Below are 144,179 nucleotides of genomic sequence, written 5' to 3' on the forward strand. Positions count from 1 at the left end.
GCTTAATTAGTGTGCTAACTCTTGTGTTGTAGACACCATGTGCATAAAAGAGGTGTGAACTCCTATGTTGCCAACATGACAACTCACAAGAGTATGTATACTCCTAGGTGACTAATAAGTAAATAATAAAAATATGCATTAACCTAAGTAAACTTAAGTAAATGAAAAATAGTAATTACTTATTTACACCAACAAGATCATTCTACAATCTTTCATTTTATGATCTTAGGTTCATGATTTCTTCATTTGCATTCGTGAGCTGATTTATAAAGTCAGCTTGTTGAAGGAATAGATGTTGAATCTCATTGTCTTTTCCTTCTATTTCTTCTTTTATCTTGTTTTTCTCTTCCATGACCTCACATAGCCTTACCGACTGAATTTCTTGCTCTCTTCTTAGTTTTCTCACTTCTTCTTGTAGTGAACCATTCTTTTCTAAGAGTTCTTTGATTGCTTCATCTAGGTTGCCTGTTGAATGAAAGTCTTCAATTCTTTCTTTAGTATAGAGATGGTCATTTATTTGAATTGCAAGATCTTTTCTTCTTTTCAAGGATTGAGAGAGTTTCTCTTTTACTTTTTTGAGTTGGGCAATAGCCATTTCCAAATTTAGCTTCTTATTGTCAATAGCCTTGTCAAGTCTGAATATCTCCATAGCCTTCGATCTTTGCTAAAGTTGTTAAACCTTTCTCTGATAACCACAAAAGCTCTTATACCAATTATTGGAAATATTATTACACGCTACGTTACTAAGAGGGGAGGGGTGAATCAGTAACATATAAAACTTGAACTTAATTAATTAATCTTTCATATGAATTTTGATCTAACTGCATGAATAAGAAACTGAAAAACATGAAAGCATACACAACAAATTAACATAAGATTCGGTGACCCAAAAACCTTCCAAATAGAAAGTAAAACTAGGGTAGGGATGATACCCTCAAGCTTTAGTACTACAGCATAAAGTTGGCTAGTTAAGGCTTACATTGATCACTTCTGATGATTTGCTCTGTTAAGAGCAATAAGGACTACTAGGTCCACCTTGCAAAAGGATTTACAAACATACAATAAAGTATGCACTCGGTAAAGAGATTTACATAAGACTGTTAGGTCTACCTTGTTAAAGGATTTTGACTAATCCACCTGTTAGGATGAAGTAGTAGCTGATCTCTGATATACAACTTGGTTTACTAAATGAGATTACTCTATGTACAAATCACCTTGTTGTGATAGATTTATCTTTGCTGCTCCTTATACTATTGTAGCCTTTGTAATTTTCTCTTCTATTCTTTTTTGATTATTACATTCTTTCGCACACCTATATTTAGGATGTGATACAATACATTACGTATATATCAATCCAATTACATAATTACAAAGTCGGCCACAATGGAAGTTTACATAAATATTGCAAAGTCAGCTCAAATGTAGACACTTGGGTTCTAAAAACTAACTTGGTGAGGTTCTAATACTCAACATCCACTGCCAATGCTTAGCATCATCATGCACTCAATAGATGTAGAAGCTCAATCCATATTGATCACTTCCAAGTAGTCTTGAACTCAATTTGCACTAGTGACTCGGCAAATACTGTGAATCTCGGCATATAAACTGAATCACTTGATTCACTTTGCCTGGCTCGGTCAATGCTTCCACTACAAGCTCGGTATAAACTAAATCACTTGGTTAACACTGAGTAGTTCAGTTAACATTAGACTCGCATTATATCAATTGTGAACTTGGTAAGCACTGTATAACTTAGCTTGTGCTAGTAGACTTAGCATATACTGAGATGTTCGGTTTACACTGCTAATCTTTAACATAGTTGTAATTGCTCGGCATAAACTAAAATTTGTCCAAAGGACTCGATAGCAATTGTAGAACTTGGTTACAACTGAAATGCTTGGTTAACACTGTTAACTGTACAATAAGCTCAGTAGATACTTACAATCTGAATAAGTGTATGTCACTCATAACAAACTTGATTGTTATGTCAACAATATCTATCTCTCAATTGATATTGATTTACAAGATATAATCTATCAAGATCTACTTAGATATCAACCATATGGCATCCATCATGATAGAAGGTTAGACTATTGTAAGATTGTCACCTTACTACAGTAACTATAAACAAACATCAATGAAAGAGTGTCACTTTCCATGATGTTTCCACCAAGTCATGCAGTAACTCGCATGACATCAATCATGAACATTTTTGTGGTGTGGAACAAAGGCTTTCACCTTAAACTTCTCTTTCACATAGAAGAATGCATTAAAGTACATCTCAAGTAATCACTAATGTTGATGCTTCGTCTCACTAAAGGCTTTGATCCATTACTTCAAGCTTGTCTTCAATAAGTACTAACTTTAGCTTGGCAGAAGGCCTGGAGAAAATATCGGTTGCCAAATCTACTAAAATTAAGAAAAATGGTTGGCACTTGGATTGGATATTTATGTGTTGCATTGATATAGGTTTATGATTGATGTTAAAATACATGTGTTTGAGTTCATGTCAAACAGTGTTTTTGTACATCATAGAGGTTGTTTTGGTTAGCAACGTTGGTATATAACAGGTTTATATATGCAAGCTTGGAATATTTTCAAGAATGTTTTCATATGCTACATCTATGTTTGTGTATGTTTATATGAGGGATTCAATGAGTTACATTTGATTTAGTGAAGACTCGCAGCAAGCTAGTGTGCAAAAAATAGGGTGTTGATATTCTAGTTGATTCTATTTAGCGAGATGAAATTAAGGTGAGCGAGCTTAGATCGTGATTGAAGACATGTTTGTGATTATATGTTCATGTTAGCAAATGCTACAAATCATTCCAAGAAGTTTGTTGAAGTATAAGATGTAATATGTTCACTAGTAGCCGACTCTTGTATTGGGATTTATTTTGGAAGTTGTAAAGTGTATTTTAGCATGTAGAACTTTATTATAATATCTTAATCATGTCCTATATAATTGAAGCTTAAAAGGTCGACCTAATTAGTTATTACGACCATGAATAAAGGAAATATTGTTTCCATGTGAAAGGAAATAAATCATTGTAAGGATGGAACTTTCATATCACAGACCAAGTATCGTAAGGATCTTTTGACAGGATATGGATTGGAGAATTGTAAGCCAATTGGAACAACTATGGTTGCAGGATGCAAATTGTCAAGGATAAGTCTCTTAGTGCAATGCAAACAAGGTACAGATCAATGATAGGAAGATTACAATATCTAGCTCATACAATGCCAGATATAGAACATACAATTCATATTATTGCAAGATTTTAGGTAGAACCTAAAGATACACATTTAGCAGTAGTAAAGAGGATATTCGGATATTTAAAGGGTACATGAGATTTTAAATTATGGTATGATAGATCAAATTATTTCACCTTATGTGCATATATACAATGATGTAGATCGTGCAGGCAGTGTTGATGATAGAAAGAGCACAAGTGGTGGTGCATTCTTTTTAGGTGAAAGATTGGTTCCATGGCTAAGCAAGAAATGTGATTGTATTTCACAATTCATGGCTAAGAAAGAAATGTTATTGTATTTCACAATTTCATGGCTAAGCAAGAAACAGGATTGTATTTTGCAATCTATAGCAAAAGAAGAATATATAGCAACTTCAAACAATTATAATCAGAGCATATAGATAAAGTAAGCATTGAAGGATATAGGTATCAAATTTCCACAACCGATTATTGTTCATTGTGATAACATAAGTGATAACAGAAACACAGTAAGCATGTCAAAGAAACTAGTTTTACATTCAAAGACAAAACACATTTATATAAAATATCATTTGCTAAGAGAGAAGGTTGTAAAAAAGGAAATTAGATTGGAGTATTTCAGTACAAAAGAGAAAATAGTAGATATCTTTTATAAACCTTTGGCTAGGGATACTTTTGATTGCCTTAGAGGTATGCTTATAGTAATGTCCCCACCTGATTGAGTGTAATCGATGCAAGATTGCATCAGCCTAGTACAATTAGAGCCTTATTTATTTTGGATTGGATGCATGATGCTTCTTCTATGGGAGAGAACTTGTTTTGGGAACAGTTATTCAAGAACTATTATGTAATGTTTTGTTACAATAGTTTTTGTTGGCATTTGGTTTGATAGGTATAATAATGAGAGCATTTCAAGTTCTTAGATTGGCATATTGACACCTTTGTCATTGATGTCAATGGGGGGAGAATAACACATGACAAATTCATATATGTATAAGGAAGAGTGACAATTATATTGGATAGGAACACTTATGGGGGAGAGCGTGTATATGTTGAGGATATTTCACAAATTGTATTTAGATGTTAATGTTTTGGGGAGATTATTCAAAGAGCAAGATTTCCTTTGGGTTGATGGTTTTTCATCATATATTGTCATCAAAGTCAAAGGAGCAGATTGTTGGGATTAAGGGAACTGGTTGGCACTTGAATTGGATGTTTATGTGTTGCATTGTGTTGCCTGACTTTAAGTCACCCATTTTTTTTGGCAATATTGAGTCATATAGTCATCAAGTCAGTCTGGTGTCTAGGTCTAAGTCTTTATAGGTAGGTAATCTTTGCCAGATTTGCCTTCATTTGCCATCTTGTTTTAAGCCGGGTGGGACGTTTTCAAGGTCTCATTAATTGGGTAAGTTGTAGCCCCAAATCTGGCAAAGATTATGATCTTTCAATTAATGATCTTTTCAGTAGAAGAATGGTTGAGGATTATGATTTTCAAGCATTCAGAAAGTTTACATATGGATAACACATTGACAGAATTGGTGATTTTATTCCTTGTGCATTCAGTTGTTGAAACCTTTCTTATACTAAATGAATGCTTATGTGCCAACATGGCTTTCAGCAACAAAGTATAGACAGTCACAGATTGAATCACATCTTAGATTGTTTATAGTTTTGAGCAAGGTCCAAACAATAGAACTTTGGAAATAAGTCTTTTTATTAATACAAGACTATGGATGCAATTCTCTTAAGGCTCTTTGATTGAAGTAATCACTTTAAGAAGGTATGTTAATGCTAGCAGTATTGTACTATAATCTTATGAAGGTCACAAAATTTGGGACAGTGCCAAATCAAATTATGATTAGTCTCCTTTGAAGATAAGAAAGGACAGGGTTATGAATGTTTTTATCATAAAACTCTGCATACATTATGTTGAATCTTACCAAGTCACAAAAGAATTAACTCTGATTATGAAGGAGTCGTGGCTTTTCAAGGTAAGCAATGGATGAACAGTGATCATTAAAGAATTAAATTGTCATTATTTGGTTATATGAACAGTCTTTGTGATATTTTGTAGTCAGGATCATTGACGATGACATCTACATCACCAACATGATCCAATGCAAAGTATCAATGTCAACTCCTGAGGATAGACCAAGTGCTCCTATCATCAGATTCTAGGCTCGAGGCAGTTCAATCAACCACAAATTTCAACTTTTCACCCTTAAGCATTATAATGATTAGAAATGTTAATAGTCTTATGGATGTTCTAATCAAGATGCTAAATGCTTTGGATCCAAAATCAAAAGAGGGTCTCAAGCATAAAGTAATTGTAGATCTTGTGGAACAGTGCCATTCTTACAAACAGCAAGTGGTGCAACTTGTGAACATAAAAACAGATGAAGAACTTCGTGGTCAAGGTCTAGCTTTGAATGATGATCTTGAGCATGTTCTTGCTAAGCACCCTGCAAAGGAATTGAGCTTCGAATTCATCCAACAGTGCCCATAATCCCAGAGATATAAGTTGATCGATAGTGGAAGCTTGCGGAATTACGAGAGTCATGGATCCCATTTGACATAAAGAGAATTGAAGATGAGGATGACCAAGAACTTAATGAGTAGAAGCACCAAAATCTTGAATGTCGCTACAAATACCATTACTTCAATCAACCCCAGACCTCCTACTACTCACCACGATAAGTTTAGAAATATGGTAGCTATCGATGGAAAAACAACACTTCGTACTGAGGCATTTCAGTCTTCTAAAATCCGGTTCCTATGAAGTTTGCTAATCAGTGGCGATGATTCAATGAAGGTTTTTGATTTTGCAGTGTTTCCTAAGCCTGAGTATGACTTGTCGATCTTCTATGCTAACTTTTTCTCCACAGTCAACATGAATATCATTGTCTTGTGAGCATGGCTTAACCTTATAGACACATCCATCACAGAGAAAAATGCTGTTAAAATTTTGAGAAACAAGGAAGCTTAGCATCAATATTTACTATGGCGAGCAACCAAGGATCCAGGTCATCACATTCTAAAAAGACTTCTTTTGCAAAAAAAGGGACTATATTGCAAAGACACATATAAAACAGAGGATATGAAGAACCGAGTGGCCACGTGTTCATTTTGATAGTTAGATAGTGAATCCCCTTATAGTGTTTCTTTACCCATATTGAAGAAGCCCAATTTATGAACCGACACTTGTGTTGATGATGAAGCCGAATAAATATATATATTCAGTTCATGGTGTCCAGCTGCACAATGAAGATCATGATTAAGAAATCAGGTAGAATAGATTTATATACACCCAAAATCATTGGCTATACGATAACGAGGTAAATTATTGCTAGGAAAAGCCAAAAGACTGAAAAGGGAATTGGACAGGTGTCATCTACATTAAAAAGAGCATTCCTCAACATTTGGATTTAGTTATCTAAATTGAACCGAGCATATGCACCGAAGGAGAAGTTTGATGGTTTTATTAAAAGAGTTTTTCTCTTATAATATGAATCAAACATGGATAATAAAAGATGAAGATAACATGTAATGGGAAGATTGAATAAGATGAAATGTTGACAAATCATGTGGATAGACCAAGAATCAGTTACAAATTGAACGGTTACCAAACCAAAGAGGCAGAGGAACCGAATGGTCATAAAAGAATCAATTGATCACTTGAGAAATTATTTATGACAGATCTTTTTGAAAAAAAAAGGAGGCTTCTTTTCCAGATACAGTCAGAGAGCTGAAGGGAAGGAAAGGACATTTTAGTTTAGATTTTTCATTTCATTGCATGTAGAGGGTTCAACCTTTTCTGCATACAGTCGAAGAGCTAGAGTAGAGGGGGGTAAATTGTTGATGTAACAAGACTTGATATTGCAGAGTCAATAAAGGGTGTTTTATGTCAATAATTTATGTTCTAGTTAGTTAATTAGATGGTTCTTTCTCTTAATTTGAGCTACAATAGGAAGGAAAGGATTTCATTCTTTCGTTGCAAAGATGTGAATAAACCTCAGTAAGATGTGCTGTGGGATTTTCAGAGAGGAACTAATTAGAAGCTCTTTATGTTTCATTTATGTTTCTATAGGAAGTTTTTGAGTATATGGATTCATAAGAATTGTGAGTTCTATTGCTTGGTTTATAGATTAGAAAGTTTTTCTTGCCTGGATTAAGTCCTATTTAGGCTTAGTTCAGTTTGCCTCTTCTGCTCTCGGGTTAAGAGCATACCCGGTATTAGTTTAGGAGAGAAACATAATTCCTTGAACATTATTCACATAGGGAGTTGTACCTTAATTCAAAGGGAAACTAGTTATTCTCAGAAACAGTTTCCCAACTGTTGTGTAAAGTTATTCTTCATTACAAATTGGGCAAATTAAAAGGAGAATCAGAAGAAGAACAATATGTTTACCAACACATTGATGATAGGGTTTTCATTGATGTCAACATATATGTGTTTGAGTTCATGTAAGATAGTGTTCATAGACATCGCAAAGGTTAGTTTGGTCAGCAAACTTGGGATATGACAGGTTAAGATATGTGAGCTTAGAATCATGTTTGGGAATGTCTTCAGATGCTACATATGTATTCTCTTATGTTTATATAAAGCATTGAATAAGTTATATTTTGATTTAGTGAAGAGTGGTAGCAAGCCAATGTGCATGAAACAAGTGGTTGATATTTCATTTGTATTCACTAAAAGAGATGGAATTAAAGTGAGCAAGCATAAATAATGATTGAAGTCATATTCCTAATGATATGTTTGTGTAAGCAGATACAAGAGATCATTTTGGTAAGGTCGTTGAAGTGTAACATGTGATATATTCACTAGCAGTTGACTATTGTATTGGGATTTGTTTTGGAAGTTGTAAAGTGTATTGTAGTGTGTGGACCTTTATTATAATATCTAAATGAGGTCCTATGTGATTAATTGTACATTGGGGAAGCTCAAAAGGCCAACCTAATTAAATGTTAGGACAATATATAAAGGAAAGATTGTTTCCTTGGGTAGTTGTGTCACATTGTATTGTATTGATGTGGATGTCGTCTAAGGATGTGAATTTGATTAGAGCATAGAAGAGGATTATGTTGAGATTGGTTTAAGAGCTTCAAAGGAACTATACTGGAGATTGAGTTGTTGGTTTGGTCAGTTCACTACTTGGATTTGTTATCCTAATGATTCGTTTGTGTAATAGTGTTAAAGAAATTTGAACAATGGGTTCAGTTGTCTTCCTTATTGCTCCTAACAAGGCTAGAATCTTTTGAGAGGGATTCAAAGTCTCTTAACATGGACTACATGTACTGATTGTATTGTATTTGGCTCCTAAGAGGGTCACATCCTTTTAGGAGGAACTTTTATATTAGTACATCATCGTGTGAGTTCCATCCCTATCGGGTTTTCCTAGTTAACAAATCATTGTCATTGTATATGTTTTATCTCTTGACATTGTTCACATTATTGACTATTGAAGTTGGATTCAAGTTATAGTTGGCAATCTACTTCTTTATTATTTGAGTATTAGTCTTCTTTCAAACGCTAGTTTGGTCCTTCCTCCCAATAAAGGTCAAAACATCCATTATGATTACCAATGGTAGCAAAATATGTCTGTGAATTTTCCTAAATCCATCCACGATATCCAAGAAATGTTTCCCAATACACCCAACAACCTAGAATGAAAAAATGTTGTATGCATCATCCTATCCAATTCTTGTTTATTCATTTGTACTATATGGATGAGTACTATTGTCTTTATAAGTTCTGCTATCCCCTTTATTACATATTCCTCTGAGACGGTTCTCCAAAAAGTCTTGGCTTCCCGAAATACATAGTGTATGGTTTATTGACCTCAGTGAGCAGAGTATTGTTGTGAATCATGTTGTAGATACAATATCCTTAGTATGTGCGTACTTGGAAGGCTTGTGGTTGTATATGAGTGACTCTCTTATACAAATTGACATGATAATTTTATAACTGTCATACATGGTGTTTGGAAGACAGCCCTTCTAGTAGTCATTAATTGGTACCTCCCTGTTGCTAATCTCATTGTTGACTTCCCTTGTCAAAGGAAATCAAATGACATTATGTATTCATGTTCACCATCTTACCAATTAACAAATAGGCCATAACCATCATCGCAGGATTCCCCAAATATTATTGTCATCTATATAAGTTTAAGACTATGTTAGCATCTTATCTAAGACTTGTAGTTCATGTGTGTATTTGTCCTATTTGTGAAGAATTGATCTTGGATATTGGCTCCATTGCCCTTGTGTAGTAGCTTCTTTCTCCTCTATGAAATTGTTTCTAATCATTAACTCCAAGTCTTTTGGTAAGATAATTCACAGTGAAGATAGAATATGGTGATCGCACATTATTATTTGTCTCTATTTATATTCACCTTGAAATATCAATTCGCAGAGATGGATACAAAGTTTTAAAAAAATGAGGGCTCGTTATATTTGATCCTGACTTAGGCTCTATCAACAAAAAAATCAACTTGCATTTCATGGTTTTATATTTTGCATGCAAATTGGCCAATGAAAACCTTACAAAATGATAGAGACAAACTTCACATTGTCCAGTCACATTCATTTCCAAATTTCTAAGGCCATTCTATATATTGTACCCTGACATGGTATATGGAGGATGGTTATGGGATTCCAAGGAATTTTATCATATTCACACAGTCGCAATTATAGCATCCATGAGATGGATCGTGACTTGAGGATTCTTTGTAGTTACTAGATCTTTTGAGATCTATTACAGTATCCAATTATACACATCATCGGCAAGTTGAGGAGTCGAGGAATCTAAAAAAATTGAACCCACAAGCACTCCTTTCTAAACTATGAGGAAATGTCAACTTCTTGATAACCCACAATTTTGAAAACTCTTGTAACTATTTTGTAAGATCAGTTGTGTTCATTGTACTTGTAAGAATGAAATACTTCTCACACTTTCCACCATCATTCACTGCCACTTGCAGCTACTACACATCTAGAGCCAAATCTAATCCTCGACAAGGATAATTATTTTAACGGCCATAGATTTGACTCAGTCTACATAGTGAGTCTCCTAATACTCCATCAACATGTGGTACGAGAGTTTTATGTCTCATTGTAGAAAGCAACCATGTTATTTTATTTGTAAATTCTACTCCTACTAAGTGCATATGCGATTAATGGGTATTTTGAGCAATCTTTGAAGCACAATTTCTCGTCATTTCCAAAACATCAGTCATGTGTCGTGATTCCATTTGGTTTTGAGACCTCTGAATATGTTGTTTTTAGTCACTACGGCACCACACCCTTGTATGGCCTCTTCACCGTTCATTGACTACTTTGTTCTCACCATAATCAATGTGCACCTCACATTTTGGACCTTAGACTCTGGGTCTCTCTCTACAATGACAATGCCATTCAATGTAACTCGTACACAATATCACATTTTAACAGTAAACTTCTTAAACTACAAATACGATTATCTATTGGATAGTCAATTTTTCATGTCAAATTATTCACCTTATTACTAACAGATCTTGGAGTCACCTACTTTGATACCATGTTAAGCTATTATCGCTACAAAATGTAATAGCATTGCCTATAATTTTTGTGTTCCAAAGGCAGCGATCTCTCTTGTATTTATATTGTGGATGAGACAAGGAGAGACATGTCTCTTCATGGGACATGTCTATTCATTTAACACATTATTTCATTATTTATGACTAGTAATTATTAGACAATTGTTAATTTTGTGTGTGTGTGCGCGCGTAGGTAGGTATGTATGTATGCATGTATGTATACATTAATTGTCTAATGATTATTGATTAAAATGATTAACTAGTAATCATAACAATGTATCTCATGATTAAATCAATCCGACTAAAACTACAACATTAACAAAGATATATAATGCTCTCTAAATAGATTACAATGACTCTTAAAAAATACTTTTGTGATGAACAATCCCTAGTTTTACCATTGCCATAACATAACACAGAACAAAGAGAATTGATACCAATAAATGAATTAATTGGAAGTGGCCCCTATTTCTAATTTTTTCTTGGTAAAGTAGGTGGTTTATATAATTAGTCAAACTAGAAAAATTGATAGGTACCAAAAAAGAAAAAAAGTACTTTCAAAATTTTCTCACTACAACATTTGGGGTCAAATTGCGACGGCAGGGTAATTTGTGGGTGATTTTCATGTTTTTTTTGCAATTGTCTCCAACGTCGTCGCAATACTAATGTTTACATGCATTGCAATTGTGATGCCCACGTGAGTATAAACAAAAAAAAAAACACCACATAAATCATTCCTTATTTGTTTTGATCGATGGTGGAGAGTTGCACGTGAAAGAGGGTGGAGAGCTCTGAACGTTGGTGGAGAGCTCTAAGCTCTGAATGTTGGTGGAGATTTCATTGGTGTGCTCTTGTGATCGCTGCATTTCATTTTCGTGCCCTTATGATATTTGCATTTTGTTGTCGAGCCCTTGGTGGAGATTGGTGGAGATTAGTGGAGATCTAGGATTTCGTTGTCGTGCCCTTGTGATCTTTGTGCCCTTTCTCTATGATTTCGTTGTCATGTTATACCCTTGTGATCTTTGTGCCCTTACTCTACATTTCGTTGTCATGTCTTGCCCTTGTGATCTTTGTGCTCTTGCTCTGCGATTTTCTTCAAAGGGAGAACAGATATGTATGTAAATGTTCTTTTCTTTTCCTTCTTAACATGTATCTCTTTATATTTCCTCGAGTAGGTGATTAGAGAAGCTTCTATATGTGTGTGTGTGTGTGTGTGTGTGTGTGTGTGTGTGTGTGTACATGCATACACACATATGTGTGTGTCTATGTGTGTGTGTATATATAGAGAAACTTCTCTTTATGTAGATGTATGTGTATTATACATACATAAACACACATGTGTGTGTGTGTGTGTGTGTCTATGTAAGTATGTAAATATATAGAGAGATCTTTTTTAAGGTGCTTATTACATCTTAGCACAATCAATCTAGTTACATACATATTCCAAAATCCAAATAATAAAACAATAAAACTCACTCAACTCATGCTAAGTGACTTACTTCAAAATTATGCACACAAATAATGTAAACCAAGAAAAACAAGCAGAATTCGCAAGAAATTTTACAAAAACATATCATATCATATATTTTTAGAAAGAAACAAGCCATAACCTAGTTAAATGGGTCTAGTTGTTGTTTAGCTGGGTTGATTACAAATTATTGAAGAACTATCATCACATTAGATACAATAAATGAACAATCAACTATTCCTAGCTAGCAGGATCAAATATAGTTTTCCAAGGTGATATAATTGCATATGCAAATGCTTCACTTGCATGCTAGGCATGAAGAGCATTCCCCAACTTATAACGAATGGTTGGATATAGAGGTTCCATATGCTAGCCAAACAATGGAAGCCAAGGATGTAATCATGCATGTATTGGCACAGTCTCCCTACAAGGATCTCAAGCATCTACTATTGTTGTTAATTTGGGCATCACTATATGATTCAGAATGTTATGAAGTACTGAAGCCGGTAGTAACGTCTCTCATATCTCCAAAAAACATAGGATAGGTTCAGGGTCCCTTAGCTCCTAGAAATTTGTAGCAGCTATTCTCATTGTTGGAAGAATAACTTCAGTGAAGAGTTGAGTGTAAGGAGTTGAAGAAGCAAGTTATGCTTCTGCATAAATGCCATAATCACAAAGCTCATTCCCTTGCAGAAGCCTCTACCACAATGGCATTACCTCTGAACAATGCAAAGGATGTTGAAGTGATTCCCAACCTTGAAACACTCTTATAAGCAATGGCAAAGCAAATGCAGATGCAATACATATATTACTATTATTTATGTATACACACACACACACGTGTGTGTGTCTATGTATGTATATATGTATATATACAGAGAGATCCTGGCACAACAGAAAAATTGATCGAACTACATACATATTCCAAAATCCAAATAATCAAACAATAAAACTCACCCAAATTGTGCTAAGTGACTTACCTCAACGTCCTGGACAAAAATAATGTAGACTAGGAAAAATAGGCAGAGTCGGCAAGAAATGTTACAAAAACATATCATAGCAAATATTTTTAGAAAGAAACAAGCCATATCCCAGTTTAATTAGTCTAGTTCCTAATTAGCTAGGTTGATTACAAATTCATGTAGAATTGTCATCAGATTAGGTACAATAAAATGAACAATCAGTTGTTCCCAGCTAGCAGGATCAAATACAGTTTTTCAAGGTGATAAAATTGCATATGCAGAAGTATGTATGTATTTATGTATGTATGTATATGTGTATATATATATATATATATATATATATATATATATATATATATATATATATATATATATATATATATATATATATATATATATATATATATATATATATATATATATATATATATATATATATATATCTATGTATGTATGTATATGTGTATATATACGTATGTATATGTATATATGTGTGTGTTTATATACATATATACACACATATGTGTGTGTCTATGTATGTATGAATATATAGTATATACAGAGAGATCTTGTGGGTAGTGGATTATGGATTATAAACAAAACAAAACAAAACATGAAATTAATCATTCCCCATTTGTTTTTTATCGATTGTGAAGAGTTGCATGTAAAAGAGGGTGGAGAGCTCCAAACAAGGGTAGAGAGCTCTGAATGTTGGTGGAGATCAGTAGAGATCTAGGATTTCGTTGTCATGCCCTTATGATCACTGCCTTTCGTTGTTGTGCCTTTGTGATCTCTGCATTTCGTTGTTGTGCCCTTGTGATCTCTGCATTTCGTTGTCGTGCCCTTGTGATCTCTGTATGTGTGTGTGTGTGTGTCTGTGTGTGTGTGTGTGTGTGTGTGTGTGTGTGTGTGTGTGTGTGTGTACATACATACACACGTGTCTGTGGGTAAGTGCACCAAGTTGGATGACACCTCTTTTTCTCATTCTAGTATTGCAAAGCGTGCACATACTATAGTGTGTACGCACTATAGTGTGTACGCATTAAAGCGTGTGCACACTTTTCAAAAAAAAAATTACAAAGCGCGTACGCGCTATTTAAAAGTAAATTTAGAAGGCTTTAAATAGTGCATGCGCGCTATAGTGCGCACGCACTATAGGGCGCACACGCTATTTAAAGCTTTACATTCTACCAAGCCTAATGGTTGGCTTTGCCTTGGGGATCCAACCCAAAGCTTTGGAGTCTATAAACTGGTCTAAGACGTGTTTTTCTGCAAACATACAAAAAATGATTGATTTTTCTTGTGTGCTCTCCTTTCAGTTTCCTCATGGTTGAGCATTGATAAAATTAGGTTACATGACATTGTAGGTCTTTGTGTTAGCTACACAACCATATAATTTATTTTTTATTTGAACTATTTCAAGCCTTTCATCTATAATTTCTTTTGAATGTATGTCCATTTTTTGTCAAAAACCAACATGTACTAATTGGGCTATAGATTTTAGCTCGTTCATCGAATTTTGCAACAACTTAGTTTTTTAGAAACTAGACTCCATTCTACACACTTTGAAAAAAAGAAGTTTTTATTTTAGATTAGTTTTCAATCATTTCTAGGGGGAGCACACAGATATTTCATGTTTTTGGGATATGTCTGATTAAAAAATTCATTAAAAAAAAATACACATTATAAAATTACCCAAAAAATCTAGGATAAACTACATAGTGTTAGGTAACTTTTGACCGGAGCGATTAAAGATTTTCAAAAAAAAAAGTTAAAATTTTAGGGGGGCCACACTTTGTACTATGTTATGTTTTTCTGGAATAAACAGTACCACTTTTTGTGGCCCCATTTTTTGAGGACCTAAAACTAAACCATTTTGAAAAAAAATTAGTAGTTTAGAAACTAGATTTAGAGGACTGTGACTTTTATTTTTGTCATATCTTAAAATTTTGAGCGTAACCATCTTCAAATTCTTGTTGAAGTCCAAAAATTGTTGATTTCAGAAAAAAAGTGTCCACTTATACCCCCCTTTTGGCACCACAACTTAGTGCACCTACCCATGTATGTATGTACACACACACACACACACACACACACACACACACAGATCTTGGAAAAACAAAAAAAAATGATCCAGCTGCATACATATTCCATAATCCAAATAATAAAACTCACTCAACACGTAGCATGGCCACATATGCGATGGCAATGCCTATTGGTAAGTAGATTCCTCTTTTTCTCTCTCATTTTGAATGTGTTTATTTCTCTTGAACAATTATTTCTTAGGGGGCATTTTGTAATATTAGACTCATTTTATGTAGGAGGCGATAAGGACATTCCTAAACGTGCCTGTGTTAGATGTTCAGAAACACTAAAGAATTGTGATGAATTTCTCGTGAGCAATGAAGATGGACTTGCCCTGAGAGTAGCCCAACTTCCAAGTACATTAAAGATTGATCATTTCTTAAAGATTTTAGATGTCAACGGAGAATTTAGATGTTGGGGGTGGGCCCAAATGAGCTTCCACCTTTACGTGGTTGGCCCTAATTAGTAGAGAATATTAAACTATTCTCGAAACCAAGTGAAGCTCAACATTAACCTATGATTGCATGACAACTAATTGTGTGAATCTCTTGGTTTCAAGCAATGCAGAAGGCCATAGTTCAATATGCAATCTCAATTCATGTGCATATGACATCAAGTGGAGCTAAAAAAACGTAGAAGGTTTGCATTTTTGTTAGAGGTCTTTAATTAGGTATTTTAAGTTATAGACCATCACGAAAATTGTAACATTGACTCTTATAAGCAACGGTAATGTCCTCAGCATGCAAGCAAATCAGACTTTCTATGTGCTAGCTTGCTGAGGACATTCTCTCGATCATAGCAGCTAGAGTTTTAATGTTCATGATGGTCTATTAAATAAATGCAATCGTGGTGCGTCTTTTCAGCTTCGCCTATTGTCCATGCATATAGAACGCAAATGCACATGCATTCTTGATTCAAAGTGGCAGAATCTTATTTGGATGCGATGGAAAAATGATATGCACCAGAAGATGGGAAAATGATGTCATTTTTGCAGGTCTGGAACCCTTTTTGTTTATATTTTGTCACATGTATCCACATGAATATGAATATTTTGTCACACATCATTTAAGAACATTGTTTTCTTCATATTCCAGGTTGAAATTGGTGATCATATCCTCAAGTTATATATCCTAAAATAGGTGAACATTGTTTTCTTTTTTATTTTAATAAGAACATAAATGTAATCATGTGAGCAATGAAGATGGACTTCCCCTGAGAGTAGCCCAAAGTCCAAGTACTTTAAAGATTGATCCTTTCTTAAAGATTTTAGATGTTAACGGGGAATTTAGATGTTGGGGGGGTGGGGCCAAATGAGCTTCCACCTTTACATGGTTGGCCCTAATTAGTAGAGAATATTAAACTTTTTTTGAAACCAAGTGAAGTTCAACATTAACGTATGATTGCATGACAATTAACTGTGTGAATCTCTTGGTTTCAGAAGATTTAAGATCTCCATCTTTGCAAGATATTTATGGTGATTTATATTTAGTTCTAGTCTACCACTAAAAATCAAATTTTTCTACTCCAGTACTTGCTGATTTGGAGAAGTGGATTGTGCTTGCCAAATTTGATGCAAACAAGTTTACTAAGATTGCATCAAAATATGAAGTTGGGTATGTAGTATTTGGTACTTTCCTAATCTATATAGATGATGAATTCTATAGATAGATTTTAAAGGTTCATTACACTGAAAACAAGCAAGATTAGATTATGGTAATTTGTTGAATCAGTGCATGTCATTCTTCTTCTCTAATTGGTTTTATCCCTTTGGAAGATAGACTGAACACCTTATAAAGCTTATGAATAACCAAATTGTTGACACAAGCATTTTGAGATCTAAATGTGAGTTAAAGATACTTTATGAATTAAGAATCAAAGATGTGAGACCTTTTGGCACACTGCTAGAAGTTACATTCCTTGAAGCACACAAATATCATTAAATACAAGAGAACTTTTGATCAAGCCTGGAAGTTGAAACTACCTCTCTTGAATGTGTGCAAGTTTAATACAAAGTTTTGGAGAGGGCATACTTTGACTTGAATGCTACCCAATCTTGGTTTTGAGCCATGACAATGGTCTCTCTGTTTCCTACTTATGTCCCCTCTTAGTTCTCCATCCTTCATTGATCCTTGTCATATTAACACCAAGAGCATCACTACAAAAATACATTTGAAAATGGAAATACAAAAAAATATTGCATTGAGGATCCAATTGCAGAGTTGTTAAGATGAATCATGTTCCCTTCTTAAAAAGGAAATCATGACCACACCAAAACCTAAATTCAGCAACCTAGTTGAGTTGTCCCACCATAAAAAGGACATCCCAATGAACCCAATATGCTCACATATGAATTTAAATTAAAATCTCCCAAGCACCAATGCCATAAAAGGCCAAGACTTTTTAAAGCATTTCAATAAACATTGAAAGGAACGCATGGTTAGATACGCACTAACTAGAACATAAAAATTTGGAGTCATCCTAGTACTAATTCTAGAAGCTACGCAGTCAAATCTATGTAATAAACTCCCATGCTGTCACAAAAGTCCACTACATTGATAACTTGTTGGAAGTATTTCCTTGCTACATCCTCCTTTATCTTTCCTTTGGCAACTTTGATGAAGAGCTCTCCTATAATGCATTCCTTTGGCTACCACCTCTCTCTCATTGCCACATTTTAAAAAGTTGTTTACATGACTAGTAGATGATAAAATGAAGTGTTAAAATGAATAGTGATAATGTTGTTATCATAGTCATGAGATATGAAAGACTGTGAGCAATAGTGGAGGACAGCCAAATAATGAGAAAAATAGTGATTTTCCTAGTTACAAAATGAAGTATCAATGTAAACAAAATTGAAAACGGTGATAAGTCACTATTGCAGGACAGCAAAATCACATGAAGTTCAAAGCTAAATGAGAAAATGATTTCAAATAAGGGCATTTAAGTGATTCAAAGGAATCCCTATTGCACTAAGCTAAGTCAAAAAATAATGAAAAAGATGTGTTGTTCAATAAATTAAAAATAGTGAATGCATATGATAAAACACAAACTATTTTCTCAAAATCTAACAAGAATTTACCTGTCATAACTGATGTCGCAACAATTTTTGTTGAACTCATTGCACAATATGTTGCTTGGTTTTTTACGTATCCTTGATGAAATATGGCTTGCAAAGCTGCTACCAGTTCTTACATTGGGTGTTTTTTAATCCTTCTTTCTGACTGATGAACCATATTTATTTTGAACCTCACTTAGATTTTCCTTTACAGAAGCCTGCCCTCCAAGATTTGTAGAATTGAATTTGGGGCTCGCCAAAGCTTTCTTTTTCAACAGATCTGGTCTTTTTTCTATGGAACTAGTGACAATCCTTTTAAAGAAACTTCCAATTGGAGGAGTAGGTATGGGTGAATTTTGTTTTGTTGAGTGTTAGAATATTCTTGGTACTGAGAGCATTTTCTTAGTCAATGAGCTAAATCCTTTTTGAGTTGCATTAATTGTAGTATAATAATGCATATTCTCCTCCTCAATCAAGGTTTCCTCATCAATAGGAAAACATCCAGTATGCTCTTCAATTTGATTTGCAAACAAGTTGGAGTCTGTGTCCAAGGAATTTGTGACAATCTGCAACTTCACGCGAACAATCTACTCCCAAAATTGACTATAGTCCAAAGTGATTGGAAGGCTTCTTATTTATTGCAACTGACTCACTTAAACCACGTTGACCCAGTTTTTTAACCACATTTCTTTTAATTGAAGGTGTCCTTTCAATGTCACATGTATCCATGCCACCTAGCCCCTTCTGGAAAAAGAACTCTGAGACAACTCCATGTGAGACAGAGCTTGAAGCCTCTCTGATAGCAAAAGCAACCTAGGTGTTACAAGCAACATTTTTTTTAAATTCGACTAGTTGTCACAATTGCGACGGCTTGTTCCTACAGCTAGCCATCACTTGTACAACATAGTTGTCGCAACTACGATGGCTAGTCCCAACGAACGGACATCTCTTCCACAGCACAGCGGTTGCATAACTATCGCCATAGCAACAACAGAGTGGAAGCTTCTGACGTCGTAATTACAACAATGTACAGTTGCAATTACGACGTTGCGAAGATGAACTCTTATCCCTTCCTTCTTCCAAGTTGCGACAATTTTGTCTATCGCTATTATGATGGATACCCTCTTAAAGTCCAGCACCCATCTGACAGGAGCCAATTCGTGGCTTTGTCGCTTTGGCGACAGGTAGACGTCGCAATTGCAAGTCATCGTAATTTAGGTCCAGATGTAGTAGTGCCTCTATTTAAAAAGAACAAAAATGTCTTTGTAATGTGCCATATTTCCCTCCCTCGTGCCCCAAGAAGCCTGTACCATTCTCAAGTGGTTTCCATTATCCTTTCCAACCTTTATAATGTTCTCTTGAATTATAAGGCCATTCTCAGAATTGCAAAGAAGTGTATTAGGGAGGAGTTTTGTGATAAGGATGATTTACACTTGGCGATCTCGGCATACAAAATTCATGGCTCGAATGCATGGACTGCGAGTTTGTTTCCTTTGGGGGCCCTCAAAGATAAAATGGAATGTGTTCAGCTATATGATATACTCAAACTCGATATTGAAAGGGGGGACTACCGTTTCTCTCAAAGGGAAGTAGGTCATTTGGCTAGTGTTCTCTTGTCTTCGATGATGGCTGATGTTTTTTCCGTGTTCAATGTTGTGGTGACTCTTCTTCAATTTGGCAATATTGTTACTCCTCAATCAAATTTGTCATCCTCTTTTTCTACCAATTCGGCTACAAAGTTTCCAAGGTCGGCAAAGGGGAAATCTAAACTGTTCAATGATGTTGGTGGCCAATGCTCCTATACTCCGCAGAAAGTTTAATGGCTCGGTTTTCTTATGATTTTGTCTTGTGGCCAATCCTTTCTATTATCTAATGTAATGGGTATTTCTAACGGGTATTTCTGATGTCGATAATGTTTTGGGTCTATCAAATATAGCTACGGTATATATGTAAGTTTTGTACCAATTTTTTTGTTCATCTCCCCATTTTTGCTTTTATGGGTTGAGAAGTTGGGAGGGTGGTTAAGGTCTGGCTATTCAAGCAGGGTATCCTCTTCTCTGAATGTTGTGTAACTATCATGTACTTTCTATATTTAAATATAAGTACGGGTCTTTTGACCTTTTATCCCAAAAAAATGCCATATTTCCCCCAAAAATTTTCATATTCATCAGCTCTCTTATCTTTTGGTTTGCCCAGTTATTTCGAAGACTTTTCTAAGTTGTCAAATTGGGAATAGGAACCGATATATATACATGGGTATGAAATTCTAGTACAGCAGAAAATTTTGTAGGGTGTTGGGTACATTTTTTGTACATTCATACAACTCTCTCCCTCTCTGTATATAAATATATACACACACGTCTACGTGCATATCTCTCTCTCTCTCTCTCTCTCTCTCTCTCTCTCGCTATATATATATATATATATATATATCTTAAAAATAGAATTAAGTTTACAATGTCATAGACCTATAATATGCTAAATAAAACCATTAGAAAATTTGAAATTTGAAGCATATCATTCTAATTTAAATTCAGGTTTCTGTATCAAAAAGCTCAAGCCAAGAATCTCATGATAAGTTCATAGTTTGCTAATCAGCAGTCTAGGTCTTAAAAAACAATCTAAAAGATCAAACAAGAATCAACGAATATTTTGGCATTTAAAAACAGATATCCCAGATGTGTGCGCACAGGACATTCGTTTCAGAATCATATTCCAGTATTTTTCATACCCGGAAATGCACAGAAAAGTAACACGATTCAGCAACTTAGAGATTTTTGCTAGTATGATTAGTTCATTTAGCACTCCATAATTCAGTAAGAGAATATTTATATAATTTTGTTACACAGCTACCTTACGTACTGATAGTCTTATTGCAATCCTTCAATTTCATTTTCTCTCACCTCAGGCTACTAAAATGTTGTGGCTACAATGACCACCTTTAATGCAACATGTGCTTTGAGCGATTTCTTTCTCCTATGTCAATGTTGTTTACAATTGTAGGTGCAAGGTCATCACCAATATTGACCTTCCTGACTAATGCAACTTTGAATGTAGGGGTGAACATCCACCTCATCACAAGATATGACTTCCAAACACTGTTCTTCACATCCCCCAAAGGTGACAGTTAAGATACAATCCAAACAACAATTATTTTTAAGAACTTCAAACATCATTTTTCCTCCTCAAACTCAGCTATATAAATCATTGGATCACTTACATTAAAACCCTTAGAATGGTCCAGAATGCCAAACCCCAAAAATGGCTGACCACAAATAAGGTAGTTTTGTTAGAAACAAAGTAGGCACAGCTCTAGTCCAATATTGAAGTCATGACCAATACCATATATGTGACTGACCCAAATACTAAAAATCGAGTACATTGGAAACATACAGCTAACAACAGGTTACATAAAAGTTCCTCAAATCAGTGAGAAAGTATCTCCATAAATAAAAGTCTACGAACTAATCAGTGAAAGGACTCAAGTATCTCCATAAATAAAAGTCTACGAACAGCAATTTACATGAGAAATGCCATAACCAAGCCAGCCATTACTTTGTTAGCTAACACTTGCATATATTCTGCCTGTAAACATATTCTGATTTTGACCATTCTCTTGATATCATTTACATATACAAGCAATGGAGATGCTTATGTGACAACAAACAACAGAATGGGAGGAAAGCTGGAGAGTCAAAATCACCAGTGTAGTCTCCTAATGGCATTTATTTGACCCAATCTTTTATTTCTCTTTCATCTTAAACTTTATTCATTTCCGAAGCTCGTTACTAACCAACATATTCTTAACATTCCAAATTTCTGTACAAGGAAATGATACTCAGCAGACAACTCAAATCAATCCTTCTGAACTTCATAAGCCAGTTGTATTTTCATAATAAAACATATTGGAATCAGAGGGCTTTTCTTTTAGTTTTGCATAGATCTGAAACTCCAAAGAACCCTTCATGGAGGAGGATGTATTGTATCCTACATATGGATCCTATTTTCATTAGAATCTGCCCAGGACATGCATTTGACCTCATCCACATACAAGCCACTGGTACCCATCAGATTTTCTACCATTGTCTCCTTATGGTTTAGCCTCGCATTTGCCACTCCACAACAGTTCAAAGTTGAAAACTTTTGGTCATTCATCTTAAAGAGATTAACCAAAGAGATAACTGACATGATTGTGTTTGTTGACAAATGATGCTAATGTAATTTGAAGGTAATAATTAAAAGAGAGAAAAACCCAACAAGTAAAAGACATTAGAAAAACTATGCACTGATAGGCATCACTAACCCAATAGGCTCTGTCCATCAATCATAATACCTGTTATATTTAAAATGGACAATCAAAAATAGTTCTTCGGTATATGAAAATATAGACAATTGATGGCTATTACCACTGCCTACACAAAAATCATAGCAACCTGGAGATGCAAGGATATGCTTACTGATACGCTATTCAGAATCAGTTTAAGCGTGTAAAAGACTACAGATACAGCTACATTGTATATAAAATGCTCACCTCAATATGTGGCTACAAATATGGAGATGGTTCTCCATACCTGTACTGTTGTTCCTAGAGACTGGGCAAAATACTAACCCATATCCACAAGATTGGTGTAATACCCAATCTGAAACTTCCATCTACTATGTACTCAAACCAATATCTGAAACCCAATAATATTGAAACGCCAAAGCTACAGATTCATTATAAAATGATTCTCTTAAGATAATTCCATAAGAATAACACTTCACATTTGCACTTGCAACACTGGTTCTGCACTAATAGATGACATGACTGGCAAGTCATTTACGCCAAGCCTAGCTGTCAAGCTCTCCACTGGAATTTTGACTGCATCCTTACGATTACCAATATCAGCAAGAAGCCTACTGATGCAGTACACTCCACCTGCAACTGCTGTTATACCAGGTATGCTGGTTGTCAAAAAGCGCAAAGGGGATGAAAAGACTGCAGCAACAGCAGCAAGGACTGATGCTGCTTGACAACCAACATTTAGTCCGTCCATTACAAGCAAACCAGTTTTGCAGTAAACAGCAAAATCTTCACAGTTGTTCTTAAAGACATTGCAGTATCCAAATCCATTTTCAAGCAAATTTGTTGCCCTATGCAACACTGTCTCAGGTGGGTCTGACTCTGCGAGTGTGCATGTCCCTCCTCAAGCTTTGGCAAGAAAGAAGCCTGGGTTGACTCCATACTCAAAACGGTAGAATGCTCCTCCATCAAGAAAACAGTCAAGGCAAGAGCAAATTACTCCATCGATATCTTGCTGATGTCTGCACGCCTCACATGCTTTAGTAGTCTTAGAATAGCCTGAGCTTATCAAAAGCAGATCAAGCAATGCATTCTCTTCTGATTCAGCTTTTCCTCTGGTAAAATGAGTGACCTTGTTGTCTCCAACATAAATGCCTGCAATGCATGCAGAATTTCAAGTATAAACTAAATAGAAGAAAGAAACCAGGCACAGTGCAGAGAAACATGACAATATGACTAATTACATTTATCTGTACCAACAAAAAGATGGCTAGCTTGTCATTTTCAAAAGAGAATTCAGCGAGTTTAAGAAACGCAATGATAACAAAAGCAATACAATTGTAGACATGAATATCCACAGCCCACATAGATAAAAAAAAATTATGTTTCTGAAAATACTGTGAGAATTTTTGCATCAGACCAGAACAATTATATGATGCTGAGAACAATACCAATGTTCAGAGTCCACACAATTTCTAAAATATTTAAACAATAAGGGAGTATTGTATACAGAAACAATAAACTACGTATGTGTAAATTTATACCATATATACAATGGTCAAAACCCTATACCCCTCCCCAAAGTAACCCCATGAACTGTACGAGACATTTCAGGTTTGTGGACAAGGGTAGGATATTTACCCAGCCCGTCCACCTTTTTTCAAAATTTTATGAACATCCCCAGGACATTAAATAGATTTCAGGGTACATTAGGGAACAGCTAACCATCCCTGACACATACAAATTTCACCCATTTTCCCTGAGGGTAGCTAGCCATCCCTAACACACCAAGGCGAGTTTTAGTTACTTCTTTATAAAAAACCTTACAAACTTCAAAGCCAAGCCCACCAACATGTGGTGTAGGAAGCAGTATAGTAGGCAGTAAAGAAGGCTATATCATCTGCCAATCTCATCTCCCCGAAAAAGTCCCAGGAAAGCTATCCAAGAGTTTAGAAGGGCCATTCTCCTGGGAAAGGAAGGCTGTTGTAGGTCAGTAATAAATCATTAGTATATTTAATGCTAAAAGTTGTTAGTAAGGAAGTTGGGGTAGTTTTTTGTAGCGAAGGGATGTGTCTATTAGTTTACTTAACCAACAGGAATAATATATAAAGCCTGATCCACGTAATGAAAGGATAGATTTGTATGGACTATTTTGAAATAAATAGAAGAAATTGTTTCCTTCGCATCGCATGGTACTATGGTATTATATTTCTATATTGCAGTTAATTCATATTGTTGATATAGTAGGTAGAAGTATTGGTTAAGACGGTAGCTTAGAACCAATCTACATTATTGGCGTCATTGCCTATTTTCAAACCTAGAGGTCTTGTGATTATAACTTCACGGCAATGGAGGCGATGGAGTGATGAGTCACCCATTCCTACAGCAAGTACTAGCCACAGCCAGTGCATTGAGGAGGACAAAACAACAAGGGAGGATCAAGTTTTACAAGATCTGTTGCAGATGTCAGAAATTTCAGTTGATCAATACATGCCAAAGGAAGCTAGGGAGAGAGAGTGGTTCTGCAAAGCATGGTACATGACGAACTTTTAGTCTCATCATTAGTGTACGATCTCCGTGGACAAATAGCTATCTACTGGCAAGGAACCTAATACAGTTGGAGGAACAATGTGCCAAAGTGCAACTTGAACAGCAGAGGCAACAAGTGCTCCAAAAATTGGCCGAAAGGAACCAACGAGAGGCACAGAAGCGAGACACTTCATGACGTAGAACGCCCAGCCAACAAAACAATTAATGGCCCTAATCCCAAATAAAGACCCAAGGTAATTAGTAGAAGAAGAAACTGAGGGAGAAGTTGCATTACGGTGGACCTTACACATCAGAGAGCACAAGGAGAGGCATCGCCATCTAAGCGGACTTAGTTAGCCAAAATGGAGTAAACTAAAGGAACCAACCCACTTTGAATCGGAGGCAGAGAACCTGATTGAAACTACCATAACAGGAATAGAAAACTTGGTTGTTTCCGAAGAACTAGAAACAAGGGTTGAGTGGACAATCCTGAAAACACCAGCACAAAGAGAGTATTGGGCAAGCCATGAAGGAAGCTCTAACTGGAGGGAATAAGAGGTACAAGGGAAAGGAGGAGAAGTAACCTTGCATACGATAAACACACAAGGTAGTAGTCGGTGTACTAGGATGGCCAAAATGACAGAGAAATGAAAACTTTCGAGATTCATAGGCGATGGGTCAAATGACCTAACACATCACTTCAAGACATGCATAACTATATGGAAAGCAAATGGAGACAATGACCAAGATAAGTGGTTGAGAGCATTTTCGGCCACTCTAAGGGGGATTGTCATCAATCGGCATACGGAGTTGGAGGTTGCCAAGAAAAAGCCATGGAAGAATCTCTGAACACCCTTTAAACAAGAGTTTAGATTATAACTAGATGATGATGAAATAGTAACCAAAATATATAATACCGAATAAGGAAAGAATGAATCAGTACGAATCTACAGTTGGAGACTAAAGAAACTAATAGAAAAATTTAAGAATCGACCAACACCATCGCTACGACGAAACATGATGGTGGTACCACCATCCTCCTACACAAATGCCTACACACATACCATGGACATTGAAAGTGAAAACAAGACTTCAAAAGAAAAAAAACATGGGAGCGATAGTGACAGTACAGAAGGAGAGAGTGGAGAAGAATCCAAGACAATACGAGCATTAAGAAGAGATATGATGTGAATGATGAAGGAGATGGTCGTCAAGAAAGAAGGAACAAAAGAAGTGTAAATGTTCTTGGATCTCTAATAGAGAACAGAGTATAGATTTTCTCAATCACTAATAATTCAAATCTGATATGTATGTATATATAATACAGTTCTAATCTAGTAGACTGTATATTTATATATATATATATATATATCTGTCTGTATAGATTTACTATCTTCAAATGTATTCAAATTGCATATATTTATTACTGCCAAATCAGTAAGTACAAATCGTTGTTGATGGAAGGAATATTACCAATGTTATTGATATCCTTCCTCAAGCGGCGATCTTGTATTAATATAAGTTCATGTCGTCTTAGGGACATGACTCTACGTGGCCAATGGCTACAGGCCACGTAGAGTCATGTCCCTACATGGACCATAATACATGCTCAACTCTTCAATACATGTGTTGTCGGTTCAATATATTTCGAGCCTGATGAATATGGAAGGAAATTGATAGACTTGAAAGATTATTACATATATATATACACATACACACATATACACACACACACACACACACACACATATATATATATGTAAGCTTCTGAGATACAAATATGATTAAGTATATAAATAATATCAGAATTACATAAGAGTGATTATGAATGTATATATATATATATACATACACACACACACACACACTTATGAGAGAATCACACATTCATATACTAAACATAATTGTACTTTACTTCTACTAAAGCTACACTTTAACACTCCCTCTTAGCAAGGGAGAAGTGAGATACCAAAGTTTCTCATATTCTCTTGATATGTGCACTGGTATCAACATCATTGATACGTATCAAGAGAATAGATTATCCGATTCCCAGCACTTCAGGACTACAACTTAATGTAATCTATCAGATAATAAAAATCACAATGTCATGAACTCTATCATGGCAAGTATTATGATCTTCGGCTCTCCAGGACAACTTAATGAAGTTTGATCATAATACGTTTGTTATCAAGACTTCTAGTTATTTGGAACAACAACAACATAATCTTGTCATAATAATAGGTCTACCACTTGTAAGATTGTCACCCTACAATGGTAACTTTTTGTTTATATATATCAATGAAAGATCGTCACCTTTCATTACATATTAGATGCAACTATAAGATAACAGCATTTTAATCAATAATAAATATACACAAATATTTCAAAAGAAAACTGAAACCTGATTTCAGTGTTTACAATCATATTTAATCATACCAAATTTACCTCTAAAATATACCAATCTAGGCTTGGATAGAGGTTTCGTAAGTACATAAATTGTCTATTCATTTGTACTTATGTATTCTAGCTTGAGAACATCTCGATCTACCATATCTCTAATTTAATGATAAGGTATTTCGATATACTTAGATTGATTGTGAAAAAATGGATTCACTGATAGCTTGATGCAGCTTTGATTATCACAATGGATGATTGTAGGCTTCAAGGGTTTTCCGAACAATCCAACTAGCAATTTTTTTAACCATACTACTTCTCTGGCTCTCATGGAAGAAGCTATGTATTCTACTTCAATGGAGCTTAAGACGACTAATGATTGTTTTCTGCTAAACCAAGAGATCATTGTTGAATCAAGACTGAAACAACATCCTATAGTACTCTTACGATCAGTAAGGCTGCCTACCCAATCAAAATCTGAATATCCATGAAGATTAATTTCAACTTGATCATATTTGAGGCCCATACCAATTGTACCATGTAAGTATCGTAAAATGTGCTTGGCTGTCATGAGATGGATCTTCTTCAACTCACACATGAATTGACTTAAGGCATTAGTTGCATAACAAGTATCAGGACAAGTGTTTAGCAAGTACATCAGTGTTTCGATAATTTGCCAGCAATAAGTAGGATCAATAGGTTCAGATTCAAAAATCCATCATTCTTCAGTTTGAGTAGATTTACTTCCATAGGAGTAGTTAAGGATTTGCAGTCCATCATCCCTAACTTAGTTAGAATGTCAACAATATATTTTCCTTGATTTAGAAAGATGTAGTTCTTATTTTGCCATACTTCAAGCCTAGAAAGTAATGAAGAAGTCCTAGATCTTTCATGTCGAATTTTGTTGCCAGATCCTGTTTGCATTTTGCTATAAGATGATCTTCGCCTGTTATTAGTAAATCATCAACATACAGTACAAGAATAATCATATCACCATCAACTATTTTGAAATATATATTAGCATCAGCTTCACTTTTGGAATATCCTAATTTTGAAAGGTAGTTGTCTATGCTTTTGTACCATGCCCTGTAGGCTTGTTTACGACCATATAGTACTCTCTTCAGTTTACATACATAAGAATTTTTTTCATGGGTAACAAATCCTTCAGTTTGTTTGATGTATACTTCTTCAATTATAAACCATTTAGGAATGTAGTTTTAACATCTATTTGATGTATCTTCCACCCTTCAGACGTTGCAATGGCTATGATGGTTCTGACAAAGTATAACGGGCGACTAGAGAAAAAGTTTCTTCATAATCTATTCCTTCTTTTGTGAAAATCCACGAGCTACAAATCTAGCTTTCTATTTTTCAATACTACCATCTAGTGCATGCTTGATTTTGAATAGTCATTTAGAAGAGACAACTAATTTATCTTTGGATCTAGGTACAACATCTCACACATCATTTTTTAGTATGGATTGATATTCTTCAATCATTTCATCTTTCCAAGGTTGACATGATAATGCTTCTTCGACATTTATAGGTTTTGTTTTAATGAGTTCAAAAAATTGTGCTACATAGCATGAATGGTTCCTTGTTCTCTTGTTTTCTCTGACTACTTCATCAGGTTCTATCTGATTTTCTTCTATCATTTTTCTTGCCCAAAGTGGTCTCCTTTTATTGTTAGGGTTTTCAGTATTTTCTATATTAGGACTTGGAGGTGCAAGACTTCCAATATCAATCTCCCTCTCATTCTCTACTGGAGAATTCTCATCTACTTTAGTAGTTGGTTCTGAATATGATTCATCAATGTTCATAAAGAGGTTAAAAGCAATGTCTTCTTCAAATTTTACATCTCTACTGATTTCAATAGTTCTTTGTCCAGGGAAGTAAATCCTGTAACCTTTGGATGATTCATTGTATTTGACAAATATGTCTGTCTTTCTTGATGGTTCTAGTTTAGGATGTGAATATATACAAGGCACCCAAATATTCTTAGATGACTTAAGTCTGGTTTGTTGTCGGTAAATACTTCTTCAAGAGTTGTACTTTCCAATATTGAATAAGGACATCTATTTTGGATGTAAACTGTAGTGTTAGAAGCTTCAACCTAGAAAGAGGTGTGAAGGTTTTGATCATGCATCATAGCTTTGGCAGATTCAATAATAGATCTATTTTTCCTTTCTACGACTTCATTATTTTGAGGATTATAAGGTACAGAAAACTCCCTCTTAATCCCAATAAAGATGCAAATATCTTTAAAATTTTCTGAAATGTACTCACCCCCATTGTCTAATCTTAGGCTTTTGATTTTCTTTCCAGTTTGGTTTTCAACTAGTGCTTTAAGTTCTTTGAATTTGGATAACACATTGATTGATTCTTTAAGTTTAAGGAAGTAAATCCAAGCTCCCTATAAAAGTCATCTATAAAAATTACATAGTATAGACATCCACTTAGAGAAGGTACAGACATTGGACCACACAAGTCTGAATGAATGAGTTCTAGTACATATTTGGATTTGTGATCACTTTTGGGAAAGGACCTTTTTTGTGTTTTTACCTAAGGCACATCCTTTGCAAATGCCAGAATGATCAAGTTTTAAACTAGGTAATCGGGTTACCATTTTTTCTATGGATGATAAGGCACAAAAATGAACGGGACCTAGTCCTCTATGCCAAATTTCATTAGAATTTGAGATTTCATAATTTAGGGCTAGATTTTGATGGTTACAAAATTTGTACAAACTTCCATCTCTAAATCTAATGGATATAGCGTTCTTAATGTTGGAGTTCTTTGGCCAGGATAGTACTTGATCCTCTTGGGATGTGATTCAATACCCTTAGTCTGCAAGGCCAGAGATAGAGACCAAAAAAAATTTTACACCAGGTACAAACAAAACATTCTTTAGTTGAAGAGTGATACCTAATTTTAGTAGTATTGAACACGATCCAATACCTTTTACCGGATGTGTAGAATTATCCCCAATAGTCACTTGTTCAAACGAGTATCCTTCAAAGCTTTCAAATTTGTCTCTAAAACCTATGATATGACGAGATGCTCCACTATCTATTATCCATCTATTTTTGTTGGAGTTTAGTTCACTTGAGAGTGCTAAGTAAAATGCAAAGTTTTAATCCTTTTCATCTTTGACTTCTGCTAGTGCTGCTTGAATTTTCTTCCGTTCCAGACAGATGTTTTAAGTATGACCAAATTTGTCACATTTGAAGCATTGTACTTTTGACCAATCTCTTTTCTTGTATGTTTTGTTAAATTCTTTTCTTTTTCATTTGAATTTACCTTTCGTTCCTTTATTGTTGGTATTGACTTGAAGAGCTTGAATATCTCCCTCTTGATTTAAACTGATTTCTATTGAGATTAATCTTGACTCTTCTTGAGTACATTCGTTTTTAAGTTGCTCAAATTTTGGAACTTCAAGTCAAGAGCTTAGTCCACAAATAAAAGTTTCCCAAGATAAGGGTAACAATCCTTTAGTGCGGTAATACAAAGTTCTTTGTCATCCACTTGATTTCCAATAGTCGCAAGTTGATCTTTTAATTCTGAGATTCTTCGAAAATAAGATGTAATCGACTCTCCATTGATCATTTCGATGTATAGTAGTTGTTGCTTCAATATCAACAATCTACTAGTGTAATTGATTTCGAATGTATTTTTAATAGTGCAAAACATCTCATAAGCTATTTTTAGGCTTGATATTGATGGGAGAATGTGATCTTTGACAGAATCTATAACGATCTTCGTAGCTTTATTATTATGTCTTTTCCAGGTTGTTTTGTCTAGACCATTCTCTAGCATAGACTTATCTTTCTCTATGTATCTTTCTAATTCCATTTCTCGTAGAATGATCATTACTCATATTTTCCATGATGCAAAGTTGGAGGCCCTTTCAAGTCTGTCTTCCAATCTTACGTGATTCACCATAGTTTTAGATTGAAGATAGTTTAATAGATTTAAAACTGTATGACTCACTGAAATTCTCTATCAGTGTGGCTCTAATACCATGTAAATGTTCTTGGATCTCTGATAGAGAACAGAGTATTGATTTTATCAATCACTAATAATTCAGATCTGATATGTATGTATGTATAAATAATACAGTTCTAATCTAGTAGACTGTATATATATATCTGACTGTATAGATTTACTATCTTCAAATGTATTCAGATTACATATATTTAGCATTGCCAAATGAGTGAGTTTATCACTGCCAAATCAGTAAGTACAGATCACTGCTGATGAAAGGAATATTACCGATGTTATTGATATCCTTCCTCAGCCGGTGATCTTGTATTAATATTGGCCACGTAGGGTCATGTCCCTACGTGGGCCATAATACATGGTCAACTCTTCAATACATATGCAATTGGCTCACACAATGTATTTCAAGCCCGATGAATATGGAAGGAAATTGATAGACTTTAAAGATTATTATTATTATACATATATATGTATATGTATAAATAGGTATAAGCTTCTGAGATATACAGATATAATTAAGTATATAAATGATATCAGAATTACATGAGAGTGATTATATATATAATATCAGACATTCATATACGAACAATAATTGTACTTAACTTCTACTGAAGCTACACTTTAACAAGAAGGAAAGGAACTTTGGTGTACTAATTGCCAAATGGAGGGTCACACAAACGCCAACTTTGTCCAAAGAAGGCATTTTGCAACATATGCCAAGTACTAGGACATTCCATTAAGGAATGCCACTATAACCTAAAGGCAAGAAGTGCCCTTTTATTTTTCACCCAAGGTGAATAAGCCACGCCCCCTCCACACCATAAAGAAATACAAGCATGGAGGCATTGCCAGGAGGGTATCACAAAATTCAGCAGGGAAGTAATAATAACAGCAATACTAATACGCCACAAAGCCACATACAGTACGAAGCTCAGGGACGCCCCATGATTCAATGTCAAACATTTAACGAAAGGGTTTATTTTGCACACAACTGCCAAAATGGAGTAAAAATTTGAGAGATGTGATGCAAATGGTGTGGACAGGGCAATCATGAAGATGCAAACTGTCCCAGAAAAAAGTTGTAAACATGATTGATATTTTAGAACCAAGGAGGGAAGTCTTGGCCATTACAAGGACACGAGCTAGAAAACTCACATATCTAGGTGCAAGTACAAAGGATGAGAAACTAAAGGAAGCAAGAAAAGACATCCTAGAGACCACAAAAAAAGGACAGGCCAGTAGCACCAACCCATTCCCTGTAAATCAACATCAGAACCCAACATTATTCAACAAATGTTGCAAGCTTCCATACCGGTGAGGGTAGCAGATTTGCTAGAAACTATACCACAATTGAAGGTTGCTATTACAAAAGGAGAAAGTAATCAAGAGGAGAAACCAAAGAAAGGAGAAAAAGACATGAGTGCTCTATTCACAATAGTAGTAGGAAGGACACCTGCAATTGTGGAAATGGAAATAATGGACTACAAATTAATAAACACTATCATGGACAAAGGATCTGGTGTAAATATCTTTCCTAAAGAAACTTGCAAAGCCTTGGGGAGACCAACCCTTTGGCCACCTACATTCCAACTAGTAGGAGAAGACGTACACAAAATCAAGCCCATTGGAAAATTGATGGGACTAAAAGTGGTGATTGGTACGCAACAATTCTCCCTGGATTTTTTTAGTTATTGCTTTAGAAAAGAAAGAGTATGATGCACTTTTAGGGAGAGGTTGGTTTATTACAACTAAGGCTAATCATAATTGGAAAAAGAATACTCTTCCCATTGAAGCAAGAGAACAGAAATATGTAATTGATCTTTGAAACCAGACAGTGAGCCAAGAGGTAGTATCAAATTCAGAAGAAGAGGGTGAAGAATGGAACAAAGGTGTAGTAGTAGAACTTGTTGAAGAGGGCATACATGTTATGATTAGGGAACTGCTGTTGATGCGAGTTTTGTATCACTTACATAACATATTAGTAATTGGATATCCGATATGGAGTATCAAACATACAATTGCTCTCTTGAAAAGTTATTGCTCATGGGATATGAGAATAACTCCAATGTTCCTTACACTTGTGGATACTCGCTCAATTTTATCGATGTGATTCGTTGGTAATCACGTAGGTGGCCTTACGCAAATTGTTGAGGATGACTTGGACTTTGGTGGGATGATGGAGATGATGGTTCGATATGAAGGCTAGATGACGATGGGAAAGTGATGGTGGTGGAGGGTGAATGGTTCTTGCAACTGGTGTTTCTAACTCTCTTCTCCTAAATTCTAAGTCCTAAATCACTTGTTATACTACTCCTATTCCTATGGATGGAAGGCTAGTAAATGGACTGGGATCGAACCTAATGAAAGTTAACTAGTGGCCTCACTTCCACAAGTGCAATGGTTCAAAGGAAAAATGAACTAGTTTGCCACACAAGGCTTCCCAACAAGCCACTAGGATGCTAGTGGTCTAGTATTGATCTCTATTAAACACCTACTAATGCTACCATACAACTATCCATCTACTTTACTCTTTCTTAGAAACTTGAAATGAAATTTGCTTCAATAACTTGAAAAGAAATCTACTCTAACTTATTGGAAGTAGAAACCATGCAATAATACCAAAGGCCCTTAATCACCATGCAAGTCACAACAATGAGAAAGAAATAGCGAATTTTGGTATTATCTTATGCACCAATTTTCTTTGACCATTACAAGTGAGAGCAAATGGCCTTATATAGAGGCCAAAATGTACAACCGACAACAGAGATAAAGAGGCAAAACCGACAATCCAGATTGAATCCTAGAAACCCTAATTAGGGTTGAGTAGACGCCACCTCGCCAATAGACCAATGAAAAAAGTGGAAAAGTAGCAACCAATGAGAAGGCACCAAAATGGCAGCCAAACAAAAAAAAGACACTTGTCCTATCCTAGAATAAAGGGAAATTGTCACTTGGACTTACACAAATGATCTTCTAATATAAATCTCCCTTTTTCTTTCATTCTTTTAGCTAAGGCAATGAACTTAGCTAACCTTTCATTAACATCTTCCATGGGAGGGCAAGGTGTATACTTCTTCTTGAGTTCAACTGATTTCACCATGTTGCTTGTTGCTTGCTGCTTGTAGTGTCTTCTCATGATCTTTCTCATATTCCTTTACGAATCCAATGAAAGCATTTAGGGAAGAAAGGGTGTTCAAATGTTTCTTCTTGATGACACCCTTTCCTAGCTCATCCAATCTCGATCGAAGTCTTGTCTCATTGATATCCTCTTCTCTAATGTTTTCAAAATCAAGTGCCATCCAAACGTAGCTCATCATGGTTGAAATGGAAGTGTCGACGGTTGGGTTGTGTTGTGCAACTGCTTCACGTATCTCTTCAAGTATTCTCAATCTAGTAGTCAAGGCGACAAACCAAGATTCGACCGTACCCAATCCTCTCTCATCAACCAACTTGGCCCTCTGCAAATATGCCTCCAGTAGCCCAATGAACGCCTGTAGCCTGGGAATAGCTAAATCTTTGATGGGAAGGAAATCTTTCCACTCTTCTTCAAATAATCTGAACTTGTCTTTAATAGTCACTAATGACTGGAATGCCGAGATGAAAGAAGGCAAGAAATTTCGCCCATCTTGGATTGTATTATGGATCCAATCCCTAACTTCATGTAGCTGAGTTGATACCTCTTCAAGGTTGCTCCCGCTATCTTGAGGAAGGGCTGCCTAATACAACTGCTGGATGGGCTGGCAATCTCTCCAGTATTTGTTTTCGGCCTCCAACTTTTCAATCCTTTCACTTGCCTTCCTCAACCTTTCTCTGATTGAAGCTATACCCTCTTGAATCTCTTCACATTCCATATCATTCATGTTTCTTCCCAAGTTGTGTTCCACTATCTCATATTCCTGGGCCACAATCTCATCCACTACCTTATTGACTGTTGGTATGGTAATCTGAACCTTTCGATGACCATCATTGTTGCTCCTGATTACCTTTGCCACCGTCTTTGCCATTTGTTTCTGGTTCTCACTATCACTCTTTTCTATTAATCCTTGGATGTCTTCTGTTGTTCGAGTAGTTACCACCTCGCCTCTTGGCATAAGCATTCGCCGTAACCATAGTGGTGTGGTGCATCTCCCCCAATCTAGATTCAATTCGACTGACAAAGCATCACCAATGACCTCAGATGCCTGACTTACCACCTCGATGTCAATTGGACCATCTTCTTCTCCACTAGTTACTGCCATATCATCTCCTTGTTGGTTTTCTGAGAGAGGAGAGTACTCAGTGCTCTCACTGTAACCACTTGACTCTGAATCAGAGCTCACCTCTACTGCGGCCCCTTTATCACTTGATTTGACCTCTTGGCTTCTAGCCTCAATTATGCTCTCTCTTGATGGAACGGTATGTTGTCTCTTGGCTGAAAGTTCCGGATGTCCTTTGCTCTTCTCAACCTCCAAAGCCCTTTTCTTATCTCTGGTTGTTTCCTGTCGCCAACTACTTCCTTCACCCTTCTGTCCGATTGATTCTGTTGGACCTTCTTTTGGCTTCATCTTTTCATAGGTAAGGGGAATCCTTTGTCTTTGTAGCTCCCTTAGTCTTTCGTTATACCACGACTCAGTATGCAAATCTACTGCCGTTATAACTACCTCCAAGGAAGGATCCTGATGGTCATCCCAATCCACTAGATTCAATTCTGTTCCTTCTACCATATCATAATCTTCTCTTAGCACGCTCTCATCATCTTCCAATTGATCAGGAATATCAAGGCCTCTCCACTTGATATCTCTCATCATGTTCACGGACAATCTTGAGAAAGCTAGCTTTCTCACATGAAAGTCATCTTTGGCGTTGCCTCAAAAGTCCTCTATATTGGGAACATGCCTAAATTCATTTCCATGGGATACCTTGATATGACCATTAGGATCAAACCCTTGCCTCGCTCTCTACCATCCTAGATGATACCATTCCAATTCCTTCTCCGCAGCTGCAAAGGCGGCCCGATTGGGGCAACTATCACTGCCAATTGCGAGTGAGAAGGTAATGCCTGTTCTACCTTTGTTTCTCATTATTCTATCATAGTACTCAAGTTGCCTAGCCAATTTCATCAAAACTACCTTGTCAGGGGGGTATCTTGGAAGAGTCTTGGGACAAATTGTACTCCTTGCTACTCTAATGTAGGTGAATTGCAGAAATTGGATGAACCAACTTCCAAACTTCTTTATCTTTGCCTCTACTTCTGATGAAAGTCTCTTAGTAAGTGTCCCCTGTAATACCCTTACTGTCTTCATGGAAAAGGCGTCACAAAATATCTTGTAATCCTTGTTATTGTGCAAATGAAGCTGTGGATAGCATTTATGCACCAAATATTGCCCCAGCCCATTACCAATTTCTCCTAAGGCCATAAGTCCAGGACTCTTGTACAATCTAGCAATTAGGTAAAACATATAGGATCCCATGTAGAATTGCTTTTGGTTTTGGACGGTTCTAAGTTGCAATTATAGGTTCTCACTTATGATCGTAGCCCAATCAAATCTTCTTTTCCCTTTTTCAATTTCATCAATGAAGTACATCCAATTTTCAAATTGTGTACCTTGAGCTAGGCCCATAATCCGGTTGAGAAGAACAATGAGATCTTCGTATTCTAATTTGAAGTCTGCCAATGTAAGCCTTGATGATCTGTTGACCCCCTTTCTTCCCTCGCGTAGCCAATTCTGCTTTAGATGTGTGAAATAGGCCTCCTAGTTATCCTGAAATGATTCAGCTACTTGATCCATCATCACTACTGTCATGTTCTTGTACTGGGGGATATTAAATGTTTCTTCGATTGCTTGTCCGCCAATATAGGCCAACACTCTCTTCCCTTCATCAAAAATGATGGATCCACTCGCTAGATCAAACCTGGATGCGCATTCCAAAACCAATTCCGGATAGGGCAATGTAGGAGGGAAAGTTATTGTGTGTACAATTCTTCTTTTGTATATCCTTTTTGCTAAGGGGAATTGTCCTTCCTTTAGTCTGTCCTTTACCCATATCATGTCTACTGTACTGATATTGGTGTCGATTATTCGCTTAATTTTCGAGAAGAAAGGTGTTTTGGGCATCATATCCTCTTTGTCTTTCTTAGTGTTTGTCCCCTTAGGATTCTTGCTTGTACTAACATCCTCCATCTCGTCACCCTATTACGGGATGCTAAAGTGGTGGACAATTAGACTAGCAAAACCAAGGGAGGCAATCCTTAGACTAGAACGAAAGAAGGAAGTCAGCTTAAGGACCCCTTTCGACTCTAAATGATTAAAAGTCACCTCTACCAATAGCCGGATCTTTCTTTTGGAATTTAGGATCAGACTTGAGAATTTCAAACCCCTTGCAAAACTTAAGGCTCTAGCTGGAAAAAATCAGAATTTAGTGCTCTTGGAATTGTCCACCATTTGCCCAAAAAATCAGAGCTTTGATCACAATAATCTCCACCAAACAAAATTGCCCAAACTAGGCTAAAAATCGCAGCCTCTCAAAAAAACCAGAATTTTGCCTTCCATAAATTTCAGCTCCCACAAAATTCGGCTCCCACAAAAATTCGCAGCTCTCTAGCAAATATAAAATCAGACCTTGCAAAATCACCTAGCAATGGAAAGTTTCAGATCTGCCCTAGAGAGGATTCCATGCATGAGAATTTTGCGCTAAGAAAATCGCGAAAGGAAGGAGAAGATCTGCCCAAACATGGAAAATTTGCCAAAAATAATGCCAATCTGCCCTCTCAAAAAATTTGCCCAAGGTCTGAAAATCTGCTCCTTTAGAAAATAAGCCAAGCAAGAGAAGAAAGCATGCTCCAAAAAGAATCACCAAGCAAGAGAAGGCTGTGAGGAATGAAGAAAATGGGAGAGGGACAAGCCCTCTTGTACAATTTTCCTTCCACTCCTCCAACTTGGCCACTGGGACCCTGGGAGCAAAAATTAATTAATTAGAGCACGAGACATGGCCCCCAATTAAATGCTTAGATAAAATTTAATTTTGCCAAGACGAAATTTACTTTTTTAAATTGCCAATTAGACCCAAATTGCAAAAGAAATTAAATAATGCCTTGAAGATATTAAATATTTCCATTTAATGAGGATTTAGTAATTAATACATCATTAAAATTGGATTTTGGCTAACCAAAAGCCATTTTTCAAAATTAAATTACCAATTCCATTAAAGGCTTAAAAAAAATTTAAGGCAATTTATTCCATTAAAGCCAATTTTTTGCAAATTTTATCCAAATCGATTATGCTATGCCACTAAAAAAATATTTTTTTTGACAAAAATAAAATTGCTAGAGTCTAAAATCGATTTTGCAATTTAATTTGATCTTCACAAAATTAATTTTGTTCACCGAAAAATTTCAAAATTTTTCAAATAACTCAAATCTAACAAAAATTTATTTTTTGAAAATTATCCAAATTTATACAATCATATTCAAATTTTCAAAAAAGAAAATGTCTGAAAGTACAAAATTTATAATTTTATCCTGCCGAGTGTTGCTTTTTGAAATTTTGTCTGGCCTAAAGGATGAAATTGGTTGTTTTGGAAAATCAAGTTGAAACCAAGTGAAAATAAACCTAGCCCCCTTCCCATTTGGCCTAAAGGTGTCCAAGGCTTAAAGTTCTCAAAATCAAATCAAAATGTTGGACAATCCCAAAATTTGCCAAGGCAATTAAATAAAGGGGGTACCCAAACTTTTGGGGCGATGGTGTGAGAACCTCACAACAACTGCTCAGAAGGCGAAACTAGCGCCCTCAATGGGCTATTTCATTAGCAAATAGAAGACTATGACGTTTACAAATTCATGAAACAGAAACTGAAGTAAATGGATCAAAGCTTAAAATTTATAAAGAAAGAAAATAGGTGTTTCAAGTTAATGTGTTAGAAGTTGGAACAAAAAATGAAGACAATTTTCTAAACCCACAACAACCAGGTAGGAGAGTTGATATTGAAATTTACTTTTAAAAAATAAAGATGAAGAAAAAAGAAAGGATATGAAGAGAAAAAATAAAAGCAATAAAAAAACAACTAAAGATAACCCTAACCCTAAGAAGACATTATAAGGCAATAATAGGTTAGGACAGCTCAAAAGCTCAAACATAAGCAAAAAAAGAGGAAGAGCACAATAGGAGTAAAATCGCACAGGAGAGGAAGGAAACACGTTGAATATCTTTCATACGGCTAGTGGTCGTACGGGACGAAGAAAACTCCATACAACCAGAGGACATACAAGCAATAGGAAGAGGGGAGGTTGCATGACACAAAACCACACTAGTATGTCATGCGTATAAGGAAGCCACTATTACAACCTCCATTGTACGAACAGACAAAAAAACAAATTACCTGTATGTGAAAGAGTGCAAATGGAAAGAAGAGAAACAAATTATTCAAACCACTTTATGACAGCAAAAAAGATTGTACGAGTCGTATGGTTGTGGAGTAATACAAGAGCGGAAGGGATTATGGAGTAATACGAGGGTGAAAGGGAAAGAGACAGGAAAAGGACATGTGATCAAGAATAATTGGACAGAAGAAAACAAAAGAGAAGAAAGAGCAACTATAATACTCCACAATATGGTGAAGAGCAGCATAGGAAATCCTAGCAAAAGCACAGTCACATGCTCACAGGAAGATAGAGGGAGTAATAGGTTATAGGTAAAACACATGGCCTCCATGAAGAGAAAGGGAAAGGAAAAAAGCAATGAAGAAAGAACCACAACAACGAATATCACATTTGAAATCTTTTTTGGAAGTGAATGTCGTGTATGGTGGGAGAAGGGCCAAGATAACCATAAACTATATGTATCAAGGACCTATAAGAAACAGGCGTGTTAAAGGATGCATTGCGAAAAGAAGAGGTAGATAGGATGGAGATGCATCATGGACTTGGCCAAGAGCAAACTCATAACAGGGAGAGAAACCTCTGATATAGCCATATGGATCTTGCTCTTGGTAAATGGACTGAATATGGGAAGGATTTATAATTGGGCCCAATTTCTCTCAAAAAGAACGAAACAATTTCTTGAACTAAGACATAAGACTTTCTACACGTCCCACCATGTCATAGCCATGTTTCTAGAGGCCCTTTGCACATAGGTAACTCCAGAGCATTGGGGGACTTTTTTTTCAACAAAAAGAGTGGAACCCTACCGACTAGCAATTAGTTACGGGCTACACCTTGACACATTCGATGTTAGGAGTGCGGACCCTAGAAAGAAAAGATTAAGGCATGAAGCTTCCATCAATACGTGCAACACGAAGGAAGAGGAAGTAAGCTCAGGTGAAGAAGGGATAGCAACAGAAGGTACAACTTCATGTTCGAAGGAAAATGAAATTTGGCTAGCAAATATCACAAACAACACCCAGAGATGTCATATTTCTACCAATTGAAGGATCCCTACCAAGAGTCATACCAAAACAGGGAATTGAATTCAATAGAGAAAAGGCAATCCAAGGCACAGCAGGGATATACCGTACAAACGTGAGGCAACAAGGTAGTCATATGCCATACATGGGTGACCGTAGGACGGAGGGTCAAGGGATTATTCGTATGGGAGTGGTGGGAGGTAACACCATAAGGAAGAAGACGGTGCAAGAGGCATCCGCACGGAAGAAGAGGATCCCCATATAGCAAGAACAAGAGAAGGCATCCGTATGGAATTAGAAGATGATAACCATATGACAGCGGTAGGAAATGATTCTCGTATGGCAGCAATGGAAGAAGACAGCCCTTGGAGGATGTAAAGCATGTACTAGTAGAAGCTGTCCAGAAGATACAGGATGGATCTGGCAAGACAGTGAGAAGACAGGCATTCTTCAATTGGGGAGCCAAAAGTATAACATTCACTGCGTCTCAACTTTCATCAGTAGTACAATTAGTCCCCACTGAGAAGATGCCACATGCAAAGGTGGTCAATATCAAATCACACAAAAAGGCACCTCACACCATCAGGACCACCACTCCATAGGGAATAGAAATGGCTCAATCGATTGCTCTAGTGGTCACCCCTACACTTTCTGAAATTAGTAGAATGGTGACACTAAAAAAACACCAATCATCAAGAGAATAGCACTGGATAAGGAGGGGAGGATAGTATGATGGAGGAAGCAAACAAGCTTTTGGAAGAAATTCATATGGAAGTAAAAGAAGTAATCCCACCCTTACTTACTATGATGAGAATAAAAGACGCATGGGTGGAGCAAAAGGGTGAGCAAACCTAAGGGGAAGATAGAATGAAAGTAGAAAGCAAACACCCTGAAGGCGTGGAAGGAGGAATGACAGAAGTGGGGAACTATCATTCAAAGATAGAGCATAGAGATTCCTAGTAGAAGTAAATGTCATAACACAGACTACCTAAGATATAATTAAAAGGGAAAAGAAGTCAAACATAGGAGCAATAGTCAAGGCAGCAGAGTCATTACTAAAATTTATGCGAAACGGATGCTATGAGGAATTGAGCACACTTCTTGGAGGATGTGCTAGAAAGGAGGAACTAGAGAAATGGAAGACATCCCACATAGTACAAACATACACAAGGCACCCACCCCTCACACATATATTAGCGTAGATGAAGGGTACATTTAGAACCACTTTCATGGAGCTACAACAGGCCAAAAGGGAGGTAGCAAGGATTTAAGGAGAATGAGCTCTTTTGGGGACAAAAATACAAAAATTAGAAACAAAGTGGAAATTAGAGATAGTTGCACAAGAAGAAAAACTAGCCACAACAGAGAAAGATAGGATAGAAACTTTGAGGTTACTACAGATAGCATGGGAAGTAACTAGCCGCAAAAAGGGACCCGAGACTTTTGAGATAGCAGCCATGCACCACCATTCTAGGGGCATCCTCACAACCTTCCTCTTAGTAAATTGTGTGAATTGGTTAGCTTATTTTTGTCTTAATCATCTAGAAGAAAACTACTTTTGGGGGAGGGTAGGAATAATTTAGGTCAGAAATAAATCATTAGTGTACTTAATGTTAAAAGTTGTTAGTAACGAAGGGAAGTGTTCATTGGTTTACTTAACCAATAGGAATAATATATAATGAATGATCCATGTAATGAAAGGATAGATTTGTATGGACTATTTTGGAATCAATAGAAGATATCATTTCCTTCGCATTGCATGGTACTATGGTAGTATATTTGTATATTGCAGTTAATTCAGATTGTTGGTATAGTAGGTAGAAGTATTGATTAAAATAGTAGCTTAGAATAAATCTACAGCCATTCTCTGTATAACTGGGCAGGAAGACCCATCTATCAAACCAGGCAGGAAGGCTAGTCATTCCAACTACTATTCTAAGGGTGCCCCTACTCTTTTAAGGGAAGAGAACAATCAACATTGAGGCCTTATCTAGATATATTGGTTTATGACATACCCATCGAAGATATACAAAAATATTATGAAAACGATGTGCACCATGAAGATTTGTGTGGTTTTGAAAGATTTCATTTGAGCTTGGTGGTAAGGGCTCTACCCCTTAACCCCTCCCAATATCATCACAGTGAGTGCACCAAGGGCATTGCCACTTGACCCCACTTGAGATGTTGCCAACAGACTACAACTCTGACCAAGTAATAGAACACTGATTAATCATGATCACAAAATTTACAAAATGCATATCCCTTGTTGTGGATCTTTACATCCTCACACTCCAAGTCATGGTCAAAGTTTATTTTATTTCATACTTTAGACCAGTACAGAGAAAAGTGTCACTCTATAGTACTTAAGCCATTGAATATGAGTCAAGTCATAGGCACAAGCATGTATAATGCAAAATATATCAATCATGCTCAACACACGCAACTCATAGAAGTTTAGAACCACTGCATCTATTATATCCTATCTCGGGTCAAACTGGAACATAACTAGCTATCTTTTTAAATAACAATTCCTCTTTGTTAATGAGTTTCACAACAGAACATAGTCTTGAAGGCTTTAGGTAAGCATCACTAATAAATCCCCACCTAAATATACAAACCAATTAGGCACATCTCTCTCTGTCTCTCTAGTTAGATAAATAATCTGACATTTCTTATTTAATTACCCATGCTTACAAAAAATTTAACTATCTATGATGAATGCCTAATAGTTGTCCCATAGCATCCCCTACAAAAATGGCCTTTAAAAATACTTGTCACAGAAGTGTGTCTTCCCATCCCTTGCCATCATTGTCCTACAAACTTGTAGGAGCATAGTTAAAAACTTAAATCCTCCTTTTCACTATATACAAGTGACAACAAAGGCATACAATAAAACTATATATTTTTTATGCACAATGATGCAAAAGAACTACAAACCATTCATCCTCTATTTGGGCTAATCATGCTCCAAATTTGTTCATCACTAAAAAGGTAACAATAATCTTCTTCGATAACCACCGCTCATCCTCAATATTTAAGAAAGCAAGAATTGTTAGTTGATATCACGTTTTCTTCAAGTGTATGTGATGAATAAAACTTTTTCTCAGCTATTAGTATCTAAAACTCAACCAAATCTTATGTGCTTTTTTACATCATGTCAATAATATTGCACATTATATATCGTTTTAATATGTTGCATCTAGGATGTGACCTTCTCAAGAAGTCTTGCCAATTGTGGTCGTGAGGTGTATTTAAACCCTTTGCCACCATGCAAACACAAGTGTCTTAGCACAAAGTCCCAAAAACATGAGTGAACTACAGTACATTATTTTATTAATTTATTTAAATCATTATTTTCTTTTTTCTTTTGTGCATGGTTTTTAGTTCTTAGAAAGTTAAATCTAGATGAATGAATTGAAACCAAGAATACTTTTTGTACCATATAACTACTTTACATTTATTTTTGTATACATGTTAGAGAAAAGCACCAGAAGAACACCAATCCTCAAGGATACACAAGATTTGTTTTGCAAAAAATCAATTATGTACAATCTACTAGTTTAACTCTATATTTTATTTACTCTCAATACATCTATGATGTAGAAACACCCTTTAATCTTATTTTTTAGATACTATTTTACTTCAAGTTTACCTTTTCCTGCAAATCCAAACTTTCCCCAATTTTTCCAAAAAATCCTACTCTTTTTGTTTGTCAAATTTTTTCCCAAAACGAATTTCGTTTCTATGATTCAAATGTTTCTCACTTCCGAACATAGGCATACGAGCACATTTTCCACGACCTTCCATGCTCGCTAGCATTAATTCTTGTTCGCCAATAAGATATAGTAAATATGCCTGCAATATCTCAATCATTATTTCCTATTCACTAGTTTGCTACCAATTATTACTAAGCAAACTATAACTTAACCAAATTATCACACAAAGTATAGCGAACATAGATATAATATCTAAACTCATTCTACTCCACACAAGTAAGCTTGCATGTCTAACTCTGTCAATCAATGACCTCGTTGATCTAATAAATAATCTGCGACATACAGAACTTGAGTTTGTTATGAACATAAGAACATATGTTGTCATCAATAATAAAAAACTCATCAATACAACATCTCTACAACTCATTCAATTACCAACAGTATCCTCAATTCCTAACAATCTCCCCCTTTGGCATTGATGGCAACATATCATGAAAAAACATCAATCCAAAAGTAAACAACTGAATACAATTTTCTGAATATCCTCAACATATACAATCTTCAAAAACTAAAACTTCTTGTATGCATAATTCCTTGAATATCTCTGAAACATTCCTGCATATACCTTCCTTGACGAAAGTTTTTTCACTGATCTTCTACCCCTTTGACATCAATGGCAAAGATGCCAATATGCCAATTATCAAGATTTTTACTAATCGTTTTCCTTTTTGAAGTTTTCTCCCCTTTGATGTTGATCTTCATCAAAGTACCTAAATTGGATCAAACCAATCTATAACCAAACATAATGGCAAGTGCCAAAAAATTCTATAATACAAAAAACATCACATAAGAGCTCTAGAACTAGCTCTAGACCATGCAACCGCTCCCCCTAAGGAGCAGTATAAAAAATCACGTCCAGATGAATAAATGTTCTCCGAATATACTAGACCAATGTGCATATACATTTAATTACTCTTCACAAGGTGGGGCTATTACCTCAAGCATACCTATAAGGTACTCATAGGTGTCCTTACCCAAAGGTCTAGTGAATATATTTGCTACCTGCTCTTTTGTGCCAATGCCTTTTTGTGTCAAAAAATGATACTTAGTAGCAATATGCTTAGTCTTTGAATGTAGTACTAGATTCTTAGACATGTTAATTGTACTTGTATTATCACAATGTAAGATAATAGGTTCAAAGAATATTATACCAATATCTTTTAGCGTCTATTTCATCCACATCAATTGATTACAATTATTTGTTGTTGCTATTTATTTTGCTTTTGTTGTAGATTGTGACATACAATCTTGTTTCTTGCTCAACCATGAAACCAATCTTCCTCCAAGAAAAAATGGTCCTCCACTAGTACTTTTTCTGTCATCAACATTTTATGCCCAATCAGCACCAATATACGCATATAATGTGAAATAATTTAATCAATCATACCATTAACTGAATTCCAAAGTTCCCTTCAAGTATCTAAATATTCTTTTTATTGTTGCAAGATGTGATTCCTCGGGATCTAACTCATACCTCGCCATAATACCAACTTTACTAGGTACATCAGGCCTAGTATGAATCAAATATTGTAAACCACCAATCATAGATCTATAGTTTGTCTAAACAATGCTAAGAGAATCATCATTACTGATCAACTTACAATCTATAACCATAGGTGTTCCAATTGGTTGACAATTCTTCATACCAAATTTTACTAACAATTCCTTAAGGTACTTAGTTTGAAATATAAAGATACCATCTTTAGTTTGAGTTATTTGTAATCCCAATAAGTAATTCATCTCACCTATCATAGACATCTCATATTCTCCTTTCATTTTATCAAAAAACTTATCACTTACCTCATCATTTCCTCCGAAAATAATATCATCCACAAAAACTACAATATAATCAATAATCCATCTGAATTAACTTTTAGGTACAAATTACTATTTGCACTTCACTTTTTGAATCCTAAGTGTAGCAAGTATTTGTCTAACCTCACATACCAAGCTTTAGGTGCTTGCTTCAACCTATAAAGGGCTTTCTTCAATTTGCGTAACATATCTTTCTATTCTATCAATAGAAATCCATCAAGATGCTCAATTTATACTTCTTCCTCTAATTCTCCATTCAAGAAAGTTGATTTGACATCTATCTAATACACTTCGAAATTCTTGTTAGTTGCATATGCCAAAAAATAATCTAATTGCTTCTAATATTGCTGTAAGGGCAAATGTTCTTTGTTGTGAATAACCTTTACATACCAATCTTGCTTTGTACATTACCACTCAACCTTGCTCGTTCATTTTATTTCTGAATATCCACTTAGTTCCTACAACATTCTTGTCTTTAGGCCTAGGGACTAATTCCCATGTATTGTTCTTCTCAATTTGTTCAAGTTCTTTCTGCATAGCTTTAATCCATGATTCATCTTTGTCTGTCTCATCAGTATTCTTAGATTCAATTTGTGAAATCAAACAAATTTCATTTCTCATTCTTCCTATTGTCATTACTCCATTACTTGCATTACCAATAATCTGATTATCAAGACGATTTAAAGAAACATGCCTTAGTGTTCTTTGCTCGTCTTTGGGTTCATCAAGCTGAACATGAATTCCATTATCAATCTCAAAGAATAGTTCCTGTTCTACATTCTGATTTTGTAATAATCTTTGACTTGTGCTTGCTTGATTTCTCATCATCTAAATCATACTCAAAAGTTCTCTCCTATACCTGAAAATCTTTCATCAATTCTCACATTTGCATTTTCAACAATCTTCTTACCCTTAAGTTATAGCATCTGTAAGCCTTATTTTTAGTAGAATATCCAAGAAATATGCCTTCATTACTTCTAAGATCAAACTTCCCTATTTCATCATCTCTCTTTTTATAACATTTGCTTTCCACAAAATTGATATACTTAAAACTCAGTGTATGACAAAACCAAAGTTCATGAGGTGTTTTATTTGTTCCTTGTCTAATTTGAACTTTACTCATGGTGTATAATGCAATATTTATTGCTTCTCTCAAATGTACATGCGTCACTTTACCTTCAAGTACTATCACTCTTTCTGCCTCACAACTATAATATTTCATCTCTCTACTACATTTTGTTGTGGTGTTTTAGGGGTTGAAGTTTGTCTATGAATTCCATTATTCTCACAATATGCATTAAAATGATTAGATTTAAATTCTCCACCTCTGTCAGACCTCAAACATTTTATTTTTAATCCTGATTCATTCTCAACTTTGGCCCTAAAGATCTGAAACTTATCAAATGCCTCATATTTCTCTCTTAGAAAAGCAACCCACATCATCTTAGTGAAATCATCAATGAAAAAGAATAAAATATCTCACCATAGAATGTTCTTGTCTTGGTAGGTCCCTACAAATTTGTGTACAATCTCCAACTTCTCTGAAGTAGTAAATGTTTTTCTTTGAAATGTACTTTTTAGCTTTCCCGTCACACATTCCTTACACATCATTTTAAAAGGTTTCACAATCTTAGAAAATCTCTGACCGTATTGACATTACTAACCTTCACTATGTTATCAAAGTTTATATGACAAAATCTCTTATGCCATAACCAATTGTCATCAACTTTTACAGGAAAACAATTTATCTCATAAGGATTCAACTGAAATACATTACCTCTAGTCCTAGTACTAGTTACAATCTCATTTCCTTCTTTATCCTTAATTGAACATTTCTTGCCAGTCAATTGCAAATGATAACCTTTGTCTACAAGATGTCCAATACTTACCAAAGTATGTTTCAATCCATCAACAATCAAAACATCATCGGTGTTAGTCTTACTATCAAGTGATATTGAACCTTTTCCTTTTATCAAGTAGGATGCATTGTTACCAACTCTGAGAAGACCTCCATCATAGCTTTTCAATTCCACAAACCTATCGTTGTCATCTGTCATGTGATGTGAACATCTATTGTCTATTATCCAATCTGTTCTATTTTTCTCAATATGTGAAACAAGCGCTTTCTCTTATTTAATAGGACTTTCATCTTTAATAGCAACAAATCCAATTTCATCCTTATTATCACTATCCTCAGAGTTAATATCCCTAACCTCAATCTCATCATCATAAACATATAGTCTTTAGGAAATTTTGACTTGCAAGGTCTACATTTAACCTTAGGTTCTCTTGTAGGACATTTTGATGCAATTTGACCAATTTTGTTACAATTCTAACATTGTATAGGCAACTAACCTTTATATACTCCTCTAACTCTTTGTTTTCTTTTTGCAATTAAGGCTTCGAGTTCATCCATTTTTCTTTCTTCTTCTTGACTTTTTGTCCATTCACTTGCATATTCAAGAATTCTACCACTAGCGTTCACACTCTTGGTTAGTATTCTTTTATCCTTATGTACACTAGCTTTAAATGCAACCCCAAATCTAAGTAAAGAATCTTTCAATCTTCCGGTTTCAAAAGCTTGTAAGTTACTAATAAACATTTCTTTGTTGAAATCTTTGATGAGGGGAATGACTTCTTAAATTGCATTTACCTTGTTCTCAAAGGTTGGTGTTAAAGATCCGAGAATTTTTTGCACAACTTCATCTTTTGTGATAGTTCCTCCTGTGCTCTTTATCCCTATTGCAATTTTAGTAATCCTTTGTATAATCTAGTTTCCCAATTCTGCAACTTTTTTTTTCTTTGTATATTCATCACTTCGTATAAACTTTCTAATTTAGTCCAAATATCATGTGCTAGGTCAAGTTGCTTTATCTCAACAATTTCTGATTCGGTTAGGGCACTTATCAATGCTTCCCTTGAAATCATGTTGAACTAAAATATCTTCTCCTCCTCAGCAATGTATGAAGATAGATCGTTTTCAGATTCAACATCAACTTGATCCCTTGTAATCAACTAGTAAATTAGTAATCAATTCTCATATAGATCAAATGCGTCTGCATCTCATTCTTTCATTTGTCATAGTTATCACCATCAAGTTTAAGACTCTCCTTCCCACAAGCCATTGTAGATCTCCTCAACCTGCTAAGCTTCCTTCTCAAAGAGGACTTGATGCTCTAATACCAATTGTTAAGAAGTAAAGTCCGCAAACAAATGAAATAGGGGGAGTGAATCAGTTGTGAACAAATATAATTAAATGCAAACTTATAAATCTAATCTGCAACAATTAAAACAATGATGCACAACAATAAGAAACCATATGCCATAACACAATGATTTTTTGACAAGGGAAACCCTTGACCAAAGAAAAAACCCTAGTGGGGATGGAATCCAAAAAATAATGCACTAATATATAACTTCCTTGTGAAAGGATGTAACCCTGTCAAAATAATTCATTTAGTACAACAGTCCTTGTTAGAAGACAGATCCCTGTTAGGAGACCTTGAACCCTTGTTAGAAGGTTCTAACCCTGTTAAACGCTAAAAAGAACAAGTAAACCCACTGTCTAAGTACTCCAAAAAAAAGTGAAAAGATAATACTTTCATGATGGCATATCCAATTGTTATGGTAAATCGATGTAGTTGTAGTTGTATTAAACAACGGAGATGAAAACTCCTTATATAGATTTACAAAGACAATGTTTCTAAAAGAAACAATTGTGAACTAATAACGGCAATAGAAACTACTTAATAAACTAGAGACTAAGATGACAATTAAAGAAACATTATAATATTCTAATACCCTCCTTTAATGGTCATTGTCTAACTAGGTTCATTTGGTCACAAATTCTTCAAAACATTATGCTTCTACTAAGACCCTAGATGGATCTGCAAAATGTTAATGACCAAGAAGCCCAACATCTGTCCAAAAAACAATGACTCTAGCGCAAAGATGACTTTGCCACAAACCCTCCCAAAATCAGCAAAACATATGATTAAATATTATCACAAAACATCCAACCAAATGTTGGATAATGAGGTTGCTTTTCCTTGGAGACAAAGATAAACACTGAGAACAGCCAGCACAATGTTGAGGAAAAATCGACAAACCCTCCAAACTTTGCAGATGAGCACGATGCTCCAAAATAGAATGCAAAAAGGCGCAATTTTTAAGGAGAAATTTCGGAAAAACTAAACATGATTTTTGAGGTGAAAAATCGATCAAAGTCCGACATGATTTTTGAAGTGAAAAATCAATCGAAACGACACAACACAAAGCTTCTTTTTTTAGGAAAAAAGGTAAAACCCACTAGATAATTTGAGAGGAAAAAATTATAAACCCACAAAGGAATCCTGTGCAACTTTAAGAATTATAGAATCAGAAATTTTTGAAGGGAAAAATTTATAAAAACCCATCAGAAAATTTTATAAGGGAAAAATATGAAAACTCATGAGAAATATTTAAGGGCAGCTAAAAGCGAGACTTCGCATGGTAAACCAGCACATGCAACCCTCAAAAATCAGAGAATTTTGCTACAATAAGAAATCATAGGATCAAAACCTTTAATCATGCTTGCGATTTCTAGCAAAAATCCTCATAGACAACACACAAAAGTTTCATAAAATATCTCTTACAATTTTTATTTCTAAAAATCAAAAAGCAAATTTCTATAAAAAAATTCCAAATGAAAAGAGGCTCGAATTTTTGTTACAAAAATTGTCAAATTTTAAGAAATCCCATCGACTTTCTCTAATACCATGTTATGGTAAATCAATGTTGTAGTAAAGGAGATGAAAGCTCCTTATATAGATTTACAAAGACAATATTTTTAAAAGAAACAAACGTGAACTAAAGACAGAAACAACTTTAAAAAAAAAATTAAGATGACCCTTAAAGAAACATTATAATTCTAATACCAACAAAAATGGACTGACTGGTCTTCAACTTACTTGCCAAAGCAATTACTTTGAGGTCCATTTAATCAACCAACATCACCTCTTCTTTTCTCTAATAGTCTAACATCAAGGCTCGCATCATATGCATGAAGAATACCATTCATACCATACATATATACATACCTAACCAAGGAAAATAACTTTCCTTTATACCCTTTACAAATGATTAATTTGGTCGGCCTATTAGAGCTTCCCCATCATCAATTAATTACATAGGACCATGCTCAGCCATACACGCCTTCATAAGCATTAATACTACCCTTACATTAAGCTTCCTACATGCTACAATAATAATATTACATTTTCCAATGATAAATCACACGTTAGAATATCACAATCAACTGTCAGTAGGATATACTACACGTTACACAATAGTGAACTTTCCAAAATCATCCAAATGCTTCTCACTTCCGAACATAGGTGCACGAACAAGTCTTCTACCACCTTTCATGCTCACTAGCATTGATTCTTGTTCACCAACAAGATCTAGAAAATATGCCTGCAACTATCTCTGTTATTAGTTCCTATTCACTGATTTGCTACAAGTCATAACTAAACAACTTGTAACTTAACCAAATCATCACACAAAGTATAGCAAACATAGATATGATATCTACACTCATTGTACTGCACATGTAAGCTTGCATGTCTAACTCTGTCAACCACTAACCTCACTGATTAGATAAATAACCTGCGATATACAAAATCCGAGTCTTTTATGAACATAAGAACATATGTTGTCATCAATGAAAAAACTTGTCATTAATACAACATCGCCGCAACTCATCAAAGTATCAACAATGTCCTCAATTCCTAAAGATTGGTGCATTTGTTACATCTGGAAACAATACTCACGAAACTCTTATGTATGGGGCCAACTGAGATGTATTAAGTATGAGGTGTCATAAAGTTGTGTGCTTTGTTAAGTCTGAACAAGCACCTTCTTGAAGAAGTATGCGATAAGATTATTGCTTCCAAAACTGCATTCCTACAAAGTTAAAATATTCACATTTCCAAAAGACATAGGGAACCAATTCATTGTTACAAACGGCTTATCTCCTATCAACTATCCAAATTTTGTCTCCCAACCAGCTACTTATGTTGTATCAAATTCATATATGTCTATGGCAAGAGTGATGTCACAAACTCGTGCTGAAGTTACAGAGACATTCCAAATTATAGAATATTTATCTTTTGTCAATAAAAAATGATATTATATCATATAACTTCTTGGTGTCTCGTCATAGGGGCATGACACAAAGTGCCTTATTTGCCTTGCATTTACGCAATACCTTCATGCTATGTGCCTTATTTGTGTCTGATTTCTGCCATGCCTCCCTAGTACACGTGCCTTATTTGCATCTCATTTTCATGATGACATGATGACCGTGCCCTATTTGCCTCTGATTTCCAACTTGCACTAGTGTTTGTGCTTTATTTTGGTGTCATTTCCACATGAAGTGCATGAGATGTAACATGTCCAAGGCATGAGAATTGAGATTTTGAAGCTTTACAATCTGACTTGAGGCCAATGAACTAATAATCATTTGGTTCCACTCTAGTCACTTTCTAGGTCGACCAAAAATGAAACTAATTTGTAAATACATAATGAAAATATAAAGTATACACATAAATGCATGAAAACACAATATGAAGATATTTATTACAATATCTTGTTTTAAGAGTGTCTCTGTATTTTATCGTTGCTAGAGTTGACCTCCTCAAAGCTCCATTGGTTTTCCATTCCTTCATCCTTTAATTGGGTGCTTTTGGTATCTCTTTTAAACTTTGTCTTCTTGTTAGGGGTCTCTTTTTTTTGTGTGTCAAGTATTACTTCTAATTTGTGAGCTAGACTCTTTTTTCCACACATATGACCTAACTCTCAATTTTCTCCACACTTGAAGCACACCTTTCTGCCCTTTCAATTACATAAGTGCCCTGACTCATATTTATTTACACCAAAAACATAACTTTTCCTATTGGATACACTTGTGTCCTGATTCCCATTTCTTTTAGCAATCAAAGCATGAAGCTTTCCTCCTTAGTTCTTCTAGGTTCCTCTTAGGTGGGAAGGAACCTTTGTGTTCATCCTCCCTACAGAAGTGTTTATCTTCTTTATGGAGATGCTTAGAGTGTGTCTTTGATGCAAGTTTGTTGGATCATCTTTATTTGAGGGTGTATCAAACTTTAGTGCCTTTTGGATTGCCTCTTCCAAGTCTATTGGATCCAAGGCTCACATTGTTCTTTTGATCAATAATTCCCCAAATAAATGTATCTTTCTTAGGAGATCTCTTGTACAATGACCACTAAACCTTTCAAATTCAATGGCCTATTCTTCCTCTGATCCCTCTTGTGGTTCAGTTGGATTGATTGTTTGAAGTACTATTGTGGGTGTGTACAATAAAAACCTTTTTATGAGTTTTTTGTGTTGCCTAACCATAAGTATTTTATTTGTTGTTGACCTTGGGTGATAAGACTGTGATGCCACCATTCATGGGTTGCTCCTGTTAAATAGAGCACGACAAACTTAATGGCATTGTATTCTATCATGGAACTTAATGAACGATAGGTGTCTAACTTATGCACCCATGAAAGTGTTGTGATTTTCTGTAATCCTTCAAACTTTGGAAGGATTATTTTATTCACTGTCATTTAGGTCTTTATCTTGTGGTGTCTTTCTTTTCTTATTAGAGTAAGCTTTCATTTTAGCATCACAATAATTTGTAGAGGAAATACCCTTCCTAAGTTCTGGATGAACTCTACAATATTCCCCAAGTAGTGGTTTGGGATATTGCCTCGCCCTAGGGCCTTTCTATTGAGTAACATAGATTGTTTTCTACAAATCTACTAACATTGCCAATTTGATTGATGATTTCCAAATGCAGATTTGGATCTCATACAAATATAAGAGGAGACATGTCTCTATGATTAATCATCACTAATTAACATATTTAATAGTACTATAAATAACGATATATGTAACATATTATTATATTATAATATATAATATATATTATATTATTATGTTATTATATTATAATATATATATATATATATATATATATATATATATTTATCTTAAAGATGACTTACCATCAACAAGGTATCTCATGATAAAATCAATCTGACAGAAGCTAAAATCTTAACACTCCCTCTTAGCTAGGGAGGATTTATAGAACACATTATGCCCTCAAGAATAAGAAGAGATATCATCTCAATATGATATTCAATTCACTATGAGACTAAATTTCTCACCTTTTATAATATACAATTGAAAAAAATTCCATTACTTTAAAAAAACCACCATTAGTCTATAGTAGCAACTATGGTGTCCAGCAAGATCCGGCCCAAAGAACCATAACAAGTTTGTTATCATGGTGTCAAGCAAAATCCAGCCCAAAGAACCATGATAACAGGTCTACCATTTGTAAGATCACCACCTTACAATGGTTACCTTCTGACTGTTCGTTATCATGGTGTCCAGCAAAATCCGACCCAAAGAACCATGATAACAAGTCTACCATTTATAAGATCGTCATCTTATAATGGTTACCTTCTTACTGTTCGTTATCATGGTGTCCGAAAAAATCCGACTCAAAGAACTATGATAACAGGTCTACCATTTATAAGATCGTCATCTTATAATGGTTACCTTCTGTTTATATATGTCAATGAAAGATCGCCACCTTTCATTACATATCATATGTGAAATAGTACCACCATGAACCAAGTTAGAGGGTGGTGCAAAGGCTTTCACCTCAATTCTCTCTCATAGAGAAAAATGCATTACAAGGAATTTCACTTAGAACTTCTTCTTCTTCTCATAGAGAAGATATCATTCACAAAGGATTGCATCTCAAAATTTCTCTTTGAACATCGATCCTAGGAATTCAGGTCCTCTAGGTACTTCCTTAGAAACTCTCTTTACCCAAGGATGCCTGTCGAACTCATCACTCCCTCCTGATATACGTACGAGTAAACCCATCAACATCATGCAGTCACCCACATGTATTTCTAGACTCCCTCTAAGTATCAATCTTCTAAGCTCCTGCATTGCCTTTGAAGTAGTGTCATACTTGTAATGTCCCCTCTTTAGTTCGACATGACATTGATCATGGATTTTGCCTATTCCAGACTCTCGTAGGCAAATGGTGTGGAGAGAGAGTCAATTCTGCAGATCAGATGGTCATATCTTGCTCTTGAAGAAGTGTTAAGAGGTTATATTTTATTATTACGTGTTATTGGGGCCTACATGTTATAATTTTAAGTTGAGTTGCACTTTTTATTTTATAAAATTACTTTATTATAAAAAGTGCATTATAATGAGATTTTATAAAAAATGTTTCTAGAAGTTCTAGAAAAAGTGCATTATAATGAGATTTTATAAAGGATGTTTCTAGAAGTTCTAGCAACTTCTTAGAAAAGTGAATAAATAGAGGGCTGGGCCTCTCATTTTGGACATGCTTGGATTTGAGATTTCTTCTACTTCTTCCATTGTGGAGCAAATTTGTAGTCTCTTGGGTCTGCAAATTATTATTTGATCTTTGGGAACGAATCACTCCCTTGGATTGGCGACTTTGAGGGTGTGAAATATCACCTGAATTGTTGCATTTGAGGAGTTGGTAATTCAGCCATCTCATTTGGACTTCATTGAGATTCAGTTATAAGGGTTTACTTTGGTTGGAATAAGAGTTTCAGTTGTGCCCTAGCATTTGTGGATTGATTAACAGGGTTTGAAGACACAGTTGTGCATTATTTTCAGACTGCCAGTCCAGGGTTTGGACCCACGTTTTTGCCCATAACTCCTAATTGGCTTGACGGATGAATTTCATATTTTAGGGGGTTATTCAGCAACCCTAGGCGCCCAGATTTATTGCTTTTGGAGTGACAAAAAACACTGCAGTATTTTTATCTAGCAGCCGTACCAGGCAGTACCTGTACGGCCCTGTCAGTTGGGCAGCAGCAGCAATTTTGTGAGTCGGTTTGGGGCAGATTGTGAGGTCTTCGTGTGGCATTAATTCAGCATTCATATCCGGCAAAATTGGAGCTATTTCAGGTGCACAAACTGAAGTTTTGATTGCCAAAATATTGCATGTTATGGATTAGAACAGTCAGCACTGTCATTGCATAAATAGTTATTTCCAGTCATTAATAACTGTTGTAAAAGTTTCGTCATTTGCATTCCAAATCTGAACTGGGTTATTGTTCATGTCATAACATTGCATTGTCAAGAGCTTGATGTATTAGAAGTGCATAGTTGTGACAGTCTCTCATTGTAATCAGTTCTATTTGCTGTCATAAAATCAGAATTGCATTGGACTTCATATTTGAGTTTCATATTGTCATCTATCTCTTAGATTGGTAGTGTTATAATCTGGAATTGTTGTTCATACATTATTGGCATCATATATTGAGGTTTCGTTGTACAACAATTAGTAATATTGCAGCCTTATTCGGTTACATGCCAACTGTTTGACAAAATTCCTAAGTCCAGTTTGAGGGTTTCAGTGGCCTTTATAGTAAGGGTCATTACAATACTCCCTCTTAATGTAGAAGAATCTAACAATCTCAATCATCAAAGATGAGAGCTTTATTTTATCCATCTTGATCATCAGGGTCTTTGGAGTTACTATCATTAGATTGGGTTTGCACAATATCTGGTAGCATGTGTAAAGTACCAACTTTCTTTTCTTATCTCCAAATGAACGGAACATCTTCCCTTTAAAGATGGTTCAAGTGAGAATAGAACATTGTTATCATTTACCGTAGATGTTTCAACTGAAGTCACCACTTTCATATGATGTACACAAAGGATAGGCCCATTAGGATCACATAGTTGCATGAATTATCCTCTTAGCTGTTACAATTTATTAACCATTGAAGCTTCCATCACAACATGGTTTACTCCCTCTAAATCAATATGATCGAGATCACCGAAGATTGACTGAATCATATCATCTATCTCCTCCCTCTCTTTCAAAGTTGCCCGAAATATCAACCTCCCTCTGAGTCTCAATCTCCCTCTTTTTCCTGAAATAACATTCTCGAAGGAAAAGATCAAAACACATAGCTCTTATGTATAGAAATACAAATGAGTAGACAAATGTGATACTCAATAATAACTGCTTATCTCGTATACATCAAATAAATAATAAAGTGCCTTCATATGTGTCAAGTCAGAGGAAAAAATTGCCTAATACTATTCTAGACATATGTAACTTATCTTGGGTTGTATTATGACATGCATGATGGCACCAAGTTATACTTAGATCAATCTTTCCATTATAAGAAATTATAATAATCCTTATAAAATATCAAATATTTTAATAAACATAACAACCTCAATATATTATTGATTTCACGATCTTGTACATGCTTACATTTATATAATTAAATATATAATATTGCAATTCTTCATTTTATAAAAAATAACTAAAATAAAATATTATGAAATAATAAAATAATTCTATATACTCTATCAAAGTACTTACCTCTTAATACTCTTGTACTTAATCAATATCTCTTGTATTAGAATTGCATATGACTTTATTATCCAACTTTGGAATTAGTTATATTACATATAATCAATATATCTATATATATTTCATAATTATATCATTTACTAAGATAAAACATCATACCTTTCCCTTTACCTTAAGGACGTGTCATTAGGTCAAAGGGGGTCCTTTTAATAATAGTGTTGCAAAAAAGGTGGACTCGATGAATGTGTGTTGATGTCTACAGGATCATATGCACTCTACCTTCATAGTCAATAAAAATGATATCCTTCTATATCGCTGCATATTATGACATCTTCCTCTGATTTGTGTGCTATTGAACCTTTCTATTAGGGTTTGACCATCTTGACAACACGATGTTGACGTAGTCTGCCAAATTCCTTTGTATTTGCTCACCTCGTGGGCTGATTTGTCTCATTTCCTTGCTATCTATTCAGTCGCTGACTATACCTTCAATTGGAATGTGTCAGGTGTACATTGGATGGATATTTATATTTCCCTCCTTGATTAGAATTTTCTATTGATGTGATTGGCAATTACTCGTACCTTCTTCCAAACCCTAATGCCTTCCTCCACATATATGTTGCATTATTATTCTACCCCTAATTGTGCCTTTTACTAGGCGTATGAGGTATACATGGAGGGATTTCTTTTATTATCTCCTTGTAAATATTTTATAAATGTTCACGTATATGATTGTATGATCCACATCTTTGCAAGTAAGCTCTTGGTGGTATTAATGTATGACATTTACAAACTGTTTTCTTTATTCCTCTGCTGCATAGGAACCAAAGTTCGTTCCCCTATTCGAATCGGTTATTAAAACAATGTTCTCATTAATTTTGATGAATTTCTTGAACTTCCAATTTGGGGGATCCCACAAACATATGTACTGTAGTGTGTATAGAGAATCTCTGTCCGCTTGTAATTGCACTTTGCAATTTCATTTCCTATGCCAGTCTCACATGGGCACACAAAGTGATATGTCAAAGTTCTTTGATTGTGAAAACAACATCTTTCAGCATCACGAGAGATTCAGGTTTATGATCCATGAGCTTGTAAAAATTACATCAAGGATTGTAACCATGGCTCTACCATGTTGAGTAACATGGATCATTTTCTGCAAATGTACTCACATTGCCAATTTAATTGATGATTTCCAAATGCAGATTTGGATCTCATATAAATATGAAAAGAGGAGACATGTCTCATAAAGAGACATGTCTTTAAGATTAATCATCACTAGTTAACATATTTAATAGTAATAGAAATAACCATATATGTAATATATTATTAAATTATAATATATAATATATATTATATATTCTATATTATTATATAATAATATAATACATATATATAATATATATAAGATATTTATCTTAAAGATAATTTACCATCAACAAGGTATCTCATGATAAAATCAATCCGACTGAAGCTACAACCTTAACACTTTCCTTCGATTTTGGATTTCTTCTCAGTTGCTTGTGTTACATTTAACCCATAGATAAATGACATATGAAAATAAGGAAAGCATAACAAATACAACATACACCAAAAGTTACCCTGGGAAAACCCTTCCAGAATGAAGGGAAAAACCCAACCACACAACAAAAAAATCATTTTATTGATGATAAAATGTTGAAGTGTAAAACCTTTTTTCGCTTGATACAATATATTAAAATTAGAGGAACACTTCACATTACAATCAAAGGTCTCTTTAATTTTCCAAAACATGACTCTTCGCATTTCCATATGCATGCCTCAACGCATGTCATATCTCTAATTTTAATATTACAATTATTATCATAAATGTCCTCTTCAGCTAAAGGTGACTATAACGATAATAACGCCCGTATTTCTAGAGATAAAGATCTCTTTCACAGCTACAATCTTCAACACTCCCTCTTAACAAGAGAGATCATTAGCAAAACAGTCACACAAGGCTACAACCAAAAATATCAATCATAAATTATACCCATATAGATTCTTATAGAAAAAACATAATTCATGGAATCACTCAACATGAAAACCTATAAGAATCACAACCATCTTTTATCACGGACTCTCTCAACGTGATGATGTCATGGAATATTTCAACATCACTAGCCTGCAAGGTTCTTACATTACGGACTCTCTCAACATGATGTTGTCATGGAATCTCTCAACATGACAAGCCTGCAAGATTCTTACATCACAGACTCTCTCAACGTGATTTTGCATGGAATCACTCAACATGACAATCCTACGAGGCTCACAACCATCTTACATCACAAACTCTCTCAACGTGATGTTGTGAAGGACTCTCAACATGACATCCAACTCCCATTATGGAATCACTTAACGTGATGACATCATGGACTCTCTACATGATGTTCACTATGATTTTCTTCATAAGTGAGAGTTTTTGAAGTTGTCCTTACAACTATTATTAATTTCACATGAATAAGAACTCATAATAAACAAGGAAAATCACAAGCTAAGACAAGAGTCTCAAATTCTACAATATCAAAACATTAACGACATATATAAGAATGGTGGGAATTTATAAGGACTTCCTCTCAATCAAGAACTACTTTGATCATCACAATAAGATCATGGAAGTATCCTCTCCTTGAAGCTGAACATCTCCCTTTGAATATGTAACATCAAAGCAACATCCCCATCTCATTTCTTCTTGTTGCATCTTGATCCTACAACCAAGAGTGATAAACTTATGATAATACCATTTCTAGTTATATAAAACTCAGGAGCTATACAAAACTAGAATATTTGTCTTTGTGTTGGTGCCAAACCAAAAACCATTCAACAATGACTATAGCCATCTTGCTACAGACATTAATATCGAGCTCACAGACAGTTTCTTGCTTGCTGGTATGCTGACTACTCCCAAGTACCCATGAAAATTGTTGTTTTAGTCATCTATATGTTTTAGTCATCTATAGGCTGCAACTTAGAATACATCAACAATCTCTAAACATCCCTCCCGATATCAATCACAACGATGCTCGTCCAGCAATCATTCAAAAGAATTAACTTGGTCATACTATTGTTAAACTTACAATATAGGTTTGATACATAAATAATAACCCACAGAAAATAAATTATTTGCTACACATTCTAACATATATGAAGACCATAAATAAAAAGTAAAACCTATTCATACTCTTTTCTACAAAAGAAGACGATCACCCTTATACTTATCTGATATTTCTTTCACTGCAATCCAAAGCTCATCTCTTCAAGCTTAGATAGCATAAAAAATTGTCATCAAAAGAGTAATTTTTCTCCACAATAGCATGTGTAATGTCCCTTGAATAAGAACCAACCCCCAACACTCTTGTCGGTTTCAAAATCTTTCATTTGACATGCTCACTTGCCACAAAGTATTTACGTCCCTTGCCAACATGGACACAACTCTTGCAATAAAGAGCCCAACTACTCAACTGTCGAGAGTTGGGAGAACTTTGTGACAACTCGGAGGATGAATTTTGAGCCGCTCGCCGACAGGAGTGTGTTAGTTACTACAATCCATCAAGACTTAACATACACGTTAACAAGGATTTATTGCTGAATGCCAAGTCACCAATAACCTCGCAAAAAAATAAAGATTCTCGGCAAAGCCGAAATAAGAACGACAAAGCTCTCCTAAATGTTGTTGCATTTCTCTCCTTCACTACTAAGTATTTGATAAGTCTATTCTCCTATACATTTTCAGCACTAGTGTGGAACTCTTCTCTCGAAGATTTTTCCATCGCCAATACAAAATTCCTCTGCTCTAAAATTTTCATCACTAGTAGAAAATATCAATGGCCGTTCCATTACTGACACAAAATTCTTCATACCCTGTCTTCTAATTCCGCCATGAGCATTTCATGCATTTTCGCACATGTGAGGCAGGAAGCGGAGTGTAAGGTTTGAATATGATTCTGGATTATGGCAACTTAAGCAATTGTTTCTACAAATGTCATAGCCCTAAAGAATTTTCAATCATTCTACAACTCAACGCAAGGTGTCATAGAATAAGATTCCAGAATTGTTCAAGTAACTTGGATAATCATTTTTGGCCGTCCAATATGCTCCACAATGCAAATCTACTAAGAGACATGTGAGCTACACCAACATCACTGGTTATACATTTCTTTGATGGACTCCTCTGTTAATGCAAGACATGATGCTCTGCAAGTTACAAGCTCCAATGTGCCAGATCCGTTATCACTTTCAAACAGCATAGAGACTACGTGGATATTCAAACTAGAGTGTTTCTGAGCAAGCACAATAACCCAAAATGCTCCACACTCACTTACACTCCAAACATCGAAAGAAAGGATGGTTAAAGATGGGATGATTAACAAATCAAGAGTAAAAGACTTCTTCAAAAGTTATGAATAGTGAAGATCCACAGACAACGATAAAATTGACTATATCAAGAGGGATCCTGGAGATAGACCACAACCAGAAACACTGAGCAGGTAGCACTTAGGATACAATACTCATACACAAAACTGAAAATTTGCTTCGATCACACACAGATCTAATAAACACAGCCCTGTATACACTGAGCATATGAGAGGAAGAATCAAAAAAATATTGCATTTAACAAATTCTCATAAAATGAGAGAAGCCCGATTAAAAATAGCATATTGAATAACCAACTGCAATGAAGAAGCCGGCATAATAAAATGAGCCAAAACTAATAGATACAATCATGACCAAGATTGAATGACAATTATTAGGGGAGATTCCCTCATTATTGATATCAGACTAGGCTCTGATACCATGTTAAATTTAATCCAGAAATAAAAGATATACAACAATAAGAAAAGCATAACAGATACAACACACACCAAAAGTTACCCTGGGAAAACCCTTCCAAAATGATGGGAAAAGCCCAGCCACACAACAAAAAAATCATTTTATTGATGATAAAATGTTCAAATGTACAATGTTTTTTGTTTGATGCTATGTATAAAACAAATAGAGACTCTTCACATTACAACCGAAGGTCTCTTTAATTTCCCAAAACATGATTCTTCGTATTTCCGTATGCATGCCTCAACACATGTCATGTCTGTTGATATTTTTCATTAATGTCTTGAGAATTTTTCTATGATATCAGTGAGTGGCAATCTGGTTTAAATGTGCAAATGGTTGTTTATAGAGATAGTTTCTGAGCCAATTCGAACTCCTCAGATATCTTGGGAATTTGCCATATGTTCGATTTATAACTTGAAATCAGTTTTGGGAAGCTTTTCTTTTTGTCCACATTGTCTTTTTCCAGTATTGCTCGGGCCTCTGTTGATCTGATAGTAATTCGTCTGCACACTCTGCTTTTACGGTGCTACTGCTACATGTCAACCTGATTGGAAGTTTTGTGTGGGGTGCATAAGATGTTACTTTCTGTAGATCTTCTGTCCAGACCAGAGCACTGTGCTCGATACGTGAAGACTGTGTAAGAGCATCTTTTTTGGTAACTGTTGTTGGTGATCAAACATTGATCGTTTATTCTGAAATGGGAATGTTTACATAAAATAATCATTATATTCTTCAAAGTATTGAAAACACGTACAGCAGATTGGTTGAACCACAAGAACACTTGTAGCCCACGTTCAGGCAATCTACTTCTTCAATTTGTAATTGTCAATTGCAGTCAGTTCGAACATCTCTTACAAAAGAAAATATGCAGGAGATAGCATTATCTTGTTTTGTTTTTTACTTGGAAGTGTGTCTTTGAAAATGCATATTATTAGTTTTTGAGCATGTGTGTGCATAAGGAATTACAAGAAAAATGCATGTTGCAGAAATAGAAAAAGGAATGGACACGTAAAAAGCAGTTTTTGTGTTTTGTTTGAGATGGCATCCTGACAAAATGAGGGGTATCACAGTGTCCGTGGGAACCATACAGAAAAGAGAACTCATTTCTTTTGGTCACTTGATGAGTGAACAAAAACTGAGATTTCACAAGGGCGGAATATTGAATTTTTCTAGAGTTCACAAGAAAGAAGAAAATCATTGTTTTTTGTTATTGGAAGTCATGCATCATTGTAAAATCAAGCATTTTGTAAAATACTCTGCTAGTTCTGATCCAAGGTTTTTTCTTTTAGTAGTTTCTTTGATGGCACGAATGCATGATTTCACATTTCACTGGCTGTTACATTGGTTTTTTGTGTTTATACAGCTTTCTTTGCTCAGAAATTATGAGAAACATACACTGGATGAACAAAAAAACATGTATTCGCATAAACTGAAATGACAATGTCCCTTTTTAATATGCAAGAGCTGATAAAAATCTACATGAAAAGTGATACAAAATTCTGGCCTTTCATTGCATGTACTAATTTGTAAATGATTTTTTCAGTGCTCAAAATTACATATGCTGGTCGAAAAAGGATGTTGCAGCACTCAGAAAAACACAGCAGCATATAGGCAGCGCAATGAATCATTTATACTGCTCAGAATTACTGCCATGTCTAGCATACAGGATTATCAAGACTAAAATATTTATATATGATACATATATACCTATATATATATATATATATACACACACACATACCCATACACACCCAAACCCCTAATAAAATTCACATACCCATATACCGGGTTCTCGGGATCTGTCCCTGAACTAAAACTGGCAACTTAGGTCAAACTTGATCAGCAATTAAACAAAATTAGCTAGGAATACATTGATTAGAGATCAAGAAGCAAAATAAAAACACAAGTTCCAAGTTGCAAATACAAGGCAAAGTGCAAGTGTCTTATTTATATGACATTTCTGCCTAGCAACTGTCTTATTTGCATCAAATTTCCACCACCCCTAATACGAGGGCCTTATTTACGTGCCAATTCCACCATACCCCTACATGAGTCTGCCTTATTTGCATGTGATTTTCACACTAGGGTATGATAGTGCCTTATTCACATGTTATTTCCACTTAGGGCCATAAGCGCCTGATAAACATATAATCTTCAAGTTGGAATGACAATGAAGAGTGCACAATTAAAGGTCGATTTCAGAATTGATAAAGCAAAGACAAGGCAATGACATGGTGATTTGACTCATTTAGCCCTGATTTCCTCACTGTGCCTATGTAAGCATCCAATGCACATGTGACTTTTGATCACAGTTTGCACAAGCGTTTTTTTCACCTTGTATTTCTTCACAGCTCACAATGCACAAACCCAAGGTACATGCACACTTCACTCATGGCTATGAGCATTCAAGTTTGATCAAAGATGTTAATTAAGGTGTCCATGTCAAGGAGATGACAATTAAATTTGAAATGAGATCATTAATGAATTATAAACTGCTGGGCATTGTTAATCAACAAACGCAAACACAAGTCCTGGTTTTGGCATGAAGAATTAAGTCTGATTGTTCAAGCTGCAAACATATTGAATCTGAAAGTAAAAATCAGACCTTCTATAGGATCGAACATCTCCAAATCTGAGTTATAAACACAGAATTTTGTAATTAATGGCAAAGCAAAAAAGATTTCTTATGGCAATTCGTAATTAGTGGAAGGCTGTGAATGCATTATGAATGAAGAGTTCGAAAGCAATAATAGAATTTTCTAAATCTGGAGTCTTCATTTTGACTAGATGCAATCAGGTTTCAAGAAACGAGAGCTTTGCATTTTTCAATTTGTGGAACAATCATAACAATTATCTAGGAGGAATGCCAAGAACTTTGATGTAAAATTTAAGTATATAACGAAATGATGTTGTTTTGCAAGATGAAATGGTGATCGAGTGGAGGAGATGAGGCTTGAGTAGAAGTTCAGGAGGAGACATGAGACTAGATGACTCAAGTGTGAACATGATTTCAACATTAAGGAAAACATGGAGACAAAACATCAAGCAAGCGGGAGGCTTCCAAGTTGAAGATCAGGTCAAGATGCAAATCTAAGTCCAAATTTGAGGCATCCAAATTGAAATTTGAAGTGCAACGTCATGATCAAGTCAACAATTCAAAGATAAAGAAATCATTACAAATTGAGTTTCCTTCAAAAATCCAAATTCAATTGGATCAATCCGACTATATGAAACACTTATAGCACCTCTACAAGATCAAGGCAAGACACCAAAATCTCTAGTAGAAGCAAGTTCTAATAATTGCCAAGAAAAGATTTCCGAAGGTGGAGAAAATTTGTGAAGATGAAGTGATTTGGGAACCTGCCATCACAATTGAAGATTTGATAATGTTGATTATCAAGAGATAGTTTCCCATCACCAAGGGATTAATCAAGTTTATTAAGAAAAGCATGTTGAGGAGGCACCCACTCATCTTCAACCAATTAGAAGACCCCAATTGCATGTATCCAAGAGCATCCAATCAAATCATGCCAAGTGAACATGTGGAGTCCACAGCATGCTTCTACCTAACCCATTTTCTTATTGGTCAATCAAAAGCATTATAATTTTCTCATTGGCCCATAAGGTGGTGTCTAATTGTAATTGGTCAACATTTAGTGCTTGTAACAATTAGTTATATTAGGGTTTAGTTGGCACAGTCTTGACCCTTGATCTTGACCATCCATTCTTCAAACTTCTATAAAAGGCCAACTTGAATTGTTTGTAAGGAAAGGAGAGACTTGTTGAAATTGTTGATATAATGCTACCAAGATTTTTCATAATTCATTGTTGGTCTTCATTATTAAAGTTAAATTTCTTTGTTTTTTGTTTTTCTCTTCCTTAGATTATTTTTTCTATTTCCAATGGTCACTCCTCTTCTATGTTTCCATATTCTCTCTCTACTAAATATGGAAAATTTAACTTTTTGTTTCTCTTCAAAATATTTCTATTTCTCTCTCTTTGTTCATTACAGAAACATTCTTGTGTATACTTGTGTGTGTGTGTGTGTGTGTGTGTATATATATATATATATAATTTATGATGTTTGTTTAATAAAACATTCATTATTTTATCATAATATGGTATCAAACCTATTTTTTTCAAAAAATAATACTTTCATTATTGAAATTTCCTTAGTTATTTTTCAAAATAGGTTTTGAAAATCTTTGATTTCTTCATGAAACTTTTTACTAAAGGTTTTTGAAATCCTTTGCTTGGGTGTGTACAATTTTCTTTTCCATGAGTCGTAGCTCTATATGGTCATTGTCGTGAGTTTATCACAGGTTGGTTTCGAGATTTGCCACATCTATTGGCACTGATTCTGAGTTTTTGGTAATGTTTTTCTGAAAAGAGACATTTATTTTTGCTCATTTCTTGAGCCCGTGGTCATTGTTTTCATTCTTTTACCACACAACACCTCTTCTAGCCACAACAAAGTGTTGGTCTGATTTTTCACAGTGCAGAAAAGTCCCAAAATTTTGGTGAAAAAATCGTTTAATCCTTGTGTCTTGCAAATTAGGGTTTATGTTGCAATTTTTCAAAAAAAATATGTTACCCTAGTTGTGCCTTGGTTCATGTGTTGTTTAAATTTTACTAAATTCTCAAAAAAATTCATCAACACATACCCCTAAGTGTGTAAAAACCCTAGGTCATTCTTCAAAATTTTCAAAAGGGTTTGCAAAACGCTTAAGTTCCCCTCTTTACGGTCTTACGGTGTTTGGGTATCCCATAAGAACGAAATACTTTCTTGCTCATGTTTCCATGGTCACGCTTCAACAAGCAACGTAAAGGCATAAAGGGTTTCATGTCTCACGGTGTATTCCATAATAACGGAGTGGTTCATTTTGGGGTCCCATAAGAACGAAATACTTTCTTGCTCATGTTTCCATGGTCATGCTTCAACAAGCAACGTAAAGGCATAAAGGGTTTCATGTCTCACGGTGTATTCCGTAATAACAAAGTGGTTCATTTTGGGGTCCTCTGATCTTACGTTTGAACCTTGGGCGAGGAGGCGTAAAGGGTTTTAATGCTTTGGAAATGGTCTTACAGCTCTACGGTGATCAATTGAGCGGGTAAGTGAAAGGAGTTTGTTAAGGTATTTCAAGTCATACGTTGTTCTATTAAGCGTGTGAGCGTAAAAGGTTTAAAAGGAGCTTTCTCAAATGGCTTTACGAGAATACGAGTAAAGCGTTGAGCAGACAGGCAAAAAGGTATGGTGGTTTGATCTACGCACCTACATTACTTTGAATGGCATAAAGGCGTAATATCCCGAGATGGTGTAAAGGATGGCTCATGAGAAGACGTAAAGTGGCTTTACGGTTCTCCATGTAAGAGGGACTCATATGAGCGGAATAAAGTTTAATTTTGCTTACGTGCCTACGCTACTTTGACTGGCGGGTAACCATAAAGCAATTTTATAAAGAGGAGTGTGCCATGTGGGACCTGTTGAGTTATCAGATGGGCCTTAATGAGAACAAATCGAATGGTGACACGTCATACATGCAAATGGGCCCAACCTGCATGGCAGACGACTTAAGTTCTTCATTTTGCATGTGTCTAAAATCAACGGCGATGTTCTTTTTTGTTTTTATGAGATCTAATCTAGGTCGATAAGTGAAAAGAGAAATTTCTCATTACGTCTTTACGATTGCATAGTCACTGTATGAACGAAGAGTTGTTTCATCCCTTTCTCCGTGGTTAAGAGCTAAGTCTAAGCGTATAAGCATAAAAGAAAAGACAAAGGAATGAGAAGAAGGCTTTACGCTGGTACGAGAAAGGAGAAACGTAAGAGCGGAATGCGAATTATGAAGGCTTTCCGATCGAAGAGGCGTAAAGGATGATAAAGGAGTAGTAAAAGGCATTATGATGCCACAGGTAACGCCTTAAGCGTATGACCGGAAGACGGATGTGTTAAGTGTCACGATGTCCGGAGTAATGAAGTGAGTGTAACAGCGTAAAGAAGCTTTTTAAAAGGTTCTGGTGATACGTGTGCGTATGAACGTAAAGGGTAAAGTGAAAGGTGTAGACAATGCTTTACACTAGCACGAACAATGTGTTAAACCGTAAGCACGTAAGGATATGTTAAGAAGGCTTGAGATTATACGATGTAAGGGACTGCGTAAGAGCATAAAAGGAATTTCAATACAGTGCTCAAGGAACCCTAATGCTTCTATGCTTGAAGTATTCTGAAGCGTCACCGAACAGACATAAAGGCTAGCTAAGTGAAACTTCGGGGTTACAAAGATTGAAAGGTTTTGACTCAGCGTATGAATAGAAGACCAAAATTGGAAAGGGGAACGGCTGATGTGTCATGCCAAGTAAGAAGAAAGGACAAAATCACCATGGCCAAGTAGATAAAACACTAAAAAGTACATCAGGATCATATTTCGCAGTTGATATACTTTGCTGACAACCTGCAAGAATGGTTTTAAAGCTCGTGCATGCTAAATTTATTTTAAAAGTTGGTAGATTTCATGATTAAACCATAAAATATTTGATTGAATGTTAGAATATTTGCCACTTCGAAGAGCTTGTTTCTGTTCTGAAATTCAAAAGCGTCCATAGCTTTGTGATTCCTGTGTTACTGTTGCAAGAGTTCACGATATAATTTGCAAAGAAAATGGCTGACAAGGAAGTCGAAGAGGTTCCTACAGAAGAAGTAGAGGTTGAAGATGAGGGTGATGATGTTGTTGAAGTTACAGCTTAAGGAAAAAAGAAGAAGGGTGCTGTAAAAACTGAAAAGAAGTCAAGGGTTAGAAAGCCAAATAAGCATGCAAAAGATTGGCTAAAAATTCTTCCAGGGTCGTCCAACGCAATTTCAGCAAACGACCATATTTTCAAATACCCTTACTTCCTGTGCCGAGATGCATAGTGCCCTAGGACTGATGGTTTTGGTCTATTTATGTATTTCTACCAAAATAGAACAGAAAATATACCAATTTGTAACCCATAGAACAAGAACATGGCAAAGTTGATATTCCCAAAGGTATTTGTTGATGTGGATTTGTTAAGAGGCACTGATAAGCTCTTACAATCCAGTCACCAGGACATTCCACAGGCATAATGGGAGTATTTTGTGCACATTGGACAGGTCTTCTTTCATAGAAGCTTTTGGTTTAGCAAGAAAAAATGGATGTGCCTATTGACATTGAGGATCTACAAGGGAAATTTGGTAGGAACAAGACCCATTTTTTAAACAATGTGATGCTGCCCCACATCCCTTACAATGTCAAGAAAGCAGGGCTGATACCAAAAAAGGTAGAAGATTATTTGCCCTTGGGCAGATTCAAGAATTATTTCAAGAATACCGTATATGAACTGCACAAAGTGTTGGGAAGTGATGGTGCAGAGGATTGTGTATATGGTTCCTTGTTTTTAATAGCATGTGATATACAGGACCCATTCCATAACAGAGAGTATGACTATGTGGGATTCATCATTGATAGCATGCACAATCAGATTGTCAATGCAAAAAAACGAGAAATGAAAGATTTCAAATTTCATCATTATTCATTGCTGATGCACCTGATCCTGTATTACAACATTGGTTACATCAGCCAGGACTTCATTGATCAGAGTTCTCATGAATTTGGAGAGTTACCTGTGAAACTGTAGACCCAAATTTGGGATTAAAACTTTCATTATTCAAATGCACTTGTGTTTTTCAATTTGTTCAGTTTCGTAATTATGAGAATGGTGGACCATACTTTCTTTAGGGCCCCAAATGTTTTAAAAACTTTTCTTAGACTTTCTTTCTTGGATGAGAAAACTAAATTAGATCATAACTAGGGGGACATATTTTTATTTAAGAAGTGCACTTTGATGAGAGTATATGCATGCCCGCAGCCTCCTCACATATTGCCCAAATATTTACCCCCTAGATTATAGCTATTATTGAATTCTTTTGGCAGTTCCTATTAATGAACAAAGAGATGATCCCTCCTTCTCTGCACAAACCCACATTTGTTTGTAGAAGTCTTAAGGTAGAAGATTTTAAAAATAGGGAAGAATGCCTATGAAGAGCTGAGTGAGTACCTGGGTCGGTACAAATTTGCTACTAGACCTTATAGGATGTATGATCCAGACAATTACATCACAAATGAGGTAAAGGTCATCAAGGGATACATTCTACCTCCAAGCAAGCCAATCCCTGTAGAAGATTTGATTGCTAACATAGTAGCAACAAGGGAGGCTGATGAGCTACTAGGGAAATATTGTGAGATAAGAAAGGTGGAGGAGGCCTTGAAAAGAACAAACCCTGATTTCAAAGCTTTCTATACAGAGATTTCATACCCTGGAAATTTAAGAAAGATGGTGGAGAACTTTGATTACATCATATCTCAAATGCCACATGAGCCAGAGGGAGAGGAAGCAACTATAAACAGAGAATCCCTTGAGCCAGATGTACAATTGGAAGTTGATGTTGAGGAGGAGCAACCATCATCTTCAACATGGGTGTCAAAGGGCAACAAGAGGCCAAAAACAATGCACATCCCAGAGAGGGTGGTGAGTAGGGCTTTACAAGTGATGCCAGGAAATGATGAATATTTTGCTAACATTAGGCAGAATTATTTGCATCAAAGGGCAACAGAGGCAGGAAGGGCCTCCAATGATCTTCAAATTGCAGCATTAAGATTGGATGACAGACTCATCCAATCTGAAAAATTTATGGAGGACGATGATTTCATTAAATCATCAAAATTTAAAAGTTTTCTATACAAAATAAAGCAAAATGAGCTCACATTGAGCCTCATGTCAGGAAAGGATCCTAAGAAAAACAAAGAATTGGTTGACAAATTGCTAGCTTAAGACCCAGATAGTGAAACTATGACCCCTGCAGAGGCCAGAGAGTTGGTGCACAAGAGTGGCATGATTTTGGTACCAAATTGGGATATTGAGAGAGCTTTTGTTCTTGATCAAATGAGGAGATGAGACAAAGCCATCAACTATGAAGCTAGTAGCAGTGAAGGACTGAAGGGGGGTCAGGATTCAACATAGACACAAAGACCCTAGCAATATGGAGTGTTGCCCCTGACACCAAAAAGCCTAATATGATGAACATACAGGGAACTGCACAGGGCAACATGATTGTCTGGACACTAGACAATACAACTGGAAAAGAAATCTCTAGCCTGGTAAAACACTTTGCACTCATGAATGAGGCAAAGGTAGATCAAATTGAGGACAGGTTAGCTGCTCCATACAATGAATGTCTGGATGTCAAAAAGTTGTGTGAGGAGCTCAAAACGAGCTATGTGCAGAAACAAAAGATAAGAGGAGTTGGAAGGGAGAATTCAGAGCCTAGAACCAGAAGTGGCATCCCTTAGAGACCAACTCAAGACTGCAGTGGAGGCAGAACATGCACCTAGACATGTGGAAGAGGTAAAGCACATTGTGGAAGCAGAGGCCCAAACAGAAGAGATACCTATAGGGGTGACAATGCCAATGCCTGTGGTTAATGTGAAAACAGAAGTTCCCTAACCTAACAGTGCAACAAAGAAGAATGTTATGATGAATGTGGTAAGTCACAGAATAAGCATCTTGAAGAGAATCTCTCAAGATGCATATAATGCATTCATCAACCTACAATCTGCAGAACATGTGTGTAAAGAAGCAGTAGGTTGGCTTGATCCAATCTTCCAACAATGGGGACCCTACATGCAATTCTTTGACAAGTTAATACCATTGCTAGCCAAAAAGCCAAACCTTCCTAATAAGGTTATTGTTGTTAAAGAGGGCATGGACAAGGTAAAAGATCTATTGCAATTCTTCACAGGGAAATTGGCAGCAATCTAGAATAAGATGAAAGTGTTGACAAGTGGTCTTCATTCTTTGATTCTTTTTGTTCTTGACTCTAGCAATCAAGTGAGGGATTTGAATGAATGGTCTAATTCTTTTGACCATATTGTAGACTTGCCATAGGTGGCATCCATTTTTGAAGGAGATATTGATGAGTGTGCTTTTAATGAACTTATTGACACTCTATTCAAAATTGAAATTGAAAGAACAAATTTATCACAGAAGGGAAAGTGACTACTGATGCCAGGTGGCAAAAAACTGTTAGTGAGTTAACAACAATCAAAGCCTATGAGTGGCCAACAAAGAGGGAGGTTATTGTATGGGAAGCAATTGCGGAAATAAAGGCTTTACCAACAGAGGGCAGTTAAGGAAAAAGACAAAACTAAAGATTTGATGCTCCCGCTGTCATCTGCAACTGCTTCTTGTTATTTCCTTTTGAATTAAGGTGTCCTGGATATTTTGAAAAAGGTTGTTCTATTTCTTGTTGTAAAAGGACACCTGTCCATCACATTTGCCCTTTGCTTGTTGCAACTCATGCTTATATAAATGAGTTTTCAAGGCATTGTGATGGTCCGAATTCTTGTATATTTTTGAATGGTCAAGAAAAAGTACAGTTGGTCCTGTTATATGTAGTAGTTTAGAGATTACTTTTAAGTGTACTTTCTGATGATATATAGAAATGACAGAATCAGCTAAATATTCTGGGCTTTCACTGAATCTCTATTGGTTGTTGTATTAGACATCTAAAGGATAATACAAAGGGGTATTTACACTATTTTTGTGTCACCAATTTCTGTCTCCATTTCATGAGCTTGTTAATTTTGAAGTCATTTGAATAAGGTTCAATTGGTTGAATGCAGTCTAAATGGGTTGTATATTGGTTTATTGTTGCTTTTAACTCAATGGATTATGTAAATGCTTCAATAAATCAGTAGAATTCATGAGTTTATGAAAAGGATATATCATAAGAATGGAAGTGGGTGATTACAATTGATAAATTCATTTACAAGTTGTCTAAATTAGATCTCCCGCCAATAGTCAAATTTTGCCCAATGATAAGGCACTGGTCATATAAATCAGTAATGGTTGAGAGTAAATCCTACTTCTACATGTCAAATCATTTATACATTCAAAATCATTTTTATTTCATATGTTCAAGGTTATAATGCTGGTCAGCACTCGTTTATATTGTATTTCTGAGTCTTAGGTAGCTGTTATTACCAAAAATATTTGTAAATCTTAGGAGAATTATGACTAGATCTGCTTAAGAGGGATGTATATAACTCTGAGAATATTAAAGAATTGGATAAACTGTGTATGTGTTTGAAGACAGAAGATGAGAATCAGAATGAAACTAAGATAAATTTCATACAACAGTTTGCATTTGGGTCATCCCTAGGTATACCCACCATGGTTTTGTAGAGCCTAAAGAGTAGAAAACCAGCCTTGGTTTTGTTAAAGTTGGGTCCAAATGGTTTGCACATGTAATTGTTAATAGGAATTGGCTAATCCTTAGGTTATGTGGGTATTATCACTTTGGTATTGAGCTTTTTGTTGTTTAGTAGTTTCAAACACCAACACGAAAGACTTCCGAACAGTTTTGCTAGGTTTTATGAGTTTTTTCCCCTTCCTGTGTTTTAAAGGTTTTGTAAACTTCGACGGTTTGCAATTGTTCCTTCTCGATCTTCTGCCTGCAAAGCTCCAACCATAAAAGTGGTCATTTTTGGCTTAACAATGGTGTTTGTTGGACGTCTTTGAACTACACATCCTTATTTGTCTGCAAACACCATTTTTTGTTGGTTATTTAGTCAACCATAGCCACCAACAAGGTCAATAACCTTAGTTTTCTTTGTCAAAAAAAAATTCTTTCTACATTTGTGATGGGTTTTTCAAATCCTCATTTGGGTTGCCTTCATTTTTTAGGGTGTATCATTTTTTGTGCCTCAATTTTCAAGCTAGCAAGTTCAGAATCTAACATCAAATTCTTTCTGCATTTTGAGCTCTCTTCTGGGTGTCTCATTTTTTTCTAAGTCTTCTGTCAAACTACCTTGAACTTCGTGCCTCTTCAAATATTCAGATTTAAATGCATTCAAAAAAGTGTCATGGCATCTCTCACCAATCTTCTATTGGACGATAATCAATGATTCAACGGAAAGAACTACAACACTTGGAAGCAAAGAATAATGATGATCTTCGAGTACCATCGCCTTGAGGCAATTGTTCTTGGTGTCGAGACTCGTCTTACCACAGTCGATGCTACTCAAGAGAAGTTTGATGAGCATAACCGTAAAGCAATTATGCTTATTGAGTTTTCAATCACTAATGATCAGATGCCTCAAGTGTCATCCGGCAAGACAGCCACAAAGACATGGACTACACTGAAGGATCTCTACCAGACATCAAAAAAAAGGAAAGCTTTCTTTCTAAAATATCAGCTATTCTCTATCATTATGGATAAGCACATGTCTCTATTATTATGGATAAGCACTTGTCCTTACAAGAATAGCTTCTAAAGAATAAGGACATTAGAGATCAACTTAAGGCCATTGGATGCACAATGGAGGAAGAAGATATGGTACTCATTACTCTGAAAAGTCTACCACAATCCTATGAGCACTTTATTGAACGCTCAATATTACTACAACTAATATTGACCTCAAATTTTCAGATTTGTGCACCAAATTTCTACAGCAAGATTGTTGGAAACAACAGTTTGGTAGAAGTACTCCTTCATACTCCTTTGAAGGAGCATTTACAGCTCAATCCTTTGACAAGAATAAAGGCCAATCTCAATCATCAGCTCAATCTCACAATAGCTCCAAGAAGAAGCAAATTTGGTGCAACTATTGCCACAAATTCGGTCATGTAATCCGAGATTGCAGGACTTGCATTGCTTCTAAACAGTGAAAGTAGAGGTCTCATCCACCGGCCAATACTGCAAAACATACAGAGCTCACTGATCAGCACGAGTTTGCCTTTTAAGACAACTAAGGAGTCCCTTGCAAACTTTTGTTTTGAAGTTAGATTGACCATTAAGGGAGGCTATTAGAGTTTAATCTCTTTGTTTTTGTTCTTATCTTCCATAGATTTATTTATGTTTCTAATGGTCACTCCTCTTCTATGTTTCCATATTCTCTGTCTATTCAATATGGAAACTTTCTATTTCTATTTCTCTCTTCAGAATGTTTCTATTTCTCTTTCTTTGTTCATTGTAAAAACATTCTTGTGTATGCTTGTATATATAGATCATTTATGATCTTTGTTTAATAACATATTCATAACTTTATCATAATATTCATGGTGGATTACTTGTATCATTTTGGAGTATTCCATGGTTTCTACATTTCCTCACTTAGAATAGATTTCATTATTGTTGAGCAGTAGTAGTTGAGTTGGATGAAAGTAATTGTGAATCCATTGTGGCACTTGCTTGATCCATACCACTAGCAATTCGTTAATTGAAAGTTTTCCTTGCGTGGTTAACTAGAATTATTACACGAGCTTTACTTCAAGTATTGTTTACACATTCATATGCCTTCATTGATGGTCTTTATGTAATGATGACAGTTTGAACATCTTACATTCACCATAAGAGATGCACTAGCTTGGTGTAGTTGATGACAAAGATCAATTCTTGTAGAGTCACAAAGGTGTTCACAATTTCTTGCATCATAGGATTAGATTAGATTCCTAAACCCTTGTCTATTTGTGATTGGTTTGGTTAGAAGTACTTGAAGTAGTTGATATCCATCGAATGAATAGTGTAAGTCCCTTTGTGATACCTAGCATATCACATCACAAAGCTGAGTGAAAGTCCACAATTAAAAGGAACCTCGGGGTTGTCTCATTTGATCTCTCACACACACACGCACACACACACAAAATATATATATATATAGTTTAACATGTGAGCTTCCTTGTTCAAGAGAGAGATGTTGAATTTTTTGTTTCATTATGACATGCTAAGTATTCCATTCTACATGTTGAAGTAGTCAGAAAAATCAATAGACACATCAGTCAAAGAATAAGGATACAGCTATAGTATATATAAGTTTGCTCAACAGAAATGGTGGATATGGGACAAGGACATGATCCACATTCTAATAATGAAGTTCCTATTTGTAAATGTAAAGGATCTCTGATAGAGATCACTTGTGATAGACCTTTACTCAATATTATTGCTTCAAACTAATTGAATAAGTCTGAATATGTTTCAAACTGAGTATTAAATACAATTGATAATATATAGATATTCGGTCTGAATATATTCTAATGATATTAGATATATATATAACAGTATAATACTGAAATTGTTTTAACTAGAATATTAATCTGCTGTTGAGAGAGAGAACATTGCCATCGATTGATATCCTTCAACTCACGGCAATATCAATATTAATAGGATGGAGGAGAGTACATGTCCCCATAGGGACATGACTCTACGTGGCCATGTACCCACTATTGACCCTAAATTTGGCCCGATAAAAACTAAGATCGCTAAACACATTAATATGAATATCGAGTGAGTTAAGGAATTTCTGAGTATATTATATTATATATATAGATGAGGATAAGCAATATATATACTTGATATAACATATATGATTAACTTCACTAATATATAAATAATCATATATATATATATATAGAGAGAGAGAGAGAGAGAATCATATACAAAACACAGTACCAATAACACTTCTATTGAAGCTATATTTTAACACTCCTTCTTAGCGAGGGAGATGTAACGTTCTGTTGTTCGGCTACCCCTCTGCAGCAGATCCATACAAGTATAACCCTGATGAATATCGAGGTCAAATTTCCCTATTGCACACGAAAGGAGGCCTAAAAGAGGTCGTACAAAATGAGGCCATACGGTAGCTATTAGGAGGCTGGCAAATTGATGGCCATATGCTAGGGTTGTTGGTCGTACTGTGGGGAGAATGGACAGACAATTAGGTCGTACAGTAGTCCATATAGGGAGTAGCCAAGATGTAAGTCCGTGGGGGTGTCAAAAGGTCGTACGGTTGATCTTGATGGTCGTACAATAGTCTTGGGACACAGTAGGTGAAGTCGTACAGGATATGTGTGAAGGTCGTACAATATATAGGTGGAAGTCATAAGGTTAGTTTGGAGGTAGTACAACTTAGCTTGGAGTTCGTACGAGTGTGTAATGGTAGTGGCACGGAGTCTTGTGACTAGTGAATAGGGTACAGAAGAAAGAATGACTACAGATTTGAACTTTAAACTAATAATCTCGAATTCATCAGATAATGCCAAACAAGAATGAAGATTTGAACACAAACAACCTTCAATTAATATATGCTGAAAGATGATGCTCCAATTTGCTAAATTCGAGCGAAGTTTTACATGCAACGGAATAGGGTGAGGGTTGAATCCCACCAAAACTGGACAAAACCAAATAGGGAAGGTCTTTCACTTCCGAACTAACAAACAACAAAGAACTCCAACAGAAATTCACCGTACATAGAAAATAATCCAAATTGCTTACCTAATGACTACCTACAAGCCGTGCTTAAATACCTATCGGGGAAAACTTTTTGAGGGTGTACAAAAATAGTCGACGGCAACACAAACTATGAAAACAAAACAAAAATGGGTCCGAGATATGTTAAATCAATCGGCCCATTAACAATAATTTGATTAATAATCTATTTTATGACGAGGATATTACAGTCCTCCCGTCCCAAAATTTTTCTTGTCCTTAAGAAAACACAATGCTAGATGTTGTAGAATGTGCTCCCCTTCCCAAGTTGCCTAATTCAGCGGCAAGTGTTTCCAGCTTACCAAATATTCCTTCACCGTTCGCTTCCGCAGGGTCTTCTCACATACTTCAATAATCTCTGTTGGTTCCAATACGAGCTTTCCTTCTTCGCTGAGCGGTAGAAGGTCTGTAGCTACCGTGACGTCTGTCCCACAACTTTTGTCAGGCAGGAAACGTGAAAAATGTTATGGATACAGCTCCCCTCAAGAAGTTCCAGCTCGTAGGCAACTTCACTGATGTGGCGCATTGCACGATAAGGACCATTAAAATTGTGGCTTCAGTTTTTCTTTTCCCTTTCTTTCAATGAGGATTGTCGATATGGCTGGAGCCTAAGGTAGACCAAGTCTCCTACTTCGAAACTCCTTTCTATTCGGTGTTTCTCAATATACATCTTTTGTTGATTTTGTGCCCATAGTAAGTTTTCATTCAGGTATCTTAGGATATCTTGTCCCTCCTGAAGCCAGTCCCTCACCCTTGGTATGCAACTATCTTCCAAAATTGTGTCAATGAAGGAAAAATTCACTAATGGACATGTGGCACATGGTATTGTAACAATATTCCCCTAGGTGTATCCATTTGACCCACGCATGTTGTTGTGCCGAAACGTAGTTCCGAAGGTAACCTTCGAGCCACTTGTTCACAATCTCCGTATGTCCATATGTCTGAGGGTGGTAACTAGTACTTGCTGACAATTTTGTCCCTGCCAACTGAAACAATTATGTCCAAAAGATACTGATGAATCGCCTATCCTAATCATTGACAATGTTTCGATGTAACTTGTGCAAATGAAAGACTTCTCTAAAAATAGATCAACAACTTGTGCAGCCTGAAAATCTGAGCGGATGGCAAAGAAATGTGCGTACCAACCACCACAAAGATACAATCCTTCCCATTCACTTTGAGAAGTCCGGTTATGAAATCCATCGAGATACTTTCCCACTTATGTTTTGGAGTTGGCAGAGGTTACAGTAACCCAGCAAGTAGAGTATGTTAGGATTTGTTTTGTTGGCAAACAGCCCACTCTCTTACATACTGCAATACATCTCCCTTGAGTCCTTTCCATGAAAACTTCTCTCTGAGATGTCTGTAAGTTTTGAGGAACCTGGGTGTCCTACCAAGGGTGAGTCATGTACCTCCTTTAAGATTTTATACTTCAATTTGGATTCCGACACTAAAAATATCTAATTCTTATAGTAAATGATGTCATCCACCACTTTGTATTGATCATCCTGGGTTTCGTCATCCATTAGCTCATAGGCAAATGTGTTTTTGAAATATTCTACCAACAGATGTGCTTTCCAGTCAGCTAAAATCTGGGTTAGTAAGCAGATGGCGGGTTTCCTGGACAAAGCATCTGCAACCACATTGTTCCTTCCTTTCACATATTCAATGTCAAAATCAAAAGCCTGAACCTTGCTTACCCATTTTTGTTGCATTTCCAGAAAATATCTCAAACTATTGTGATCCGTACGAACAACAAACTTGCCACTCACAGATACTGCCAGAACTTGGTCAATTCATGTACAATGGGAACATCTCTTTGTCGTAGATGGAATATAAGCATTCTATTTGCGTAAGCTTCCTACTTGTTGATGTCAGTTTTGTACCACTACATAACATATAGCAATTGAATACTTGATATGGAACTCAATTCCTCTCTTGAAAAGTTAATACTCATAAAGACATGAAAAAACTTCAATGTTCCTTACACCTGTGGATACTAACTCAGTTATATCGATGTGATTTGTTGCTCATTAATCACGTAGGCGGCCTTACATTGTTCATTCAAAGATAACTTGGAATTTTTGTGTGAAGGTGATGATTTTTGTATGAGCGCCAAATAATGTTGATAGTGAGGATGATGGAGGGTGTGTTCAGATGACTTACACCTTCTTAACTTTCTTAGAATGAAATCCAACTACTCACCTACTTGATATTTTACTCTTACTCCTAGGAATGAAAAGATTAGCAAATGGACAGGGATCGAATCTGATGAAAGCTAACCAACGGCTCTAACTCCATAGATGCAATGATTCAAGAGAAAAGACTAGTTTACCATGCAAGGCTTCCTAACAAGCCGCTAGGATGCTAGTGGCCTAGTTATAGATCCCTATCAAACATCCACTAATATCACCATGCAACTATTCATCTACTTTTACTCTTAACAACTTTCTTGAAATAAAATGTACTTTAGTAACTTCAATGAAATCTAATTTTAACTATTGGAAGTAGAAACCACGCAATAACACCAAATGTTTGTGATCACCATGCAAGTCACAACAATGATAAAGAGAAGCGATTTTGGTATTATCTTAGCAACACTTTTCTTCAACCCTTTACAAATGACAACAAATGGCCTTATATAGAGGCCAAAATTACAACCAACGGTAGAGATTGAGAGGCAAAATCAACGATCCAAATTGGATCCTAGAAACCCTAATTAGGGTTGCCACCTCATCAATGGACCAATGAAAAAAAAAAAAAGTGGCAACCAATGAGAAGGCACCAAAATGGTAGCCAATCAAAATCAGACACCTATCCTACCCAAGAAGAAGGAGAAATTTCCACTTGGGCTTACATCAAATGATCTTCTATTATAATTCTACCCTTTTCTTTCATCTTCTTAGCTAAAGCAATTAACTTGGCTGGCCTGTCGTTGACTTCCTTCATGGGAGGGCAAAGTGTGTGCTTCATCTTGAGCTCAGCTGAATTCATCATGTTGCTTGTTGCTTGCTGCGTCTTCTCATGATCCTTCTCATATTCTTTCGCATATCCGATAAACGCAAGGTTGCCCAAATGTTTCTTCTTGATGACAGCCTTCCCCAACTCATCCAATCTCAATCCAAATTTTGTCCCATTGACGTTCTCCTCTTTGATATCTTCAAAATCAAGTGCAATCCCAACATCGCTCATCATGGTTGAAATGGAAGTGTCAACACCTGGTTTGTGTTGTGCAATCTCATTCTGTATCTCCTTAAGTATCCTCAATCTGATGGTCAAGGCAACAAACCAAGACTCCACCATACTCATTCCTCCTTCATCTACCAACTTGGTTTTCTCTAAATATTTCTCAGTAGCTCGATAAATGCCTGTAGTCTGGGAATGGCTAAGTCCTTAACTGGAAGGAAATCCTTCTGCTCCACTTCAAACATTTTGAATTTATCTCTAATAGCCACTAATGACCTGAATGTCAAGATAACGGAAGGCAAGAAATTTTGCCCATCTTGGATTGTAGCATGAATCCAATCCTTAACTTTGTGTAGCTAAGCCGATATCTCTTCTATGTTGCTCTCGCTGTCTTGAGGAAGGGCTGCCTGGTGCAACTGTTGGATAAGCTGGCAATCTCTCCAATAATTGTTCTCGGCCTCCAACTTTACAATCCTTCTATTTGCCTTCCTCAACCTTTCTTTGATTGAAATTATGCCTTCCTGGATCTCCTCACATTCCATGTCATCCATGATTCTTCCCAAGTTATGCTCAACTATCTCATATTCCTAAGCTACAATCTCATCCAATGCCTTGCTAACCGTTAGTATAGCAATCTGAACTTTTTGGTGACCATCATCATCACTCCTGATTACCTTTGCCACTGTTTTTGCAATTTGTTTCTGCTTCTCGCTATCACCCTTTTCCACTAACCCTTGGATGTCTTCAACTGTTCAGGCAGTCACCACCTCGCCTCTTGGCATAAGCATTTGCCTTAATCATAGTGGCGCAATGCATCTCCCCAAATCTAGATTTAATTTGACTAGCAAAGCATCATCAACGGCCTCAGACGCCTCGCTTGTTTCTTCAATATCAATTGGCGTATCCTCTTCTTCACTAATGACTATCATATCATCTCCATGTTGGTTCTCTGAGAGAGGAAAGTACTCAGTACTGTTGTTGTAACCACTTGATTCCGAATCAAAGCTCACCTCTACCGTGGCCCCTTGTCCACTTGTATTAATCTCTTGGTTTCTAGCCTCAATTATGCTCTCCCTTGACGGTGTTGCATTCTGTCTCTTTACTGGAGGTTTCTGATGTTCTTTACTTTTCTCAGCCTCCAGGTTTCTCTTCTTGCTCTTAACTGTTCTTTGTTGCTGGCTACTGCCTTCACCTTTTTGTCTGACTGACTCCGCTAGACTTTCCCTTGGTTTCATTTTCTCATAAGGTGTACCTTCCAACTTTGTAACTACCTTAACTTCTCATTGTACCATGATTCGATGTGTAGATCAACTGTCCTTGTAACTCCCTGTAAGGAAGGATCCTAATGATCGTCCCAATCCACTGGATTCGACTCCGTTTCATCCACTGTATCATAATATTCTCTTACTACATTTTCATCATCTTCCAGTTGATCAAGAATATCAAGGCCTCTCCATCTGATTGCCCTCATCATGCCCACTGACAATCTTGAGAAAGCTAGCTTCCTCACATGAAAGTCATCCTATGCATTGGCCCAAAAATCTTTTATAGTAGGAACATGTTTAAATGTATTTCCGTGAGATGCCTTGATAAGACCATTAGGATCAAATCCTTGCCTTGCCCTATACCATCCTAGATGATACCATTTCAACTCTTTCTTCGCAGCTGCAAAAGCGACAAGATTGGGGCAAGTATCACTGCCTATTCCAAATGAGAAGGTAATCCCTCTCTCACCCTTAAGTTTCATTATTTTGTCATAATGCTCAAGTTGCCTAGCCAACTCCATCAAAACTATCTTATCAGGTGGGTAACTTGGAAGTCTCTTGTGACAAACTGTACTTCCTACTACTCTAGTGTATGTGAACTGTGGAAATTGGATGAACCAACTTCCATACTTCTTAACTTTTACTTCTACTTCCGATGAGAGCCTCTTATCAAGTGTCCCTTGTAATATCCTTACCGTCTTCATGGCAAAGGTGTCATAAAATATCTTATAATCTTTGGTATTGTGCAAATGAAGGTGTGGATAGCACTCATGCACCAAACATTGCCTCGGCCCATTGCCAAGCGGGCCCACCTACCAGGGGGCGATTGTCAGGGTCACTGGGGACCCCTATCTCAATAATGGGGGCAGCCCTCCTATAATAGTTGTTAGTAACCTGCCGCCCTTGAACCCGAACGTATGAATCCAATTCCGTATGCGTGAAGCCTATCTGGCCTCGTCATAAGAAGTAAGTCTACCTGTCTCAAACGCCCGATGGGGTTTGAAACTGCTCCTTTGGCACCCGCCTATCTACCCTTACTCCCAAGGCCTTAAGTCTAGGATTTTCATATAGTCTCACAATCAGATAGAAAAGATAGGACCCCATATAGAATTGTTTTTATTGTGCACTGTCCTAAGTTGCAACTCTAAATTTTCACTTATAATTCTGGCCCAATCAAACTTCTCTTTCCATTTTCAATTTCATCAATAAAGTAATACATCCAGTTCTTGAATTGCATACTTTGAGCTACATCCATGATCCGGCTAAGAAGCACAATGAGATCGTCCTACTCTGATTTGAATTCTGACATGGTGAGCCTTGATGACCTGGTAACACCCTTGCCTTCGTGCAACCATTTCTGCTTTAGATGAATGAAATAAGCCTCCTGATTCTCCTGAAATAACTTAGCCACCTGATTCATCATTACCACTGTCATGCCCTTATACTGGGGGATATTAAATGCTTCTTCGACCACTTGGCCGCCCATGTTGGCTAACACTCTGTTCTCTTCATCAAAAATAATGGACTTGGTAACAATATCAAACCGGGACGCACATTCTATTACCAATTCTAGGCAAAGCAAGGTAGGAGGGAAAGCCACCACGTGTATGATTCAGCCCTTGTAGATCTTCTTTTCCATGGGTGATTGCCCTTACTTCAATCTGTCTTCCAACTATACCATGTTTATTGTGCCAATATTAGTATCACTTATTTGCCTCACTTTTGCGAAGAAGGAGATCTTAGGCATCATATCTTTTTTGTCTTTTTTGGTATTTGTTCCCTTTGGGTTCTTGCTTGCACTAACATCTACCATCCTAAACACTTATTTTTGCCCCTTCGTTCTTAAATGATATCGATCTCCAACCTTCTTTCTATTGATGGAATGTAGCTTATTTCTGTCTCTCCAAGTCCTATCTCTACACTTATCAATCTCCAAACTTCAACGTAAGGGTGGCACTACCGCTTATTTATGCCTCTTCATTACCTTAAGACGGACTACACTTATATCTCCCAACTTCAAACCTAGGGTGGTCTAGTTTATTTTTGCCTCTCCAAGTGTGCTATCATGAAATCTACACTTATATCTCCCAACTTCAGCCTAACAATGGAATCATAAAGTGGTGGATGATGAGTGCAAGTAGAATATAAGGAAAACAAACCAAGCAAGAACAAGGAATAGAATCCGCCTTTAAACCAATCTTCACCTCTAAAATGAATTAGAATTTTACCTTAAATCTGCCTTTACCAATAATCGGGCCCTCTTCAAATTCAGATCAAATTTCGGAAATTCCAATCTTCCTTGCAAATAATGATGCCCTAACAAAAATCAAAATTTCGACTTCCTTGAAATTGCTCACACTTTCCAAAAAGCAGACCTCAAATCATGTAGCCTCTTCACCAAATAAAATCACCCAATTCTGAAATTCGCTGCCAAGAAAATGGAAAAAAAATTGCCTTACCAAAATCGTCCAAGCTGGAAAAAATCATGATTGCTCCAAAAAAATTGCCCTAGGGCAGATATTCGCCCAAGCAAGGAGAAGAAAATGCTGCCAAAAAAGGAGAAAATCTGCTCCAAGACGAAATCGCCCAAGCTGGAAATTGCCTTTAGAAGAAAAATCACTCACCCAAGGAGGAAGAAGAAAGAATGAGGAAATAAGAGGGGGAGGGAGCCCCTCTTATACCAAATTTTCTTGCCTTTCCTAGAGGGCCAACTTGCCTTGGACGAAGAACAAAATTAAATTAGCTCCTTTATTAATGGCCTAGATTTAAATGCAATGTTAAAATTACTTAGCTCAGTGTGAAATTAGCCCATTTAATTGCTAGTTTTGATCATAAACTAAAAAATGGAAACAAGGTAAGCCTAGGAGATGTCAAAATTTGCATTTAACAACATTTTGGCAATTAAAATATCATTAAAATTGAATTTAGCAAGCTAAAATCAATCTTCAATTCCAATTTACCAATTTCTTTTAACATTTAAAATTTTCCAGGCAATATTTCAACCAATTTAATGCGATTTTGCAATTTAACCCAATTTCAATTTTGCAATGCAATTATAAATTTTTTCTTTTTTTTTTCTTTTAATTTAAAATTAATCCTTTTCATAGCACCCAAAATTCAAACTCCAATTCCAATTTCACTATCAAAAATTTCTTATTCACCGAAAAAAATTCAAGATTTTCCGAAATGACCAAATCTAACAAATTCATTTTTTGAAAATGCTCAAGCTTATACAATTATTTCAAATTTTCAAAATTCCATCTAAGTCCACAATTTGCAATTTTATCCTAAGTATCTTTGAATTCTGTTTAGCCTAAGGATAAAATTACATGTTCTAAAAAAAATCAAGTTCCGCACTAGGTGAAAAAACAAATCACATCAAATCTCATCCCTCTTGGCCAAAAGGTGTCTAAGGTGTAAAATTTTCAAATCGAAAACTTGTGGACAACTCCGACAAAAAAAAATTTCCAAGGCAATCAAAAAAGGGGGTCCCCAAAACTTTTGGGACGATGATGTGAAAACTTCACAACACTACTCTCATAGGCTATGTGGTGTCTATCTTGCATCAATACCACGCCAATACCTTCTCCGAATGCATCGCACTCCAGAATGGACGATCAAGTGAAATCAGTTAATGCAAGTACGGGACAAGTGCTCATTGTCTCTTTTATCTTATCAAAAGTGAGTTGTCCCTTCCTGTTCCATTGGAAAGAACCCTTCCTTGTTAGATCTGTAAAGGGTGCACTGAGCTAAGAGAATCCTTTAATGAACCTCTAATAATAACTGCACAGTCTGAAAGCCCTCGCAATTCCATGAGTGATTTTGGAGGAGGCCAATCAAGGATAACCTGAATCTTCTCCTAATGAACTTGAACTCCATATTTACTGACAACATGCCCCAGGTACAATATTTTTGTCATACCAAATTCATACTTGGATTGCTTCGCGAACAAAGACAAATCCTTCATGATCCTTAGAACTTCATCCAAATGCTTCAAGTGCTCTTCCCATGTCCTGCTATAAATAAGAATATCATCAAAAAATACCAGTAAGCACTTACGCAATTGTTTGTTGAAGATGTGATTCACACATGGTTGGAATGTAGTAGGTGCATTTGTTAATCCAAACGGCTTGACCAAGAACTCATAATGCTCATAGTGAAAAAGAAAGGTCATCTTTTTCACGTCTTCCTCCCTCATGCAAATCTGATGGTATTCGGAATGGAAATCTATTTTTGAAAAATAGACTGCACCATGTAATTCATCCAACAACTCATCTATCCTTGGAATGGGATATCTATTCTTTATTGTTTTTTTGTTCAATGCATGATAGTCCACACACATGTGCATCGTCTCGTCCTTCTTTTTTACCAATACCACTAATGATGCGAAGGGACTAGAACTGGGACAGATCCATCCTTTCTCTAGCAGTTCTTGAATCGTCTTTTCGATCTCATCTTTTAATTTCTTGGGATGGCGGTAGGGTGTGGTCATGACCGGCTTGGCTCCTACTTCCAACTTGATAGTGTGTTCAAACCCTCGATGAGGCAGTATGCCAGGAAGAATGTCTATAAAAGCTTTGTCATGTTCACTCAAAATATTCTGGAGATCATTCTGGGAAGGTGTTCGTTGTCTTTTTATAGGTTCTACCGAGACAAAACAATGTGCAGCTCAAGCAACGTCATCATGCTGAAAAATTGCCTCCATTCGATGTGCAGAAACTTCCTTCGGACCCTCATTTGCCATTCCGCGAAGAACAACCTTCTTTCTATTGACAACAAAAGTGAAGTTCATCCGTTTGAAGCTCTATGTGTATTCATCAAGTGTCTCCATCCACTATATGCCCAAAATAACTTCCATGTCATCAAGGTCCACTATGAAAAAATCCTTAGTCACCGTGTGATTTGCCATTGTGATACTTAACTGAGGAACAAGGTGCGTGCAGGGCAAAAGAGTCCCTCCGGCAACCTTGACCTGGCATGCATCTCCATAGGTAGACCTCTTTGCTTCACCAGAGATGAGTTTATGAAGTTTAGAGTAGCCCCGCTATCGAGCATCACCATGACCCTTTGTCCTTGAAGGGTTCCCCATACACGAAACACCGTGCACCTCGGGCTATCGGCAAGGGCGATAGTTCCTCCGCGTCGTACCAATGCTGCAATTCTTTCCGTATTGTCCAAAGTAACCATTTTGGTGTCATCGTGGGATTGGTTTTCTTCGGAGGGTATATCTTCTTGTTCATCCTCATCATCAGACACGACCTCAATGTAGTGGATTTTTCCTTCCCTGAGGCATCTGTGCCTAGGTTCCCATGGTCCTTTGCAATTGAAACATGGTTTCTTTCTTCGGAGCTCCTGTCTGGTAGTTTCATCCACGTATGGCTTTCTCGATGGGGGTTTGTTATCTTTGTCCCTCAAAAACACTAACGATTTGGAATGTAACTTTGTGAGGATGACATTGTTGATGATGTCATACTCCTTGCCTTCTTAATGGCCTTCGACAGGGTGGCAAGATTGAACCCTTTTACCCAACCCCTCAGTGATTCTGTCAGTTCGTCCATGAAGAGCACTATCTGTTTCTTTTCAGAAATGTCCTTGACCAAAACAGATAGTTTATGAAATTCTGCAATGTAGTGGTCAACCGATCCGATTTGCCTCGGCTATGCCAAATCTTTGAAATTGAGTTCTGAATCTTTACCGTCAAATTGATCTATCAATCTCTCAGTGAATTCCGCATAGGTATTTATTTGATCATGCCCTAGTGTGATCGTGTCGTGATGCACCATTCATGCGTAACTCCCTCCAAGTGTAATGCCGCAAATTTAATTGCTTCTTCTGGCATAGGATTAAGTTGGAAATATTGGCTTTCATTACTCACGCTTGCACAAATATGGATCCGGATTTGTCAAATGGAGACAAATTTACCTTAATCAACTTTCTCCTGAGATCATCGTTAAAATATCCTTTGTTTCCGCCTCCCAAATATCTCATTCTCAGATCTGCGTAATCTTTACAGGATATATCTTCCTCCAAATTCACGTTCTTCCAGTCTTCTCTTAGTTGTTCTTGCATTTTTTCAAAGGTCGGTTGCTTCCCTCTGGGTGGTACCTCCATCAGTGGGGAAAAGACAGCATGGAAGGTCGAGAGCGTGTTGGATGAGGGTTTGCTTTACCCAACACCGAGTCCGCGCTATGACCATTTTGTGCTCCCGATATTTTATTGGCTGCCAACTTCTTGAGAGTCTCTTCCATGAGTCGTTGAGTATCATTGATCAATGCCTGATTCCTCGCAAGTTCTATCAATAGCGCCACAAGTTCGACAGCTATGGGTCCCAGTTTGGCAGCCATTCTATCAACAAAATGCGTTCTTCTTCTCTTTTGGCTATAAACTCTCACTCACCGTCCACAGGCTGGTAGGATCGAAGCTCTGATACCACTGTAATGTTTCATTGTTCGGCTACGCCTCTGGAGCAGATTTGTACAAGTATAAACCTGACAAATGTCAAGTCAAATTGCCCTATTGCACATGGAAGGAGGCCTAAAAGAGGTCATACGGTAGCTGTTGGGAGGCTGGCAAATTGATGGCCGTACAATAGGGTTGTTGGTTGTGATGGGGAGAATGGACAGACAGTTAGGCCGTACAGGGAGTAGCAGAGAGGTAAGTCTGTGGGGGTGTCAGGAGGCCGCACGGTTGATCTTGATGGTCGTACAGTAGTCTCAAGACACAGTAGGTGAAGCCATACGGGATATGTGTGAAGGTCGTACAGTATATGAGTGGATGTCATCCTGTTAGTTTGGAGGCAATACGACTTAGCCTAGAGGCCGTACAAGTGTATAATGGTAGTGGCACAAAGTGTTGTGAGCAGTGAATGGGGTATGGAAGAAAGAATGACTAAAAATCTGCACTTTAAACTAATAATCCCGAATTCATCAGATAATGCCAAACAAGAATGAAGATTTGAACACAAACAACCTTCAATTAATATATGTGAAAATGATGCTTCGATTTGCCAGATCCAAACGAAATGTTACAGGCGACAGAATAGGGTGAAAGTTGAATCTCACCGATACCGGACAAAACCAAATAGGGAAGGTCTTTCACTTTCGAAATGGTGAACAACAAAGAACTCCAACAAGAATTCACAGGTACATAGAAAATAATACAAATCGCCTACTTAATGACTACCTACAAGCCATGCTTAAATACCTATCGGGAAAAACTTTCCGAGGGTGTACAAAGATAACCGACAGCAACACAAACCACAAAAACAAAACAAAAATGGGTCCGAGATATATTAAATCAATCGGCCCATTAACAATAGTTTGATTAATAATCTATTTTATGACGGGAATATTATAGAAGTGAGATATCAAAATTTCTCAGGTACTCTTGATATACAAACTGGTATCAACTTCAATGATATTTATCAGGAGAACAAATTATCTAACTTTAAAACACTCTAAAATATTGAGTTGTCAAATAGCTGAAATCAAAATGTGATGAACTCTATCATGACAAGTATTATGAGCGGGGACACTTCGAGACAACTAAATGTAGTCTGATCATAATGCATTCGTTATCAATGACTTTAGGATATCCAAAACAACAATATAATCTGTCATGATAACAGGTCTACCATTTGTAAGATCGTCACCTTACAATGGTTACCTTCTGAATATATATGTCAATGAAAGATTGTCACCTTTCATTACATATCTGATGCAACCATGAAACAGTAGCATAAACACACATATATAACAAGAAAATTGAAACTTAATTTCAATATTTATAATTACAATTTAATTATACCAAGTTTGCCTCTGAAATATTCCAATTTGAACTTAGTAAGAGGTTTGGTAAGGACATTTGCTATCTGCTCATTTGTACTTATGTATTCTAGTTTGAGAACATCTCGATCTACCATATCCCTAATATAATGATAAGGTATTTCAATATGCTTAGATTGATTGTGGAAAATTGGATTTGCCGAAAACTTGATACAACTTTGAATATTGCAGTGAATGATAGCGGACTTCAAAGGTTTCTTGAACAATCCAACTAGCAATTTTCTCAACCATACTACTTCTCTAGCTCCAATTGTTAAGTAACATGGATCTTTTCTGCAAATATACTAACATGGCCATTGTAATTGATGTGTTCCAAATGTAGATCCCAATCTCTTATAAATATAAGAGTAGGAGATATGTCTCATAAAGAGACATGTCTCTATGATTAATCGTTATTAGTTAATATATATTAATAATATAAATCAAAATATAACATATGTATTATATATAATACATATGTATAATATATTATATATATAATATTATATATATGTAGTATAATATCATATATATGTGATATATATATCAACATTGTATCTTATGATTAAATCAATCCGACTGTAGCTATAATCTTAACACTCCTTAGCTAGGGAGGATTTGTAGAACACATTATGTTCTCAAGTATACAATTTCACTATAAGGCTAAATTTTTCAACACTCCCTCTTTAGCAAAAAAAATTGAAGCAAATATAATACAAAATTTGAACACCACTTTAAGTATGGTCTATGATAGATTTAAGTTATGGTGTTTAGCAAGGTCCGGCCTGAAGAACCATAACAATTGATTTTCATGGTGTTCGGCAAAATCTGACTTGAAGAACCATGATGAGTTGATTATCAAGGTGTTCGGCAAAAATCTAGCCCAATAAACCATAATAAGTTGGTTATCAAGGTGTCAAGCAAAATCCGGCCAAAGAACCATGATAAGTTGGTTATCAAGGTGTCTGGCAAAATTCGGCCTAAAGAACCATGATAACACTTGCTCCAACACATTTTGTTGTTACGAGATAGATCAATTATTGACAAGGTCGTTGCCTTAAAATAGTGACCTCACATATAAGAAAGATCGTCACCTTTCATAACACAATTGTAAAAATTTAATCTTTTTGTAACAACTTAATGAAGTCTGTTACGATACATTTGTTATCATGACTTTCAACATTCTGGGACAACAACTTGATGAAGTCTGTCATGATAAAAGGTCTACCATTTATAAGATTGTCATCTTACAATGATTACCTTTTGCTTATATATGTCAATAAAAGATTGTCACCTTCATTACATATCATATGCGAAATAGTAACCACCATGAACCAAGTCAAAGGGTGATATAAGGCTTTCACCTCAATTCTCTTTCACAAAAAAAAGCATTACAAAGAATTTCACTTAGAACTTCTCCTCATAGAGAACATATCATTTACAAAGGATTGCACCTCAAAATTCTCCCTCTTATCATCGATCTTGAGAAGTCAGGCCCTCCAGTTACTTCCTCAAAAGCTCTCTTCACCCAAGGATGCTTGTCAAACTCACTCTAAATCTGATTTCAATCTTTTGATTTTTTAGCGATAAGTTAATAATTCCTCATGATGCACTCAAGAGTAGGCCCATCAAGATCATGCAATCATACACATGTATTTCTAGACTCCCTCTGAGTATTAATCTTCTAAGCTCCTGTGTTGCCTTAGAAGAAGTGTTATACTCCCTCTTAATGTAGAAGGATCTCATAATTTCAACCATCAAAGACGTTTGCTTTAAGAGCCACACTTTATCCATCTTGATCACCAAGGTCTTTGGAGCTACTATCATTAGATTGAATCTGCACAATATTTGGTATCATGTGTAAAGTACCAACCTACTTTTCCTGTAAGAACATCCTCAAACATAAAGGAGAAGATCAAGGCAAATAACCCTTATAGTATGTATAGAATTACAAATAAGAGAGACTAAAATGAGTAGATAAATGTAAAAGATTTGCACGTGAAGATTCAGAAATTGTCTTCTTAGATTATATGAGGATGGAACATCTCCCCTCTAAAGAAGGTTCAAGTGGGAATGGAACATTGACTATTATTCCCCCCCACAATGTAAAATTCCCACTCATTCTTATATTGTTGAACAATTTTGCATCAAATCAAAAATGGATTCCTTTTTTTGTTTAATAGATCTCAGAACCTTAGTATGTTTGTACCATGTTGAGTACTGACTATTAAGGGTTCATTTATCATTTTATCATTTTACTAAACCGAACCATTGTCCTAAAGAATTCTGCCATCTATGCAATCTGTTGAGACTCACTATGTAGATTAGAAAGGAAGAATATGTCAACAAAATTTGTACTTCCTAGCATTGAGGAGGAGAAAAATTAAATAACTTTTGTGCTACTGCAATGAGAAGTTGACAATATCTTCCATTCAAAATCACATATACAACTTCTCCTCTTCCTTAAAATATTCCACCCCTTTTGATAGTCCATAGTTGGGCTGTCTCTTATAGTCGCTCCAACTTGATGATGTGACATTGATACTCGATACATCAAAATCTTCCACTCCAAAAACTTGCTGCTTGTTGTCATTAAACAAATCATTGATGTGTTTTGGAAGATGAGTACTTTATGTATTACCGTTCACTCATCATATGACTGACAATGTAAGAACTTGTCAACCTTGTTTATGTCTTGAAGGAAAAATGTTACTGAAGCAATAATGCTACTTGATCAATTGATCTAATATCATAGCTAATGAAATGAGTTTGGACCCTCTCTTGCTACACTAGCAGCAACTTAACAGTAGGCTTATTGCTTCTCAATATTGTCATGAGAGAGAAAGGAACTATATTATGCTCTTGACTATAATGTTTCCCATTCATGACATTGTATTGCCCCATAGACTATTCATTTTTCTTTATAACTCCCGATAACGAAAGGGAATGAAACATGGACACCAATATTTATAAGGATGGCTCAACAAAAAATTTCAATCAATATCAAGTCTAATGAGGGACAATCATCCATGAATGATATCAACCTCTATCTCCGACTTCTTCTTTCTAGTTTGGTCTTTTAGTCCAATGAAGATCAAAACACTCATTAAGCTTATTAATAGAGGCAACTAAGTATTGACATTGCTTCCAAATCAACACCCACTCAAGAAAACCAAGATGGATCATTTATTTTGAATTGTTTTCTATATTCTAGCAATAACATAACCAGTAGTAATTTTCGGAACAAACTTTGTCTAGAGAACCTTGCAAGGGATTTGGGATTAAATCACACAATGATATGCATGACGCCAAAAGTTTAAATGAAGTCGACGCTCTCTGATTCTAATATGATCAAAATCTTAAAGGATCATTGCCACATATTCTCTATCCACTCCTTCAGATGCATGTGTCAGACTCCCCCTGAATCTGAAACTCCCTCTTCCTGCAATAACATTCTCAAAGGAAAATATCAAAACAGATAGCTCTTATAGTAAAAAATAACCTTAAATAATTACTCTTAATGATAATATAGTTTTAACTATAAGAACAAAATTTAATTTTGAATAAACATCTATAAATGATCTAAACATTAAATCATGTAAACTTTTAATCTTTAAATATATATATATATATATATATATATACACAAATTGAATAAATAAATATATATTTCCACAAATAATTTCAAAGGAATCATTGAACTTACCATTTATACTTACTCAATATTGTCTCCTAGAATTTTGGACCTTCCTTGAAAATATGGAATATTCAAATTGATTATAATACTTACTTGATCAGGTCTCAAGACCTTAGCTTGTAATGATTGTGTGCATTGGCTCTATTATTTTATCTTCTCAGAATATTAAGCGCATTTTCTATGTGTGGAGCCCACTATACTTTCGATACCTTTATACGGTTTTTGTGGTTTGATCCACATTCTCTTTAATAGCTTGCCTTTACCGCAACCACATTCTAGACCTCATCGTTAATTTTCTTCATATTCACATCATAGATGATCAATTCACATGATGTTATCCAATGTGTCAAAGATGGCAAGTACACAATTGCATGAATGAAGGACTTATATATTTGAGGATGCACTACAGACTAGTAAAATATGTGATATAATATCACTCCTTTTGTGAATAAGTCAAGTACTTGAAGACACGATGCTAATGATCTATTCAACGAAATGCTTGAGACCGAAAATCACACTTCAAGGCACCAAGCCAGAAGTCAATAGGTAGAACATACAAATGTATTTGAAGCATCGGGGCTCAAGTTCGCAATAAAGCATGGAAAGATATGAAGACAAAGAAGTAAAGGCATGGTGCTTTTCTGTGAAAGCGCCTTTTGATCCAAATTATTCACACTTTGTAATGGACATATGACATTGAAAACTAGGGGTATATTGTATATTCCCAAAGGTGGTGCCAGAGATTGACTCAAGCACTCCACAAGTCTGAATTGATCAATAGTAGAAGTTAATGGCATCAAAGCAGACATTGATAATATGGACTTGAATCGACATTAAAGCTCAGGCTCAAAATATTTAAGTTGATAGGTGGTAACGAGGGAGCATCCACCAAGAGTTTGATATAATGTATTGAATTCAAATATTGACCATGGTACATGCATGTACTTCCACATTCAAGTCACAGCATGCAACATTGAGATAGGAATGTCAACTCAGAGTCTAATCCGCTCATTGAACAAAACTTCATATGTGATAGTGGTTTTTAAAGTGACATTATCTAATATATTAGTGGTCAACACAAAGTAGCACATAGTGTCTATGGAGAGAACCAAAACCGGATGCAAGTCCAGATGGGGTTGTGATTTCCCTTATTGTTCACTAATCTGGACTTCTCAATTCTTTCATCTTCCTGTTCAATGCTTTGTGTGAGAGTCTATAGTCAGAAATATGTAAAATTACTTATATTTGCAGCCTTGCTTGGATACCATGTTAAGCAGCATGGATCTTTTCTACAAATATACTAACATGGCCATTGTAATTGATGTGTTCCAAATGCAAATCCCAATCTCTTATAAATATAAGAGTGGGAGACATGTCTCTTCAAGAGAGACATGTCTCTATGATTAATCATTATTAGTTAATATATATTAATAATATAAATCACAATATAGCATATATATATATATATATATATATATATATATATATATATATATCAACATTGTATCTTATGATTAAATCAATCCGACTATAGCTAAATCTTAAAACCCATGGAAGAGGCTATATATTCTACTTCAGTAGAGCTTAAGGTGACTAATGATTGTTTTTTGTTGAACCAAGAAATCATTTCCGACCCAAAACTGAAACATCTTGTGGTACTCTTACGACCAGTAGAGTTGTCTGCCCAATCATAATCTGAATATCCATGAAGACTGATTTCAACTTGATCATATTTGAGACCCATACCAACTGAACCTCATAAGTATCGTAAGATGCTTAGCTGCCATAAGATATATCTTTTTTGGTTCACACATGAATTGACTTAATGTATTAGTTGCATAACAGATATCAAGACGAGTGTTTACCAAGTACATCAATGACCCAATAATTTTCCTGTAGTAAGTAGGATCAGTAGGTTCAGATTCAAATCCATTCTTCAATTTGCGTAGATTTGCTTCCATAGGAGTACTTACGGGTTTATAATCCATCATTCCAAACTTAGTTAAAATGTCAACAGTGCATTTTCCTTGATTTAAGAAAATGTATTCTCCTTTTGCCAAACTTCTAGACCTAGGAAGTAATGAAGAAGTCCTAGGTCTTTCATGTCAAATTTCGTTGTTAGTTCCTGTTTGCATTTAGCTATAAGATGTTCTTCACCTGTTATTAGTAAATCATCAACATACAGTACATGTTTAATCATATCATCTTCAACTATTTTGAAGTATATGTTAGAATCAACTTTATTTTTGGAATACCCTAATTTTGAGAGATAGTTGTCTATTCTTTTGTACCATGCCTTGGGTGCTTGCTTAAGACCATACAGTGCTTTCTTTAGTTTACACACATGAGAGTTTTTGTCATGAGTAATAAATCCTTCTGGTTGTTCAATATATACTTCTTCAATTTCACCATTTAGAATCGCAATTTTGACATCTATGTGATGTATCTTCCACCCTTTGGATGCTGCGATGGCCATGATGGTCCTAATAGATGTGTACTGGGCGAATGGAGCAAATGTTTCTTCACAATCTATTCCTTCCTTTTGAGAGAATCCGCGAGCTACAAATCTGGCTTTGTATTTTTCAATGCTACCATCTAGTGCATGCTTGATTTTGTATAGCCATTTAGAAGAGACAACTGATTTATCTTTGGGTCTGGGAACAACATCCCACACATCATTTTTTAATATGGATTGGTATTCTCCAATCATTGCATCTTTCCAAGATTTGCATAATAATGCTTCTTTGACATTTGTAGTCTCTATTTTGAGGAGCTCAAATAGCAATGCTATATAGCATGAATTATTCCTAGTTCTCTTGTTTTCTCTGACTACTTCATCAGGTTCTATGTGATTTTCTTCTATCATTTTTCTAGCCCAAAGTAGTCTCTTTTTATTGTCAAGATTTTCAATATTCTCTGAATTTGGAATAGGAGGTGTAATATGTTTAGTATCAATCTCCCTCTCATTCTCTACTGAAAGATTTTCATCTAGTTCAGTAGTAGGTTCTGAGTATGATTCATCAATGTTCTTGGAGAGATTAAAAGCAATGTCTTCTTCAAATTTACATCTCTGCTAATTTCAATGGTTCTTTGTCCAGGGACATAGATCTTGTAACTTTTGGATGATTCACTATATCCGATGAATAGGCCCTTCTTTCCAGATGGTTCTAATTTGGTTCTCTTTTTTTTAGGAATGTGAATATAAACAGGACACCCAAATATTCTTAGATGGCTTAAATCTAGCTTGTTGCCTATAAATACTTCTTCAAGAGTAGGATTTTCCAATATTGAGTGAGGAAATCTATTTTGGAAATAAACTACGCAATTAGAAGCTTCAGCCCACAATGAGGTGTGAAGGTTTTGATCATGCATCATGGCTCTGGTTGATTCAATAATGGTTATGTTTTTCCTTTCTGCTACTACATTTTGTTGAGGATTATATGGTACAGAAAACTCCCTCTTGATCCCAATAGAAATGCAAAAATCTTAAAAGATTCTGAAATATATTCACCCCATTTATCTGATCTCAGGGTTTTGATTTTCTGTCCAGATTGGTTTTCAACTAAGGCCTTAAATTCTTTGAATTTGGATAACACTTTGGTTGATTCCTTTTGTCTAAGGAAGCAAATCCAAGTTCTCCTAGGATAGCCATCTATAAAAATCACCTAGTAGAGGCATCCGCTTTAGGAAGGTATAGATATAGGACCACATAGATCAATATGAATGAGTTCAATTACAAAATTAGATTTGTGTTCACTTTTGGGAAAGGACCCTTTTGTGATTTTACCTAGGGCACATCCTTTAACAATACCGGAATGATTAGTTTTTAGACTAGGTAACCCCTATTACTATTTTTTCTTATAGATGATAAGGCATGGGAATGAAAATCATTTAGTCTTCTATGCCAAATTTCATTTGAGTTTGATATTTCATGATTTAGGGCTAAATTTTTATGGTTACAAAGTTTATATAAACTTCCATCTCGAAATCCAATGGATAAGCTTTCTTAATGTTGGAATTCTTTGGCCAAGATTGTACTTTATCTTCTTGGAAGTTGATTCGATACCCTTGGTCTGCAAGGCCAGAGATGGAGACCAAATTTTTCATTATACCAAGTAGAAATAAAATTCTTAAGTTGAAGAGTGATACCTGAATTCAATTGTATTAAACATGATCCAATACCTTTTACATGATGTGTAGAGTTATCTCCAATAGTTACTTCTTCAAAGGAATATCCTTCAAAACTTTCAAATTTATTACTTAAGTATGTGATATCACATGATGCTCCTGTTAGCATAAATGTTGATGCTATGGGGTAGCACTGCAGAACATTGATACGATGTACTCATGACTGTGTTTGTCATTGATGACAACATAGTAATAAGTTTGTAAAAGACTGATAGAGCGGCAAACTATGATTCTTGTATTAAGAACAATATATTATTTATTTGTTAATGAGCGATTTCCAACGCATACTACAGTATGTCTTTGTTACAAAGGTAAGTGCACAGAACTTGAATTGACAATGTACAGAAGATATGATTGATCTATAGAGAACCGTATGGAAACAAAGTATTAGGAAAGCAATTCCTATTGTGTGATTGGTGCAGTTCATTACAAATGTAGTGAAAGGTTGCGCAATTAACTGGAGACAGTATACTGACCATTGATGATGTTAGAGAATGCGCATGTATAGAAGTCGCACGCATGAAAGTTTGTTTATAACTGTGAGCCGACAGCATTAATTAAATGTGTATTCATTTAATTAATGTATTATAATTAAGTGGGAAGCCGACTCAAGGATTTATTATCGAGCATGGTATAAAAGAAATTTGTTTTTCGTGTTTAACATATAGAGAGCAGACAAGACTTGCGAATTATTGAGCAGCAAAGCACTACAGAAGCAGAGTGACTTATCTATGCATGAAAGTGACCTTAAGGGTTATTATTACTGAGTACAAAGTTCCAGATCTGATTGCATGATCTGAAGGTGAAGAAGTCTGACATACTGGACAGAGGAAGAAGTAAAAGCTTGTTTCACATCTATTATTCTTAAAGGAATAGTACCGAGGTCAATTGGACAATGGGTTCGTGGATCTAATCCTGAAGCTATTTGGACAGTGGGTTCAGCTGACTTCCACAACTCCTAACAGGGTTAGAATCTCCTAACAGGGATTCAAAGTCTCCTAATAGGGACTCGTATGTATTGAATGTGATTAATCAAACTCCTAACAAGGTCTAGCCTTTCACAAGGAACATTTATATTAGTACATCATTTTGTGGGAATGATACCGGGGTTTTCCCTCTGATCAAGGGTTTCCCTAGTCAACATATTTGATGTCACTATGTATATCTATCTTTCATGATTGCTGATTACATTGCTCACATAATTAAGTTGATTTAAGCTGATATTGAGTTTGATAATTATATGACTGATTCACCACCCCCCCCCCCCTCTCAGTTATATTGTGAATGTTAATTACTAACAATTGGTACCAGAGCATCAGGTCCTTGAAGAAAGGGTTTTAAAACCTAAGGAGATCTATGGCAAATATGTTCAAAAAGGAAAGTCTAAAATTTGATGGCATCAATTTCGACAACTAGAAGGACAAGATGAAAACTCATCTTTTGTGCATGGGTCCAGGATATTAGCTTGTAACCAAGGTATCTAAGGAGTTTGCGGAAGAAGATGATCTTGAAAGTTGTATCGAGGAGCACAGAGAAGTATTTATGTGCAACATAAGGGCAAGAGAAACAATATTGTCAGCTCTACCTGAAAGTGAGTACAGTCAGGTAAAACTAATCAAAACATCTCATGAAATTTGGAAAACTTTAGAAGCTAACTATGAGGATGATACAGATGCAAAAAGAGTTAGATTACAAAACTTGCATTGTGCATTTCAAGATGCTAGAATGATGAAAGATGAATCTGTAAGAAGCTATATTGGCAAAATATCTGAGATTGTTGTAGGAATCAAATCCTATGGAGGAACCAAATCCGATGATGAAGTAATATGGAAGATCTTGAAAAGTCTGACACCACCTTTCAAGACAGTAACACAGACGATTCAACTAATGATACCCTGTACTGAAAATTTCACCAAAGAAACATTGCTTGGTAGATTGAAGCTGCAGAATTTGATCTAAAACAATCTAGAGAATTAGCAAAAGTTGAGACAGCATTCAGTGCATTAAGTGTTAAACTTGGTCTAGCAAAGAATACAAAAGCACAAGAAGACATCACCAGCAGCAGCAAAACTGTTGAGGAAAAAATCAAAGGAGGAGTAGCTCTTCTTGTGGAGCTGTTGGACATGCAATGAATATGGTCATTACGCATCTAAGCGTCCTAAAAGAGAAAGGAAGTATAAGGGAAGATTCAAACCTAGAAGACCCAGGAATTGCTTATATGCTAATGAAGAAGAAGAAGAAGAAGAAGAAGAAGAAAAATATGACCAAAGCAAAAGTGAAGATGAATTGGGATTCGGAGCTATAAAGGAGGATAATCTTGACAAAGATATTAGAGAAGAAATTGCGCTGATTTCACAAGTTGAAAGGAAAGATTAGATCATTGATAGTGGTTGTTCACATCACATCACTAGTGATATGAGCAAATTTGTCAAATTCAAAAGTCATGATGGAGCGATTGTCAGAGTAGGGAACAATGTATAAGCTGTCACATTACAAGAATTGGATCTATCACACTTGATGGTAAAACAAATATTGATGATGTTTATTTTGTAGATGGACTAAAACATAACTTGTTAAGTGTTGGACAGCTTGTGGACAAAGGTTACCAACTACAGTTTGGTAATGACACATGCATCATCAAGGACAAGGAAGGAAAATTGCTTGGTATTGGCACAAGAACCAGAGGTAATGTATTTCAGCTCAACATATTCAAAGAAGAAAGTCCTACATCTGACAAAAAAAAATTCGACACACGAATTATGAAAATTCTTGGTGAGTTATCAGATTTGTGTAAAGAACAGAATATTGAGTTTACAGATCCAGAATCCTTCTGCTGCATACAAAGAAACAACAGCACAAGTGAAGATAGATCCAGAACAGAAGATGATACAAAGATAAAAGAAGCTATTGATCTGCTTACAAGGATAGAACCTGAAGGTATGAAGTTTCTTGTTTGTTGGACATGTAAAGAGTTTTGTCATTTTTCAACTAAATGTCCTAAGAGATTGAGAAAAGCAAGAAAGAGTTTTCTTTCTAATTAAGATTAAGAATTCTTGAGTGATTTTGATAAGATTAAGAAAAAGGAAGTAGTAGAAGAGATAGCTTTGGTAACTATTGTTGATCTAGAGGCTAACCATGAAAATATGGAAGTCATCGCTAACAATGACTTGCAGAACAATGTGTTGAGAGAGAAAGTTGCAAAGAAAGAAATCAGACTAGAGTATGTTAACACTAAGGAACAAATTGCAGATATTTTCACAAATGCCTTACCAAAGGATATATTTGAGTACCTAAGAGGTATGCTTGGGGTTATGCCCCTGCCTACTTCAAAATAGAAGATGCAAAAGTGCATTAGCCCAAGGAACAGAGCACCATTGTTGAACTAAACTATATGTTGATGCTTTCTCAATGGGGGAGTATATGTGATGAACAAAGTCAACAAAGGACTCTTGGTAATTGGTAATTGGCACGCAACAGTGTCTCTAAACACTTGAGTTGTTTATGGATTTATATACAAAAGTTGTAAAGCAACAAACCGGCTTGTGGTCGTGCTAGTAAATTATTATATCTTTAAGCAATTGAACCATTTGTTTATTACCTTTGACATTGATCTCAATGGGGGGGGGGGGGGGGAGAGTGACATAAAAAATATTCTATGTAGTTCAATTCGGAAGAAAGCGGAACATGATGAAGATGTATATTTGGTATTCTTGGAACTTAGATGTTTTTCATCTATGTTGCCATCAATGCCAAAGAGGGAGATTGTTAGCATGAATGTTAATGCTATGGGGGAGCATTGCAGAACATTGATATGATGTACTCATGACTGTGTTTGTCATTCATGACAACATAGTAATAAGTTTGTAAAAAACTAATAGAGCGGCAGACTGTGATTCTTGTATTAAGAACAATATATTACTTATTTGTTAATGTGCAATTTCCAATGCATACTACAGTATGTCTTTGTTAGAAGGGTAAATGCACAAAACCTGAATTGACAATGTACAAAAGATATGATTGATCTATAGAGAACCGTATGGAAACAGAGTATTAGGAAAGCAATTCCTATTGTGTGATTGTTGCAGTTCATTACAAATGTAGTGAAAGGTTGCGTAGTTAACTAGAGACAATATACTGACCACTGATGGCGTCAGAGAGTATGCATGTGCAGAAGTCGCACATGTGAAAGTTTGTTTATAACTGTGAGCCGACAGCATTAGTTAGATGTGTATTCATTTAATTAATGTATTATAATTAAGTGGGAAGCCGACTCGAGGATTTATTATTGAGCATGGTATAAAAGAAAGATTTTTTCCGTGTTTAACATATAGAGAGCAAACAAGACTTGCGAATTATTGAGCAGCAAAGCACTACAAAAGAAAAGTGACTTATCTATGCATGTAAGTGACCTTAAGGGTTATTATTACTGAGTACAGAGTTCCAGATCTGATTGCACAATCTGAAGGTGAAGAAGTCCAACGTACTGGACAGAGGAAGAAGTAAAAGCTTGTTTCACGTCTATTATTCTTAAAGGAATAGTACCGAGGTCAATTGGACAGTGGGTTCGTTGATCTGATCTTGAAGTTGTTTGGATAGTGGATTCAACTCCTAACAGGGTTGGAATCTCCTAACAGGGATTCAAAGTCCCCTAATAGGGACTCATATGTACTAAATGTGATTAATCAGACTCCTAACAGGATCTAGCCTTTCACAAGGAACATTTATATTAGTACATCATCTTTTGGGTATCATTCCCACCAGAGTTTTACCTCTGATCAAGGGTTTCACTAGTCAACATATCTGGTGTCATTGTGTATATCTGTCTTTCATGATTGCTGATTACATTGCTCACATAATTAAGTTTGATTTAAGTTGATATTGAGTTTGATAATTATATAACTAATTCACCCCCTCGGTTATATTGTGAACATTAATTACTAACAACTCCACTGTCTATAATCCTTGTGTTTTTGTTGGAGTTTAATTCACTTGAGAGTGCTAGGTAGAATGCAAGGTTTTCATCTTTTTCATTTTTGACTTCTGTTAGGGCTGCTTGAATTTTCTTTTGCTCTAGGCAGAAGTTATGAGTATGGCCAAATTTGTCACACTTGAAGCATTATACTTTTGACCAATCTCATTTCTTATATGTTTTGTTCAATTCTTTTCTCTTCCATTTGAATTTCCCTTTCTTTCCTTTATTGTTGGTATTTACTTGAAGAGCTTTAATGCCTCCCTCTTGATTTAAACTTATTACTCTAGATATTAATCTTGACTCTTCTTGAGTACATTCATTTTTAAGTTGTTCAAATTTTGGAAGTTCAGGTTGAGAACTTAGTCCACAAATGAATGTTTCCCAAGATAGAGGTAGTCCTTTGAGAGTTATAATGCCAAGTTCTTTGTCATCTACTTGATTTCCAATAGTTGCAAGTTGATCTTTCAACTCCGAGATTCTTCAAAAATAAGATGTAATTGATTCTTCATTGTTCATTTTTATGTATAGTAGATCTTGTTTCAATGTTAACAATCTACTAGTGTTATTAATTTCGACGGTATTCTTAATAGTGGAAAACACTTCATAAGCTGCCTTAAGAATTGATATAGAAGGGAGAATGTGATCCTTCACAAAATCTATAATAATCTTCATAGCTTTATTGTTGCGTCTTTTCCAGGTTGTTTTGTCTGGATCATTTTCTGGTACAGGTTTATTTTCTCTATATATTCTTCTAATTCCATCTCTCGTAGAATAATCATTACTCGAATTTTCCACGATGCAAATTTTGCGGCCCCTTCAAGTCTATCTAATGGTGAATTGAAGATATTTAGAATCTGATATTTAGAAATTATAAGGTCGAATTTCTCTATCAAGATGGCTCTAATACCATGTAAATGTAAAGGATCTCTGATAGAGATCAGTTGAGATAGATCTTTACTCAATATTGTTGCTTCAAACTAATTGAATAAGTCTGAATATGTTTCAGACTGAGTATTAAATACAACTGATAATATACAGATATTCGGTCTGAATATATTCTAATGATATTATATATATATATATATATATATATATATATATATATATATATATATATATATATATATAACAGTATAATACTGAAATTGTTTTAAATTGAATATTGATCTGCTTTTGAGAGAGAGAACATTGCCATCGATTGATATCCTTCAGCTCACGGCAATATCAATATTAATAGGATGGAGGAGAGTACATGTCCCTATGTGGACATGTATCCACTGTCGGCATTATAAGAGGAAGCCTGAAACAATCCTAAATTTGGCCCGATACAAACTAAGATTGCTAAATACATATTAATATGAATATCGGGTGAGTTAAGAAATTTCTAAGTATATTATATTATATTATATATATATATATATATATATATATGAAGATATGAGCATATATATATATGCTTGATATAATATATATGATTGACTTCACTAATATATAAATAATCATATATAGAGAGAGAATCATATATAAAACACAGTACCAATAACACTTCTACTGAAGTTATATTTTAACACTATCAACTATGATTGTAAGTCTATCTAGCATCAAATTTCCCCATGATATTTTTCCAGTCTCTTTCCTTCTTCATTACCATAGTAACCTCCAAAAAGTCATTTACATTAATACTTTTGCCCATTGCCCATATGTCCAATGCCTTGTAATCCAGAATTTCAAATGCACTTGGAGATCTTCTGATATTAGATATTTCAAAATTCAAATCATTATCATATTCCTTTCAGCATCCACTACTATCTGAACTTGTATGACATGTTTTCAAGCATGGACATGTATAAAATACTGATTACTATTCCTTCTCATCTTCATCTGCAGAGTTTGAATCACCACATGTTCACTATCTTCTCCAATTCCACACCAAGTTTACCTTGTCCTGCTAAATGAAAAACAAATGATCAGATCCCATATGAGCTATTCATTTGTTCTCAATCAAGTACCTGGTAAACTGATTTACATAAAATCCCTGCTGATGTTCAATGCTGTTAGAGAAGTCAAAATGTCATGGTTGATATTCCATCTGAGGGCTGGTCAGCAAATTGCAAAGGACTAAAATAGGCGCTTTCATTGAACTTTGCAAGAATCGATATCTCTCTAACATGCCATGCAAATCTTCAAGTGTTATTTTCATGAAACTTTGAGTTTGCAAGAATAGATATGCCTCCCACCTGCCATTCACATCCTCAGCAGATGTTTCCAAGTAGCTTCATTGGATGAACAATTCAATAAAGCATAACAGTAGTTAACAAGGTAAAGTTTCCTCAATTACTTTATGGAAATGTATCTCATGTTACTTCATAAAATAAAAGTTTACGCATACCTAAAAGTATGTTTACATAGAAAATATCTTCCCAACAAAGCTAAAGTGAACATCAAAGCCTGTACTGGAAAGGAAATAAACCAAGTCTGCCAAAGGTGAGATCCACTCAAAGACAGGTGGCAATGGATGAATACCTAACTTCTGCTTGACAATTTCTGACAAGTATAATGCTGTAAGATGCGCTAGCAAATATAACAAAGGAAGCTAATAAAAGCCCAATCTATTTGCATGCTGCAGGTTCTGACTCATTTTAATAGATACTCAGCAATATGATAAAATGCCCCGACCAGATGGACGAACTTTGATTGTAAAGCATCTTGGTTTTCTTAATGGAGGTTTATATTCAAATCCCTAAGAGGTATGTTAAGTGTTTTACATACAAATATTGAAATGTTTAATCATGTAAAATATCACACCCAAATGAGGATTAGGCCTACCGAAAGAATGAAGGCAGTTGCAAGTTTTTGATAAACATGACCAGAAGGATACCTCTCCATCATCACATTTAAACTATCTACACATGTTGGATGTTTAGGGAAATCGACTACCACAACCAATTGAGAGTGGGCTTGCTGAGCAGGATGAGACCGGTTGCGATTCCTAAGTAAATTTCCCAGTAGAGATACAACTCAGTCATCACATTTGAAATAGATGGGCACCTTGACAGGTGATTTCATCAATAAAATAGCTGATTAAATGCCCACTCTTCTGCATGACTTGATTAGTGTGTATCGCTTCTAGATATTTACTAATGCCCTGTACTTTCACACATAGTTATATTAACGTGGACGGAAGCTACCACATAAATTAACATGAATCACTTTGCGCACTATATTTGATTTGTCATTTTTATGGACTGAGGGTATCCGTATTCTATATGTTAACGAGTTGAGCCAATTCAGATGAGCAACTGTTGCTTCAATATGACTTGAAGCGCTTGAACAGAACCCACTAAATTAACTGTTAAGAGGGATTTGGAATAACATTGTAGTATTATTATATGACACCCTGCTTCTAATTACATTTTCATTTTGCATATTTAGTTATGTTTCTGCAACTAATGGGGTATGTCAATCTTAGATGTTTAACGCCTTTGATGGTCATCTACTTCTGATAAGGTTAAACAAGGAAAATTCCAAGACAAAATACATTGAGGAATGGAAAAAGGGAAAAAATGTCTAGAGTCTCGCCCATTACTGGTGATGAAAAATAAGCAAACATTGGAAAAGCAATGGGAAATGAGGGTACCGTGATGAGAATAGGAGTAGGCCACCCTCCATGAATAAACATGGTCTCCTGGTCGGAGATCCTCTTTGCTGTTCCTATTAGAAAACACTCCCATGATTAAGATTGTAATAGTTGAAGACAAGCTTAAACTCTTCAGCTGATCTGTCTAAACTGAAATCAGAAGAAGTATGAAGGCTTCAAAAATTCTCATTTGCTCTCCCATTCACTGGTTTTACAGGGACTCCGATTCTAAGATTTTGTGGTAGATAGCGGACAATTCATTACTTCCCTCTTAAGTATGCTCGTTCGCTCACTATTCCCATTCTGCTTTTGTTTGAGTAATAAGTAGGTGAGGTTTTAAGCTTGGCCTAGTTAAAAGAAGTGTTAGCCCGCGCACCCTCACTTCGCGGGATTGAGAAAAAATGAAGTGTTTTTATGTAAGTTGGCCTGTTTTTAAAAAAAACCAAAACGATTTTTAAGTTTTCTTCATACATGACGGATCATGGAAATGGTGATGCAAATAAAATCAACATAGTAAAAGCTAGATATACACAATATAATTTCAATTTTCAATCTTGAACATTGGACTTTTTTATGGAGTTTTCAAATATCAAAGGGTCAAAAATAGCCATTTTAAAGTGTTCTCAAAAGAAGACTCTTAATTTGCCAATAGCAACTCATACAAAAATAAAATTCCTTAATTAACAAGCATAATAATTACAAAACATAATATGTATTGAATGTGCCCTACTCACATTGCATACTTTAGCATTAAAAAGAGATTTTACTTCATTCAACACCTGGTGTTAATCATTAAAGATCCCTCAAAAATCAAGGGAACAAAGGGAATGGGATCTTTGCAATGGTCATCTGCAGGTGGAATCTCAAAGGAGCGGGTCAAGAGTGGTCAAGGTTTGGATAGGCAAGGACATGGGCCTAGTGGCGAAGGTGTAGAGTGGAGACGTGGCTTTAGAAGGCATTCAAGTTTCGATTACAGTGGGAGATCGAGCTTGCATTGGCATTTTGATAAATGGGTGCAACAACCTTTTGATTGGCAATCAATTGGTTTTATTCAAAAAGGGTTTCAAGCCTCATGGTGTATTAGGCAGGAGAGGATTTAGTCGCAAAAACCCTTTTGGCAAAATTGAGAAAACGATCAAAGGGTAGATCATCCACGGTAAAAAGATTATAGAGATTTGAAAGTTGGGTTGCATTTCGATTTCAAAAAGATTGTGAAGAAGTTTTGGAGATATAAGATCCTAGAGCAAACAAATATCCCAAGCTCGTCGGTAAGTTTGGGTTATGACCCTTTCTTGGTTACTTTGTTAGTCATAGAAAATAGGGAATGGCTGGACTATATTATTAGGATTAAACTTGAAATAGAAATAACAATTACATGCAAATATAAACAATATCAAAAAGTAATAGATCACACAGAAAAGAACACAAGACACCAAGATTTAACATGATTCACCCAAACCCTGGCCTACATCCACCAAACAAAAAGTCCAATATTATTATGATCTAGTGATTATAACCTAATTACAATTCGTAGTCCTTTACAACTCAATACTGCCGCAAGAACCAATTTTTGCATCACACCTTATGAAACAATCCCTAACCCTAAACCCTTTTACACAAATATTTTTATTGCTTTAGGGTTAAAATTACTTATACAACATGTCAGCCATAAATTGGTGAATATAAACAATAGCCAATTGGTGAATATTAGCCATTAACGAATAGTAGCCCACCATTGGCAAATAGTAGCCCAAAAAAAAAATCAAGTTGATGCCTCGAATCCCAAAGAATTTATGAAGTATGTACAATACTTCTTTGATCAGTCACCACAAACTAACAATCTCCCACTTGGTGACTGATCAGACTCCACTCTAGACAACATCTATCAGTTTCCTTAAATAGTGTGCTTTCATAATCAAATGCAGTGGTGGGGCTTTGACTGACCTACCCTAAGCTTAAGTAGTGGTGTGAGAAAACCCTAGGACAAGGATGGCAGCTTAAGCCCTTGTCGAATGGTTTCTGTCTGGTTATATGTGCTATGGTAGTTCACAAAGAATGGGCTCTCAATAGTGGCCCTTTCTTTGTTAATGGAGACGGGATTAATGTCTTAGATTGGTCTACAAAATGTAACCATTTGACAACCAAATTGAATGAATCCCCCACATGGGTCAAACTCCCTGACTTGCTACAAGAATATTCAAATCTTGAAACCCTAAATATTATAGGGATTAACTAGGTGGTTATATGCACCACGAGGGGACTATTAACATGATTTATCAATATACATTAGAATGTTGGTCAAGTGTTAGTGTTTACATGCAATCCCTAACGTTATAGAAATAAGAAATGGGGAGGGCACATAGAAATAGGTCATTGAGGTAGATGTGCACCGGTAGACCATAGAAGTGGATTTAAGGCATGATGGCTTGGGGAAAGGGAAAGGCTTGGAGATAGATACCTATGTAGATGTGATTCTAAAGGTTTCCTCCTAAATTTTAAAGGATAGATATGAGGATCCTTCTCTTGGTCTTTTGATGTTTTCTCATGGAGAGAAAATAGATCAGATTGACTATAGCCAATGTTGGTGTGACCTAGTCAAGGAAGAAATTTCTATTTTGTTTTAAAATGATGACTTTGTAAGGGGGAGGTTTGTTAGGAGGTTTGTTTTAACATCATGGAAGAGAGGATTGTCAAACAAACCCCAGCTAATATTACCAAACCAAATATAAGGGAGAAAAAGAAGTGGGGACCTAAGTCTACTCATGTAAAATTGGCCATGGCAATGCATTGATGCAAACCAAGCCAAGCTTTTGAGATCAGGAAATGGTTGTGCCCTTTACAAGGATCCTTTCATCAAATGTTAGGGGTTGTAATGCCCCTAACAAGATTTACTTGATCAAAAGATGTTTGGATATAGCGAGACCAAACATTGTTCTTTTGCAAGAAACTAAGCTTAAGAGTAAGGATATGGATAGTTTTGCCCATAGATTTCCCAAATGAAGGTGTTTTTTCTCAAAGGCAGTGGGACTTAGGTTTTGTTTGGAATCAATATTATGTAATAGCTACATTAAAAGAATAGGAGAGGGGATGGCATTGGATTGGAATTGATTCAAATAGTTACTCTTAAGGCTCAACATTATAATTTTCTATGGGCCAACGAACTCAGGGCATAAAAGGTTGGTGTAGTAGGCTTTATCTGATATACCTTCTAGACAAAAGGATGAGTTATTTATTTTAGGTTAATGTTGTCTTCTATCCAATTGAAAAGAGAGGAGGGAAAGGTTGGGTTGGGTAGAGACAATGAGACTTTGCTAATTTTTTAACTAATAATGAACTTGTTGAACTAATCCTAAGAAATGGATAGTTTACATGGACTAATAAGAGGCAAGGTTTTCTCAATATTATTGGGAAAATGGACAGATTCCTTTTGTTAGGCAATTGTTCTGTTATGGACTAGTTTTTGCTAGGCAAAGTTGTTTCTATGTTTGATCATTAATCGATTAGCTTAAAACATCTAAGAAGACTGAGCCCCATTTAAGTATGAGACTATGTGGCTTCAACATGAAGAATTGGAAGGACTTATTGATCTATGGTGGAAGGTGACTAAAATTCAAACCAAGGAATAAGGCTTTGACTTTATTTAAGAAGCTATAGTTTATCAAGGATTAGCTAAAAAAATAGAATAGGGAAACTTTACAAAACATTTTCATTGAAAAGTTCAAATTGAAGAAAGAATTAGTAGACTTACACTCTTTAGTCATAGCTTTAAGTATGGTTGAAAAAGAGTTTTAGCTTGAGACTTCCTTAAATAGGAGGTATTCAAAATCTTAGTAAGAGAAGAAGTATATTGGCATCATAAAGGTAGAGAAACTTAGCTTGCGACAGGAGATGGAAATATGAAGTTCTTTCATAATTCAGTCAAGGTTAACTAGTCTTCAATAAAAATTTCTCTATCAATAATGAGGATGAAGTAAGGTTAACTAACCCAGTTGATATTAATTAAGAGGTTTTCCAAACACTTTTATGATATTTTCAACTCAAATCTTATTCATAATGAAACAAACCCTTCTATCTTGGATATTATCCCTAGCTTGATTTCAAAGGCTTAAAATAAAATGTTATATGCCCCTATTGTTGGTGAGAATGTTAAACAAGTTATTTTTAGCATGAGTGGGGAGAAATCCCCAATCCCAGATGGTTTTCCAACTCTCTTTTTTCAAAAGTTTTGGAACACTCTAGGACAAGATATTGTGGAGGTGGTAGAGGAATTGACGTCTGGGGGACTTATGCTTAAAGACTTCAATAATAATTGTATTCCTCTTATATCAAATAAGGAAGAGAGGCTATCTTTGATGTTGGAAATTTGGCTTAGAGGATAGCATGGATATACTTCAGTGTTACTGTATTAAGTCAGCAAGATATGAAGACATATTTTTGGTATGAAGACTTAGAAAATTATCTTAAGTGTTATAAAGATTAACTGCCAGCAGAGGTGCCTTTTTGGTTAGCACACTTCAATGATAGCATTTTGGCACGTGTGTAGTTGGTAAAATGTAGTACAGGGTGTGAGGATTCTATATCTGAGAGAACAAGCCATTATGACTTGTATGGACAAAGATATAAACAATTTATCAGTTATAGGTTTGCACAGACAGAACAAGGCAAAGTTAAGAAAATGATTAATTGTGTTAAGAGATTATTTTGGTTTACCAAAATAATTACTTAACTATTATGGTATGACATCCTAGATGTTAACCCTAACTTATCATGTAGTGATTTTATGTTTTGGGAAGCATGCAAGAAGGTTGAATATCAACTAGATGGTATAATTGGGTATGAAGGAAAGAGTTTTGTATGTGAAGTTGTGTGATGACTATGTCATTGTATTATGAGTATTGTATGATGTGAACTTCATGTTATAGAAGAGAAAAGACAGTACATGCAAAGTTTTGTGAAGAAAGCCACCAAGGACAAATTAGATATTGAAGATATCAAGACTATTAGAAGGGTTTTTGTATATATACCTTTTTGTGTACATAATATATCATTATATATATATGCTTGAACAGTGGGTCCAGCTTGCTACATCTGTAATTGTAATACCAACTCCTAATAGGGTTGAGGCTTCTAACAAGGCCTAGTCCTCTAATAAATATAGATACAATATATAGATGTAATAGACTCCTAATAGGGTCAATATCTTTCACAAGATACTTATGATTAGTGTATCATTTTGTGGGTACCATCCCAACCAGGGTTTTCCTTTGGTCAGGGTTTCCTTAGTTAATAATGGTGTTATGATTTGCATTGTGTTGTTGTTATGTTTGATTTTTAGTTTAATTTTATCTACATGCTTAAATATTGTTAAATATATCCATAGTTGGAAAATGTTTGTAGAGTACTGATTCACCCCCACCCCCCTCTCAGTATTTCATATTTCTAACAATTGGTATAAGATCATAGTTACTCAGAGGAGGTCTAACAACTTGAGTAATATTTTTATGGATATGGACCAATTACTGAAGAACCTAGAGGAACTTGATGTAATCACAGAAGAAAGAGACAACCTGAAGAACAAACTTAGAGAAGTGCAAGATTTCATTTAGAAATTGAAAGAGCATATTGAATCTACTACATCTAAGAAGAATTAGTCAAATGATCAGATCAATGATAGTGATGTAGTTTCTAAACTAAAGAAGGAGAATGAGATTCTAAAGCATGAACTTGAAACTACCAATCTTAAGATGAGCTTGATGGAAGATGAGAATAAAAGTCAATCAGATTTAGAATCTGAGAATGCATATCTAAAATTTGAACTTACCAAGGTAACATCTAAAGTTGAATCTACAAAGTTACAATATACATAACTTGATAAGTATAACGTTATTATGAAAAGAGAGCTTACACAAACAAAGAAACATCTTGAGAATTTGTATTCCATCATTGAGAAGCTTGATGAGAAAATCATGGCACAAAGACCTAAAGGTGATATGATTGATATTGGCTACTATAAAGGAAAATCATCTAAGAGATTTGAAGTTATTGAGGAACCAGATCTAGTAAACCAACAACCTAAAGAACAACAAGAAGATCTGAACAAAGAAGTACCTAAACAATCTAACAACCTAAAGGATTGAAGAAACAATTTAATGAAAGGTGCTTTATGCAATGAAATTGGCCACATGAAGAAGGATTGTACATGTAAGTATACCAACCCTTTCTCTAGTTATTGTTATAATTGCTTTGCTTATGGGCATAAAGCTAATGAATGTAGGAAACCTATATTTAATAATAATAATAATATGTATCAAGGTATTAACCCTACAACTAGTAGACCTATTGAACTAAAAAAATGTCATAAGAAATAGAGATATGTGTTATAAGTGCAACAACTTTGGGCATATTATTAGAGATTGCAAATTATAGATCAATCAATTAGGACCTAGATATGGAAGCAAAGTCATAGCCTATTATAATTGCATAAACTCTGGGCATACAACAATACTTTGCAAATTCAATGGTTTTAGAAACATATGAGGACAAATGACATGAGATCAAAGAATGCAAAGACATCTAATTATAAAAGGAATGCAAGAAACAATATGAGAAGGAATGAAATACATATATAAAATGTGAAAGAGCATGTAGAGAACCTCAATGAAACATTTGTTAAAGCTCAAACTCCTACAAGCACACAAATATGGGTAGAAAAGAAGACAAATGACTCATCTAAAAATAAGTTGAAGTTAGTTGTATTAGGTGACAAACCCTTATCAATCTAAGCAATAAATTCATTAGAAAATAAAGGGGAAATGACATCAAAAAATTACTTAACCATTGATAGGTTGAATTAAAACTTGTGAAGTTCATGGTAGTATTATATGGATGAAAGGAAGCTATAGTTAAGAGTACATGTCATTTGGAGCTCATATGTAAGTGCACAAAAGGAAAACAAATCTCTAGAAAGGAAAACAAATTATAAGACTTGCGCAATTGATGCAAAATCGAATAGAATCAAATTTAATGGTTAAAATTGATTGAATTAACACCATTTGATAGTGCAAAGAATTGGAGAGCCCTAAGAAGAAAATTTGAGAGTGAACTTGAAGTGTTTGAAGCAAATTATAAGTGAATTCATAGAAGCTCTAATTTTACAATCTTAAAAGGTATTTATCGCTCATGCAGTCATATTTTAAAGAGAACTTAAGGTTTTAATTTTGAAACAATGACAATTCAAGCAATCTATGATGTTAATGAAATACCTAGGTATAGATTCAAGAAGCATCCTTATATTTCACTTGAAGATAATTTGTTTGGAGCTTGTTCACAAGTTCTCGGTAGGATTTTACACATTGAAGACATCTATGCATATATTCATTGCAAATTTGAGTCAATTGGGGACAATGACATACATACAGACATTAATCTAGTATATAATAATGATTTGACCTTAAAACAAGGGTTTGAACACTTGGAAAACTTGAATATCACTAAGCACATGTTCTTTGAATAATTTGACCAACATGAATGGACCAAAATTATACTGAAAAGAATTCATGAGGGTATGTTTTGGGTAGGATAAATTCATGTTATTGTTGATCTTTATGCCTAAGTTTCCTATTAGTGTCTAACACTTAGTCATTTCCAAGGAAATATTGGATGGTTATCACTATATAACAACCCATCTAAAGAAGGTTGAACTGGGTGAACCCACAATACTGGGTACCACTTTTGTGGCATGAAGCAAATCGTGAAATGGTGCAAAATTCCCATATTCAATTTTACATATGTTCGCGTGAACTTGCTAATGATTTATTGCGTGAACATAAAAGAATTACATGTTCATGAAAATATATTTAGTTTAAATAACGGATATTAGCACAAACATCCCCTATTTAATATGTTCGCGCAAATGTGTTTTTATAGAGATTTTGAGATGAAAACCCCATTTTTCCATTTAGGTTTGTATGTTCACGCGAACATATGTTTGCACGAACATGTTAATTTATAAAATTTTGGCACTCTTTTGTGAAAAAAATGAAATTGGCTCTTTTGACCCCCAAAATTGAGATTGAATTATCTCCTACTATAAAATAAAAAATGCCAATTTGTGTTGCTTGGAGCAAGCTTTCCAATGACTATAATTGTAATACATATTATATTAATTAAGACTTTCAAATATGAGTTTAACTCATTATAAGTTCATTATCGATTGAACATCAACTAACTTCGACACTTCGGGAAAATTTATAAATTAGGTCAATTTTTTTGAAAAATATCCAGGAAATCAGTTGTTGAGATAGCTTTCTATTAAAAAAAAAGAAAATTAGGTTTATGATAAACTGAGTTCAAGTTATCTGTGTCAAAATGAGCGTATGTCTAAATTACAATTAATGTCACTTTAAAACTTCATAAACTATATAATATTCAACCAAATTGAATCAAACCAAATGTATCCTCTAGATATTGATGTTACAAATCCAACACTAGAAGAATTACCTCATTATCATTTCTAAAAAAAAAGTTATGTGTGTCAAGCAAACTATCACTCTTTAAAAATATTGATTTTTCATATGTACCACTTTGTGAAGGAGAATAAAAAATTGACTTAAATTAAAAAAATTAAATTAAAAAATATGGTTACAAAGTAGGAATAGAGTACTAGAAACCACTAGTTTATGTCATTTTGAAACTATTTGTAGTTTTAGAGATATAGTCACTCGAATGTGAGGTTTGTTTCAAAAATATTGATTTTAGTGTCAAACTTGGTCAAAAAATGGAACCCATTATTGTGGGATCACCCAACTACAAAGGATGTGTTTATTTATCAATAAATGTTGAGCGAGTAAAGGTTGTCGAGCACCCTAGTTGAGACCAAACAAGCATATAAGTCGAATAATTTAGTTGAGATAGAGCAAGCAGAAAGTCAATTATTGTCGAGTGAATAAAATATGTAGAATTTGAGTGGCAACATGAATGTTAGTTATGATCGAGCATCAAAAAATTCAAGTGCCAAGTAAACTAGTATTAACATATGATTTTGTAATTGCACAAACACTTATGTAAATCATTCTAGCTGACCTCCACATGACATTCACAGATCAAAGAGACAACTAAGGAGAAAATTACATATTTTTTTAGATGGTATTAATCCTTAGGCAAGTAGAGTAACAAATCAAAAAATTAGAATGGAAAATGACAAAAAGATGAAATATGAATTATTGATCCTAAACTAGAACTTTTGAGGATGATCTATTTTAGAAGGGTTCCTAACCTAGGATCAATGTGTGAGTGACAGTGAATCATATAGAGGAGCATATATGTGAATAGAAGCAAAGTAAAGGATCTATCAAGCTAAGTATAAAGTGAAGGAAGGCTAAGTCTAAAAGGAGTTTAGACGATGCAACTAGAGCAATGAAGGAAATAACAAAGATATCAAATAAGGAGATCAAATTGAGATTTTGAAGAGAGGAGATCTGTAATCAACTTTCAGAGAAAACCAAAGGGTTAGGTACTTAATCAATTTTTTACAAGTCTAACAGACCTATTTCAAATATCCTACCAGAGTCCTTACTTTATTGTAAGTGTAAAATCCTTTAACAAGGTAAGACCTAATAGTCTTAAATGCTTTTAACAGAGCAGACCCCTCACAGGGTAGATCATCTTATATGATCAAATTGTAACCCTAACAGGTTAACTTTGTTGTTGCAACAATGAAGATTTGTGGGTTTCATCCTTCCCCCATTTTTACCTTCATATTGAAGTGTTTTTGGGTAGCCAAAATCATTGTGTTATGTGTTGATGATTTTCATGGATGTTATGCTTAGATAGATTTCATTTCAACATTACATGTTTATGTTTATATGGTATAAGATTTGAGATATGAGATGAATTAGGTGTGAATTATTTTATCAATAAAAAGTATTATAGATCTTGATTCACATCCCCCCCCCACACACACACACACACATCAGTATCTTGTTTCCCATTAAGATTTCCAATAATGATTATAACTAACTTGATTCATAAACGTACTGGACTAAGCAATGAGGGTAGTAACCGTGTTAATGAGAAAAATGTTAAGAAATTAGTTGAGACCAACACAAAATCTACATCAGATGACAGAAACATGAAAGTGAATAAGACAAAGAAGATCGATGTTAGGTCGATTAGCAAGATCATGGGATATAAGATGAACTACAAATCAAGGGTAAATTCAGTACCTAATGGATTTATACATGCAACTTACATGATGACAATAGGAAAAGAGAAAGTCAACATGTGTGAGATTCTTCAGCAACAGTTGATTATTAATTTGGATAGAAAAGTAAGATAACCACATTCATATTTGAATCAATTTTGATACATCTATTATAATGTCCCCAATTAGGACATTAGGGTTTTAATTCCAATGGCGCATATATTTTCTCTTTTTCTTTCTGTATGGACTTATTAATCCTCCTATCTGATGATCCTTTTCTATAGTTTATTCTCTATATATATATTTTTATTGTAAGAGTCACGTCTCCTCAATAAATTTAATTATATTGATTATATAATTATATTAATTGTATTAATTATATATTTATATATTAATAAGCTTTGACTTAACTAATATCATAAGATATTTAATAATTATATTATATATTATTTTAATAGCATATCAACTATATATATCATATTATATTATAATACATTATTAATATAATATTGCTATATTAAATATATCCTTAATCATAATATCTTTATTTATTAGATTCATATTTATATTACCATTATAATATGATATTATTATATGATTATAATATAATATAATATTGATAAATATAATATGATTATAAAATATTATATGATTATAATATAATATAGTATTACTTTATATATAATACTTATTAAATTATATGTTAAAGTGGGGATATCACAATCCTCCCCTCTCGAATTTGCTTGCCCTCAAGCAAAATCTTTCATATGCAAACTTTGTCATAGACACAAAACATATTTGCATTCAAAGAAAAAATAAAAAAGATTTATGAAATATACATTGAATGAAAACACAAAGCATACACGATGTAGACAGATCATGAAAACATGAAGTAGACACGATGCAAACACATAAGACACATATTATGCATTTCCTTAATTGTGAACCTGCAACCAAAAAAAATCATTAGTACACATTATCTATAAATCAATCTCTTGACAAGGTGTTTATAGTCTCAAGCTATTTATTAACTCATCATTTTCTAAATATGGGAGTAGAAACTATAATAGGGTGCCCTGTTACCCAACCAGTGGGCCTCACTGTTCACCCTTATTATGGTTATCTCTCTTCGATCATCATTCCCAAGAAGGTGTCGTTGTATGATGTACCTTGGGATATCCCATCACCGTAGGACTTACCCGATACCCGTAGGCTTTATCCGGTACCCCGAGTGATGTCACCTAGTCCATTCCACCACAGGCCTTATCTCGACTTGGAGAATCATGATCTTAAGGTGATTCTATCAACTATTTTCCAATAAGAAGTCTTTTAAAGCATGATCTTTGAAATATCAAATACTTAATCTTATCATTCAATTATAGGAAGAGAAACCATAATGGGGTGCCTTGTTACCCAAATAGTGGGCCTCACCGTTTTCCCTCATTATTGTTACCTCTCCCCAACCATCATCTCCAAGATACTGCCTTTGTATGATGTACCTTGGGATATCCCATCACTATAGGCCTTACCTGGTACCCGTAGGCTTTATCCGGTACCCCAAGTGATGTCACCCAACCCATTCCACCGCAGGCCTTATCTTGGAAGATGATGATTTAATTTTATTAATAACATTCTTTGCTTATTATTAACTTAAAAATCAATGTCATTTCCTTGTAACTATTTGACTAGAATCATTGATAGTAAGTATTTAAACTGTTCAATATTCACCACAATAAGAAAATGTGTCAATAATAACAAAGACACTAACAATTATTTCATAATATATGAAGAAAATATATAATTTACTTCATGACCTTGTATGATGGGATGATGATGTACGAGTGCATGATGGCCTTGCTCTCTGATTCCACATTAAGGTGTTTCTCCTTTAATCATATACCTCTTTCCCTTGTCGATATTAATATAACTATAATGTTCTAAATGGGATCTTCTCTTGGTTTACTTTTCACTCTCAATTTAATTGATAAATTAGAAATATATTCTAAACTTCTTCCTTTTTATGTACTTGATATCATCTTTGTCTTCCTTACTTCCTTGTTTATATTTTTCAAATTTTATATAAAAATCATTCCCCTTCGTACTCCATGTGTTGTAAGAAAATATATCATCCTTCTCTTTCAAGGGACACCTATAGAATTTGAATGTCCTTTTCATAAAAAAACTGTTTCCTTGTGGTGGTGCGTGCGGTTTGTACCTTGGTCACCTCAACAATTTTCCTTCAAGCTATCTATGTACTCCTTAAGGGCCCGTTTGGTAGCTGGAATTAGAATGGAATTAGCATTCGGAATTCTAAAAAAATTCTAATCCATTGTTTGGGCCTGCACAATCGGAATTGGAATTAGGAAAAAATGGAATCTGGTATCCCCATTTGACCCCCAAAACAAGGATTCCAAATTCCTTCAAAATACTTGTTATTTGGAATTCCCGTTTTAATTCCCATTTTAAATCCCATTTTTTGAAAATGAGGATTTCAACTAAAGTAAAATTTAATTGGGTTTGACTTCCAGATGCCCATTTGGGGGCACTTTTTTTTGCACTAATTTTTGAAATTTAATTTTTTTAAATGGGGGGAAAATTTTCCGCTATTACTTGCTCATATATTTTCCACAGTTGAGTAATTTATCAAGCTTTTTCCGCCTGATCTGCCTCAGTAGTTACTGCAAAAAAGTTTGGTGAAATAAATTTTTCACATACATTGTTTCTCAGTTAAATGAATCATATGCAGGACAAAAACAATCTACTTTGTTGATTTTTTTCTGGGGTAAAAGTGCTTCTAGGTAAGATTTCGTAAAATTTTAATATAAACATTTAGACTTTGCACCTGTGAGTTTGAATGTTGTGATGATCAAATTTTTTATTGGATCTCTACAAATATATATATTTTTAATGGGATGTTTCTAACTCTTATTTAATCAATTCTTGTGATTCGGATTCATTCAACGAGACCTGAACAATATACATATTTCATATCAGTAATTATGTGAATTATAATCAATGGTATTTTTTTTATAGAGCAAGAGTCATAAAAGTTTTAGTATCCATTAGTACAATCTCGTCCTCATCTGTTATGATAATGTTTACTTTCAACATGACTTAATCTTTTTATACTTGTTAAAAATGTTTTGACTTCAACAAACCAAATAAGTATTGAATTTTTTTGCATGATGATAATGCTACAGCTGGATGATAATATTTTGCATGTTATTTTAGCTAGTATTCCAATTCCACAATGTGCAACCAAATGGAGGAAATCTATATTCTCACAATGAATTCTTGGTCAACCAAACAATCCCAAATTGGATTCCCTAATCATAATCTGGATTCCAAGTTCTAGAATCCCAAAGCCAACATTCCAAATGCCAATGCTTAATTTATATTCCAGCAACCAAACGAGTTGTAATTATATTAATTAGCTGATAGGCTTTCACCTAGGTGATAGCCCACCGAAAATTCCTCACATTGCTACCTGCATCATTGCTTGCTCTCGAAGTTTTTCTACCACCATCGGGATGTCCATGCCGGAGTTGTGTTTGCAGCTATGTCGACAGACAACTATTTGCAACAAGGATGGAGGGTCCATAGGTGTCACCACAGACATTCGAATTGTAGACGGATGAAGGCCACGAGTCTACTGTTAGGGCATCACCGGCTCTGTAGATATGGCATAGACATTCAATTTGTACACGGATGGAGGCCACGGGTCTACGGTTAGGGTAGATGCTAGATTGTGTGAATTTATACACCGAGTCATCGCCTCTGCAGATATTATGTATGCACGGCCAGGGCCTGCTATAAATTTGGTGAATGTTGTTGCTACGGTAAGGGGTCACACGTTTGCTAGGGATTGAGTGTGATTTTTTAGAAGATCTTGTAGATCCTGAAAATAATGGTTTGTGCTTTGGATTTATCATATTATGCCTCTTTTTTATGCTCAATTATTTTCATTTTTTCACTTTGGGGTTTTTGTTTGTGTAAATATTTTGGGTATTCTTTCAAAAACATATTGTTTCTTGTCTCATGCATGCCAATAGTCTAAGTTTGTGTGAGGGAGTCACTATTTTGTCATATAGGGTTGTAGTGCAAGTCCTCACGCTGATGAAATTTTTTTCGTGTGGAGTGCTACCATCTTTGGTCCTGACAAGACTCCCTGGGAAGGTGAAGCTAGTTTTTGTTTGAAAATTATTTTATTTTTGAATGATTTTGTTCATCAACGGTTTTTTCTTTTTTCACTTGGATTTGATTTTGTGTATTCGGCTTAGGTGGAATTTCTAGCCTGAGATTGATTTTTGGGGCAAACTATCCAGAGAAGCCTCCTCGTGTGAGATTTACATCGGATGTGTTTCATCCCAATGGTAAGTATTATTATTGTTTCGGATTTATACGGTCAATATAATCTTTCTTTGGAAACTTAAATCTCTGCAACAAGTGTTGTGGATCTGTTAATTTGATTAGGATGGAGCGATTTTTATGGTAAATATAGTTGAAAAAGTTTGCAATTGGCTGAAATTTCGTAGGGTTTTCCCTGGCCTTAAATTTTTTATTTTAATCTCATCCAGAAAGAACAGTAGTGGTTTAAATTCCAATCGTAGTTAGATCAAATATCATATGTAGTCTGACATTATGGATCATGTAACATATGTAATAGTAAAAATATATATAAATATGCTTAATTAACAAGATGGAGGCTATGTTGAAGTGAATTCTATGCTACTCATTCTCAATCAAACAGATATAGCAGGAGTAAACTTCACTAACTTATGAAATTGCTTTCGTATCCATCCAGTTTATCATGATGGAACACTTTGTATGGACATCATTCAGGATGCTTGGTTTCCTTGCCATAACGTTTGTACAATATTGACATCTATTCAAGTAAGATCTTGAGATTTATTTTAAGAATATCTTGCTACTACCATTTTCGATAGAGTTTCCTTAATGTTTGTGATCTATTCTATTTTATAGTCTCTGCTTATGGATCCAAACCTTGCAAGTCCCGCTAATCCAGAAGCTGCTCAATTGTATTAGATTGATATGCGAGCTTACAACAGGTACTTATTTTGGAAGATGATTGTTTTATTTTACTAAATATCACTCATTTAGTCCAACTTTTAATGCTTGTTTTTAGATTGATGATGAGTTCTTAGTTTTTATATATTACATCCTAAATTTGTGATTATAGGAGAGTGAGGCGATGTGCTCAAAAATCTATTGAATCTACATGATGATCAGTAGAGGTGACAGATGACTACATGCAAGCTGATTGATGTATTTTCCTAAGCAAAAATTTGCAATGAACGATGTGAAGGTTTATGTTGCCTTCCTAATGTGTACAGTTGTTATTACAATAGTAATAGAACTCAGCTATTACCTCTTGCAAAAAACTATTTAGTTTTCCCAAGATGCTCAATTCTCTGTGCACTGGAATTAATTTTTTCATATAAAGATAAATCATCGTACTTCGGAACATTTTGGGTCAATCTTCCATTTGTTTGTTCGTTTCTTCTTTCTTAGAAGAATGGTATCTGCCAGTAATATTGAACATTTTAATTTATGAAAATAATAGTGATCATCGAAAAGGATTGATTTGTTATAATCTAAAAACATTTGTTTTAGTAAGCAATGTTTGTCAGTGGGCGACTTTATAACTCGAAAGTTGCTCTTGAATGAAGGCCTGACATAAAGCTTATGTTCACTGCTTACTTTTAAGGTAGGTCATTGGTGCTAATGAATCAATTGTTTCATCTGAAAGGTAATCATGAAACAAGATGATCTTGAATGAAGGTTAATTCTGAATGTTCTTTGATTTGTTGACATTTTCGAATTCATTTATCCAAAACTTGGTTAAAACTTGCACATAGAATAGAATATATATTTTTTGAGATCATTGAAAATTTATTCTTTAAGATAATCATAAGTAAATTTACTGCTTGCCTTGCTAACCAACGTTACTTTGTAATGCCAAACTCTCATAGGACTATTGCTATAGATCATTACTGATGCCTTTTTTTGTTCTGTACTTTTAGGGACCACGAGAAGAATCTGTTCATCATTGAAAGCAAACTGAACATGTTGGCAAGTAGAAAGTAAAAGCAATAACAAGTTTACAGGTATTCTCAGAGTAATGCCTGCTTTCATGATCCCTGCCTACTCTTAGAGAAATAGATCTTGAATTTTACTAGATAAACATGGAAATGACAAAAGTAACATAGCCGACCAAGGTAACATGCCTTCAACCTATGAACAAAGTGTGTGAGGTGTAGTACTAAATATGAGAATCTATCCCATCAGTTAATCTCCACTTTTTCCCTTGATTCCAATACTTTCAAGTGTCATTTCCATAATTAGTTTCAATATTTCCAACTCTTTTAGTAACATGGTGTGGTACCTTGATGTGTTTGCTGCATTCTTAGGTGCCACCACAAAAATGTCAAGAATCTGATACCCTGATGTGTTTGCTGCATTTTTAGGTGCCGCCAAATAAATATGCTTATGACTAAAATGGACCGAAACGGGAAGCATATTTTCACTTGAGTTTTGAACAACTATTATTGTTCATCACAACTAAAAGGCTCATTGGTGGTTTTGGACAAACTTGTTGATGAAGAAAGGAAAGAAGTAGAGTATTTTGAGGTAATGAAACTGATCAAGGCGGTGCAGTTTATAATTCTCCAATCGGAGGCAGCTCACAATCACACTTTTTTTGGTAACCATAATTTCTCAGCTGTAGTTGGACTTTTTGTTTATATATACTAACATCTTGCAAGAGAAATCCTCACTTTTTCAAAGATGTTGTTTCAGTCTTATACTTTCATATGCAAGTGCATTGGTTTCAACTGGTTGACTTTTGATCTTTTGTTATAAACTATGAAAATTGGGCACATTTCCTCCATCTTGTTGACCAACCATTATTTTACCTATAGAAACTACTCAATCCTATAAAGGACTACCTGAAATCGGCTTTTCTTTGAATAAGTTTTGTTCCTCTTTTATTCTGCCATATAAAAGCATGATTTCTTAGCTAATGACTGGTATAGAATTTTATTTTATTTTATTTTATTTTAGGTATGGGTTGGAAGATTCTGTGATAGAGCATGCGAAATACAAGTAAGTGAAATAATTTAAGAATTACTATTGTTGTTGTTTGGTGCTTTGTTGTTAATGTACAATGTACATTTAAATTAAAGATGAGCAGGTCATATGGAAGTAGTATGGAAAGTTTTTGGTTTAAGTTTTAGGTGACATGATATGGTATCAATGCCATGTTGTCTCATATATTTTCTTGCCCTACAGAGAACCATCACGCACCTGTAGATTAATGTTCGGGTAGTGATGGGTTGTGAAGATAAAGTGCTGTGGACCATAAAAGTTTTAAAATTCTTGTAATACTTTAGCTAGCATATAGAAATGTAATTGTAGTTTTCAAAATAACAAAATGAATTGCAGCTTATGCACAAAAATGCCTTTGTTGCCAAGGTTTCAAATAGGTGGACAGATTTCAGTAACGTATCTTAAATGACCTATCTGGTTCTTACATAAATCATAATTAGAGGCTTACATAGATAGAATGGCTTACATAGATAGAACGGTCACCCACATAAGCTCAACACAACCACCCATACAGCCTTATGACTTACATAAATCATAATTAGAGGCTTACATAGATAGAATGGTCACCCACATAAGCTTAACACAACCACCCATATAGCCTTATGATTTACTGTCAAAAGTGGCCAAAATGTCGTTCTTAATTCATTCAAATACAAGATCAAATCTGAACATCCCGGTTCGATGAAATTCAAAAATTGGTTTGTCCTCTGTATCAAACTCTTTACCACTTAAACTAACTAATGCTTTGTTGTCACCTCCACTCCACATTACAACAGCAATGCCTATCGGTTGTACCCTTGTGGACCCTGCCGGGGTACAAGCACTAGTTGTATCTCACTTTACCTTTTGTGAGCCACTCAAATACCTACCAAGTGGTCTTTGTACTTACATGACCAGCGGTTGGAATTTCATCACAAAGTAATGCCTTATGCTTTTGCTACATGACACTTCTTCGAAGTCTGATGTGGAGAGAATGATGTGGCATCTTTTTCGCAACTTCCTTGTATAATTTGTATATATCTTACTTTCACTCTGCATCTTCCTTGTAATTTTAATAATCATAAATCAGATTGGAAGTTATATATATATATCCCTCTCTACACTTGCCTCGCTTTCTATTCTTGGTTCATAGTTTCACACTTTTACTTATTTTATTTTATAAATCCCTGCCCTTGCATTCTGATTCTTATTATTTTAGTATATCTCCTGATTGTCCTTTAATGACTTCGTATCCATATTCAATAATTTTTGCGTGCAAGCTCCTTCGCTATGTGTAGGGTATATATATATATATATATATTTGTCTTGTCCGGTCAATATGGATTATCTTTGACGACGATTTCCTTCCTATATTCGTTGCTATATTCCCCTATTCAGTTTGAATCTATGTCGATTCATTTTCTTTGACTGGAAACTTTTTGTAACAAAATACTCGAAATGTTACCTTCTGCAGTGTGAATGGTAATTCTTCTGAGTTGTGTTAAGTGAATGTTGCAAGCAAAAAAATAATGGATTCTAGCATTGCAAAAAATACGATTTCTCTGTGGGTAATTTGTTCAGCTATCGATGTCTTTAGTCATGGCAACGACTACCCAGCCAGTTATTTCGACTGGCTGGGTATGATGTCGGTTACCTCTGTCCATCTTCCTTCCACCTCTCCCGTATAGTCAGCCATGCACGGACCCCACGACAGTACAGTGAGAAAACCGTATTGCATTAATGATTTGATTGAATTTTTTTATGGTAAATTATCTTTATCTTAGCGTGCCTTCCTTAAAATTTATTTATATTTAATAGATTTAATTAGAATAAATTTTTATACTATAAAATAGATATACAATTAAATTATAATTATTATATTTGATGCAAGTAAATTTATATTTCATTATAATATATTTAATATTAATATTTAATAATATAATATATATTTATATACTATTATATATATATATATATATATATATATAATATTATATTACTAAATATTAATATTAAATAAACATTGAGACATTTATTTAATATTAAATAATATTATATATTTATATAATATTATATATTTATATAATATTATAGATTTTTAATCAATCAACTTTATTATTAGGTTTTTTGGTTGAATGATAAAAAATCTTAGCTTTTGATTTTTACTGTAGATTTATTTTTAGCATAACATTTATTTTTAACACATTAGAATGAAATAATGTTGGATATGAAAATAATAAAGTTGATTGATTAAAATTATTATAAAGAGAAAAATTATTTTAATTCTTAAGAGCTTAATATTATGAATGCTTTTACTAATTAAATAAAATATAAAAGCATTCAAATTATTGCCGATTATTTTTCCAATATGCTATTTACCCCTATCAACTTGTTATATCATATTTTTAAAATTCATCTTCTTATGTTTACTTTTTCACACTTCTAGAACATTATATTTTACTCTTAAAGTTGAAAGATAAAAGATAAAATTGATTAATATGGAAAATTAATTCATCACCTAAAATTGTGACAAAAAATTATAAAAATTATTGATGCTAAAAGTAAATTTGGACCATACTACATGATCCATCAACATGTTGATCTTTACTTTATTTCTAATTATTGCTTCTATGGAAAATTAATTTATCACCTAAAATTGTAACAAAAAATTATAAAAATATTGATGCTAAAAGTAAATTTGGATCATACTACATGATCCATCAACATGTTGATCTTTACTTTATTTCTAATTATTGCTTCATCGTGATGATCATTAGTTGTAATTCAGTTCATAAGTATAAGAAAATAACATGATGACAACTATGTAACTATGTAGATCAAAATTACATTAAAAATTTCACATTTTATTTTATTAGTGAAAAAAAATATATTAAATAAGATACTAATAAATAATTATTATTTTTACAAAATATAATATTACAAATTTATAATAATGTTAAATATACTCTTAATCTATATGAGTATAATTTTATTATATGTTTAACTTATTGTTATCAAATTGATTATATATAATTAATAGTAAATAAATATATTATATTATTTAATATTAATATATATTAATATTAAATAAATGTCTGTAATATTTATTTAATATTAAATAAATGCCACCAATGTTTATTTAATATTAATATTTAGTAATATAATATATATATATATATATATATATATATATATATATATATATATATATATATATATATATATATATATATATATATATATATATTATAGTATATAAATATATATTATATTATTAAATATATTATAATGGGGTATAAATTTAATTGCATCAAATATAATATATTAAATTTAAAATATAATAATTATAATTTAATTGTATATCTATTTTATAGTATAAAAATATATTCTAATTAAATCTATTAAATATAAATAAATTTTAAGGAAGGCACGCTAAGATAGAGTTAATTTACCATAAAAAATTTCAATCAAATCATAAAATGCAATACGATTTTCGTCACTATACTCGGTCACGAGGTCCGTGCATGGCTGACGGTACGGGAGAGGCAGAAGGAAGACGAACGGAGATAAACGGCATCACACCCAGCCAGTCGAAATAACTGGCTGGGTAGCTGTTGCCTTTAGTCATAATCCATATGCGTTGATTAGTCATAGTCCATACATAATATTGGTTGAAGGTCCACTTGTATTATATTATTATTTTTATTCCAAACTTTGCTGTACTCCATGACGCAGGTCCGTATGTAAGAGCAGATCCTTCACCGTATGTGGAGGACAATATTTATTACGTTATTCCAACTTTCGCTTTTGATATGCGTATGAGGCACCGGCTACGGTGCAACTTATTTGCACCGTCTGGATGTGAGTCCTTCATTCTGACAATTCTGACATCAAGTACTGTCAGACTTTCTCAACAACGTAGTAATCCGTAATCTTGGCCCCAAATCTAACTTTATTTAGAGTATTAAGGTGGTTGTAAATAATTTTATTTTAGACAAGTAAAATGTTTATACATGTGCGAAATAGATTAATTTGAATGATTGTAATTTTTTATTATTTAAAAATAGCTTATTTTGTCTAAGTAATATATTTTAATACTATACAACAATACAAGCACAAAACATTTATATTATATACTATAACAGCATATTGTGTTTGTATAGTTCTATAATATTAAAATAATATTTATTTTTTCCTTAATTTTAGTTATATAAAAAAATTATAGATGAACTTTTATAATTATATATTTATATTGTTGTAAAATAATTTGTATTGTTGTTTTAATTTTAAGTTTTATAAGTAACATATTTTAAAGAAAAAATTAATATATTAGTTATAATAGAGGATGACATTACATTTCACAAAGCAATTTTATACATTATAATAAAAAGAAATAATTTAAGATATTACTAAATAAATTAATACTATAGCATATTATATTTTAACATTTAAAAAAATCTTTAATGCATTTTATAAAGTTATATATATATATATATATATATTTTCACATAATATTTCTTAAAAATAATTTTTAATTATATATTTAAATTATATATTTAAAATTAAAAATATCTTCAAGGCTAAATTTATTTATTTATTAACAACTTTTGTAATGTTTTATCATCTAAACTTTTGGTGCCCCCAAAACTTGGATTGGCTCTAACTTTATTTAGATTATTATGTTTATATTAGATTATTAAGATTGTTGTAAATTGTTTTATTTTAGATAAGTAAAAAGTTCATAAAAGAAATTTGATGTGAGAAAGTGATGATCAAGGTAATTCTTAATTACTTAAATGTATTTTAATATTTTAAGTAATATGAGGTATTTACATAAAAAATGTAAATCAAATCATGAATGATTTTCTAATATATTTAGGGATTTGATAATTACTTTTTGTGGATATTCATTCATACTTAATAAAAAAGACTTCATAATTTATTTCAAGATTTTAGTAATATGGATTTATTCTTACATTTATATTCACACTATTTTTTTCTAATAAAATAATTTTAAATAATATGCCAAAAGATCTAACAAAATACCAATTTTAAAAATTAAAATATAATAATTATAAAAAGAAATCTTTAATAATGTTATCACAAACAAATCAAATCTTATTCTAATTCAACAAAATAAAATATAAAATTTAGATGATAAAACATTACAAAAGTTGTTAAAAATAAATATATTTAGCGTTGAAGATATTTTTAATTTTTAATATATAATTTAAGAAATATTATGTGGAAAAATTTACACTGTCACTATTATGAAACAAAATCAAATGTAATAAATAAAATTCAGATCATAAAATAATACAAATTTCTTAAAACCTTCTTTTATATATATATATATATATATATATATATATATATATATATATATATATATATATATATATATATATATATATATATATATATATATATATATATATATATATATATATATATATATATATATATATATATATATATATATATAATTGCATTAAAGATTTTCTTAAATGTTAAAATATAATATACTATAGTATTAATTTATTTATTAATATGTCAAATTATTTCTTTTTATAATAATGTATAAAATTGCTTTCATAGATTTGATGTCATCCTCTATTATAACTAATATATTAAAATTTTCTTTAGAATATTTTATTTATAAAATTTAAAATTAAAACAACAATACAAATTATTTTACAGTAATTATAAAAGTTCATCTATAAATTTTACATAACTAAAATTAAGGACAAAAAATATTATTTTAATATTATACAACAATACAAACACAATATCTTATAAAATTTAGTATATAATATAAATATTTTGTGCTTGTATTGTTGTATAGTATTAAAATATATTACTTAGACAAAATAAGCTATTTTTAAATAATAAAGAATTACAATCATTTAAATTAATCTCTTTCTCACATGTATAAACATTTTACTTGTCTAAAATAAAATTATTTACAACCACCTTAATACTCTAAATAAAGTTAGATTTGGGGCCAGGATTACGGATTACTACGCTGTCGGGAAAGTCTGATAGTACTTGATGTTAGAATGAAGGACTCGCATCCGGACGGTGCAAATAAGTTGCACTGTAGCCGGTGCCTACATATGACCACCTCTTCTTGATATTCTAGGACTTGCGATAGCCATTTGATATGTCAGTACTTTTTAGTAATAATTAGCATTCATCTTTCAGCAATTCCAAATTTTCAGAGAACATCTTCAACTTTTGTATCCTGATCTTCTGCCATTTCTGCTGCAATTCCCAAGACTCTATAGCATCTCCACATGGAAACTCCTCAACAGAATTCATATCATCCATCAGCTCTTGCATTCTCCTTGAGAGGTTAAAAATAACACAGATCTCCATTTCCACACTCCTAAATTCTCGAGAAGGCCAAAAAGAACCAGTAAAAGCGGCATTAATGCAGCTACCTGCTTCTAGTTTTGATTGCATGTTTTTTTTTATAAGCTTTTCTCTAGGCTCCAGTTTTTGCATTTCTGCAACCTATTTTCTTTCTGCTTTTCCAATAGGATTTCTTGATACAAACATTCTTGTGGTCCTCACTGTTCCATAGTTTTCAAGAACAACTTACATTGATCGTTCAACAATTCTACGTGTGCAGAATATATCTTCATCTTTTGTATATTGATCTCGTTCCACTTCTTTTGCAATTCCTGAGCCCCTGCAACGTCTACACCATAAAATTGCTCAGAAAAATCTATCATTTTGGTCATTCTTCTGGTCACACTTGAAAATTCACAGGAGGGCAAGATTGATGCTTTGATACCACTTGTAATGTCCCCAATTAGGACATTAGGGTTTTAATTCCAACTGCGCATATATTTTCCCTTTTTCTTTCTGTATGGACTTATTAATCCTCCTATTTGATGATCCTTTTCTATCGTTTATTCTCTCTATATATATTTTTTATTGTAAGAGTCATGTGTCCTGAATAAATTTAATTATATTGATTATATAATTATATTAATTGTATTAATTATATATTAATATATTAATAAGTTTTGACTTAACTAATATCATAAGATATTTAATAATTATATTATATATTATTTTAATAACATATCAACTATATATATCATATTATATTATAATACATTATTAATATAATATTGCTATATTAAATATATCCTTAATCATAATATTTTTATTTATTAGATTCATATTTATATTACCATTATAATATGATATTATTATATGATTATAATATAATATAATATTGATAAATATAATATGATTATAAAATATTATATGATTATAATATAATATAGTATTACTTTATATATAATACTTATTAAATTATATGTTAAAGTGGGGATATCACATCTATTCTTTCAAGTGATGAAAACATTCTCAAGAATGACTAATTGTGAATGAGATTCTAACAAGTGTCAATGTAAATGATTACCTATTACTTTAGGAAAAACCCACTAATAGGATAAAAAATGACATATCAAGAATGATGAGAGATTTTTAGGCAGAAATGAAATTAAGGTTTGGAATACCCCCAGCTATTGTAGAAAAGTACAAAAATAAATTATGCTTTATGGTTAAAACATATTTAACTTACATGGAGGCAATAGAGAGGAGTTCAAAGAGGCAACAAACACTACTATGGAAATGAAATTGAGTGGACAATCAAAGATTTTAATAGCTAAACCACTTGCAATTGAAAGTGGACAGCTCAGACACCTATTGCACCTTATGCAACAGTAGCAATTGCTACATCAAAAGATGAAGTTAGTATAACAAGAGTACAACCTGCTATAGCAATAACATAGAGAAGATCTACAAGGAGTACCACTGAAGCAACACCTATTGAAGTAAATTCACCAAAATCAAAGAGAGTAAAAGACATGGTCACTGGACCTAGAAAAATATAGAAAATGATTGTGACATACATTGGCAAACAAAAGAGGCGACAACAACAAGAAGTGGAAACAATGAATAAAATGAGAGGATAAATCACATCTCCATATGAGCAATCTAAATTTGAAATAGAGAAGGATAAGTAAGAGGATACAAGTGAAGGCAAGACGAAGTGGAAGTTTAAGAATGAGAACATGAACAACATGATCATAAATGATGGAAATCTCACCAAGTTAAACAAATCCTATGATTTATATGACAATTCACAAAAGTTATCGTTAGAGAATGCAATAATTAGGCATATGATATTGTATAATAAGCATTTTATCAACATCCATGGATAAATACTAGATGACCTATATGAGAGGTTAAGGAATAGGAAGAATAGAGTAATAGAAGAAGCTAAGATAATAAGATAAAGGATTGTTAGAAAACTTTGTGAAATTGAGAGTGAAGAACATTTTGTGAATATCATGAAGAGTTTAGAACCATTATTAATAAATAAGAAAGAGAGATTCTTATTATGGGAGGAAATTATGAGCAAGTAAATAAAGAGATTGAAGCAACTATAATAAAGGTGATAACAAACTACAAGGATACTTTGGCAGCAACTAGTTCATCACAAATCCATATTGACACCCTTGCAAAAGAAGAGAAAGAAGAAAAAGATGAAACAATGACAACTCTTGTGGACACCATAAATGACAAGACAACAAAAGAAGAGGCTAGAAATGAATTGATCAAATCTACACCTACAATAGTTTCACCTATTTCATTAGTTATGGATACTCATATGACAACAACAGAGATGCCCTCAATGACTGAAGACAAGGTAATTGATACTACCATAGATGCACTTGAACAAAAGAAATTATTGATTAGATGGACATGCCACACCAAGAGGAAGGAAGGTCGATGACAGGGGATAATTATTATAGTGGACACTAGTGAGGACTCCTTTGCAAATATCTCAAAATATCCATTTTGAACTCAATCACAATTGAGTATTGGCAATTTGGCACCTGAGAATATTGTAGACTATTCCAACTCTAGCTTAGAAGAAGAAGGAAGGAAGAAAGAAGAGGAAAATTTAAAAAAAGGATAAAGAAGAAGGAGAGATAGAATAAAAATGAGATGATATAACAAGAAAATAGGAGGAAAAGAAAGAAATAATGCCAAGTTCTACAACCTTGACACCTAATCCAAACTCCACAGAGGTAGAGAAGGAAGGAGTAACACAGTAGCAAGTTGAAACCTTGTAGGAGGTTAGAGAAAAGGAGAAAGAGGTAGGGAATATTGAGATAGAGGTAGGAGTGTACACCAAAGATCAAGATGATATTCATAACCTATAGCTATAGCTAGTCACACCCATCAAGGAGCCTAGTAAAGAGATACCCAACCCATCTAAGTCCCCATTGGACTCATTCTTGGTAAATAGGATGAGCAACCCTACAGAAACATAAGAGAATGACATTGAAAAGTTGGGATTGATTTCAACTTATTCAATAAGAAATATTATTAAGAAGATTAAGGAAACGAAGAGTACCCAATAGACTTTTGAGAAAATGACAAATAAGATGCTAGTCTGATATCTATAAAGATAGGTGAGAGTGATCCACAAAAGAAAGGCTCGAAAGAATTTGACACCCAGTTCAAGGCATTAGTAAAAGTTTCTACTATGAAATCCCAAGATGAATATGATGTAAATCTATTTATAAAGGTATGTAATAATGTCAAGGATGATTTCACAAACTTAGATACATGTATCAAAGGATTGAGAAAGTGTGTACATGATGGTAAAGAAATATATGAGAAATGTGCTTTGTTACATGAGTACATTCAAACCTTCACTTCATAGATCAGATACAAATAAAATGAATTAAAAATTATGACCAGTGAGCTAAGAAGTATAGATTCTCAAGTCATTGACTTGGAGCAAAGAATTAGCAAAATCCATGATGAGCATAGAAAGTTGGAGGGGAGCAAGGAGAAGACATTACAAAGATTCTCTCTATTAAGAGAACATTTATCCTTGAAGAATGACCCAATGCAAAAGCAACTTGATTGCATTGTATTTTTAAGCAATCCATCAACATAGTAAATTGGAGGCAAACTCAAAATTTTGACTTGTATATAGTTTTTGACTCACCTTTATCATTGATGTGAAAGGGGGAGTGTTTGTATGTATGTCTAAGGAAGATATAAGGTAGAGCATAGACTAAAGGAGAGTATACTGTAAAATATGGAATATAAATGAAAATTATTGACATTTTGAAATTTTGTATGGCCATGTGAAGAACTTCACAATTTTTTTAATTTTAGAGATTTTTGAGACTTAGCCAATTTTTTCTATATGTTGCCATCAATGCCAAAGGGGGAGATTGTTCGTAATTTGTCTAAGAGGATCGTATGGGTATACTTCATTGTTGTCATTTATGGCAATATATAACCTATATTAAGTCAACAAGATATAAATCCTTTTTATTTGTATGAAGACTTAGAAAATTATCCAAGTGTTATAAAGATTAACTGCCAACAAAGACACTTTTTTTGTTAGTGCACTTCACTGACAATAATTTGGCACATGCACACTTTGCATATCATTATGAATTGTATGCACATAAATATCAATGATTTACTAGTTATAGGTGTGCACAAATAGAACAAGATAGAGTTGAGAAAATGATTAATTGTCTTAAGGAATTATTTTGGTTTACTAAAATAATTACTTAATTATTATGGGGCAACATTGTACATGTTAACCCTAACTTAGAATGAAGTGATTTGGGAAGCCTGCAAGAAAATAGAAGGCTGACTAGATAGTAATGTTAGGTATAAAGGAAAGAGTTTTGTATGTGAAGTTGTGTGATGAATATGTCATTGTATTATAATTATTGTATGATGTGAACTTCATGTTATAGAAGAACAAAGACAATACATGTGAGTTTTTGTGATGAGAGCCATTAAGGACAAATCAAATATTGAAGATATCAACATTGCCATAAAGGTTTTGTATCTATACCTTTTGTAGTAGAGAATATATCATTGTATATGCATGTTTGAGAAATGGGCTTAGCTTGCTACTTTTGTAATTCTAATACTAACTCCTAACAGGGTTGAGGCTTCTAACAAGGCCTAGTTCTCTAACAAGGACATATCCACTATACTGATGTAATAGACTCCTAACAGGGTCACTCTCTCTCAAAAGATACTTTTGATTAGTGGATCATTTCGTGGGTAACGTCCCCACTTGGGTTTTCCCTTGGCCAAGGTTTCCCTAGTTAATAAATAATAGTATTATGAATTACATTGTGTTTCTATTATGTTTACTTTTAAGTTTAATCTTATATGCATGTTTAAATATTGTTAAAGATATCCATAGTTGGGAAAACATTTGTGGAATGTTGATTCACCCCACCCCCCTCAGTATATCCTATTTCTAACATTTGGATGATTACTATTCTTGTGTAACAAAATTTATAAAGTTATTTCCAAGGTTATAGAAATTTGGTTGAAGAAAGTCTTTAGTGGCATTATTTCACCCAAAGAAAGTGGGCTCTCTCCAAATATATTGATTTACGAGGGGATTATCTTAGCAAATGAAGCAATCCATATTGTAAATCAACCAAATTGGAGAAAATGATGGTTAAACTAGAAATTAGGAAATATTTTAATGAGGTTAATTGAGGATTTCTTCTTAAGGTGCTAAATAGGTTTAGTTTTTGTCATAAATGCATCAAGTGGGATTGATAGTTGCATATTTACACGCTACTTTTTGGTCCTAGTTAATCAAATCCCCCAAGATTTTTTTTGTCTTCAAAAGGATTAAGGAAAGGTGATCATTTATGACCCTCTCTCTTTATCACCATGGCGGAAGTACTTGGTAGACTAATTTCAAAGTATAGGGTTGATGGACAGTAGAAAGGTGTTAAATTATTAATAGTGTTGACCCCTTTTCCCATTTGCAATTTCTTGATGGCACCTATTTAGTTGGTGAAGCCTTAATCAAGGAAGCTCGAGAGATTAGTTTTGTTTTGGATGAATAGTGAGGCCTTAGGTCAAAGGGTAAATTGTCTTAAATCCAAAGTTTTTTTTTAACACTAATGTGCAACTACAATTCAAAATTAGCCAAATTTTGGAGATGAATGTTAGCTATCTACCAAGTAAGTATTTAGGCATCTCACTTTTTGAAGGTGCTTCAAAGGAAAATCTTTGGAAATCTCTAGTTGAGAGTTATATTAAAATATTATAAGGCTAGAAAAGTAAATGGCTTACCTCTATTGGCCAAGTCATGCTTTAAAATTCTACTATCTTTGTCATCCTAGTTTTCTCTATGACGTAACTTAAAATTCTAAAGAATATCATAAGGAAAAATGAGAAGAGAATGAGGAAATTTATTTTGGAATGGGGGAGAGAGATGAAGAAAAAAGACTACTTTTGGTTTAGGAGCAACTATGTAAGTGGAAAAAAAAGGTGTTGTAGGGTTGCACAATTGGGACATTATGAATGAAGCTTTGGGGCAAGTTAGCATGGCTCATGTATTGTAATTCAAAATTTTTATAGGTAAGCATCTTCAGAGAGAAATATTTGGACAGCGAGGAAGATACTAAGATCTTAACCATCTAGGATCCACTGAGAGGCTTAACAATTTAGAATTTCATACTTGATTGCTGACACATTATTGTTTAAAATCTAACTTGGCAGATTGGGGATGGAATATCTGCATAATTTTGGAAGGATTCTTGGGGTGGACATCATGCTGTTGGGACCAAGGAAGGTTTGAATGAGGTGATAAATGTTATGCAGCAATATTGGGGAGATCAATTTAGAGACTATTTAGAGAGAAGGGAAACACCTTTTGGAATTGAGTGGAGTTGAAAATCCATGTACAATTTGAATGTAGTAGAGAGCTTGAAAAACTATATGTCAAGTCTAATAATTTTAATAGGTAAGAGGGATACACTTGTGTGGTGTACTGCTAAGAGTGGTACCTCTTCTGTTAAAATTGTCTATCATTTTTTGTCCAATGAAGTGGAGGAGGAATGTGGCCTACTAAGTTTTTCTTGGACAAGGACTGCTTACCAAAGTTTGGGTCCTTTGTTGGTTAGCCACAAATGGGTGGATCCCTACTAATGATATAAAGAAAAAAATTGGATTTCAAGGCCCCTTTAGGTAGTTTATACGAGGATAACGAAGACAATACTAAACATTTACTTTCAAATGACAAGGTAACTGTGGAATTTTGGAGAATGGTTCAACGGAAACTAGGTTGGTGAGGTCCATTTCGTAAGATGCCAAAAGACTTATTTTTCTAATGGCTAGGTACAATGCAACAGCCAGTCTATTCAAGTCTTTGAAATTTTTCCCTTCATTTGTTATATTTGATGTGTGGGAAGAATGAAATAGATGATTTTCCTAGAAACAGTATGAACCCATGGATAGATTACAACTCAAAGTTAATTTGGCAATTAAAGATACTATGTGTGTTGTGCTTTCCAACATACATTAGGGAGTCCTTTTTACAAAATGTTATCAAAAATATCAATTAGGATGGTTGAGCCTTCAATTTATATTTTATGGAAATTGTATTCAAGAGAGGAATAAGGTTGATCAAGCAATAGTTAAATGGACTCCACTAGAATAGGGATAAATCAAAGTAAATTTTTATGGTGTAGTTGTAAGGAATGGTAGGAAATTTGGTATTGAGGTTATAGTTAGAGATCATTCTAGCAATTTGTTGGCCTTAGGTGCAATGAAACTACCTAGTAGAATCAACAATAATGTTGAAGGGAGAGTTGCTTTAGTATCATTGAAATTGGTAGAAGCCCTTGGGTATATATATATTCACTTAGAAGGTGATTGTTTCATAATCATGAGGGCAATTGAGAAAGGGAAAATTATAGCTTGGCATCTCCAACCAATCCTTATGGAAATTGTGGATAGTCTAAATATTAAATATTTCAAAGTCACTCATTTTTGTAGAGAAATTAACTAGGAGCTTCATAAATTATCAAAGTGGGCCTTATCCTTTGATTAACTTGGATAATTTAAATAAGAAGATTTAAGTGGTAGTTTGAATTATGGGATATAGAGCAATGATGTTTGAGATTTTTCCAACATAAGAGTTAATCATCTATATCTATAAGGAAGGAGTTTTTATTTATTTATTAAATAATGTGTTTGGGTAGTCATCAAATCATGATGAGATTTTGTATTAAAACTAGTGCAAAATTAATTGTAGTTGGTTGATCATCAAAGTTTACAACGTGGTTTAAAGCAAATGGCAACTCATATTTATTAAAAGAATTTACATGCCTAGAAGAAGGTCATTTCACCACAATCAATATCATAAGATGGCATTTCTTCATTATTTAGATGTTGAGGAGTTACCTTATATAGGGAGTTGTGGTGGTTTGATAAGCCATAGTTGTATTGAAAATTGAGAAAGTAGAGTGGTAAACTGGTAAATTGTGAGCAATGGAAGTAAATTTTTTTGTATCCACAAGACTACAACAAAAATGGTTCCCTCAACGCATCAAGAAGGAAAGAATGATGGAGTTACTAAAGAATTAATAAAAAAAGGTGGTGACAATTGTGTTGAAAGTGTTAGAGGAAAAATTCTAACAGCATTGGAGGTGGAGAATGAACATTGACATAGTGTTAATGGTGATTGTGTGGGGGATTGAATTGGGAGATGGCATATAGATGGTTATATGGGTGGCATAATCTCTATTAAAAAGGATATTTTAGTTAGTTTAAGACCTCATTTGGGAGTGGGTTATCTAGGGTGTGGAAATTGACATATCATAATGCTATGAAAATAAACAAGATGCCAAGGAATATGATATCATTCCTTTTATAAGGTGGACAGTAAGAATGAGAAAGAGGTTTATGTGGATAACTAGTGGGAGGCTTGGATAAAGGTGAAGGTGGAGTTGCAGAAGATTAAGGATGGAATTATTGAAGACTTTCCCCTGATAATTTTGTGTTGAGCTTAAACAAGGATGGTGACTTGACTCTAATAGGTAATAGTTGGCTATTTTCACCCCCATTTAGCCCATCACATATAACTGATCTAAAAAAATTTAATGGGTTAGATTCTTTATAGGCAAATAACACGTCAAAATTTGTAGTTAACTTTTATGCCCTCTTTCACCGAGTGTTTTGGTTTTTTCTTTCACTGAGTGACTCAGTTTTCTACTTTGGGTGCTTGGTGAAGTGTTCATATAATGGTTTATCAAGTAGCTTAGTAGTGGTGAAAGGCTAACCACCATGTTAACCCATTTTACTATTTTGTAGGAGGTCACTTTGGGTAGCTTGTGAAATAGTGAATTTTGTTGTTTTTTCTCGCATCATTTATTGGGAAATGTGCCAACTGTCATATTTTAAAGTTCTTGATCAATGGTTTTGTTTTAATCATTTATTGGGATATTTTTGTAGCATCTAGCCATCCATTTCAAAAGGAAAGATCTTTGTCAATGGTCCACCACTTTTTGGGGAAAATTGGATCTTTTCCATGTAGGTCAACTCTACAAGTGTACGCAAGTGGGTTAAAACTATGTGTAATCCCTTCCCACTCTTTTTGACAATGGGGCATTTCGATCACTTGCGTCCATGAGATACTTCCAAGGCTAGTTATTTAATGTTGAGTAGGGCCTTGTTGCATGATGCAATGTATCTCCATGCCTCATTATTGCTTATAAGGATCAAATCTGTCATGTTTATCCTTTCATTTGTTGGGTACATTCCTTTTGGCTTTTCCTAGCACTTCTATGGGAAAGTTGCATTACATGATCATATTTCTCTCTAATTTTTTTATTATTAATCTTCTATAATCTAACTCCACTGTGGTTGGAGATTGAGCTTCAAAGTTACATTTTAGTTATGCTTGAACTCTTTAAAAATCAAATTTGTAAATAATTGATGGGTTCTTCTCTGGTTTATTACACTAGCATTATGCTTTGTATTTGTGTCCATAATTTCTGTATTTTTACCTATTCTTACCATATATTAGTATGTGCATGTATCTTGCCTCACTTTATATATCTATTTTCTATTTTTCTTGATTTGTATGTTTGTGCTTAATCTGCTAGTACTTACTGCATAGTGAAAACACATTTCCTTTCAACATCTTGTCAGTTCTAACCTGCATACACAATCTTATGATGTAGATTAAAGTTAAGAATAGTGTATTTTGGGTTTTTCATTGATGTTTAGTGTCTCTGGTGTATCACCCCTTTTTCCTTCCAACAATTTAATTTCATGTAATGATTCTCCCTTTTCCCTCAAAGCAGTAGTTTAGGTGCATCCTAATTGTAAGGAAGTTGGTGTTATCTAGATATTCAACCTCAAAGTACAAGTCCCACACTTAGAGGTTATTTCCATGTTACATGAGATCGCTTGAGGGTCATACCTCAAGAATAAGTGTGAAGTTTTTTGTCAACAATTTTTGGAACGCCCAGTGGAACACATAAATTTGGCTACATAAGTCAGTTGGTAGCCAATCCAATCTTTATTAATTAACAATCTGGGTGTTATTCTCAATGAAATTATCCTTTTAAAGAATTCATCTAATACCATGGTGACTCTTGGCATCTAATAGTTTCAATAGACTAAGTGCTTGTATGAATAATTATTTTTTGGTCTTTTTATGTTTCTTCAGGATTTCTATGAAGTTGTTTTCTTAAATGTTTTATTATGGATTCCCATCAGAGAGATGCTTCCCAATTTCCACCATATCATGAAGAGGTTATTCTTCATGCCTCTTATCCTCTATTTAGCAACAACTTGGTTATGATCAACACAACTACCCAAATTTCTAAGACGTTGATTTTACTCCAAGTCATCATGTCATTTATGGCCATGAATATGTTAAAATTTCCCCTTCCAAGTTAACCATATCAAAGCCCCTATGTAGACTCCTCTTTGAGTTTGGTTTCCCCTACAACATCAAATGGCCAACTTGTTTGTTCTCTAATAAAGCTTTACAATGATCTTAAGTCAAAGCTAGGAGGCCTCAATGACCTTATAAAAAATTTGGGCCTTCAATTTTCAAACTTAGAAAATATTTTTAAGTATGTTCATAATCGTTATGAGGATACAAATTGTGGGAAATTTTCTTCTGTTATGCTCCTTATGAATTCTTGGTTTAAGGATTTGTGTGGTGATAAGGAAATATGGGAGCATAATCCTTATGTTCATAGCATGGTGTCTGAGACATTTGATATTTGCAATAAGGCCCAGCAGGCCCTCCTCAAGTTTCATTAAGAGGAAGAAATTAGATAGAAGCAATCTAAGGAGGAGACAAGCCTCAATCTTTCTCAAATGCAAGTAGCTGAAGCATAAGAGCCTCCAAGTCATAAGTTTTTTAGCTTCAAATAGAGTCCTCCTCTAAATTCCATTTCAAGCTACTTGGATCCTTATCCTACACTTTAGAAACCTCCCCATGTTGATGATTGTGAGCCCCCACACAACTATTGTACGTTCTTCATTATTTATGAAGAAATAGACATGTCTTTACCCATGTTAGAGACATCACAAGAGAAGCTACCAATTGAAGAACATGTGTTGTAGTAAGAGGTCAAGGAGGAAAATAATGATGAGGTTGTTCTTTCCCTCGAGGAAAAAAATTTGATTTTTGAGCCTATGATAGAGCCCAAGGACCTTCATAAAAAATAAGAAAAGATAGACCAAGTGTTGCAACAAAAGGTCTCCCATGATATGGCAGAGAAAGACACATTGTCAAAGTTTCCCTAAGTACAAGAGGTATAGACTGGTGATTATAAACCAACACATATTCTAGAGAGAGAAACATTATTGCAACAACTAGACGAACAACAAAGGCAGTTTGAGGTAGAGCTTTCAAAATAGTTAGAGGTCCAACAACAAGAGCATGGGGCAATTCTTGCAAGGGAATTGGCTGCACAAAAAGAAAGACATGAGAAATAACTACAAGCATTGATTAAGCAAGAGTTGAGGAATTTTGTTTGCTACATCAGAGTCATCAAAAGAGACACAACATATTCTTTCTTCTACCAAAATATCTTTCGCAAGTGTAGGAGGTGCAACCCCTTGTTTGCAAGGATTCACATGGGAAGGAGGAGGAACATATGTTTTAGTTACAACATGATGAGACACACACATTACTGGCCATATCATTAGAGCCAACTAATACTAGCCAAGTAGATACAAGTGTGGTAAAGAACAACACCATGGTCAAAGCTAATTTCTTAGATCCAGTTCCAAAAACATGATGCCTCATAATGCATATAGCTTTGTAACAAATCATTATTTTCCCCCCCAGTCATGCTTACTTTTGTGCATGAGGATGATTTTCTTAAAGAGGAGGAAGTGTATCTTGCTCAAAATGATTAAGATGCCCCAGTGTTGGAGAGTTTCTTTGTTCTTAGCATTGGGAAGGTGTTCCATAATGTAACAATATGTTTTTCATGCTTGTTGATTTGTTTGACTTCTCATATGCATGGAAGAAGAAATCAACTTGTTAGAAAGGCAAATTATTTCAACAAGCCATTTAATGGCTTTGTTTAATTATTTTTCTTGTAAATACTTATACATAGTACAATAGTTGTTTTCAAATTTCCAAGAAGTGTGTGTACATAGTTGTTCTCTTCTCCCAAAGCTTCCCAGATCTTTTTTGCATTTTTGTTGGTTGTAAATTTTTGTGAAGTTATAGGTGGGATAACATGTCATTCTATTTTGATGAATCCGTGCCCAATGGATTGCTTAAGGTTACTGATCTTATGCTTAGTAGGCAAGCATCTTGTTGAGTTGCCAAAATGTTGGATATTTTTTCCCCCATTCAACCCATCACATATAATTACACTACTACATTTGGGACCAAATTGTGATGACAGGCCATCATAATTTAGATGGCCACCCATTGCCCAAGCAACAAAACCATAAATTGGCTCTCGTCAGATATGCATCAAACTTATGTTGTTGTAAATTATGATGACAAGGGGTTTCATCACAATTGTGATGGATAAAACTGTCATAACTTGGAAGAAGGAAGGAGAAAGAGCTGATGTCAACACCATCACAATTGAGACACTAGATCATTTCAATTACGACATCTTGATCTTCCAGTTTGTCATCGTAATTGGGACGTCCATGCAATAGTTGTGCTGTGGAAGCGATATTGAATCATCACAAGTAGTCATCATAATTGCAATAATTTGGTGATAGCTATGCTATGGGAGCAATGACTATCCATCGAAACATGTTGTCACAATTGTGACGGATAGCCAAATTATTAAAAAAAATTGCTGCTTGTAACACCTAATTTTGCATTTACTTATTTAATGTTCACTTTTGCAATTGGACTGGTGTTAACTATATCCAACAAGCAATAGGGTACAATTGCTTGAGCTGAAAGATATGCAATTAGAGGGTTCTATTTCCCCTTCAATTGGTAATTAACCAAAAGTAGATCAATCTGACTATAAGAGATAGTAATTGACAGTAAAAAGTTCTACGAAAAGAGATTTCTCAAAATAAAATCACATAAGACAAAATAAAGAACTTTGCCACTAAAAACTAGCAATGCAAATAACAATGAAGTGTGAACAAGAGTGCCCAAATCATGTGGCAATCAAGACTTAGAGGCACTCATCGAATATCCTTTCCTTTGTAATGTAATCTAGGTTGCATTTCTTTCAAAAGAATGATGGCATTCACATAAACTAACTAGTCCAATGAGATTTTGTCCCAAGTTTGAACTATTTTTATACAGAGCGAGTATATTTCCACAATCCAGAAGTTATCATAATGTTGCTTCTAAATTCAATTGTGTTCACATCAAGGTTTCAAATCACACTTTGTGATCCATCAAAAGGAAAATAGAGAGCATAGGAGAAAAATGGTTCAATTTACAGAAACAACCAACTAAAAAGAGTGAGAAAGGATTGAGGGGAGAGAGGGAGAGGAATCTCTATAGTTGGATACATATTTTTAGTTTGTGTAATGGATTTACTATAGCTAGAATCACAATTACATGATTTTTT

General features: G+C 34.6%; 1 protein-coding gene and 1 pseudogene across 1 annotated transcript; one reads left to right on the forward strand and one right to left on the reverse strand.

The window, feature by feature from the left end:
* Window positions 1-22,679: 22,679 nt before the first annotated feature.
* On the reverse strand, window positions 22,680-107,243 carry LOC149560019 (protein LEAD-SENSITIVE 1-like). Its single transcript, XM_089824414.1, has 2 exons — window positions 106,950-107,243; window positions 22,680-23,817 (listed from the first exon to the last, which is right to left on the reverse strand). Exons 1-2 carry the CDS (start codon window positions 107,041-107,043, stop codon window positions 23,567-23,569), a joined length of 345 nt encoding a protein of 114 aa, XP_089680540.1. The 5' UTR covers window positions 107,044-107,243; the 3' UTR covers window positions 22,680-23,566.
* A 13,695-nt stretch (window positions 107,244-120,938) lies between these two features.
* LOC149560020 (ubiquitin-conjugating enzyme E2 2-like) lies at window positions 120,939-122,393 on the forward strand (annotated as a pseudogene).
* Window positions 122,394-144,179: the final 21,786 nt, after the last annotated feature.

Source organism: Cupressus sempervirens, chromosome 4 (assembly GCF_028749045.1).
Source record: "Cupressus sempervirens isolate cs-2001-9-10 chromosome 4, ASM2874904v1, whole genome shotgun sequence".
NCBI classification, from domain to species: Eukaryota; Viridiplantae; Streptophyta; class Pinopsida; order Cupressales; family Cupressaceae; genus Cupressus; species Cupressus sempervirens.

Excerpts from the sequence above, each read along its gene's own strand:
- LOC149560019 (XM_089824414.1), bottom strand. The coding sequence starts at position 107,043 with ATGGGAGTGTTTTCTAATAGGAACAGCAAAGAGGATCTCCGACCAGGA. Across the intron at positions 23,818-106,949 it reads CTACTCCTATTCTCATCACG|GCATTTATGTTGGAGACAAC; the intron begins GTACCCTCATTT and ends CATGCATTGCAG.